Genomic DNA, 144,179 nt, shown 5'->3' with positions numbered 1-144,179 from the left:
AGAAGTGGTTTTGAATTTTTGGGGTTGTGTTCTCCTTAGGAATTTTGAGGACCTTATGTTTAATTTTGTCAAGGGTTTTCAAGTCATAGCCCCGTTGTACAAATTTGTTTAACACGATGTCTAGTTGTTGTAGACAATCCTCCTCATTACTGCATATTCTGCATATTCTCAAAAATAGAGAATATGGGAGACCACTAGTGGTAGACGCAGGGTGAAAGCTGTTATTGACCAGCAGGGTGTTACAATCTGTTTGCTTAACAAAGAAGGAAGTATTAAGTTGATTTGGATCTTAATGTCTAAAAAATCAATGGATTCCCTGTCCATTTTAAAGGTAAATGTTACCGGGCTATCTCCTGCATTGTGTATATCCAAAATGGATTTAAGATGGTCTTTTTCATCTGTCCACATTGATAGGATGTCATCAATGCAGCGGGCATAATATAATAGATGTTGTGAAATAGTAGGTACTGAAAAGAATAGGTAGTACTCCACTTGAAACATAAAGGAATTGGCATACAATGGGGCCACATTGGACCCCATTGCACAGCCTGATGTTTGAAAGAAGAAGCGACCATCGTAGAAAAAATAATTTTGAGTTAACACCAACTCCAGTAACTCGCAAAAGAACTTCACATCAGGTCCCTTATATAAAGGTAATCTCTTAATAAGGATAAAAATGTAGTTATAAAGCCTGCAGACAAGGGCGGAAGGGGGTTGCTTTTGAATCTAAAAGATTATGAAGCAGAAATATACAAATAATTAGGTGATAAAGACACTTACCGTAAGATGAGAGGGGATCCGACAAAAAAGTTTGCATTACAACTCAAAAACTTGATTGATAAGTATAATAATAAAGGTATCCTCAGTGACAAAGAGTGCAAATTTTTGTTCAACAAAATTCAAGCAATAACCACTATATACATTTTACATAAAGTACATAAGGACCCCCTCCACCCTCCAGGAAGACCTATCATCTCAGGAGTGGACTCTCTCACAGCACCACTCTCGGAGATGATAGATTCATACCTGCAGCCATTGGTTCTAAGTAATTCTTCACATTTAAAGATACTAGAGATGTACTTAAAATTTTGGAGACTATAATGTGGGACAGTGATCATTTTTTAATAACAGCAGATGTCACTGCACTGTATACTATAATTGATCACAAACAAGGGATGGAATCAATTCAAAGGGCTTTATTAGGCTCTTCCCTTCAACAGGATTTACAAGAATTCTTATTGGAGAGGATAGATTTTATACTTTTTAATAATTATTTTATCCAGAAAAGAGGGACTGCTATGGACACTAGGTTCACCCCTAGCTACGATAATATTTTTATGGGCCAATTGGAAAATGAATATATTTGGAAGAACAACACATTTGGGGCGAACCTCATGTCCTGGCATAGGTATATTGATGACATTTTATTCATTTGGAAAGGAGATCATGAACTTTTAAATCAATTTTGTACTTTTCTTAATGGAAATTATAAAAATATAACATTGACTTTTAATATTAGTGAGTGTAGTGTTGATTTTTTAGACCTCACTATTTATATTGAAAACAATCAAATAAAGACAAAAATTTTTATCAAACCCACAGACTCACAAGCATATATAAATTATAGTAGTTGCCACCATGTTAATTGGTTAAATACTATTCCTATGGGACAATTTAAACATCTCAAAAGGAATTGTTCAAATCAAGAAGTTTTTGTGTCCCAAGCAAAAGATATGAGCAGAAGATTTTTTAATTGTGGGTACGATAAAGAAAAAGTCGAATCATCATTAGATCAATTCATAAATATAGATAGGGATGTCTTGGTGAATGGTACTGAGATGACTAATAAGAAGGATTCTAATATTGGGAAATGGGCTTTTATAACTGATTACACAGCCCAACACCAACAAGTTAGAAAAATATTGAAACACCATTGGCATCTCCTGAAAAAAGACCCTATAATAGGGGATGAGATACCTCAAAATCCTGTTTGCATTTTTAGAAAAGCCTCAAATTTGAAATCCAAGTTAGTAAAAAGCTTGTGTCCATCAACTCCGAAAAAGAATATTGAAATTTCAGAAGGTTTCTTCAGATGTGGGATGTGTGTAGGATGTAGGAATATACCTAACAATTTTGGTAATAAAAAAATTGTGGAGATTAATCAAAAGGTTCACTATATTAAAGATTTCATCACTTGCCACTCTCAGGATGTGATTTATGGTATCGAATGCTCATGTAATAAATTTTATATTGGTAGAACAAGCAGAGCTTTGAAAATTAGAATTAGTGAGCATTTGCGAAATATTAAAAAAGGATTGGATACACATGCACTTTCAGCTCACTTCAAAGAAGTACTCCAATGTAACACTAGGTACATAAGAAATTTTTATGGATTAAAAAAGATCATCCCCTGGGCTAGAATTAAGGATATAACACATAAATTGGCAATGGAAGAGATGCAATTTATTTATGAGTACAAAACTCTGATTCCAATGGGTCTTAACAAAGACTTTGAAGTTGGTTTTTATAATGTTTATATAAGTTCTTAACTGTATGATTTTAATATGTCTCACAATTTTTTCCTTTTACATGTATTTATTAGGAGAAACCCAGAGATACCTACAGTAAAATGGCCGCCATAAGAAAAACTGATATGTCTACAGGTTTAACGCTCCCCGGAAGTCGGAGGAAGGGTTATGTGCTTGCCATTTTAAGGGAAGCTGTCATCGCTGAATGCCGCCTGTGATACATCCAGTTTCGCCAGATATACGTCATTGCTGGGGGACGCGCCGGGCGATGACGAGGATAAACAGCATCATGTGGTAAAGTGGGAAATCGGGACAATAGGAAATCCCATTCAGACCTAGAATGGACTGGAAGCCTTTTAGGATTTATGTTCATTATGTAGTTGTTAGTAGATCTATGTCTGGTATTAGGAATTTTATGCAGATTAATAGGTGGGGTATTTAAACCCATCATGAACAGTCTCACAATATGCCTTGATAAAGATACACATCACAAGTATCGAAACACATTGGTTGGGAGAGACTGACCTGAAGAGTATTGTGGCACCTCACCTGGAGTTGAAAGTTCACCTGGGACGCCTGATGGACTTTTCTAACTTGCTTTTTCTGTCTACTTTCACTTTGGTAGACATGGAAATTTAGTGAGAGGCCATTTTTTACTCCTTTTTATGTACTTTTATTCATTGTATTATTTGTAAATAAATGCAGAATTTCTCTTTTTATTTATACCCTCAACACATGGAATTGATGCACAGAGGTGTTAAAGAGGATAATATACCCATACAGAAAAAGTGTTTACACATATGCCTGTTTGTCTGCTTTTATAGTAGACCACCGCATCTGGTAGGGTAGCCATTCACATAATATAGCATTGTCATATTTTATGAAAACTGTATTACACTATGGAGGATATTTTCTCTCTTGTTTTTGAGTGCCATTTGTGATTAGATATCCCAGTTTAGGACATTCAGGAGAGAAGCATTCACTAGAGCGCCCAACGGATCAATTTTTGGTGATATTTGTTTTATTGTTATTTCTTGGTGGGCTGGAGGTGATACCGCTACACCAAAATGAACTAAGCGGCAGCTTTTTGTCCAGCGCACTTATCCTTTTCACATTTTCTATAATATTCTTATATAAAGGGTTACCCGTGATGAGTTTCCTAGTTGCCTGTATTCCCATAGAATGTAAAATACAGGTATACAGGGAGCTGACGTCAATACTACACAAAATGCAATTATCAGGTATGTGTTTCCAATTTTTTAGAGCATTTAGTAATGTTGTGGCATCTTTAAAAAATTACTTCTCCTCCTGGATGCAAGGTTGAAGGTACGTATCCAAATAGATGGAAATAGCGCTGAAGGAGAGATGCCCGGGCAGAGTTGATTGGTCTGCCTGGGGGACTCTCCAAGCTCTTATGCACCTTAGGCACAGTATAAAGTAGTGTTTTTTGTGGAACTCCACCCTTAGGGCATTCATAATCTGTTTAGACATAATGGAATTATCTGCAGCCCTCTGAAGGGTGACATCAATTTCTTGCTTGAAACACAGTTGGATCCTGAGACAGGAGTTTATAGGTTTTATAGTCAATCAAATGTCGCTCAATTTCGCATTTATAGTCCGCGAGGTCCTGGATAACTACTGAACCTCCCCTCAGAGCCGCCAATCAGATTGCTTCAGTGCAATCAGTGCGGCCCAGGCAGCGCTGCCGCTGAGCTCTTCTGGGAAGCTCAGGCGCGCCTGGGCCCTAACCTCTGTAGGCACGGCAGCGTGACATCACAGGTCATGCCTGCCCGCTCAGACAGCCAGTCATCCCGCCCACTCCGCCTCCAGCCTGCCCGCTCATCCAGCCAGTCATTTTGCCCGCCGGCCTGTTCGCTCAACCGGCCAGTCATCTGCCTGCCAGCCTGCCCGCTCAGCCAGCCAGTCATCCTGCCCGCTCCACCCGCCAGCCCGCAGTCTGCTGTACTGACAGCTCTGCACTGTCAGCTGATGAGGCACAAGTAGGTGCCAAAAAAATGATATTTATTCTTGTGTGAGCCAATGTGACTTGCTGTTTTTTTTTTTTGGTGGGGGGACAATGTGGGAGCAATGTGTTTTTTTTCTGTAGGGGTCAGCCAGTGTTTTATTCCTGTGGAGGCCAATGTATGTGTGTTTTATTTCTCTGGGGCCAATGTATGTGTGTTTTATTCCTGCGGAGGCCAATGTATGTGTGTTTAATTTCTCAGGGGCCAATGTATGTGTTTTATTTCTCTGGGGCCAATGTATGTGTGTTTTATTTCTCTGGGGCCAATGTATGTATGTTTTATTTCTCTGGGGCCAATGTATGTGTGTTTTATTTCTCTGGGGCCAATGTATGTGTTTTATTCCTGTGGAGGCCAATGTATGTGGGTTTTATTTCTCTGGGGCCAATGTATATGTGTTTTATTCCTGCGGAGGACAATGTATGTGGGTTTTATTCCTGCGGAGGACAATGTATGTGTGTTTTATTTCTCTGAGGCCAATGTATGTGGGTTTTATTCCTACAGAGGACAATGTGGTGTATGTTTTATTTCTCTGAGGCCAATGTACTGTATGTGGATTTTATTCCTGCGGAGGACAATGTATGTGTGTTTTATTTCTCTGGGCCCAATGTATGTGTGTTTTATTTCTCTGGGGCCAATGTATGTGGGTTTTATTCCTGTGGAGGCCAATGTATGTGTGTTTTATTTCTCTGAAGCCAATGTATGTGGGTTTTTTTCCTGTGGAGGACAATGTGGTGTGTTTTCTTCCTACGGAGGCCAATGTATGTGTGTTTTATTTCTCTGGGGCCAATGTATGTCTGTTTTATTTCCCTGAGGCCAATGTATGTGGGTTTTATTTCTCTGGGGCCAATGTATGTGTGCTTTATTTCTCTGGGGCCAATGTATGTTTGTTTTATTCCTGCAGAGGTCAATGTGTGTTTTATTTCTCTGGTGCCAATGTATGTGGGTTTTATTCCTGCGAAGGCCAATGTGTGTTTTATTACTGCAGAGGCCAATGTATGTGTGTTTCATTTCTCTGAGGCCAATGTATGTGGGTTTTATTCCTGCAGAGGACAATGTGTGTTTTATTTCTCTGGAACCAATGTATGTGTGTTTTATTTCTCTGGGGCCAATGTATGTGTGTTTTATTCCTGCAGAGGCCAATGTGTGTTTTATTTCTCTGGTGCCAGTGTATGTAGGTTTCATTCCTGCAGAGGCCAATGTATGTGTGTTTCATTTCTCTGAGGCCAATGTATGTGGGTTTTATTCCTATGGAGGCCAATGTATGTTTGTTTTATTCCTACGGAGCCCAAAGTATGTGGGTTTTATTTCTCTGGGGCCAATGTATGTGTGTTTTATTTCTCTGGGGCCAATGTATGAGTGTTTTATATCTCTGGGGCCAATGTATGTGTGTTTTATTCCTGTGGAGGCCAATGTATGTGTGTTTTATTTCTCTGGGGCCTATGTATGTGTGTTTTATTTCTCTGGGGCCAATGTATGTGTTTTATTCCTGTGAAGGCCAATATAGTGTGTTTTTTTATGTGTTAGCCGATGTGTGTTTTATTCCTGCAGAGGCCAATGTATGTGTGTTTTATTTCTCTGAGGCCAATATATGTGGGTTTTATTCCTGCAGAGGACAATGTGGTGTGTTTTATTCCTACGGAGGCCAATGTATGTGTGTTTTATTTCTCTGGGGCCAATGTATGTGGGTTTTATTTCTCTAGGGCCAATGTATGTGGGTTTTATTTCTCTGGGGCCAATGCATGTGTGTTTTATTTATCTGGGGCCAATGTATGTTTTCATGAACGAAGAAGAAAAAAGAATAGAGTACTATTATATGGTGCACTCTTTATCACCCAACTACTCCACACTTAATTCTGATAATTCAATAGGTATTTAAAATATTAAATCTTTATTGGTATAATATTAAAAACTAATATACAAGGGACACCAATACGGCGAAATATAAAAACAATAGCATTATTCCTGAATAGGAATAAAGATAGTATAGTGAATGATATCAATGAATAAGGTGAATTAAAAAAATATTTCCAATTGCCACTGTAACATGTTATCCATATTATATACAATGAAATAAATCTCTTCTCTGGGTATAATATATCTCTATTCCTCAGTGTGTAGTATCAATAGCTGTCTGAGCACCATGTATATTAAATCAGAAACACTATAGGTCTGTGTTTCCCTGTTTGCTTCAATCCACAATGTTGTAACCACTAGTGCTATTAAACAGACTCTATCCAACTGTGTCTTAAATTGGTTACAATTGTAGCTGGGAAAATTAACAGATAAATGTTATAATGATATTGCAACAATTGTTGCCTATATCCAAATTCTCCTACTCAGAGGGAACTTATGAATATTATCTGCAAATTGTAGATATATTAAATACAATAGCACATTATATTCTCCATTTAAATACTACTAGGAGAAAAAGGAACTGGACAAAAAGCAATCCTGTTTTATGAAGTATATACTGTGAATAACAGATCTATTTTTATATATATTCAGGTCTTTAGATTCACAGTCTCTATAGGATGCAATTGTCCACATATATGTAGAGTATAATCAAGAAAAGTTCAAGAGATATACTCATAATGGTCCTTAAATTATAAGTCTGACTGTAATACATCAATCAATATTTGTATATTATGTGCCTCTCTTCATCCACATATTCATTGCGGATAAGCCTATTCAGTGTATCCTGATATGGCACAATTGTCAATATTACAGTTCAGTATATTATAAATGGTCCATCAATTTTATCATTATATCTCATACATATGTAACTCCACCTGTATGTTTATTGTGGATAAATAACTATAGCCAGGTTTTTAAATATCAATGTGTTTCAAGTCATAACATATGATAATGATGCGGTCAATCAGTCACATCTATATCATTATATATCACATGGACATATCTCCGTCAGTATATTTATTACAGAGAAGATATACAATATATCCGGAGTGAAACTGTAGCTGGCTTTTAAATTTCAGTATGCCACGAGTAGTCACTCCATTGTGACTATATTATCCCATCTCGTGCATGTATATCTCCGCCTACGTGCTTATAACGGTGGAGGTGCAAATGTCCCCAGAGTAAAGCTTTGGTCAGCTTTTGAGAGCTCAATATTTTATAGATCACACGTTAATTCATAACATTTTCAAACAGTGGCATAATTGGAAACGCCGACATGCGTTTCGCCTACGGGCTGCTTTATCAAGGCAGATCAAGCAGAGCGCCCATTACCGTCTTCATTTATCCCCTTAGTCTGGCTCCTATTGGTCATTTCAAAAATTCATTAACCTTTCTATTGCCTGTGTGTCTCCGTATTCATTCCTATTCTGAAGGCTCATTACCGTCAATAGGTTCCATGTTAGAGCCGTTGGCTTCCCAATCTATTTTAATTAACCCTAGGTATACTGTAGTTCTTTAGTTAAGATATTGATAGTTTATAATAAATCGTCATATAATAGATCTTATTATCACCTAGTAAATATAATATAATAAATAGATATAAAAATAAGCATTTAACACATTTTGATGTCAATATGATATATTCATATCAATATGATATATTCATAAATGATTCCTAATACACACTTTCATTAACAGAAGATGAAACCTAAATATGTAATTAATTCACATCAATTACAAATAATATATAATCCAATGATTATAATGAAATAAAACCATCTACATTGTATAGAAATTAGTGAAAAAATAGTGACTTTTAGTGAAAATATTTATTAGTTGTGTATTGTGATAATAATCCTATTATTTTATCCAAAGTGTGTTGTTAAATTAACTAACATTAAATAGAATTAAATTAATTAAATATTTAATAAAAAGTGTATGATAAGTGATAAAATCAAATCTGTGAAATGTGATAGTGTGTAAACATATTATCTAAGTCCAATAATATTAATTAATCTAAATTTATAATTATTATTATAAAAAACAATTATGTGCTCCCCTGATACTAATTGTGCTATATTCAATCTATACATATTTGCATAATCCATCAAATTATGTTAATGAAGTCCCATCATATCTAGATATAATGTAATAGCTCATTATTATATCGCACTAAACCTAAACCAATTATACACTTCATACATATAAATTAACAAAAAAACAAATATAAACTACAAATGTAAGTATGTCTGGTTCATTCAATATCTCTCAATAGTATGTATATTTAAGAACATATTACAATGTTTAATAAAAATAGATTCATCATAAACCACAATTCAAAACCTTACTATAGTACTTTATGTGTGTGTAAGATTTATCTATCACAAAAATTGGATGAATTGGCTGTTCATTTGATACCCATAATAGGCTGTTCATTCATTCCCTATAATCCCATATTCGATTCCCTATAATCCCATATTAAATAAATAAAAAAGGGGCATAATTTGATATTTGCATTAATAATGGGTATAAATAATTCATTAATACTCCCTCATAATATCTTTATTGTATTGAAAGACAGTGATTCAGTGACTGGCAAAATCAGCTTATCACCAGATCAGGATCCTTTTTCTCCTAGTAGTATTTAAATGGAGAATATAATGTGCTAATGTATTTAATATATCTACAATTTGCAGATAATATTCATAAGTTCCCTCTGAGTAGGAGAATTTGGATATAGGCAACAATTGTTGCAATATCATTATAACATTTATCTGTTAATTTTCCCAGCTACAATAGTAACCAATTTAAGACACAGTTGGATAGAGTCTGTTTAATAGCACTAGTGGTTACAACATTGTGGATTGAAGCAAACAGGGAAACACAGACCTATAGTGTTTCTGATTTAATATACATGGCGCTCAGACAGCTATTGATACTACACACTGAGGAATAGAGATATATTATACCCAGAGAAGAGATTTATTTCATTGTATATAATATGGATAACATGTTACAGTGGCAATTGGATATATTTTTTTAATTCACCTTATTCATTGATATCATTCACTATACTATCTTTATTCCTGTTCAGGAATAATACTGTTGTTTTTATATTTCGCCGTATTGGTGTCCCTTGTATATTAGTTTTTAATATTATACCAATAAAGACTTAATATTTTAAATACCTATTGAATTATAAGAATTAAGTGTGGAGTAGTTGGGCGATAAAGAGTGCACCATATAATAGTACTCTATTCTTTTTTCTTCTTCGTTCATGAATACTTGTTATAAGTAGAGGGATTGGTGGCACCACCTTATTTACAAATGTTGTGTGAATTTCAACAGCAACTTTTTCTACAGTAATACATTCCTGTAAGTAGGATGACCAGAACATAAATAATATCTATTATAATATATGGTAATAGAGCCCTCAAAAAATATTCCCACGCTCTCTGGTGCAGGATCGAATTTTGTTTTCATTTTTCAAGATTTTTAGATAACTGACTCTATGTTAAGTTTTTCTGTTAGACCCTAGCACAGAGATATTCATTGTACTTCATAATTGTACAATAAGGGTACCACAATTCTAGTAAAAAGATTAATCAGAACGCATTATAATTATGTCCTCATTCAGTCTGAGCCAAGATTTATTACAAAGACAGGATAAATGGAGGTCGGAAGCAAACTCTGTATTTGGAAGTATATTTAATAAAGGTGATGGTACAAAAAGTAATAATTGGTCTACTGAACTCACTGAATTAAAGTACCTTCTCCAAAAACAAAGTAAAGTATTTTGGAATAAGACCATGTTCTATAATTATCAAGAAAATTACATGACCACAAGAGGGCTTAAACCCAGAATATTCCCAACCTTTGAACTTGATGATACTTTGAAGAATGAATGGGAAAAAGTATTATTAAAATGTTCCAGGGATTTAATAGATATTCTAATAAAACACGATGAACAAATGCTGGAGGAATACAACAAGGAAATTATTGCAATTGGAGATAAATTAAAAACTTATGAAAATCTGGAAGAATTTCAGAAAACATATGAAAAATATAAAAATGAGATAGAACAATTTGAAAAAAATATTATTGAAAAAAAACAACAAAAATTTATTCGTGATAAAAATGATTATATTAATGGAACAGTTTTCAGATGGAATAAAAATAAGGGAAAGCGCCTAGGAAAACATGTGAGACAATCAGCCTCTAAGACATCAGAGGGGGAGACATCAGATAGCTCATTTAATAGCACTTCATATATGAGGAAACAACAAAATTTTTTAGGACTAGGTCCAAGAACCCCTTTAGAAAACCCCAGACCTTCAGAAAGATCAGAAGAGGGAGAGGGATTAAAAAAATCAGAGGAAAAGAGAGAGAGGGGAATGGGGGAAAAATCCCCAGAGGAGGAACAGAACATTCAGACGATGAAGCAGGAGGATGCCCTACAAATTATAAATTTAACAAAGAGAGATCTTAATAAGTTTCATTGTAAAGTCCTCTCCAAAGGACTATCTTTTTCACCTACAAAGAGAATGGATCGTTTTGCTCTGGTGAAGGACCTAAATCTTTTCATCAGAAAAATACTGTTGAAAAAATTCTTTAAAAATAAAGATAAAACAACTTATACAGATATGGATATAAAGAACGATCAACTACAGTTTGATGAGAGTGACACAAACACACTAGAAACTCTAGAGGAATTGTTGAGAGTAGGGGAAGATATATAACATGGAGTTGCTAGAGATACCTCTTTAAAGAAGCAATCTACCTTTTGCCCAAGTTTTAATATATGTCCACAAGCAAAAATATATCTGGAACTGGTCTCCAGAGAATTGGATAAAATCCATAATGAATATCCCTGCAATAAATATAATCTAACCAAAGAAGAATATCAAGCCCTTAAGGAGATAGAGAGTTGGGAGGATATAGAGATTAAACCCTCAGACAAAGGGGGCAACATCGTCCTTTGGAATAAAGAAGAGTACATACAAGAGATATTGGGACAACTCCAGAATACAGATTGCTACAAGAGACTAATATTCAATCCCACTGCAAATTTAAAAAGATGATCGAATATCATTTTATGAATGGAATTATCACCAAAAGAGAAAAGGAATACCTGTGGGTTAATCATCCAAAAATACCTACCTTCTATGCCCTACCAAAAGTGCACAAAGATATTAAAAAACCACCAGGCAGACCAATTGTGTCAGGTATAGGGGGACTTACGGAGAAGGCCAGCACATTTATAGATAAGAACTTACGTGAATTTGTGCAGGAATTACCCTCATATACCAGAGACACTCTAGACATCCTTGGGAAACTACAGGATTTGACTATGACATCTAATACATGGCTTTGTACATGTGATGTTGAGTCATTGTACACAAGTATAAATCTTGAAAAAGGGATAGAGGCAGTGGAATTCTTCCTGAATATGGGGGAAAAGAATGAATTTAACAACTTCATTATTAAACTCTTGAGGTTTATATTGATGAGAAATTACTTCACCTTTAATGAAAGATTCTACCTGCAGACCTGGGGTACAGCTATGGGAACAACTTGTGCCCCGACATATGCAAATTTGTACCTCGGGTGGTGGGAGAAGTTTGTTTTCTGTTCGGAGTTGGATCTATATACTGAACATGTAACAGCTTGGTTCAGGTATATAGACAATATCCTTATAATATGGGAAGGAGAAAAGGATATGCTATTAGAATTCATTAAGATACTCAATAAAAATACCCTAAATCTCAAGTTAACCATGGAACTAAGTCAGAAATCGGTCACCTTTTTGGACCTTAAGATTGAAGTTACTGGAGAAGGGACGATTACAACGGATATTTTCCATAAATCCACTGCAACAAATAGTATCCTTCATGCTGATAGCTCACACTTCCCAGCAACTATCAAGGGAATACCAAAAGGAGAATTTTTGAGAACAAGAAGAAATTGCTCTGAAAAAGACACTTTTGAAAAGCGAGCAGAAGAATTGACAAATAGGTTGAAAAAGAGAGGATACAGTGGTAGGACTATCAAAAAGGGATACAATATGGCGAAGAACAAGGGTAGAGAATCTCTTATTATGGTTAATAACATGAAAGATACAAAAGAAGATAAAGAAGATAAAGTGAGATTTATTGGATCATTTTGTAACGAATGGAAAGAGATACAGAAATCCCTACAAAAGCATTGGCATGTACTTACCTTGGACCCAGAGTTGGCAGAGATTTTGGGGAAGAGAGTGAACATCAGTTGGCGTAAATCTCGCAGCCTAAGAGACCGATTAGTCCACAGTCATTTTAGAAGAACTGGTAAACAAAGAGACAAAGTAAAGGGATGTTATACATGCACCAAATGCAAAGCATGTAAATTATATAGAACATAAAAAAGAGATCAAAGACAGATATGGAAATACTGTTACAATAAAAGACTATATAAACTGTAATACGACCGGAGTCATTTATTGTTTGAACTGTACATGTAATTTAAAATACATAGGAATGACAAGCCGGCAATTAAAAAAAAGAATTTTAGAGCATGTTGGAAATGTCAAAAATTCCAATAATGATCAGTCTAAATTCAAACCTTTGACAAGTGTGGCAAGGCACTTCTTGAGGATGCATAATGGTGATCCTAGTCAATTGAGAGCTTTTGGCCTGGAAAAAGTTAAAATGGGAATAAGAGGAGGGGATATGACTGGTGAATTATTGCGAAGAGAAGCGAGAATGATATTCTTGATGAACAGCGTAGAACCTTATGGACTGAATGAGATCAATCAATTCACTGCGTTCCTATAACATTATATATCATAATAGATATTATCTCCTTCTATTTCCCCCCCCCCCCCTTCTCCTTTTTTTCGATCCTGATCTGGTGATAAGTTGATTTTGCCAGTCACTGAATCACTGTCTTTCAATACAATAAAGATATTATGAGGGAGTATTAATGAATTATTTATACCCATTATTAATGCAAATATCAAATTATGCCCCTTTTTTATTTATTTAATATGGGATTATAGGGATCGAATATGGGATTATAGGGAATGAATGAACAGCCTATTATGGGTATCGAATGAACAGCCAATTCATCCAATTTTTGTGATAGATAAATCTTACACACACATAAAGTACTATAGTAAGGTTTTGAATTGTGGTTTATGATGAATCTATTTTTCTTAAACATTGTAATATGTTCTTAAATATACATACTATTGAGAGATATTGAATGAACCAGACATACTTACACTTGTAGTTTATATTTGTTTTTTTGTTAATTTATATGTATGAAGTATATAATTGGTTTAAGTTTAGTGCGATATAATAATGAGCTATTACATTAAATCTAGATATGATGGGACTTCATTAACATAATTTGATGGATTATGCAAATATGTATAGATTGAATATAGCACAATTAGTATCAGGGGAGCACATAATTGTTTTTTATAATAATAATTATAAATTTAGATTGATTAATATTATTGGACTTAGATAATATGTTTACACACTATCACGTTTCACAGATTTGATTTTATCACTTATCATACACTTTTTATTAAATATTTAATTAATTTAATTCTATTTAATGTTAGTTAATTTAACAACACACTTTGGATAAAATAATAGGATTATTATCATGATACACAACTAATAAATATTTTCACTAAAAGTCACTATTTTTTCACTAATTTTATACAATGTAGATGGTTTTATTTCATTATAATCATTGGATTATATATTATTTGTAATTGATGTGAATTAATTACATATTTAGGTTTCATCTTCTGTTAATGAAAGTGTGTATTAGGAATTATTTATGAATATATCATATTGATATAAATATATCATATTGACATCAAAATGTGTTAAATGCTTATTTTTATATCTATTATATTATATTTACTAGGTGATAATAAGATCTATTATATGACGATTTATTATAAACTATCAATATCTTGACTAAAGAACTACAGTATACCTAGGGTTAATTAAAATAGATTAGGAAGCCAACGGCTCTAACATGGAACCTATTGACGGTGATGAGCCTTCAGAATAGGAATGAATACGGAGACACATAGGCAATAGAAAGGTTAATTAATTTATGAAATGACCAATAGGAGCCAGACTAAGGGGATAAATGAAGACGGTAATGGGCGCTCTGCTTGATCTGCCTTGATAAAGCAGCCCGTAGGCGAAACGCATGTCGGCGTTTCCAATTATGCCACTGTTTGAAAATGTTATGAATTAACGTGTGATCTATAAAATATTGAGCTCTCAAAAGCTGACCAAAGCTTTACTCTGGGGATGTTTGCACCTCCACCGTTATAAGCACGTAGGCGGAGATATACATGCACGAGATGGGATAATATAGTCACAATGGAGTGACTACTCGTGGCATACTGAAATTTAAAAGCCAGCTACAGTTTCACTCCGGATATATTGTATATCTTCTCTGTAATAAATATACTGACGGAGATATGTCCATGTGATATATAATGATATAGATGTGACTGATTGACCGCATCATTATCATATGTTATGACTTGAAACACATTGATATTTAAAAATCTGGCTATAGTTATTTATCCACAATAAACATACAGGTGGAGTTACATATGTATGAGATATAATGATAAAATTGATGGACCATTTATAATATACTGAACTGTAATATTGACAATTGTGCCATATCAGGATACACTGAATACCTTATCCGCAATGAATATGTGGATGAAGAGAGGCACATAATATACAAATATTGATTGATGTATTACAGTCAGACTTATAATTTAAGGACCATTATGAGTATATCTCTTGAACTTTTCTTGATTATACTCTACATATATGTGGACAATTGCATCCTATAGAGACTGTGAATCTAAAGACCTGAATATATATAAAAATAGATCTGTTATTCACAGTATATACTTCATAAAACAAGATTGCTTTTTGTCCAGCTCCTTTTTCTCCTAGTAGTATTTAAATGGAGAATATAATGTGCTAATGTATTTAATATATCTACAATTTGCAAATAATATTCATAAGTTCCCTCTGAGTAGGAGAATTTGGATATAGGCAACAATTGTTGCAATATCATAATAACATTTATCTGTTAATTTTCCCAGCTACAATAGTAACCAATTTAAGACACAGTTGGATAGAGTCTGTTTAATAGCACTAGTGGTTACAACATTGTGGATTGAAGCAAACAGGGAAACACAGACCTATAGTGTTTCTGATTTAATATACATGGTGCTCAGACAGCTATTGATACTACACACTGAGGAATAGAGATATATTATACCCAGAGAAGAGATTTATTTCATTGTATATAATATGGATAACATGTTACAGTGGCAATTGGATATATTTTTTTTAATTCACCTTATTCATTGATATCATTCACTATACTATCTTTATTCCTGTTCAGGAATAATACTATTGTTTTTATATTTCGCCGTATTGGTGTCCCTTGTATATTAGTTTTTAATATTATACCAATAAAGATTTAATATTTTAAATACCTATTGAATTATAAGAATTAAGTGTGGAGTAGTTGGGCGATAAAGAGTGCACCATATAATAGTACTCTATTCTTTTTTCTTCTTCGTTCATGAATACTTGTTATAAGTAGAGGGATTGGTGGCACCGCCTTATTACAGGATTATATTTACAAATGTTGTGTGAATTTCAACAGCAACTTTTTCTAAATTAATACATTCCTGTAAGTAGGATGACCAGAACATAAATAATATCTATTATAATATATGGTAATAGAGCCCTCAAAAAATATTCCACACTCTCTGGTGCAGGATCGAATTTTGTTTTCATTTGCCAATGTATGTTTGTTTAATTTCCTGCGGAGGCCAAAGTATGTGTGTTTTATTTCTCTGAGGCCAATGTAAGTGTGTTTTATTTCTCTGGGGCCAATGTATGTGTGTTTTATTTCTCTGGGGCCAATGTATGTGCGTTTTATTCCTGCGGAGGCCAATGTGTGTTTTATTTCTCTGGGGCCAATGTATGTGTGTTTTATTTCTCTGGGGCCAATGTATGTGTTTTATTTCTCTGGGGCCAACGTATGTGTGTTTTATTTCTCTGGGGCTAATGTATTTGTGTTTTATTTCTCTGAGGCCAATGTGTGTGTGTTTTATTTCTCTGAGGCCAATGTATGTGTGTTTTATTTCTCTGAGGCCAATGTGTGTGTGTTTTATTTCTCTGAGGCCAATGTATGTGTGTTTTATTCCTACAGAGGCCAATGTATGTGTGTTTTATTTCTCTGGGGCCAATGTATGTGTTTTATTCCTGTGGAGGCCAATGTAGTGTGTTTTTTTATGTGGGAGCCAATGTGTGTTTTATTCCTGTGGAGGCCAACGTATGTGTGTTTTATTCCTGTGGAGGCCAATGTATTTGTGTTTTATTTCCCTGGGACCAATGTATGTGTGTTTTATTCCTGTGGAGGCCAACGTATGTGTGTTTTATTCCTGTGGAGGCCAATGTAGTGTGTTTTTTTATGTGGGAACCAATGTGTGTTTTATTCCTGTGGAGGCCAACGTATGTGTGTTTTGTTCCTGCGGAGGCCAATGTGTGTTTTATTCCTGCAGAAGCCAATGTATATGTGTTTTATTTCTCTGAGGCCAATGTATGTGGGTTTTATTTCTCTGAGGCCAATGTATGTGGGTTTTATTTCTCGGGGGCCAATGTGTGTGTTTCATTCCTGTGGAGGCCAATGTAGTGTGTTTTGTTATGTGCGAGTCAATGTGTATGTTTTTTCATCGATCGCGAATGCCGCATCGCCAATGGTGTGCCTTGGCAATTTTAAAATTTTGCGCTGTGTGCCTCAAGTTGAAAAAGGTTGAAAATCACTGCACTAGTCTGACAAAGGTTTTTATAGATGCATTGTTCGATTGTGAGTTGAAATTAGTATTACAGAAATGTTTATCCTTCGTAGCATCCCAAGATGCTGGGAGATGTAGTACTCCCAGTGCCCATTATGGGGGGCATACTTACACTTGGGAGAAAGGCACCAAGGGTCACATACACACAGTCACACACTCACTCATACACACTCATACACAGTTACAGACATTGCTATAGACTCTATAATTGGATCATAATTACAGACACTGCTATGGACTCTATAAAAAGATTATAGTTGCAGACACTGCTATATACTCTATAAACAGATTATAATTACAGACATTGCTATAGACTCTATAAATGGATTATAAATACAGACACTGCTATAGACTCTATAAAAAGATTATAGTTGCAGACACTGCTATATACTCTATAAACAGATTATAATTACAGACATTGCTATAGACTCTATGAATGGATTATAAATACAGAGACTACTATAGACTCTATAAAAAGATTATAGTTGCAGACACTGCTATATACTCTATAAACGGATTATAATTACAGACATTGCTATAGACTCTATAAATGGATTATAAATACAGACACTGCTATAGACTCTATAAAAAGATTATAGTTGCAGACACTGCTATATACTCTATAAACTGTTTATAATTACAGACATTGCTATAGACTCTATAAATGGATTATAAATACAGACATTGCTATAGACTCTATAAATGGATTATAAATACAGACATTGCTATAGACTCTATAATTGGATTATAATTACAGGAATCGGTATGAAATACCGCCGGCAGCGCCTGGCCGACAAAAGCAGAGTTCCCGGCAGCGGAAGCCCGACAGCGCTGGAAATCCTGATCGTCGCTAAGGTAAGTATAAACTAACCTAACCCCCTAACCCTCCTTAGGGGTGCCTATCCCTAACCTCCCCCCCAAGTACCTAACCCTAATCCCCCCTCTAAGTGCCTAACCCTAACCCCCCCTTCCCCGCTGCCTAAACCTAAATCCCCCGGGGGGGTGCCTAACCCTAAGTCCCCCCCAGGGTGCCCTAAACCTAACCCTCCCCCCCGCAGCTGTCCGCTCGCAGCGCCAGGCATCCCTTCAATCGGGATGCCGGGCGCCTGTCTCCTGGCGTTGGGGAAATGACAGGTGTCTAGATATAGACGCCCGGCATTTCACCCTCGCCGGGATATGACAGTCGGGAAGCCGACTGTCGGTATTAAGGCAGCCGGTTTCCTGATTGTATACCTAATTACAGACACTGCTATAGACTCTATAAATGGATTATAATTACAGACATTGCTATAGACTCTATAATCAGATTATAATTACTAGGGATGAGCGGGTTCGGATTTCTGAAATCCGAATCCCCACGAGCTCCCCGATCCAAGGCCGATCCGAGTAAGGCTCAACTTTTCCCGCCTGACTCAGATCTGAAATCGAGGCAAAACGTCATCATCACGCCTTCCGGGTCTCGCGGGTTTTGGATCCTATATAAGGTACCTGCGTCGGCGCCATTTTCTCACTCGGCTGTGGACAGTGAAGAGGGAGGGTGGGAGTTAGGGCTGGCTGGGCTGTGTAGTGTAGTGTAGTGCAGTGTAGTGTTGTGCTGTGCTGTGCTGCGCTGTGCTGCTGTTGTCCATAGGGGCTGTGTCCACTCCTTCAAAGTCCATAGGGGCTGGCTGGACTGTGTTGTGCAGTCAATGTGTCCACTCCAAAGTCCTGTGCAGTGTCCCAGTCCTAAAGGCGTGCTGTAGTGTTGTCCAGGGAGAGCCCTGTCCATCAGGGGTGTTCCCCCAAAGTGCAAAAAAATATATATTTTTTCTGTGTTTGTGAATTGTGTGCACTGTGGCTGCACGTGCATCAACAAAGGAGCAGCGCCAAGCGTGCGCCTGTGTCCCATTAGTAAAGGGCCAGCTGGCTTGTCCATTAAAGGGTGCTGTAACCCCCAAAGTACACTCCAAACCAAAAAAAAATATTTTCTGTGTTTGTGAATTGTGTGCACTGTGGCTGCACGTGCATCAACAAAGGAGCAGCGCCAAGCCTGCGCCTGTGTCCCATAAGTAAAGGGCCAGCTGGCTTGTCCATTAAAGGCTGCTGTAACCCCCAAAGTACACTCCAAACAAAATAAAATAATATTTTCTGTGTTTGTGAATTGTGTGCACTATGGCTGCACGTACATCAACAAAGGAGCAGCGCCAAGCATGCGCCTGTGTCCCATAAGTAAAGGGCTAGCTGGCTTGTCCGTTAAAGGGTGCTGTAACCCCCAAAGTACACTCCAAACAAAATAAAAAAATATTTTCTGTGTTTGTGAATTGTGTGCGCAGTAGCCGCATGTGCATCAACAAAGTAGTGCCAAGCGTGCGCCTGTGTCCCATAAATAAAGGGCCAGCTGGCTTGTCCGTTAAAGGGTGCTGTAACCCCCAAAGGGCACTCCAAACAAAATTTTAAAAAAAATTCTGTGTTTGTGAATTGTGTGCACTGTGGCTGCACATGCATCAACACAGGAGCAGCGCCAAGCGTGCGCCTGTGTCCCATAAGTAAAGGGCCGGCTGCCTTGTCTGTTAAAGGGTGCTGTAACCCCCAAAGTACACTCCAAACAAAAAATATATATATTTTCTGTGTTTGTGAATTGTGTGCACTGTGGCTGCACGTGCATCAACAAAGGAGCAGCGCCAAGCATGCGCCTGTGTCCCATAAGTAAAGGGCCAGCTGGCTTGTCCGTTAAAGGGTGCTGTAACCCCCAAAGGGCACTCCAAACAAAATAAAAAAATATTTTCTGTGTTTGTGAATTGTGTGCTCTGTAGCCGTACGTGCATCAACAAAGTAGTGCCAAGCGTGCCTCTGTGTCATAGGTAAAAGGCCGGCTGGCTTGACCGTTAAAGGGTGCTGTAACCCCCAAAGTACACTCCAAACAAAATAAAAAAATATTTTCTGTGTTTGTGAATTGTGTGTACTGTGGCTGCACGTGCATCAACAAAGGAGCAGCGCCAAGCGTGCGCCTGTGTCCCATAAATAAAGGGCTGGCTGGCTTGTCCGTTAAAGGGTGCTGTAACCCCCAAAGGGTACTCCAAACAAAATAAAAAAATATTTTCTGTGTTTGTGAATTGTGTACACTGTGTCTGCACATGCATCAACAAAGGAGCAGCGCCAAGCGTGCGCCTGTGTCCCATAAGTAAAGGGCCGGCTGGCTCATTTCTTAAAGGGTGGTGTAACCCACAAAGTGCACTAGTCTCCAACAAAATTAAAAAATAATTTTCTGTGTTTGTGTGCACCTTAGCCGCACGTATATATCAAAATAACATAAATGGAGTACCAAACTTTCTCCGATAAAAATAAAATAGGGAAAGATCAAGAACCACTTCCTCCTAGTGCTGTTGCTGCTGCTGGGAGTCATTCATCATCCCAGAGAGGAAGTAGGAACACCACTACTAAACAATTGACCCTCCAACAGTCCTTAGCGAGGAGGATGAAGTACGACAGCAGTCATCCTGAAGCAAAACGTATAACTGAGGCCTTGACTGCTATGTTGGTGTTAGACGTGCATCCGGTATCCACCATTAGTGTAGTGGGATTTAGACAATTGATGGAGGTAGTGTGTCCCCGGTTCCAAATCCCATCTAGATTCCACTTCACTAGGCAGGCGATACCGAGACTGTACAGAAACGTCAGAAAAAGTGTCCTCAGTGTCCTGAAAAATGCGGTTGTACCCAATGTCCACTTAACCACGGACATGTGGACAAGTGGAACAGGGCAGACTAAGGACTATATGACTGTGACAGCCCACTGGGTAAATGTATCACCTTACGCAGCAACAACAGCAGCGTCACCAGTAGCAGCATCTCAGAAACGCCAGCTTGTTCCAATGCAGGCTACGCTGTGTATCACTGGTTTCAGTAAGAGGCACACCGCCGACAACCTCTTAGAGAAACTGAGGGAAATCATCACCCAGTGGCTTACCCCACTTAGACTCTCCTGGGGATTTGTGATATCTGACAACGCCACCAATATTGTGCGGGCATTACATCTGGGCAAATTCCAGCACATCCCATGTTTTGCTCACACAATAAACTTGGTGGTCCAGAATTTTCTGTAAAGCGACAGGGGTGTGCAGGAGACACTTTGGGTGGCCCGAAAAATTTCTGGCCACTTTTGCCATTCAGCGACTGCGTGCGCCTGTGTCATAAGTAAAGGGCTGGCTGGCTGGCTTGTTCATTAAAGGGTGCTGTAACCCCCAAAGTGCACTCCAAACAAAATAAAAAATTCTTTTTTTTCTGTCTTTGTGAAATGTATGCGCAGTAGCCGCACCTGCATCCTCAAAGCAGCAGCGACAAGCGTGCTTCTGTCTGTTAAAGGGTGGTGTAACCCTCAAAGTGCGCTCCACAAACAATAAAAAAATTCATCTTTTTTTTCTGTCTTTGTGAATTGTGTGGGCTTTAGCCGCACCTGCATCCTCAAAGCAGCAGCGACAAGCGTGCGTCTGTCTGTTAAAGAGTGGTGTAACCCTCAAAGTGCGCTCCACAAATAATAAAAAAATTCTTTTTTTTCTGTCTTTGTGACTTGTGTGCGATGTAGCCGCACGTGCATCAACACAGTAGCAGGGCCAAGCGTGCACCTGTGTCATAAGTCAAGGGCCGGTTTGGACATCTGGTCCGGACTGAATTGTGCCAACAATTTCTGACAAGTCTACTGTCACTGCATATGATACTGTCCTCAAAGCAGCAGTGACAAGCGTGCGTCTGTCTGTTAAAGGGTGGTGTTACCCCCAAAGTGCGCTCCAATAAAATAATCTTTTTTTCTGTGTTTGTGTGTGAAATGTATGCGCAGTAGCCGCATCTGCATCCTCAAAGCAGCAGCGCCAAGCGTGCGTCTGTCTGTTAAAGGGTGGTGAACCCCCAAAGTGCGCTCCAACCAAAATAAAATAATCTTCTTCTTTTCTGTTTGTGTGAAATGTATGCGCAGTAGCCGCACCTGCATCCTCAAAGCAGCAGCAACAAGCATGCGTCTGTCTGTTAAAGGGTGGTGTAACCCTCAAAGTGCGCTCCACAAACAATAAAAAAATTCTTCTTTTTTTAAAGTCTTTGTGAATTGTATGGGCTGTAGCCACACCTGCATCCTCAAAGCAGCAGCGACAAGCATGCGTCTGTCTGTTAAAGGATTACATCGGTGACAGCATCCAAGTAGGCATGTCAGGCAGTCCGTACCTGTACTGGCAGGAAAAAGAGGCAATTTGGAGGCCCCTGTACAAACTGGCTCTATTTTACCTGAGTTGCCCCCCTCCAGTGTGTACTCCGAAAGAATGTTTAGTGCAGCCGGGAACCTTGTCAGCGAAAGGTGTAGGAGGTTGCTTCCACAAAATGTGGAGAAGATGATGTTCATAAAAATGAATTATCAACTCTTCCAGGGAGACCAGCCTCCAGAACGTACAGAGGGACCTGTGGTGGTGGATTCCAGCGCGGACGAATTAATACTCTGTGAGGATGAGGATGTACACAACACTGAAGAGGGTGAGGAATCGGTGGATGAGGAGGATGAGGACGACATCTTGCCTCCGTAGAGCCAGTTTGTGCAGGGACAAATTAATTGCCAGCTTGTTTTGTGGGGGCCCAAACGAACCAATCATTTCAGCCACAGTCGTGTGGCAGACCCTGGCGCTGAAATGATTGGTTTGTTAAAGTGTGCATGTCCTGTTTATACAACATAAGGGTGGGTGGGAGGGCCCAAGGACAATTCCATTCTTGCACCTCTTTTTTTTTTTTGCATTATGTACTGTTTGGGGCCTAATTTTTCAAACTGCCATCCTGTCTGCCACTGCATTGTCACTCCTAGATGGGCCATGTGTTTGTGCCGGCCACTCGTGTCGCTTAGCATAGTCATCCAGCTACCTCGGTGCAACCTTTTGGACATAAAAACACTATTGTGAGGCGTGAGGTGTTCAGAATAGACTGGAAATGAGTGAAAATTAAGGTTATTGAGGTTAATAATAGCATAGGAGCAGAAAAACCCACAAATTCTGTGATTTTAGCTGTTTTTATGCTTTTTTTTAAAAAAAATACAGATCCAAAACACAAAACCCAGAACCCAAAACACCGAAGGGTGGTTTTGGGAAAACCAATCCAGATCCAAAACATGAAGAAAGATCCAGCTCCAAAACCAAAACACAAAACACGAAAAGTGGCCGGTGCACACCGCTAATAATTACAGACACTGCTATAGACTCTATAAAAAGATTATAGTTACAGACATTGCTATATGCTCTGTAAGTGGATTATAATTACAGACACTGCTATATACTCTGTAAACAGATTATTACAGACATTGCTATAGACTCTATAACTGGATTATAATTACAGACACTGCTATAGACGTTATAAACAAATTATAATTACACGGCTATAGACTGTATAAACGGATTATAATTACAGATACATTTATATACTATGTAAACGGATTATAATTACAGACATTGCTATAGACTCTATAATCAGATTATAATTACATATACTGCTATATACTATGTAAGATGATTATAATTACAGACATTGCTATAGACTCTATAATCGGATTATAATTACAGACACCGCTATATACTATGTAAGATTATTATAATTACAGACATTGCTATAGACTCTATAATCGGATTATAATTACAGACACCGCTATATACTATGTAAGATTATTATAATTACAGACATTGCTATAGACTCTTACCCACCTTCTTTTAGAATGTACTAATTTCACACTTCTTGTGGGTGGGGACTATGGCTTTCATTCAGAGGCGGCCGTACGGTCTACGACCGCACGGCCGCCTCGATGTTAGGCCAGTGCGCATGCGCACGAGGGAGCCGGCTCCCTCGTGCGCATGCATGAGACCCGCTACGACCGACAGCGCCGGTCGTAGCGGGTCTCTTTCCAAAGGGGGCGAGCTGTCGATGTTGACAGCTTGCCCCGTTAGGAAGGCGGGCTGGGGGGGTGGCAGGCCAAACAGAGGCGTTCCCATAGTAACGCCTACCATTTGGGGGAGGCCCCACTGACATCACTAGTGATGTTAGTGGAGAGCTTCCGGCTCTGACAGAGCCAGAAGCTCTCCGGGGCTTACGACAAGTGAGACCCTACCCTAGGGTCTCGTCGTAAGCCCCGATGGTCGCGATGGTCTCTGACCATCGTGACCATCACCGGAGCGGTCGTTAGAGCTGTGGGTGTTAACCCACAGCCTAACGACCGAAACAGAGGCGGGCGGTCAGGATGCAAGCGGCCGCCCAGTTTCTGAGCGACCGCTTGCATCCTCCGACCGCCTCTGAATGAGGCCCTATATCTCTCTAGACCACAGGTTCTCAAACTCGGTCCTCAGGACCCCAAACAGTGCATGTTTTGCAGGTCTCCTCACATAATTACTAGTGAAATAGTTAGCTGCACCTGTGGATCTTTTAAAATGGGTCAGTGAGTAATGATTACACCTCTGCACCTACTGGGTGACCTGCAAAAAGTGACCTGTGTGGGGTCCTGAGGACCGAGTTTGAGAACCACTGCTCTAGACAACCCCTACTTCACAAACAACCCCATCTGTGACAGGGTGCCTTCCCTTCATCTGAAACATATTCAGTTTTTTAAATCCATTCTCCAGATAACAGGTGTTTGGCGCCTCCAGAATCCGACAGACAATACCTTTACTTACTTTTCATGGGTGCATCACTCTTGGTCATGGATAGATGACATTATAGTAAGTGAAACCTTGGTTATGCAGATCAAACACCCTGACATTCACAACATACAGATGTGTCCAGGGGCTGGCTGGCAATTTTTAGCCTGGGGGGCAAATGCAATTAAGTGGCCCCAGGTTTTCTACCTGCCACCCCTGATTGCCCCCTCCATAGCTGTCTTTCACTGCCAGGTTCTTACATATAACACTGATCCACTTGCAGCATACACTGACCTCACAGCAGTCACTGACCCATCTCACTATGGCCTCTCTCGGCTCTCCCCTACCACAATGTGTCTCTTCATGGCCTCCCTCAGCTCCCCACACTTCCCTGTCTTGCTTTATGTCCTCCTTGACCTCCTACCCTGTCTCTCTCCATGGCCTCCTTAAGCTCCCCCCTCCTCCTGTGTATCTCAATGGCCTCAGCTCTCCCCACTCCCAGTGTCTCTCTATGGCCTCAGCTCTTCCCACTACCAGTGTCTCTCAATGACCTCAGCACCCCCCACCCATGTTTGTATTGCTATGACCCTCATCTCCCACCGTGTATCTCTACCATGGCTTCCCTCAGCTCCCTTTCCTGCCCGTGTCTCTCAACAGCCACACATTCCTCTCCTAACCTGGTAAATGCTGGGCTGCTGGCTCTGCTGAGCACCTCATTGCAACGGCGGTGGCTCCTCCTGTATCCTTCTGTGCTGCGTTATATGTCCCAGCGACCCGGGCTGACATCACATGGAGGCGCGAGCGCCGAGACACTGTGGCACAGTGAAGGCTAGTGAAGCCCTCCACTCCACTGTCTCATGTGTTTGAACTGCGGTTGGATGGGAGAGGGACATCGCTGCGCAGGAGTTTCAGTGGGCGGTGCCTTAGACGGCTGGCGGCCAAGTATGTCACTGATTACTCCAGTAGAGGAGGAGTGGCCGTGGAGCATTTATACCTCAGCCTCCCGCAGCTGTTTCATGTACACGCAGAGTACAGCTGCGGGCGGCCCTGAAACATCAAAATTGTACCGGCACGGGGGGCAGATGGCACCCTGCCCCCCGGCCCAGCCTGCCCCTGGATGTGTCCTTGCTCATCTAGCCTCCATATGCCATGCAGTGCGATATCCCTGGCATTAGTAAGCCATCAGGTCCCACCCAGCTCTGCTAGTATCAGGCATATTTTTGTGCTTCTTTAGCTGGGCATCCACTATACAATTATCTGTCAGATATCTGTCCAATCTGGCTGGTTGGAATGAAAACCTGGTAATGTATGGGAGCAAATGCCAGTCGATCATATGGTTTTAAACATGAAAAAAGGACAAAAAAAATTGTTCAAATTGGTCAAATTTGTGTGTTTTAACCAATTTGTCAGAACAACCATTTTTGTCTGTTTTCCAGTGTTTGTGAGCAAATGGCCGATTGTCATTTGCTTCCATACATTACCAGGTTTTCATTCCAACCAGCCAGATTGGACAGATATCTGACAGAAAATTGTATAGTGGATGCCCAGCTTAAGTCTCAATGTGATGCGACTAGGAAACACCGGGAGACTGTGCTGATTAGTTTGACTTTGATATGTGACACTTGTATATCTGTGTGCAAATGAGAATGTAAATGGCACTGGTAAATGACTGAACTTCCTGGAAGACAATCTTGATTACTGGGACAGGCCTACTTTATTTTGGGGTGTGTCCAAAACAGTCTTAGAGGCCCCAAAATTGATAATGTCTCCAGGCAAAAGAAAAAATTGCCTGCACAGTATCAAACTTACACAACTCACTGTCCTATGCTCTGCAGGATCACACGACTTCCCCATCTGCGGCAGAGCCGTAACTAGACTTTTTGGTGCCCTGGACCAGAAAAAGCATTCGCGTCCCTCCCCTGTTTTTGAAATAGAGACATAAGATGTGCACCCAATAAGGGGTGTGGCCTCATGGACTACCATCAGAAATTTTCGGCAGATTCTGGAGCTCCATATGTAAGGTGTCTGACTGTCATGTGAGAGGTGATTGATTTTAGTCCCAGGTATGACAGTATTTTGAAATGTAAATAAAGGAGAATGTGACTGAAGGTACTTGAGCAGGTGGCCAGAAGGAGGGGGGTCAGCCAGGGAGGATATAGGGGCCGCCAGGAGATGCCTGAGATGAAAAAAAAAAAGAGGTAGCTTATAAATAGAAAATTGACAGGTCCAAATGGTGCCCCCTGCCCTGCAGTACCCTGTGCCATGGCACATGTCGCACCACCATAGTTACGGCCCTGCTCTGCGGAATTCTTCCAACCATAATTCCCCATACCATTAAGGTGCCTACACACATAGCGATGTGCTCACGATCCGACCTGAGGCACGATTTCCCCTGAACTCTCCCCAGGCAGCTCCCCAGCTGGTCACGGTTTGGAGTAAAAAATGTCCAATCTGACTTAAGATCAATTGTGCATCCAGTGCATCATGTCCCAGATTGGCAAATCTGCCCTACAGCACGGCAGATCTGAAGATGCGATGTACGACGAGCGGGGACGCACATCGGCATCGTGATCATGAGTAGAAACTCACGATTTGGGCATATTTTACACGATTTGTCGTCACGATTCATCGAAATAGGGTAAATCGTGTAAAAAATCCCCATGTGTGTACGCACCTCTACTAGTCATCAATTCAGTTTTATTTCACAATAAACATTCCATAAAAGTGATGAGAATGGCAGAGGCTGTGGTCATTGTGTCATCTCAGGTGCTATGCACACATAACATAATGTTGAGTTAAGACACAACAAAAGCATTCGATACTGTGGTCAGGCTGCAATTGTTCTCAGGGTTGTCTTAACAGCAGTGTGGGCCCTGGGCAAATCAATGCACTGGGGCTTCTACCCACCCATTCATGGGAAAAAAATGTAAATGGTCAATAAAATGTACCCCCCTGTTGGCCCATCAGACCTCCCACACATGCAGAGAGACTCTGTCTGACTGGTCTGAAGCCAGCGGATGAAGTGAAACTGGGACTGAGGTGAGTACTCACGGCTGTAGGGGGGGAAGGTCGGTGGGCCCCTAGAAGTTTCTGGCCCTTGGGCAACTGCCCAACAAGCCCAATGGAAGAGATGGCCCTGATTGTTCTCTGTTTTATCATACAGAAAATTCATCACCATTTACATAAATCTTAATCATTACCTGTACCCTTTCCTTCAACCTGTATTTTACTAAATGGTCACTGTGGGGAGCTTCTGACTATGTCTTATGGCACACATCAAGGTTGTAGTATTTACCTACTTCTTATTAATTTGGCTATTGATCCAGTTCTATGCTTACTGCAGAACTTTGCACACTTTCAGGGCATAAAGATAAGCTCCAAAGACATAACATTGACAGCATTTGTGAATGACAATCCCCACTGAGTCACTAACTCCCATTTTTCACACTTTAAAGTTGTTCGGGGAAGTTTATGGATTTACTGTTAACCTGACCAAGTCTGTTGCATTTTGTCTAAACTCTTGGGGATTCTATAGCAGTGTAGTGAGTGTTCAATGACATAGATATAATGGGTGCCATTTTCCCTGTGATTTGTACATGCACAGTAAAGATGTCCCCGGGAATAAGGAGTGGGAACCATTTTTCCAGAGACCTGCACATGCACAATAGAGTTTATTGCGCTGCCAGAGATGGAATCTGCACTCGGGCCCTCTCATCTCTTAAACCGCCCCTTGATAACCTGTCAGAATGCTTTAATGGTTAAAATACCAAGAAATCCAATCATTCTTGGTCACTCATCAATGAAATAGATATTTCAAAGCTGGTGAACTCCTTTGAAAGGACTTCTTTCCATTCCTAAACTGACAGTATACTTCAACCAGGAGATCTTTTAACACCATAGCTTTCAAGAAGAAATTGTTTCAGATCATTAGGAGTTATCGAGGTGATCAGACAATAATAATGATTGACTCGAACACATTTTATTTTTCACTGTTCATGTATGTTTAGGTAAATATTTCGTAACATTTTTTATGTAAAGTGTGGTACATAATTTTGCCTGTTAATAAACTTATCTTTATCTTAGACCATAAATGACTGTTTAGTAAATGAACTCCAAAGAAGCAGACCTCTAATAATATCTTATCTTCCCTTCACACTCCAATAGTTTGTCCCTCACTTCTTCCAGGTGCTCACATCCTACTGTTACATGGCTGGGCTACAATTAAATTATTCTTACACACGACCTGACAGAAAACATATTGTATATTTGTTCAATTATCACAATACTTACCACTGACCAAGCCTAGGTACTGTACAAAAATACAATTAATATCTATTAACCCCTTTCACTGTTGCTTTTTTTTCTGCAAACCAGACTGGTGAAGTCCGCCTCTGGCCTTGGTAGACAATGTACTACTTTTCCGGGCCCCCTTTCAGTCATGGAAGTTTCATTGAGTACAACTTAAAAGTTAGGGGACAAGTTACAGTCTCAGATGTATAAAAATGAAAAATGTATTATTTAGTCCTTTTAATCTTGAGAACATAAACGAGGTAAAAGGCAAATTTCATAGTTGGGAGGGATATGGGCAAGCCCCACTCCCACTGGTGCAACTGAGATCTCTTCAGGGGGAACCGGTGACTTGATGGTAAAGTTTTGCAGCAATGTGGTGGTGTACAAGAACATTTCCATAACTGCCAGACTCATTCCAGGACAAATTCTCTTGCCTGAAAAAAAATATGAGAACCAGGAGACAAAAGATGATACACCCAGACCTACCAGTAACACACGGGTGTTACCTATTGCAGATGCTAAGCATTAAATTATCAAATCATTCAGATTTTTTTTTTATATTTGCAGGTTTCAAAATTTTCTAGAAGACCTCTTAGTCAAAGAACAAATTAGAAAACTAAGGGCCTGATTCAGACCCGGACGCTAAGTTGCGATCGCTCACTCTGAGCGATGGTCGTCCATCTGCGCATGCGTATAAGTCGCAGTGCACATGCAAAAACTAGTACTAGCGATCGGATTTTGCTCGCTCGCCCTGAAAAGTCTGCCCAGTGGAATGAGTGACAGATAGCGCCGTTTGAGGGTGGTGACAGTGGAAGGTGCTTGTGAACGGGGGAGTGGATGTGCGACGCAGGCGTGTCTGACCATCAGAACGGAGTTTAATGGGTGTGCATAATTAGCAAAGTAGCGTCATTGACCACGTCACTTGGTTGTCTTTCACCCTGAACTGCTCGCAGTGCTTGCAGGAGGGTAAGGCTACCTCAAGCGCTGCGAGCAGCTCCGATGGCTCTCGTTGTTACCGATTAATCCTTCAAATACTGGAGATGACGTGTGTTGAGAGTGGCAAGGGGGCATCTTTAAACACTTGCGAGCGCAATATGCCGTCGCTCGTTTAGACATAGAGGCGTCCTTACACCGCAAAGAGCGAGCACATGATTTGCATAGACGGCCCCTTTTTGACAGCGAGCGGCCGTAAATAGCGACCGGCTCTGAATCAGGCCCTGAGCCCCATATCTAAGGTGTGTTGGTAATTAAGGATGAGTACGGGATGTCGGCGCTCTGGATCCCGGAGGTCAGAATCCAGACGCCCTCATGCATGTATAGTAGGCTGTTAAAAGTTTCAAATGGTTGATTTTTATAACTTTTAAAAATGAAGCAAATATGATAGCCAGCAAGTGGGTGTGCAGTCAGAATGTCGACATACAGAATGCCGACATTTACCATGTCAACACCAGAATGTCGACAATGTCTGAATGTCAACATTCAGAATGAGAACATGTACAGAATGTCGACACACAACATGTCATTGTCAACATTCACAACGCTGACACTGACAGAATGTCAAAATTGGCAAAATGTTGACATGGTGAACATCCACAGACAGAATGTTGACACCCAATGTTAGGGTTAGAACATAGGTTCTCATACTCGGCCCTCGGTACCCCAAACAGTCTATGTTTTCCAGGACTTCTCACAGGAAAACACGTGGAATAATTAGCTTAACCTTTTAAAATGTGTTAATGAGTAATGAATACACCTGTGCACCGTGTACTGTTTGGGGTCCTGAGGACCAAGTTTGAGACCCAGTGGGTTAGATTAAGGTTAAGGTTAAGATGCAATTAGGGTTAGGGTTATGCCAATGTTAGGGTTCGGGTTAGATTTAGTGTTAGTGTTAAATGAAAATGAAATGAAAAATCACATTGTCAGGATGCCGACTGTCAACATTCATTGGGCAAAATTTACTAAGCGGCGGGTTCTAAACCCCGGTGGTTTGGTGACGGTTTGACGGCAGGTTCTAAACCCCGGTGGTTTGGCGGCGGTTTTGCAGCGGTTTCTAAATGACAGTCCTGTTCTATTCTATTCTAAAATGTGTTTTGATGGCGGTTTTGCAGAGGTTTTGGCCTTAGTAAATTTGCGGATAACAAAACTGCTGCCAAACTGCTACCAAGCCGCCGGGGTTTAGAACGCGCCGCTTAGTAAATTTTATCCATTATGTCATCATTCTGGTGTCAACACTCTGAATGTCGACATTCTGAACATCAACTTTTTATATCACACTCAGCAAGTGTATTTCATGAAATAATAATGTTTTGAGTATGTTTGGGAACATTTAAAAATTTCTCCACTGTGTTTTTACAGATTACATACAAATTAGTAAAGTATTAGGAAATACGCTTGTAACTCCCATCTGCAAGTTCAAAAAACACCGTTCTCATCAATACAACACTTCAACATGTCCTACATTATAAAACCATTATTCTGCTTTCTAGAAAGAATTCCATGAAGTGAATTGTCTTTATTGGCCATATTTTCCTATTTATACACCTCTCAATGGGTCTGATTCAGGTTGGATCGCAAGGCTGCGGGCGCACACAACTGGTCGATGTTTGCGTTCTGCGCATGCATATGCATCAGAGTGCGCATGCACAAGCCGGCCCCTGCAATCGGGAATTCCAACGCGGCAGACACGCAGCAACGCAAAGAAATGATTGATGGGAAGTGTCGTTTGGGAGTGGAGAGGGGGGGGTCAAAGGAACGCAGGCACGTTTGTGCATTTAAAGACTGTTACAGGGGTGTGCATAATTAAGCCCCAGCGACGGTGTACGCAGCCAGAACTCTGCATGGCAACAGGAAGCTTCGCAGGTTGTGCCTCATGTCAAGCCCAACCACAACTATGCGTATGGGTCCGATGCTACTTGATGCTACCAATGTTTTTGCTGACTTGCGGATGTATATAATGGGAAGTGGGCGGCTTTATAAGCTGGGGGGCATCTTGATATAGTGCTGCGATCGTGGCTGCGTGCGATTGCAGACTTGTGATCCGTACTGTATCAGGCCCTATATACAATATCATACATTAGGAGGGGTATTGTCCGCCAGAGGCACTGAACCATGTTCTACAATGGTTACATTAAAGTAAGGACTTTTTCTTAGTTTTCACCTACAATGAAGATGCAAAGTAAAGCCGTGATACAGTATCTCCCATTGAAACTCAACACTGAATATCATACACTGTAGTCACCTATACTGTATCTAGTTTGCGTCTAATTGGATTTGGCTCATAGGGTTTAATAACTATTTCTCAGCTACTAGAACACAGCTTCAGAAGCAGTCTGGGGATCTAGCTTGAAGGGGATAAATAGAGCTGCACCACTCTGCTGGAGGGTCGTCATCAGGTACCGGTAGTCAAGTAAAAGATGGAGCCTATGCGCTCACTCTGAATCAGGGCAGCATTTTTTTTTATGAGAGCCGGACTCCTGGCCGCTCGCTAAGCTCTGGGTGACCACCCACAGCTTTTGCGAGCGGCCAGGTGATGGTCACGATGGTCGCGACCATTGGGCTTGTGACGAGACCCTTGTGGTAGGGTCTCGTCCATCTCGTAATAGAGCCGGAAGCTCACTACTGAGGCCGCCCCCAAACGGCAGGTGTTCCTTCGGGGGCGGTACACCTGTCAAACCATAACATAGGTGTCCTAAGGCGAGCTCAGGGAGGACAGAAACCTCCCGTGGAGCAGAAGGGCCAGCCACCCCCCTGCCTGCCTCCAAAACTGGATGAGCTGTCCATCAAAATCAACAGCCGCCCCCTTTTGGTGCGAGACCCGTAGCGATGGAGCGCCCGTCACTAGCCGGGTCTCGCGCATGCGCACACCGGAGCCGGCTCCGGCATGTGCATGCGCAGTGAGGGACCATTGACCTGCTTGCGAGCGCTATACGTTCGAGAGCGGGTCTGAATCAGGTCCACAGAGAGTGAGGGAAGGAGAAGTATCGGACAGCCGGGAGCCAAGTCTTGAAAGTAGACTGGCCTGAAGGAAAAACTCTCTGCAAAAAGCAGTCATGAAGGAAGCAGGGGCAGTCAATTGGGGGAGCGGAACAGAGTTCTGCCCCCTTTGAAATGGTAATGGGGTTGTGAGGAGACTGTCCAAGAGAGAGATCCCGGTGGCCAAGGCGTGTTAGGGTAAAGTGTGAGGCATCCCCAGCAGCAGCGAAAGTGACCAGTGCAGACTTCCTGGAGCTGGGGAGGAGAGCAGCGGCATCATCATCCAGAGAGTGGCGGAGATTGCAGCCGCCCCCTATCAATCATAAATTCGGACTGCAGTGCATTATACTGTACTAAAAAGAGACAGGACTGTAATAAAATGTAACTGTCCATGGTCCTGAACTGACAAATCACCTAGAGGAGGTGAGTGAGCATACCTATACATCTCAAAGCACACTGACTATGGTATTTTGTACATTGAACTGTGGTCCTGATTCAGACTCGCAAGCGGGTCGATGGTCGGCCATTGCGCACACGCGGCGTGCGCAAGCCCCGGAACAAGTGAGAAAATAATCACTACAAGATGGGGCAGCTGTCGATGTTGATCGACAGCTCGCCCCATTTTGTAGGTGAGTCGGGAGGGTGGCTGCACAAACGGAGGCGTTCCCGAAGGAACACCTGCCGTTTGTGGGCGGTCCTACTGACATCACACGTTATGTCAGTAGTGAACGGGGCAGCTGTCTATGTTGATCGACAGCTCGCCCCATTTTGTAGGCGAGTCGGGGGGGTGGCTGCACAAACGGAGGCATTCCCGAAGGAACGCCTGCCGTTTGTGGGCGGCCCTACTGACATCACATGTTATGTCAGTAGTGAACTTCCTGCTCTATTAGAGCAGGAAGTTCACTGGGGCTTGTGGTGGATGAGACTCTACTACAAGGGTCTCGTCACAAGCCAAATGTTCGTGATAATCGCGACCATCGCCAGGCCGCCCACTAAAGCTGTGGGTGGTCACCCACAGCTTAGCGAGCGGCCTGGAGGCCAGGGTAAAAAAAAAACGGCCCGCCCTGATTCAGAGCGAGCGCTCGCATATAGCGAGTGCCTCTGAATCAGGGCCGGTGTCTTTTCAGGAAGTAAAATAACTTAACAGTGCATTTCCCTGAAATAAAATAACTGATAATATATTGGAGCAGCAGCACCTACTTGTTAAGCCGGGATTGGTATGATCTTGCCCGGCGGTCGAAATCCCAACTACTGTCCTCCAGTGTTAGACTGACCCGAATAATTGGCATATTATTTGCTCACTTAACTCCATCAGTTATTGTAGATTATGTACTTGTAGACTAGTACTGAAATGTTAGTACTACTAATGGGGGCATACTACTGGGGGCACTACTAATGGGGACATACTACTTTTATCCTTCAGCATTACATCATGAGGATCCAGTATATTAATCTACTTGATAAAACAACTAATTTACTGACTGAAAGTGTGTGAATGCAAATAGTGGCTGATTGTTAATAGTAGACAAACTTTTTAGGGAATAGCTATTTGTATACTTCTTGGCATTACTTATCTAACTACCAAGGGAATACCCCCAAGCAGAGCCTGGTTTAGACCTCATGGGGCGCCAGGCAAGATACCACTTTTGGGCAATCCCTCCCTCAAACAATCTATAGCACTATATTTGAATTTATGATTCATGCCCCTGTAAAGCACCCTGAAGAAAAGGTCCATGCGGCCTTGAACCGTCGGCTATGTATGTATGGGTTGGGTACAGGATGCCGGCACTTAGAATCCCGATGCCGGTGTCCAGACAAGGTTAGGATACCAATACCTGGCAATAAGTATCCTAACCATACCCTTAAACCTAACCCTCCCTCTCTTTCCTCACATCACTGACCCCTCTCAGCACAGACCCCCCTCCCCTCACAGCACAATCCCCCTCTTTCCTCACATCACTGACACCCTCTCAGCACAGTCCCCCTTCACAGCACAAAACCCGTCTTTCCTGACATCACTGACCTATTTCCCCTCTCAGCACAGAGCCCCATCCCCTCACAGCACAGACCCTCCCTTCTCTCACATCACTGACCACTCTCAGCACAGACCCCCTCCCCTCACAGCACAGACCCTCCCTTCTCTCACATCACTGCCCACTCTCAGCACAGACCCCCTCCCCTTCCAGCACAGAGCCGCTCTTTCCTCACATCATTGACCCGTCTTTCCTCACATCACTGACCCCTCTGCCCTCTCAGCACAGACCCCCCTCCCCTACCACCACAAACCCCCCTCTTATCACATGACTGACCCCTCTCCCCTTTCTGCACAGATCTCCCTCCTCTCACAGCACAGACCCCCTCTTCCTCACATCACTGTCCCCTCTCCCACTTCTCAGCACAGCCTCCATACAGCACAGACTACTCTATAGAGGACAGTATTTTTACCACAAAGGTTTACCATTTGTGGTAATAATACTGTCCTCTATAGATGAGTTATTGAGAGTATACAAACACATGGTAGAACGCACCACTTCCGACCAGGAGGAATGGAGGACTTCCAATCCGGATCCACCAGGCAGAAATTATTTCCCGTGATCATAGTGGTGGATACAGAAATACCTTTGGATTCTCCGTCTAATGGCTAGACCACCTGACCCGCTGGATGGCCGTCCGGAGAATCTTAGGTATTAAATTTCTATCTAAAAACATCTTATCTTTGAGTTATTTGTTATTGTGTGAATTACTAGACGCACGTCACTTCCGGTGATATATGATTGGTACCGGGTGGTAGAAATGTTTAACCTATTCAATTCTCCATGATACCTTAAAAAAGATCACTAAAGATTGAAACGTGGTAGTGGACAATGAGAATCGCTGAGCGGACCTATTGAGCCTACTGCATTTGATTGAAGGTATGGTTAACATCATGCTGAGGTGAAGGTCCGGACTATATTTTTTTTAGAGATGAGCGGTTCGGATTCTGCGGAATCTGAACCGCTCCGAACATCGGGGATACAAATCCACCCGAATGCTGTTCGGGTGTTCCCCGCCTGACTTGGATCCCACTTCGAGGCTGAACAGCAGCCTCCTAACATCAGATCCTCGTGAGAGAATCCGGCATCAGGGCCCACCCACCACAGAAACAAACACACAGCTGCCAGCATGGGGGCATACTACTAGGGGAACAACTACTTGGGCCACAACTACTGGGGGCACTTTTAATGGGGGCATATTACTAGGGGCACTACTAATGGGGGCACAACTACTAGGGGCACTTCTAATGGGGGCATACTATTGGGGGAACTACTAATGGGGACATACTACTGGGGGCACTACTAATGGGGACATTCTACTGGGGGCATACTACTTGGGACACTACTACTAGGGGCATACTAATGGGGGCATACTACTGGGGACACTTCTGATGGGGGCATACTACTGGGGGCATACTACTAGGGGTACTATTAATGGGGGCACAACTACTAGGGGCACTTCTAATGGGGGCATACTACTAGGTGCACTATTAATGGGGGCACAACTACTAGGGCACTTCTAATGGGGGCATACTACTGGGGGCACTACTAATGAGGACATACTACTGGGGGCACTACTAATGGGTGCATACTGCTGGGGGCATACTACTAGGGACACTACTTCTGGGGTCATACTACTGGGGGCACTACTAATGGGGGCATACTAATGGGGACACTTCTAATGGGGCATACTACTGGCGGCATACTACTAGGGGCACTACTACTGGGGGCATATGACTAGGGGCACTATTAATGGGGGCACAACTACTAGGGGCACTTCTAATGGGGGAATACTACTGGGGCCACTACTAAAGGGGGCACAACTACTAGGGGCACTTCTAATGGGGGCATGCTACTAGGGACTCTACTACTGGGGGCATACTACTGTGGGCATACTACTAGGGACACTACTAATAGGGGCATGCTACTGGGGGCACTACTACTGAGAGCACTGCATAGGGGGCACTACTACTGAGGGCATTGTGTAAGGGACACCACTGCTGGGGGCATTGTGTAAGGGATACTATTGCTGTGGGCATTGTATAAGGGGCACTACTACTGTGGGCATTGTATAATGGGCATTACTACTGTGGGCTTTGTGTATAAGGATCACTAATGTGGACATTGTGTAAAAGGGGTACTACTGTGGGCATTGTGTAAAAGGGGCACTACTGTGTGTTGTAACATAAATAAGAGACACTACTTTATGGTGTAATGTGAATCAGGGGCACTATGGCCCTCTTTCAGAGCCGTACGCTCTGAGCAGAGCGCACGCTCTGAATGAGGGCCGGCCTCCATGAAAATGGAGCGTCCTCCTGGACGCTCGTATAGCTGTGGGTCACCACCCACAGTCTATACGAGCGTGCAGTTTGATGGCCGCGATGGTCTTGACCATCGCGACCATCGAAACTGCGAGCCGGAGCCTGCGGTTGAGGTTTTCAACTGCAAGCTCCGGAGTGATTTTGGCTCTATCAGAGCCAAAATCACTCCCACTGACATCACTAGTGATGTCAGTGGGCCGGCTTCTGACGGGAGGCGCTCCCGTGGGAACGCCCCCGTCAGGGAGGCACGCCCCAGCACACCTACCAAAGGGGGCGTGCTGTCAATCAACATCGACAGCACGCCCCCTTTGATCAGACACAACGAGCGAAGGACTTTCCTTCGCTCGTCGTGTCTGGCGCATGCGCACGACGGAGCTCCCTCCGTCGTGCGCATGCTCAGTGCACACCATCGATCCACTTGCGAGCGGACAGCCGCTTGCGAGTGGGTCTGAATCAGGCCCTATGTGCGGTGTAATGTGAATAAGATTATGCACTGTGACTTCTTGGGCCGTAGCCCACTGTGTAAACAAGTACTGTGACTCTGCTGGCCATACCGCACTGGGTGGGTGGGAGGGCCCAAAGACGATTCCTTTCATTTCTGCCACTGCTGTGTGGCAATGTTTCCTACAGTAGATGTGCTTTAAACTGTGGTGTCTGTGCCGCTGCGCCGCTGCTCTGTCGCTTAGCAACCAGTCAGCTCACTGCAACCTTTGGCCAATAATGGTGAAAACAATACTATAAGCTGTGAGGTGGTCTAAATTGACTGTAAATGACTGTAAATTAATGTTATTGAGGTTAATAACACTCTAGGAAGAAAAAAAGCCCAATTTATGTGATTTTAGGTTTTTTTTTGTCAATTTTTGCAAAAAATCCAAATCCAAAGCCAGACGATGAATTAGAACCAAATCCAAATCTGGCGAAAATGGTCCGGCGCACATCTCTAATTTTTTTACCAATGAATAGGACTGCTGTGTAGTTCTATATATCTGTACCTGCTTTCAAAGGACTGGGACTCTGAGTTCATTCCTCTGTTTGGATTTTTTACATATACTTTTGGGAACGATTGTGTTTTTTATTGTTCGGAATTGAAATAAATTATTCAGATAAATCCTGAGTTCTCATAGATCGATTACTACTTTATAATGGAGGACACACGTGTTTAAAGGGGACACCAAAAGAAGCCTTGATGTGAGAACCAGAACTCCTGAATACTGTGAGTTGGGTGTGTATATCTGTTTTCATATATCCAAATATACCTTTACATTTATGGTTATCTATCTATTCTGTGTAAGTAAGGTATGCACATCTGCCGTTTATAAACTCCTGCATACAAAACAGAGGGTGTCAACATAAAGAAACCTTTATGGGTGGAGCTCATTTCAGAAAGAAGTGAGTAGGGTACGCACCCTCCTAAATAATATACTTATTGTTGGAACCTGGCTAATCACATCCTTAGACTTCCTATCATCCTTCGGTGCATTAAATATTGCTATAAAACAATACTACACATATTGTGTATTTTTTCCCTTTTTATGTATACATACTGAATGGGATGAAGTCATGGGGAGAAGAGAACGCAACACATACTGTACATCGATTGGATCCCTAACTACAGGCGTTTTCATCATAAGAGCGTTATTCTCTATATAGCGCCTTTGATCAGATATCTATATTTTGTTATTTGGTAATCTTCTTTTCCTGTGTGGGCAGGTTTAGATACCTTGGTTGGGTGGCTATTGTTTGCACCACAGAATCTTTGCCTATATTTTATTTATCTGATTTCACTCACATTAATACAAAGGCACAAATAAACACTATAATATCATTACTGCACATTGGGTAAAATCTTTTTTACCTTCTGATCAAATGGTCTATTGGCCTCAAAATTAGGATTTATATATCCCTGATTATCTCCACTTCTTACTTTTATTCACTTCTGCAAATCTTTTATTATCTGAATTCTGTTTCCAACCATTCCCCACAACACACAGTAATCAGACCATGCAAATGAGGGATGTCTCTCTATTCAGTAACAATCATACCATCCATCCTCACAGTACAGCACGAGATCTGCATAGACAAGATGACCCTCACCTGCTGAGAATGTCACTAGAGCGTTGTTCTTCTTAAAATTTCCATTTTCATCCAGAAAATTGTTTGGGTTGAAATCCTCTGGGTTGTTGAACTGGGTCTTGTCACAGTGTGCACTTGCTAGTAGTGAGAGGAAGACTGTTCCCTGGTGATGTTGAAAAAATAAGGATAAGACACTTGTGAACATTTTTATTGTTTCATTTTCTTTGTACTTTGTCCAAACCAATTTTTACCTTACGGAATGTATAATTGCGAATCTGGGTGTCCATTGTCAGCTCATGAGGAAGACTCAGTGGAGTTACATCAGCATATCTCTGAACCTCATGTATAAAAGCTTCAGTATAAGGCATCTTATGTCTGTCCTCATAATTTGGAGGGCGATGACCAAGGACATTTTCTATCTCTTGGTAGACCTTCTCTGTGGAGACAGAATATATCACTCATTCTTGTATGAAACATCTATCTGGTATCATGATGATAATTTAATTACTTGTCCTGGACAAGGCACATACCTGCTACATTGGGATGTTTCATAAGAAGTAACAACATGTAACATAATGTATTGCTCACTGATTCGGTTCCGCCGAAGATCAAAATCATAACGCTCATCAACAAGCTATTGTGATTATAGTAGGTAGCTTTGTTTTTCTGTTCCTGAGGAATGACAAGTACTGTAATGAGGATTTGGTGAAAATGGGTGAGTATAGAGCCATATATTCATTTCTCATTCTGTAGAGGGTTATGGGTTAACACCTAGTATTACACTGTGAAGCTTGAAAAAACAGTGTTGAGCACTTAGGGCCTGATTCAGACTTGGGAATAGAGAGAGATGTCTCTCTCAACTGATCATCTTGGTGAAACCATGCTGCACTGCAGAGGGGCAGATTTAAAATGTGCAGAGAGATTTAGATTTGGGAGGAGTGTTTCCAAACTGACATCTAAATTGTAGAGTAATAATAAAGCTGTGCAGTATTTGTGGGCTACATGCAAAAGCAGCCAGTATTTACCACACATGTAAAAAAAATGTATGTATTTACACCCCTTCCATTGCAATATGGTTTGTGCAGGTTCACAGTTGAGAGAGATATTTGTCTCTATTCCCAACTCTGAATCAGGCCCTTAGTTTAAAATAAAAAGATATATTGAGTGTATATTTTTGGACTCAAATAGTGTACACTATATTTGTTTTCCTCTTTTTTAAATAAAATAACCCGCACACACGCTTGCACTTCCCCCGGTACCTGGCACAGTATTATTTATCCAGGGGCGTATTTATAATGGGTGCAGGGTGTGTTTTGCACACAGGCCCCTGGGTCCAGGAGGAGCCCGCACCGCACACCCTGCACCCATATTATACTTACCTCTCTGGAGTCCCATGTCTGTAAAAACGGCTGGAAAATGGCCGCCGCACCCATTTTCTCATTGTTTTGCACATGCGCAGTACAGGGAAGATGGCTGCCATGGCCATTTTCTCGGAATTGTGTGCTAAGCTTGGGTACATGCACAGTGTGACATTACAAAATATATCTGTAAAAGGGACTTGCGTGCAACTCTGAAACAGACACTTTGGGCTTTATTTAGAATGCAGCGTTTTTTGTAAGCCGCTGCTTCCCAGCAGGGTTCCAGCTAAACATTTAAGGGCATTTTCAGCATTCAGCAATCACATGTAGAAGACTGCAGCTGCAACAACAGTATAAATTGGCATATGACCAACTGACTCAAAATGTACAGTGGTAACCAGATGGAATTCTAAAACTAACTATCCAACTGACACAGATCTTAATAGATGCAAAAAGCTCCTGATGACCAAGTTGTCAGCTCAAGTGGCACAATTGACAAGATAATGTCTCCTGCTTTAGTTTGTCCTGCAAATGCTGCTGCCAGGAAAAAACTGATCTTTTCCAAGAGATCCACTGGTGATGATGATGAGTCAACTCAGGGCACCAGAGTGAAACATTATGACATATGCTGAAGCTTAAAAAAGTTGCACACAATTTTTGAAACCTCTACTGAGACTTAGGGCCATATTCAATTTGAGGTGAAAAGTCAGAGGACGAACTTTTCGCCATCATCGCAGATTTTGACAGGGATAAAGTATCGGCCACGTGCCTGCATATCCCTGTATTTAATTAGGAATCGGCAAAAACGGGACCCGGCAGAAAGGAAAGTATCGAAAAGTCATGTAGTTTTTTTGTGAAATCAGCCTGTAACCCCCCAAAAGATGGTCTGATATGAGGGAACCCTATGGGTACCCCCGAATTGGCCAGCTAAAGATAATTGGGTTTTTTAAACAGCTGCGGCAGGTGCATTAATGCATCTTACAAGAAGTGATGAAGAATAGAATTTAGCTTTATTTTTTTGGAAAAAATAATTAGTCCCATCAAATTTGGGATACATGAACATGGATGCAAGCCTATTTTTAAGTCCCTAAAGTGATTTTTAAAAATTCTACAAAAATCCACCTGCCGCAACCACCCGCATTCTAAAAAACACCTGCCGCATAATTGGCGACCCCCCCTGAGTCAATTTTGCTAGTTTTTAAGTTTGTCCCCCAACCATTTTTTTTGCCCCCACCACTTTTTTAGGGGTGTCCTATATTAATTTTTTTTAAATGTTTGACACAGATTACTTTAAGGGGACATTCCAAAGGCTGAAGGCTATTTTTTTTTTAATTCTGCACCCTAAAACCCCAGTTTTCACCTATTCAGTGATGAAAACTTATCCCTGTTTTTTACAAAGACTTTTCGCACCTGCAGAAAGTCTTTGAAATTGAATATGGGGATAAGTGACAATGGCGAATATGACGTAATCGGCAATAAATTATCGCCGATAATGGACTTTTCCCTCCAATTGAATATGGCACATAATCTGATACAGTAAATGTAGAAAATCTTCTGCGCACTGTGGGCCTGATTCAGACCCACTTGCAAGCGCAATGCGCTCACAAGCGGGTCGATGGTGGCCCAGTGCGCACGCCCGGCGTGCGCACTGCGCGTGCGAGAGACCCGGAGCGAGCGCAAAAAGCACTCGCTCCGGCACTTGCATCCAAAAGGGGCAGCTGTCGATGTTGATTGACAGCTGCCCCATTTGGAAGGCGGGGCGTGGGGGTGGCTGAGCAAACGGAGGCGTTCCTGCAGGAATGCCTCCGTTTGTGGGCGGCCCTACTGACATCACTAGTGATGTCAGTAGGTGGACTTCCTGCTCTAATAGTGCAGGAAGTCCACTGGGGCTTGCGGCAACGAGACCCTACCGCAAGGGTCTCGTCGCAAGCACGATGTTCGCGATGGTCTTGACCATCTCGACCATCATCATGGCCGCTCGCATAAGCTGTGGGTGGTAATCCACAGCTAAGCGAGCGGCCAAAAGGCCGCAACCAAAAAATAAAAAAAAACCACACGCCCTGATTCAGAGTGAGCGCTGGCTTTTTGCGAGCGGCTCTGAATCAGGCCCTGAGCTCGTAGTTTAACGGCCAGCTGCTAGCAAACCTTAAGGTTTCCCCAGAACCTCAGAATAGCATATAGTAGATTTGAAAATCAAACCAGTCAAAAACTAAAATTCTTGAGATCTGACAATGGTGGAGAATATTTAAACTGGTCCTGGACTGTAGATAGAAAGTAATTAGGTAGACAATGTCTAGATAGACACCAGATGTTAGACAGTCAATAGGTCGACAGGGACAAAGGTCGACAGGGACATAATGTCGACACACTAAAGGTCCACATGTAAGAAGGTTGACAGGTATAAATGGTCAACAGGGTCAAAAGGTCAACACAAAATGGTTGACATAAAAATGCTCGACACATGATTTTTATTTTTTGTTAGGGTTAGGCACTTACGGAGGGTTAGGGTTAGGCACTAGAATGGTCGGTTAGGGTCAGGCACCTACCCCGAAGGTTAGGGTTAGGTACCAGGAGGGAGGGTTAGGGTTAGGCACCAAGGGGAGGGTTAGGCACTAGAAGGGACAGTGAGGGTCAGGCACCCACCCCCATGGTTAGGGTTAGGCACCTACCCCGATGGTCAGGGTTAGGCACCAGGATGGAGTATTAGGGTTAGGCACCAAGGGGAGGGTTAGGGTTATGGCTAGAAAACAAAAGAAATCATGTGTCGACCATTTTGTGTCAACCATTTTTGTATCAACATTTTGTCCCTTTCGATCATTTGTACCTGTTAATGCGACTAGCATTAAAAGGTGCAAGTTATACAGAAGCTATCACAGATCAGTTAGACCCGTGAAGGCTTCTGTCTGTGTGTTAAAAAAAAAAAGACGTGCACCCCCTCCCCATAAGCATAACCAGCACTGGGGTATATAAGGCCTGTCCTGGTTCTAAAAATACAGGGGCCAAAATGCGTAGGTGACCAGGGCTTTTCTGAGCCGGTCCTGGTTGTGGAAAAACACGACCAAGGCCAGCTCAGAAAAGCATGCACATATCCATGGCCGAAACATTCACATGGATATGTGCATGTTTCTGTGTTACTCTGACCTGCTCAGGATAAACTCGCCTATCTGAACCTGGTCTAAAGTCCTGGTGAATTTTAGCCAAGTTTGGCTTGTGAATTTGCAAATTGCAACCTACTACATTTGGAGAGTTGTGAGTTTAGAATAGGAAAACATTTGGATGGGAGATGTTTTTTGCGAGTTATAGTAAAACCCGAAAAATGTGAGTTTTACTATACACGCATCCTATTACATGTGCAAGTGAGTAAAAAATGCGAGTTTAAGGCAAAACTCGCATTTTTAACCAATTCGCAACCTATTACATTTGGCCCCTGGTGTCTACCTAGACATTGTCTATCTAATTACTATCTATCTCTTAAACCACACCCATTTAAACAATGATATGGAATTCTTCCTAAAGAAGTATGGAATTGAGCATCAATTAACCGTTGCCGACACGCCAGAGCAAAATGGTATAACTGAGTATGCGAACCACATATTAGTGGAGGAGGCCAGATGCATGCTGAAGGATGCAGCCTTAAAACTAATTGGTTTAATTTAATTGAGTAACTTTAATTTTAACCACAAATACAAATGGCTTAGTGAAATCCGTACCTAAAATATAACTCCCCTAGTATTAGAAGAATGGTACCTTCTCCATTTTGATCAGGAAACAGTCTATAAAATCCCTGGGGTTATTCCTGTCCAAATCCTTGATATTGAGATCCACTCTTTTCTTGATACAGTCAATAATTCCTGTATAATTCTTCATCAACTGCTTATGAGGTCCTGGTATGTATTTCATGAATTCTGGGTAAATGTTGTACAACTGAGAGAACAACAGAGAAACTTATACATTTTAGATAAACTAAGTCCTATAATACATGAATGTAGTACATACATGTGAACATCATCACCCACCCTCAGTGCTACCACCATTAACGTGTCCTACCAAAGACATTGTCGACACTACTCTATTAACACCACTGCCAACATCTTACTACACCACTACCAATATCTTCCCTCACCACCACCAACATCTTCCCCCACCAACATCTTCCTACACCGCCACCAACATCTTACTACACCATCACCAACATCTTCCTACACCACCACCAACATCTTACTACACCACCATTATCTTCTCACACCACCACCAACATCTTCCTACACCACCACCACAAAGTTGTTACCATGTAGTGTAATCCACTATGCTAAGATTGTACAGCAGTTAAAATTTTGGGTATTAAATCTGACACTTTTTTGTCATTTTAAGTATTTAATATTTCCTTTTTGGCATTTGAATACATACCAGCCCCCAAGGATTACTCATAATTCTGAAGCTGTCCACGACACAATGCATAAGATTTTTAAATTCTTTATCTTGATAGTCAAACCGTTTCCCAAACATGACAGAGCAAATGACGTTAGACACAGAACTGTGTATATGATACTTCGGATCTATCGAAGAACCTAAGTGGAAGGGGAAAAAGCAAAAGAAGTTAGGAGGAAGAAGACATAGAAATTCAAGGACAGATGTTTTATGTATACTGTATTAGTTTGAAAGATGGAATATCTGTATTGTTATTTAAAATGGTAAGTAATAATGTACATAATAAATGCACTTTATTTTTGTTATAATTTTAGATATTTAGTGCAAAATACCAACACACTGATCCACTTTAACTGAAATTTGTTTGTAGTCACAAATACCAGTCGGAAGCATACTGTAAATTTTATGATACCTGATGAAATCCTACACTGTCAAAACCTAAACAAAGTGCCCTTCACCAATAACAACCCCCTTTCCCGGAACACACCCTTGTTCTTTGGTACTCGGCTGCCACCTGGATTTCACACTTAAAGTAATACCAGTGCATGAAGCACAGGCATCAAAATATAAACATAGGAATGTAACACTCTAAGAAGCAGGGCCGGATTAAGGTCTGTGGGGGCCCCTGGGCAACAAACTTGTGGGGGCCCCTATCAATAACATTATTAAAGTGATATATTGGCAATGTTATAAAAGAGTTATGTGCCAGGTACACACTAAGCGATTAATTGTCTGATCAGGCGTATCGGAGCAACATATCAGGCACATCGGCCAGTGTGTACCCGCCAATGATGCGCGCTCCAATGCATGCATGTCCAATGGGTGACATTGTTAGCGAAGGGTCATGCTGCAGAATGCAGCATAGCCCCTGCCGTCGCTGGCGGCATCCGCAAGTGTGTATGTCCCGTCGTTTACAAGGTGTGTATATGTATATATATCTATATCTCAATGCTTAAGAGGCGGCACTCAAACGACTTCATAAAGAATCCACACGGAGCCTGTATTGTATCAACGTTTCAGAACTTGTATTTATGTTCTTTCGTCAGGATCCAGACGAAAGATACAAGATACAATACAGGCTCCGTGTGGATTCTTTATGAAGTCGTCTGAGTGCCGCCTCTTAAGCATTGAGATTGATGTTGGTACCTATTTGGGTAAACGTCGAGGAGGGCACCGGATGCGGTTGTTGTTTGGACACAGACACATATGTATATCAGACATGGGCGGCAAGAAATTAACTACTCAGCACATGCTGACTGTACCAATGTTTATATATATATATATTATACACACAGTATATGAATAAATATCTCTCTCTTTATATATATATATATATATATATAGAGAGAGAGAGAGAGAGAGAGAGAGAGAGAGAGAGAGAGAGAGAGAGAGATTTGAACTTGAAATTCCAGATTATTACATTTTAATCCAATTGTTGTGACAAACTGGAATTTAAAGTTCAAATATATCTATCTACACATATATATAATTATATGTACAAATAGCCTGATGACAGTATCGGTGGGGTACTGAAACATTGCTATGAATGTGTGATCTGTTGGAATAAAGTTTCTTTATCAAGTGCCACATCAGTTTGGTGAAGTGTGTATATATATATATATTTATATATATATATATATATATATATATATATATATATACACATACACATACTGTACATACATATATACACACATACTGTACATACATAGATATATACACACATACTGTACATATATATATATACACATTCTGTACATACATATATATATATATATATATACATTAGGGGTGAGCGGGTTCGGATTTCTGAAATCCGAACCCCCCCGAGCCCCCCCGATCCGAGTCCGATCCGAATCAGGCTCGACTTTTCCCGCCTGACTCGGATCTGAAATCGAGGCAAAACGTCATCATCCCGCCTTCCGAGTCTCGCGGGTTTTGGATCCTATATAAGGTACCCGCGTCGGCGCCATTTTCTCACTCGGCTGTGGACAGTGAAGAGGGAGGGTGGGAGTTAGGGCTGTGTAGTGTAGTGTAGTGTAGTGCTGCTGTTGTCCACTACTTCAAAGTCCATAGGGGCTGGCTGTGTTGTGCTGTGCTGCTGTTGTTAATAGGGGCTGTGTCCACTACTTCAAAGTCCATAGGGGCTGGCTGGACTGTGTTGTGCAGTCAGTTCTCCATAGGGGCTGTGTCCACTCCAAAGTCCTGTGCAGTGTCCCAGTCCTAAAGGGGTGCTGTAGTGTTGTCCAGGGGGTGCTCTGTCCATCAGGGGTGCTCCCCCCAAGTGCTAAAAAAATAATATATTTTCTGTGTTTGTGAATTGTGTGCGCAGTAGCCGCACGTGCATCAACAAAGTAGTGCCAAGCGTGCGCCTGTGTCATAAGTAAAGGGCCGGCTGGCTTGACTGTTAAGGGTGCTATAACCCCCGAAAGTACACTCCAGTCCAAACCCAAAAAAAAATTATTTTCTGTGTTTGTGAATTGTGTGCGCAGTAGCCGCACGTGCATCAACAAAGTAGTGCCAAGCGTGCGCCTGTGTCATAAGTAAAGGGCCGGCTGGCTTGACCGTTAAGGGTGCTGTAACCCCCGAAAGTACACTCCAGTCCAAACCAAAAAAAATATTATTTTCTGTGTTTGTGAATTGTGTGCGCAGTAGCCGCACGTGCATCAACAAAGTAGTGCCAAGCGTGCGCCTGTGTCATAAGTAAAGGGCCGGCTGGCTTGACCGTTAAGGGTGCTGTAACCCCCGAAAGTACACTCCAGTCCAAACCAAAAAAATATATATTTTCTGTGTTTGTGAATTGTGTGCGCAGTAGCCGCATGTGCATCAACAAAGTAGTGCCAAGCGTGCGCCTGTGTCATAAGTAAAGGGCCGGCTGGCTTGACCGTTAAAGGGTGCTGTAACCCCCAAAGTACACTCCAGTCCAAACCAAAAAAAAATTATTTTCTGTGTTTGTGAATTGTGTGCGCAGTAGCCGCACGTGCATCAACAAAGTAGTGCCAAGCGTGCGCCTGTGTTATAAGTAAAGGGCCGGCTGGCTTGACTGTTAAGGGTGCTGTAACCCCCGAAAGTACACTCCAGTCCAAACCAAAAAAAAAAATATTTTCTGTGTTTGTGAATTGTGTGCGCAGTAGCCGCATGTGCATCAACAAAGTAGTGCCAAGCGTGCGCCTGTGTCATAAGTAAAGGGCCGGCTGGCTTGACCGTTAAGGGTGCTGTAACCCCCGAAAGTACACTCCAGTCCAAACCAAAAAAAAAATTATTTTCTGTGTTTGTGAATTGTGTGCGCAGTAGCCGCACGTGCATCAACAAAGTAGTGCCAAGCGTGCGCCTCTGTCATAAGTAAAGGGCCGGCTGGCTTGACCGTTAAAGGGTGCTGTAACCCCCAAAGTACACTCCAGTCCAAACCAAAAAAAAAATTATTTTCTATGTTTGTGAATTGTGTGCGCAGTAGCCGCATGTGCATCAACAAAGTAGTGCCAAGCGTACGCCTGTGTCATAAGTAAAGGGCCGGATGGCTTGACCGTTAAAGGGTGCTGTAACCCCCAAAGTACACTCCAGTCCAAACCAAAAAAAAAATATTTTCTGTGTTTGTGAATTGTGTGCGCAGTAGCCGCACGTGCATCAACAAAGTAGTGCCAAGCGTGCGCCTGTATCATAAGTAAAGGGCCGGCTGGCTTGACCGTTAAGGGTGCTGTAACCCCCGAAAGTACACTCCAGTCCAAACCAAAAAAAAAATTATTTTCTGTGTTTGTGAATTGTGTGCGCAGTAGCCGCACGTGCATCAACAAAGTAGTGCCAAGCGTGCGCCTGTGTCATAAGTAAAGGGCCGGCTGGCTTGACCATCAAAGGGTGCTGTAACCCCCAAAGTACACTCCAGTCCAAACCAAAAAAAAAATTATTTTCTGTGTTTGTGAATTGTGTGCGCAGTAGCCGCACGTGCATCAACAAAGTAGTGCCAAGTGTGCGCCTGTGTCATAAGTAAAGGGCCGGCTGGCTTGACCGTTAAAGGGTGCTGTAACCCCCGAAAGTACAGTCCAGTCCAAACCAAAAAAAAAATTATTTTCTGTGTTTGTGAATTGTGTGCGCAGTAGCCGCACGTGCATCAACAAAGTAGTGCCAAGCGTGCGCCTGTGTCATAAGTAAAGGGCCGGCTGGCTTGACCGTTAAAGGGTGCTGTAACCCCCAAAGTACACTCCAGTCCAAACCAAAAAAAAAATTATTTTCTGTGTTTGTGAATTGTGTGCGCAGTAGCCGCACGTGCATCAGCAAAGTAGTGCCAAGCGTGCGCCTGTGTCATAAGTAAAGGGCCAGCTGGCTTGACCGTTAAAGGGTGCTGTAACCCCCAAAGTACACTCCAGTCCAAACCCAAAAAAAAATTATTTTCTGTTTGTGAATTGTGTGCGCAGTAGCCGCACGTGCATCAACAAAGTAGTGCCAAGCGTGCGCCTGTGTCATAAGTAAAGGGCCGGCTGGCTAGACCGTTAAAGGGTGCTGTAACCCCCGAAAGTACACTCCAGTCCAAACCAAAAAAAAAATTATTTTCTGTGTTTGTGAATTGTGTGCGCAGTAGCCGCACGTGCATCAACAAAGGAGCAGTGCCAAGCGTGCGCCTGTGTCCCATAAGTAAAGAGCCGGCTGGCTCATTTCTTAAAGGGTGGTGTAACCCACAAAGTGCACTACTCTCCAGCAAAAATAAAAAAATATTTTCTGTGTTTGTGTGCGCTTTAGCCGCACGTATATATATCAATATAACATAAATGGAGGACCAAACTTTCTCCGATAAAAATAAAATAGGGAAAGATCAAGAACCACTTAATCCTAGTGCTGTTGCTGCTGCTGGGAGTTGTTCATCATCCCAGAGAGGAAGTAGGAACATCACTACTTTTACTAAACAATTGACCCTCCAACAGTCCCTAGCGATGAGGATGAAGTACGACAGCAGTCATCCTGAAGCAAAACGTATAACTGAGGCCTTGACTGCTATGTTGGTGTTAGACGTGCGTCCGGTATCCGACATTAGTGCAGTGGGATTTAGACAATTGATGGAGGTAGTGTGTCCTCGGTTCCAAATCCCGTCTAGATTCCACCTGCATCCTCAAAGCAGCAGCGACAAGCGTGCGTCTGTCTGTTAAAGGGTGGTGACACCCTCAAAGTGTGCTACACAAACAATTAAAATATTGTTCTTTTTTTTTCTGTCTTTGTGAATTGTGTGGGCTGTAGCCGCACCTGCATCCTTAAAGCAGCAGCGACAAGCGTGCGTCTGTCTGTTAAAGGGTGGTGTAACTCTCAAAGTGCTCCAAAAAATAAAAAACTATTTTTTTAATGTTTTTGTGACTTGTGTGCGATGTAGCCGCACTTGCATCCTCAAAGCAGCAGCGACAAGCGTGCGTCTGTCTGTTAAAGGGTGGTGACACCCTCAAAGTGTGCTACACAAACAATAAAAATATTCTTCTTCTTTTTTCTGTCTTTGTGAATTGTGTGGGCTGTAGCCGCACCTGCATCCTTAAAGCAGCAGCGACAAGCGTGCGTCTGTCTGTTAAAGGGTGGTGACACCCTCAAAGTGTGCTACACAAACAATTAAAATATTGTTCTTTTTTCTGTCTTTGTGAATTGTGTGGGCTGTAGCCGCACCTGCATCCTTAAAGCAGCAGCGACAAGCGTGCGTCTGTCTGTTAAAGGGTGGTGACACCCTCAAAGTGTGCTACACAAACAATAAAAATATTCTTCTTCTTTTTTCTGTCTTTGTGAATTGTGTGGGCTGTAGCCGCACTTGCATCCTCAAAGCAGCAGCGACAAGCGTGCGTCTGTCTGTTAAAGGGTGGTGACACCCTCAAAGTGTTCTACACAAACAATTAAAATATTGTTCTTTTTTTTTCGGTCTTTGTGAAATGTGTGGGCTGTAGCCGCACCTGCATCCTTAAAGCAGCAGCGACAAGCGTGCGTCTGTCTGTTAAAGGGTGGTGTAACTCTCAAAGTGCTCCAAAAAATAAAAAACTATTTTTTTAATGTGTTTGTGACTTGTGTGCGATGTAGCCGCACTTGCATCCTCAAAGCAGCAGCGACAAGCGTGCGTCTGTCTGTTAAAGGGTGGTGACAGCCTCAAAGTGTGCTACACAAACAATAAAAATATTCTTCTTCTTTTTTCTGTCTTTGTGAATTGTGTGGGCTGTAGCCGCACCTGCATCATTAAAGCAGCAGCGACAAGCGTGCGTCTGTCTGTTAAAGGGTGGTGACACCCTCAAAGTGTGCTACACAAACAATTAAAATATTGTTCTTTATTTTTCGGTCTTTGTGAAATGTGTGGGCTGTAGCCGCACCTGCATCCTTAAAGCAGCAGCGACAAGCGTGCGTCTGTCTGTTAAAGGGTGGTGACACCCTCAAAGTGTGCTACACAAACAATTAAAATATTGTTCTTTTTTTTTTGGTCTTTGTGAAATGTGTGGGCTGTAGCCGCACCTGCATCCTTAAAGCAGCAGCGACAAGCGTGCGTCTGTCAGTTAAAGGGTGGTGACACCCTCAAAGTGTGCTACACAAACAATAAAAATATTCTTCTTCTTTTTTCTGTCTATGTGAATTGTGTGGGCTGTAGCCGCACCTGCATCCTTAAAGCAGCAGCGACAAGCGTGCGTCTGTCTGTTAAAGGGTGGTGACACCCTCAAAGTGTGCTACACAAACAATAAAAATATTCTTCTTCTTTTTTCTGTCTATGTGAATTGTGTGGGCTGTAGCCGCACCTGCATCCTTAAAGCAGCAGCGACAAGCGTGCGTCTGTCTGTTAAAGGGTGGTGACACCTCAAAGTGTTCTACACAAACAATTAAAATATTGTACTTTTTTTTTCGGTCTTTGTGAAATGTGTGGGCTGTAGCCGCACCTGCATCCTTAAAGCAGCAGCGACAAGCGTGCGTCTGTCTGTTAAAGGGTGGTGTAACTCTCAAAGTGCTCCAAAAAATAAAAAACTATTTTTTTAATGTGTTTGTGTCTTGTGTGCGATGTAGCCGCACTTGCATCCTCAAAGCAGCAGCGACAAGCGTGCGTCTGTCTGTTAAAGGGTGGTGACACCCTCAAAGTGTGCTACACAAACAATAAAAATATTCTTCTTTTTTCTGTCTTTGTGAATTGTGTGGGCTGTTGCCGCACCTGCATCCTTAAAGCAGCAGCGACAAGCGTGCGTCTGTCTGTTAAAGGGTGGTGACACCCTCAAAGTGTGCTACACAAACAATAAAAATATTCTTCTTCTTTTTTCTGTCTTTGTGAATTGTGTGGGCTGTAGCCGCACTTGCATCCTCAAAGCAGCAGCGACAAGCGTGCGTCTGTCTGTTAAAGGGTGGTGTAACCCTCAAAGTGTGCTCCACAAACAATAAAAATATTCTTTTTTTTTTTCTGTCTTTGTGAATTGTGTGGGCTGTAGCCGCACTTGAATCCTCAAAGCAGCAGCGACAAGCGTGCGTCTGTCTGTTAAAGGATTACATCGGTGACAGCATCCAAGTAGGCATGTCAGACAGTCCGTACCTGTACTGGCAGGAAAAAGAAGCAATTTGGAGGTCCCTGTACAAACTGGCTCTATTTTACCTGAGTTGCCCCCCCTCCAGTGTGTACTCCGAAAGAGTGTTTAGTGCAGCCGGGAACCTTGTCAGCGAAAGGCGTAGGAGGTTGCTTCCACAAAATGTGGAGAAGATGATGTTCATAAAATGAATTATCAACTCTTCCAGGGAGACCAGCCTCCAGAACGTACAGAGGGACCTGTGGTTCCAGCAGGGACGAATTAATACTCTGTGAGGATGAGGATGTACACACTGAAGAGGGTGAGGAATCGGTGGATGAGGAGGATGAGGATGACATCTTGCCTCCGTAGAGCCAGTTTGTGCAGGGACAGATAAATTGCCAGCTTGTTTTGTGGGGGCCCAAACGAACCAATCATTTCAGCCACAGTTGTGTGGCAGACCCTGGCGCTGAAATGATTGGTTTGTTAAAGTGTGCATGTCCTGTTTATACAACATAAGGGTGGGTGGGAGGGCCCAAGGACAATTCCATCTTGCACCTCTTTTTTTTCTTTGCATTATGTACAGTTTGGGGCCTAGTTTTTCAATGCCATCCTGTCTGCCACTGCAGTTTCACGCCTAGATGGGTCACGTGTTTGTGCCGCCCACTCGTGTCGCTTAGCATAGTCATCCAGCTACCTCGGTGCAACCTTTTGGACATAAAAACACTATTGTGAGGTGTGAGGTATTCAGAATAGACTGGAAATGAGTGGAAATTAAGGTTATTGAGGTTAATAATAGCATAGGAGCAGAAAAACCCACAAATTCTGTGATTTTAGCTGTTTTTATGCTTTTTTTCAAAAGAATACAGATCCAAAACACAAAACCCAGAACCCAAAACACGGAAGGGTGGTTTTGGCAAAACCAATCCAGATCCAAAACACGAAGAAAGATCCAGATCCAAAACCAAAACACAAAACACGAAAAGTGGCCGGTGCACACCCCTAATATACATACACACAGTATACACATACAGTGTATATATATATATATATATACACAGTATATATATATATATACACACATATATACACACACAAGCCTTCATTCAGAGGCGGCCGTACGGTCCACGACCGCACGGCCGCCTCGATGTTTGGCCAGTGCGCATGCGCATGAGGGAGCCGGCTCCTTCGTGCGCATGCGTGAGACCCGCTACAACCGACAGCGCCGGTCGTAGCGGGTCTCTTTCCAAAGGGGGCGAGCTGTCGATGTTGATTGACAGCTCGCCCCATTTGAAAGGCGTGCCGGGGGGGTGGCAGCCCAAACGGAGGCGTTCCCATGGGAACGCCTGCCGTTTGGGGGAGGCCCCACTGACATCACTAGTGATGTCAGTGGAGAGCTTCCAGCTCAGACAGAGGCAGAAGCTCTCCGGGGCTTACGACAAGTGAGACCCTACCCTAGCGGTCGTTAGAGCTGTGGGTGTAAACCCATAGCCTAACGACCGAAACAGAAGCGGGCGGTCAGGATGCAAGCGGCCGCCCAGTTTCTGAGCGACCGCTTGCATCCTCCGACCGCCTCTGAATGAGGCCCACAGTGTGTATATATATATATATATATCAGTATATACATGTGTGTGTGTGAATATATATATATATATAGAGAGAGAGAGCACAGAATCTGCGGCACTCAATCGGGTTTCACAACGATAATAACGATGAGACCATATTAATCTTTATTAATATTAAGATTAATATGGTCTCATCGTTATTATCGTTGTGAAACCCGATTGAGTGCCGCAGATTCTGTGCTCTACATACCTTTTCATTGCTGTGCACCACGGTATTTGCCTTTGATTAGGAGTGCCATTCTGTGGGACTATATATATATATATATATATATATATATATAGCAACAGAACCAAAAAGTTTACCCTTCAGGATAAACCAAGGAATCAGCACACCACCATGTATGTATCAAACAAGCATATTTAATAGAAAAAACTTGATAAAAAAGCCATCATCAAAAAATTTGTCATAAAGTACTCATCCATAACTGGAAGCTGCAGTTAGAGTATAAAGCGATGAGGATCATAAATAAATATTATGCATGCACACAACCAACAAACTTGACCTTGATTGAGGAGACAGCTCACAGCCACACCACGGGAGACCGCAGAGGAGCAGAGTAAACATGGTGCTTTTAGAGCTGAGTGAGACATCAGAGTGTGCTCACTCAGCCGACAGCCTCTCTCCTACAACCCGCGGCCACTGCTCTGGTCTCTGCAGTCAAAGTCTCGCGAGATGATGTGAAGTCTCGCGAGACTGTACAACACTGAAGCTCCTCGGCGGCTGCGAGGAGAAGGGGTACGGAGAGCGCAGACAGCTAAACCCTGTGCTCTGTTTTTTTTTTTTTGCTGGATGTGGAGGCCTTCTATGTGTGGGGGCCCCAGGACGACCGCCCCTGTCGCCCCTCCTATAATCCTGCCCTGCTAAGAATTCATTTAGGGATTCAAATAGCTAAGCCCATACTGCTTAGCTGTCATGACCAGGGTTTCTCGACACTTCCCGGCCGGCAGGTATTACCTGTAAGGACATTATGGTGAGGGGCGTCTGGTGGTGGCGCTGGTATCTGACGGGGTGCATTGGCTGCGCGTAGTCCTGTGCAGGCATACTGTCACTCTGGTCTGGTTAGGCCTGGTGGTGCTTCCGTTCCGCTCTGGCATGGGTGCCGCCATCTTGCCTCCGGTCATGTGACCTAGTCGTCCTATCCTGGTGTGTCACATGCTCTCTCTGGCCTGTCACAGTGCGGCACTGGGTATTTAAGGGAGTGCCGACCTTCCTCTCATTGCCAGTGCAACGTTTTTCTCAGCAACAGCTGAGAGAGAGTTCCTGTGCTCATTCACCTGTCTGTTGGGATCATTACCTAGCCTGCTTCACCCTGAGTACCTGTGTCAGCTGTTACTCTGCACCTTGCCTCCACTTGCATTTTCCCTGGACATTATTTCTCAGCCTGCAATTCACTTCAGCCTGCAATTCACTTCAGCCTGCTATTAATTTCAGCCTGCAATTAATTTCAGCCTGCAATTCTTTTCAGCCTCACAAACCCTGGAATACTGGACTACCTTCTGTAATCACTACCTGGACTTTTTTCCATTTCACTACAGTTTCCCAAGTGCACTTTAGTGCTATACCCGGACTTTTTGTTTTGCCACATTCATGTCTGTTAAGTCACTCATTGAAAACTCCACGTTTATTTTTAAATCTACTTCAGTGTCTGCTCCTTTTAACACCCCGGGCCCACAACAAAACCAGAACATCACATTAGCTTTCCAAACTAGACAGAAGTCTGTCTAAATTGATGTAGTAATACAAATAACACTCCTAATAAGTGATTACCAGAATACGCTCCTGCAGTTAACATCACTGCATGCTAGTAACAAACAAGGTTTCAATTTAGCTGCTTAAAATTAAGTAGCTAGCAAAATGGTATGCAGCTATATTTTTACTACATTAGTAATATATACAATATTAAGCAATAGTAACAATTCCAGAATGCTAATTCAATAAACATGAGAGAAATTGCAATTTTCAGTAATTTCTTAAGATATACAGCAAAATGCAGGATAAGAAATTTCAGAACATATGGACTATCCAGAGTAGTATAGAAGATAGGTGTACATTTGCTAGCAATAATATGTAATAGAATGTATCCAGGATGCTCAGCAGATGAAGAAACCAGCCCTCTTTCGTAGGCAGCTTGCAAACAGTTAGAACCAAGGACCAGGCAAGAAATGGAATCCTGTGGGAGATTCAACCAGAACAGAACAAGCCACACAGGCCCAAAAGCCAGCACCTGATTAAAACTGCTAGCAAACCAATCACAATCGACCAGGCCAATCCCCAGGCTGACATCATCACAACAGGTGAACAAGTCAGCAACCATTAAAATGATTCAGTCTAGACTCGACCAGTCAAGTACAGATATAACAATAACAGACCAAAGGCTCACAGGTTGCAGTTGTATCATTCTACTGACAGTGTAAAACTGAATCTCTCAAGGACACATTGCACCGCGGTTTGGCTGCACACTCTACACAGAGCCAGTCCACCAGAATTTTTTGGTTTTGAAAAGGGTCGGGATGTACATGGAACAAGGAGGAAGTGATCTCTTTATTTTGTAAGTAATAAATTGGTGAAAGAGGGATGTGTGGGGGAGTGTTATCTTAATGAATGGATGCAATACTTGGTGGTTTTGTTTATTTTATTATTTTTTTTACAGGCGGACTACAAGCCCTGAATGTCTAGGCATGCTAGTGTTTGTTGTTCCACAATTCCAACATGCCATGGCAGGCTTATTGGGCCTTGTAGGCAGCCTGCAAAGAACAACAACTTTTTTATTATCATTAACCCCTGCACCCACCACCACCAGAGGTGCAATGATTAACCTTGGACTTTCATTCTAAGGCTGGTTGTTACTCCCCCATTTTTGGTGGGATCCTGACTTTCCAAGGAATTCCAGCCCTGGGCTGACCAGTATGAGGCTGGTTATCATTATGGCAGGGGGACCCCACGGTCTGCGTCTCTCTGCTAAAGCATTATCCCTCCACTTGGTTCAGCTCAGTGCTGGTTAATGGGAAATAGGGGCAATCCCACTCCATGTTTTCTCCTGGTTTTCCAATACCAGACCAAGCTGAGAGATCCAGGGCTGGTTATGGATTTGGAAAGGGACCCCATATATTTATTTTTTAATATGTAACTATTCGCTGCTACTATCGGCATCTAAACTAACAGCTTTGGAGTCGTGTGTTGGTAATAATTACATGTGCACTGACCCCTGTGTTTTGGTTCTGGATTCATCTTCACGTTTTGGTTTTGCAAAACCACACTCAAGTGTTTTGGTTTTGGATCTGGGGTTTTTCTTTTGTTTTTTTTAATTGATAAAAAGACTTTTTAAAAAACATTTAAAATCAAATCATGTAATTCTTGCAATTCAAAATTCGGATTTAAAATACAAATTCTGAATCATGGGTAGATCAGAACCGCGACTGTCAGCATACACAATTCGGGTGGATTCGGATTTCTAGAAAAACCAAACCGCACATCTCTAGTAATAAATTAATAATATAAATATTTTCTACTAGACTTTTACTTTTAAGCTAGTAGTTCTTTATTAATGAAAACATCCTATAGGGTTGTATAGTTTATTAAACTGCCACCTTGTCTACCACTGCTGTGCCACTATGTTTCATAGATGTGCTATATTCTTTTAAACTGCCATATGTTTGTGTTTTTGATCTGTCACTTAGTTTATCCAGCCAGCTAGTTGCTGCAGCCTTTGGCCATTATTGGTGAAAACAATATTCTGAGCTGTGAGGTGGTCAAAATTTACTGGAAATTACTGAAAATTAATGTTATTGACGTTAATAATACTGTAGGAGCAAAAACAAGTCCAAATTACATGATTTTATCAATTGTTAAAGAAATGCCTTTTTGGCATTGATAGACATTTTTGTATTTGAATTGAGTAAACAAAGATGATGAATCAGGATGAATCAGTGATGGGAGGTAGATTCAATTAACTGGACAAATTCCAGTTGGGAAAACATTTATTATCGGCATTAGAAAATGGATATTTAGCCAATTTGGGAATAATAACAATATTATCAAAAGTTGTGGCAGGTCAAAGGAAGCCACCCTTAAATTTGATTGAAAGAAAATACAAATTGAGACCAATATACTGAACATTATTAATAATACGTATTTAGACCTTTTAACAGTGAAGTTAAGATACTGTAGTTGCAATGTATTTTTGAGAAGCAGAGTGCATTGTCTATGCTGGTCAAGAAGTATTGATACCTTGCCCTCCAAGGCTTCTATCTTGAAAAGCTTGAGTTTTCTAAATGTGAAGCTATGCTTATAAGTATTCCCTTAATAGTAGTTTTATGCACTTTCCAGATAATACATTATGCAACATCATCAGTAAAGTTGTTCTCAAAAGAAGTCTGCATATGGTCATAGATAGAGATGTGCACCGACCCCCGTGTTTTGGCTTTGGATCTGGATCTCCCCTGGTTTTGGATCTGAATCTGGTGTTGGATTTTTTGGTTTTAGATCTGTATTTTTTGCAAAACATGATATAAACTGCTAAAAACCACATAATTTGGGCGTATTTTTGTTTCTACAGTATTATTAACCTTAATAACAATAATTTTCAGGCCTTTCTAGGCATCTTTAACCACCTCACAGCCCACAATATTGATTTAATTATTTTTCACCAATATAGGCCAAAGGCTACAGCGAGCTGGCTGGCTAAAGTAAGCAACAGAGCAGTGGCACAAACGCACGGCAGTTTAAAAAAATATAGGACATGCATGAAACATTGCCACACAGCAGTGGCAGACAGGGTGGCAGTTTAATAAACTATAAAAATGGCAGTCGGCAATACCCCAAATTGTGCCAAATGTAAAGAAAACCCCACTCTTATGTGGGATATTAAAAAGGACATGCACAGTTTAACAAACCAAACACTTTAGCCACAAGGACTGACACTTTCGTGGCTGAACTCCTTGGTTTGTTTGGGAACCACAAAACATTTTTGGAAGGACTATCTTCAATTATTAAGGAGGAGGTTGATGATGAGGGTGTTGGTGGTGGAGATTGCATGTACTGGTCCAAACTGCTGGTTAGCTGATACTGGACTGCTTGTTATTAATTTAAAAATTATAATTTTGTTAAAACAAATTGCATGGACTTGCTGCAAATGACTTAACAGGGAGGAGGTGCCTAGATGGTTAACATCCCTTCCTCTGCTAACTTTGGCTTTACAAATGGAACAGATGTCTTCACAACTGTTGTCAGAATTTAGATTAAAATAATTCCACACCCAAGATGTGGCTTTTCTGGCTTTCTTTCTATCATGAGCAAGAACTGCTGCCACTGGTGGCTGATTTACGCAAACAACATCCTCATCATCAACATCCTCATTACCATCAGATAGGACACAAATTTCCCCCTCATCCTCATTTTGCACTTCCTCCACACTATCATCCTCATTTTTTTATTATTTCACCATCTAATACTAGCACAGCCATCATGGCGTCAGTGATCCACTGTGAAACTGAGTGACAGCTGTTATACTTACTTCCTCTATCAAATGACTGTTTAATAGTCACATTTTTTTTAAATTACTACTAGTAGTAGTCTTCTTGGTCCCTTTCTGGTATGAAGATCCACTCCCAGCAGCAGCAACAGCGTAGCACTCAAGGATCCTTCTGAGGAACAATGGATAGGAGAGGAGTCAGTCCTTATGATATTGGATGCAGGACTACTTCTGATCACGAATGAGGTTGTTAATGATGATGCAGGTGTTGGTGGTGGATATTTCAGGCGCTTGGATCCAGATAGAAGGGAGCAGCTTGGTGACACTGGACTGATTGTTGTTTGGTTTTTTTTGTCCCCAAAGTTTCAATACCCTTTCCGATTTGATGCATGCACTGCAAATGACGTAACAGGTAGATGGTTCCAAGATGGTTAAGGTCCTTACCTCTACTCACTGTTACTTGGCAATGGTCACAAATGGCTTGACAAAGGTTGTCCGGATTTGGGTGGCAATGACTCCACACATGAGAAGTGGATTTTTTGGTCCTTTGCCCAGGCATGGCAACAATGGGATTTTTCCCACCATGGGCAACAACTGTTGCCTGATTTACAGTTTTTACACAAACAACATCCGCCATCAACATCCTCATCATCCTTGTTTTTATCGCCAACTAGACGTGCAATTCCACAGAAGCATCCTTGATTTCTACGTCAGAAGGCACTCAAATGGTGGAAGGAGGAACCTCTTCAAGTACAGTATTAGAAAGGTCAGGCTCACACATGGAAACCGTGGACACACTTGGACTCCCCTCGGGTATTTGTGATTTTTCCGAGCACACAGTTGGTACCGGTATCTTCCTCGTCTTAACAATATTTATTTTTTTGTACCTCTCCTACAAGCAGAGGGGCTTAAATTATCATTAGAAGCATCAGTCATAAATACAGGCCAATGCCTTATACTTTCCTTGCCACTTTGTGTAGTGAATGGCATATTGACAATTTTTTGTTTCTCTAAAGCTAACTTAGCTTTAGCTTTTTTTTTCTTTTGGATCTTTATCAGGGTAAAAGTTGATTTTTTTACATGGCCTGACTTAAGCCCTGGTGCATCGGCCTTCATAGATGATGTTGACGGCCTTGCATCGTCATCATGACTGCTGCCGGCAGCTATAAGACTGGTATTTGGATCCTGCTCTCCTGTCATGTGACTGTCCTCCATACTCACTGTGGTCTTACAGCAATCTCACCAAGCAATTATAGTGCAGCTCAGTTGTGGCTAATGCACACAACCAAAATATTGTTTTTATTTTTTCACTGGTAGTGTGGCAGGCTAACACGCACACACCAAAAAATTGTTTTTATTTTCACACTGGTGGTGTACACACAAAAAATTGTTTTTATTTTTTCACTGGTGGTGTGGCTAACATGCACACAAAAAATTGTTGTTGTTTTTTCACTAGTGGTGTGGCTAACATGCACACAAAAAAATGTTTTTATTTTTTCACGGGTGGTGTGGCAAGCTAACACGCACACACCAAAAAATTGTTTGTTTGTTACACACTGGGGGTGAACCCCTGAAAGAGGCAGCAGCCCCTTGACAGACAGCAGCACAGCACCCCTGTGCACCTATGCTGATGACAAGTGTGGCTAACATTCAAACAGAAAAAAAAATTTTGTTTTTTTCACACTGGGGGTTAAGAGCACACCTTATGGACTGAAGATCCATCCCTAATGGACTACAGCCAGCCAGTCCCTATGGACAGGACAACAGCCAGCCCCTATATATGGACAACAGCCAACCCCTATATAATGGACAACAGACAGAGAGCTCCTATGGATGGACAGGACAACAGCCAGCCCCTATATATGGACAACAGCCAGCCCCTATATAATGGACAACAGCCAGCCCCTATATAATGGACAACAGATAGCAAGCCCCTATAGATGGACAGGACAACCTTAGTGACTCACAACAGCCAGCCAACCCCTATATGGACAACAGCCAGCCCCTATATGGACAACAGCCAGCCCCTATGGATGGACAGGACAACAGTTAGCCAGCCCCTAAATCTGCACAACAGCAAGCCAGCCCCTATATAATGGACAATAGCCAGCCCCTTTATAATGGACAACAGACAGCTAGTCCCTATGGATGGACAGGACAACCTCAGTGACTCACAACAGCCAGCCAGCCCCTATATGGACAACAGCCAGCCCCTATGGACATTAAACAAAGCAACAACTGTAGCATGCACAGTTGATGACGTTTTCCTTCTTTTTCAGATCCGAGTCAGGCGGGAAAATCCGAGCCAACTCGGATCCCCTAAGTTCAGATGGGTTCAGATCTCTGAGATCCGAACCCGCACATCTCTAGTCATATACTGATTTAATATTAAAGAATAGTCCAGACAATATCTGCAGCACCTATGAGATATTTTATAAGAAATAGACCCCTGCATGATCAGTTTAGGAGAAAGGGTAGATACTGTATCAGCACCTGATGCCGCATACGGTAGGTAATAAAGTTTGCTACAAAAAAAGTAATGAGTGCAGTCTCAGGTCATAACATTCTCCAGGTGTCACATATAGCCTGTTTTTGGAGAAGATCAGAGGAGCGTCAGAGCATTCAAAAATGAGTTCAGATCCGATCTTGAGGTTGTGGAGGCAGATTAATCCAAAATTGGGAATAAGATACCATTAGAGTCACCACCAAGTACTACTTGCCCCTTGTAGTCCCCTCAATAAATCTAAATAATTTAATGAACAAGGGACCTTGCTTTTGATTGGAAGCATAAACAGAGATGAGTGTGATGGTTTCAGACTTCGGAGTGCCATGAGCAAACCCGACCAAACAATAGACTTGACTGTAGCAGGTGAGTTTAAATGAAGTACAGTACAGGTTATTATGATCTATGCAGGCTTTGATATGTTTAAAAATATAAAAATAGTTCATTAAAAAAAATGCATGAGGTCCCCACAAATAAATAACAAGCCAGGACCTTTGGCTAAAGGCTGGTATTGGAAATTTGGGTGAAAAAATGGTCTTAAGTTCCCCCTATTTTCCAGTAACCAGCACCAGGCTGTACCAGCTGGGAGGATAATGGGAAACACACAGCATTGGGTTTCCATGCCAATATGTTAACCAGCCCCAAACTGGTCCGCCCAGGGTTGAAATCTCTCGGAAAAGTCTGGACCTGACACACTATCCCTCTGAAGGGCCATGCCATGGAGTGACAGGTCACTCCCGCCATTCTCTATTGAAATGAGTGGGGATGCGCTGATTGGCTAAGACTATGTCGTGCCATACCTCCGGTATCTCAGTATTTTTACTGAATTTTACTTTTTTTCGCACTGCTAATGTGATAAAAGCACAAAATATGTATACCCTGTAAACCACTAGTGGATTTGTATGATATAGCATTGGGACAAGAACATTAGTCTGAGAAAAAGGCAAAAGACCGGGGGTCGACATGACTTAGCCATGCCATGCATCCCCCCCACAACATTGTGCAAATTTACACTGCAACACTTGTGAGAGTTCTGAGACCCCAGTACACTGCAATCTTGTTTGGATGCGGTGTGGTGCAAAAAGATGCTAAAGTGTGAAAGTCCGAAACTAGCTATCAGTAGCGTTGCGTCACAGTCGTGCTATGCTATGTGATGTTAACTTGATATCCTCAGTCTTCTAAATTACAACTCCTAATTCTCTGAAGTTCTTCATTCAGTTTTGCATCATTAAAACAAACTTGTACTTTACATCACAGTCTCCGCTGAAACTTGCCAGCTAGCTGCAGATTGGAAAAATGCAACCCTCCTCCCTACAATCTGTCATCAACAGTAGTTGGTATGTCCATCGTACATGACTGATATAAATAAAAATGTGTCCAAATCATTTAACAACGTCTGGTCCAATGGACGTCCTTTCATAACTCCCATTTACAGTGTATGTAACCCTAGAGCTCTCTCTTAGGTTTGTTCCTCTAGTATTCCTCCACGTTTCTCCCTCCCACCTCCCACAAGGTTTGCCACGTCATTCCCCATCACCTACTCTAACCCCCCACCAATAATTTAAAACTGGACAATTCAATAAGATGCTGTCTCTGAATCAGGTCCTCTGTTCTGTTCTCTTCGTATTGGTAAAACCATGTTATGATATTGAATTTGCCTTAGTCATGCAGTAAAGTCTGACTGTACTTTCACTTACATTCAATAAACAGTTGTTTAAAGATAAAACTCCCTCTCTTTCTAACATTAATTATATTCGGTGGAAGGAAAAAGGATTTTCATCAATAGCCAAAGTGTTTGATCCAGGGGGTAGGGGTTAAAGTGGGCAGGAACAGGGTGGAACATAGTTCCGTCACCTCTAATGGTAGGTGGAACTCGTTCCACCTCCACCAAGTTCCTGAACTGTAGTCCCACAGACAGAGAGCCACTCACTGTCTGCCAAGGGAGGCTTAATTTCATCAGAGAAACCAGCCATTCACTTTACCGTTTCCTATACACAACAGTGTGTGTGTGTGTGCGTGCGCATGTGTGTGTAAAGAACAGTTTTCAGACATGTTTTGGCCTGTCAGACTAGCGTGGCGGGAGGGTGGGGAGTAGGCGGCAGAAGAGATGAGTGCCACCACCTCTCCAGGACTACTTTAAGCCCTGCAGGGGGGGCATATTTTATCTTTCACATACCTACAACAGAAGTTTCATTTACAGTACCAAGACAACATTTCTATATGTACCTGCAATCCAGATATTACATTTCTTCTCTCTTCCTTTTATCGAACAAAGCCGCAGAACTCAATCCCCATTACTCACTCTTGAAAATAATGAATACAATTCCATATAAAGTTAACATGCTGTACTCTCATTTAACTGATCATCTCTCTACACCTCAATGGTCCTCCCCTATTCAATTCTTGGCAGTTAGATAGACAGTACCTTCTTTGGCTTCTTTGTCAGAATTAATTCTTCATTATGATTCTACTATCAGATATTTACAGTCAGCATATCTGCAAGAAGTCCACGTGTGACCAATTCACAGAGCTTACATCTCTCCAGCTCAATGTAAATACATGGTTTCTTCTGAAACAGGTGAATGGCCTAACTGTCATGTCACTAATGCAACATTTTTACACTGCATGTGGGACTGTGGCAAAATTAGGAAATTCTGGCACAATGTAATACATTTTATTAATGTCATTTTCTCTCTCCACTTACGACCTAACATACTCGCCGGTATTTGTGTTAAGTTTAAATCTTGGGATCTGGGACCAGATAAAAGTGCTAAACTCCCTCCCCTCACCACACTAGTAACCGTGACAAAGAAAATCATCCTTGTTCACTGTACCACAAAATCCTCTCCTTCTCTCAATGAGGTCAAACAAAGAATGTTACAATTACTGTACTTTGATAGACATTCAACCAAACCTGTCCTAGACAAGGGAGTAGAAAGATTCTATAAACAATATGAACTTGATATCAATATTCTTGAGGAATCATCTCAGTCTCATAATATAAAACTATTTGAGAATACTGAATGGCATTTACTGAGATGTATTGCCTCATCCTAGTGAGTTAGGTCCTAGCTCTATGTATAGACTAAAAGCAGGGCTGGATTAACGGGGGGGCGACAGGGGCGGTCGTCCCTGGGCTCCCACACGTAAAGGTCCCCCACACCCATCGGAGTTAAAGTGGGCCGGAGGAGATGGAACCAGTTCCGCCTCCTCCGGCCCACCTCAACCCGCCGCCGCAAGGAGGCTCTATTTGCCAGGCGCCCGCTAAGATTTTGTAACTAGTGGGCGCCAGGCTCCCTCTCCGCAGCGGCAGTCAGAGTCGGAGGCTGAAGCTCACTCCCACAGTGCACTATGGGAGAGACATCATAACTGGGGACATTACTCAGGGGACATTACTACATTATTGGGGTTTTACTACTTGGACACTACTGTAGGGAGCATCACTATTGGGGGCACTAGGGGCATTACTACTAGGGACATTTATACAGGGGGAATTACTACTGGGGACATGACTACAGTGGCCATGACTACTGGGGGCACTACTAATGGGGGTATTGCATAGGGGGCACTGCATAAGGGGAACCACTCCTGGGGGCACTGCATAAAGTGCACCACTACTGTGGGCTCTGCATGAGGTTCCCATTGCACATACCCCCAGTTCGTCCACATTTAATAGGGGCCCCCACATGTTTGTTGCCCAGGGGTCCCCACAGACCTTAATCCAGTCCTAACTAAAAGGATTTCTTACATTAGCTATGCTAGGCTCTATACGTGCCTACATTCATTACATGTCATTTTTTGTCTAAATGTAAAAATCTACTTCAGAGTATATATATGGTTCAAGTCGACTCTCGTGTTATAAAGTGTTACTCACGCTTCCCCTCACCTTCCTCTATGTGTTTTCCCTTGTATCACTTTATATTATATCACACATGTTAGCCTTTTAATGCGATTATTTCGCAGATCATTGTACTAAATCTATTCGATCTAAGGCTTTATAGCATTTATTTCAAACTCTCTATATTTGACCCAATATTATTCTTCTAAAACATCTGTGTGTAATGTGTTTGTGATGTATTTTCTGTAATATCTTATGAAAAATCAATAAAAATTTGTTTAAAAAAAGAAATCACAATAATCAATCATCTTTTAGGGGTCTATTTACTAAGCAGTGTTAGGAGACAGAGTGAAAAGTGATAAGGTGCCAGCCAATCAGCTCCCAACTGTCATTTTTCAAACACAGCCTGTGAGATGGCAGTTAGGAGCTGATTGGCTGGTACCTTATCACTTCTCACTCTGTCTCCTAACACTGCTTAGTAAATAGACCTCTAATTCTTTATAGAGTTTTGTGTCCATGTACATTACCATTTATTTTCCTGAGCAAATCAATGAGATACCCAGCCTCCTCCTTTATCGTCTCCTCAATGCTACGTTTCCCCATACCAAAATTACTCAGCGTTACCAGGGTAAAACTCCTCAGCTCCTTCCACTTCTCACCATTACTGAATACCATCTCTGCAGGATAGAAAAAAGAGTGCATTATCTATTTGGTAATATACATACTAATTAAAATTATAGGGCTATTAAACAACACAAGACTTTGTTTTAAAAAATATAGGACATCCAGAAAACATTGCCATACAGCAGTGGCAGACAGGATGGCAGTTTAGTCAACTATAAAAAGTTTGTCATCTACGCACAAAGACAGTAGGTGCACGTTGGAATCGTCCTTGGATCCTCCCACCCACCCTTATATTGTATATTAAACAGGACATGCAAAGTTTAACTAACCAATAACTTCAGCAACAGGGACTGCCACTTGTGTCTGAAGTGATTGTTTTGTTTGGGTCCCCACAAAACAAGCTACCAGTGGGCAGCTGACATTGCTGGCAATGATCTCTACCTGCAGAATGACTCTAAAGAGGAAAGATTTTGTCTCCATTATCCTCCTAACCCTCATCAGTGTGTACTTCATCTTCACACAATATTAATTTGTTCCTTCTGGAATCCACCATTACAGGTGCCTCTGGACTTTGAAATAATTTTTCATGGAATTTGTAGTTCAGTTTGATGTACATCATCTTTTCCACATTTTTTTCCACAGACTGGATGATGGGTAGCTTAAGTAAAGCAAAGGTAGTTTGTGCAAGGGCCTCCAAATTGTCTTTTTTTCCTGCCAGTAGTCAAAGGGACTGTCTGACCTGTCTATTGACGCTGTCATTAAAATAATCCTCCACCATTCTTTGAATGGTGACCGTATCCACGAAAGAGATGTCCTTAATTTTACACAATTCTTTTAGACCCGATCAGATGTCAAAATATTGTGTTGACTCAGCTGTATGGGAGCCACTGTTGCCGTAGAAAATGAAGGAGGAGACGTCGCCATGTCACTGACAACTGACAGTGACACTGAGCTGAGAACTTGGTCGCCAAGAGATTTTTGTATCTCTTAAGGTCCGTGTCCATTGGAAAGAAAGACACGATGTTTTACTTATACCTTGCATCAAGCACGGTCGCCTAAATGTAGTTATCCAATTTTAACATGCTAACAACCCTTGCAAAGTAAATAAAGGACTTTATCTACAAGTCTGACATACTTAAGGTGCATACACATGGTCAGATCTGTCAGATGAACGATGAACGATTGAACGATTGAATGATTTGAATGATTTTACCAACGATTTGAATGATTTGAATGATTTCAGACAGTATTAATATGAATGGAATCGTTCGAATCTGACTGCAAACACATCAGATGTCAGATATCGTTATCTGACATGCGGGACCGCGCATCGTTCATCATTGCTGGCTCACATGTCAGATTTTCTTTCAGATATGAACGATTGAATGCATTTTTAAATTGTTATCGTCCAGATCTGACAGAAAATCTGACCGTGTGTATGCACCTTTAGTGGAATCGCTGTCATCTCCGCCTTTGATTTCTCAAGCTTCTTTTCCAAAAGTCTAATTAGGGCAGTCACCTGACTCAAGCTGGTATTGTCTGAACTCACTTCACAGGTGAGTACTTTGAAGGGTTTACACCTTCGGCTAATCAAAGGACGTTCCAGTCACTGAGTACCAGAGTGTGGCGGGCAAGGAGCTGTCACTGGAGGAATGCAGAGAGGTTGCTGCGTTACATCACACGGGGCTGACACTGGCATTTACTCACCCAGCATTCTTCAGGTGACCTGTTATCCTCTTGTCAAACGAGGGTTCTACATCATAACGAAGCTGCCTCCAGCAGCGTTAAACAGAGTTTCCTGCTGCATGCCTAATTAATTTTATTATAACAATTTAAGAACTTCTCTATCAGACTAAAGAAAGACATAGGGTCTCATTCAGACCCGGTCACAAGCGCTGAGCGCTCGCAACCAGGTCGATGTTAAGGCCCTGCGCACGCACAGCGCCTGCACTGCGCCTGTGCAAGCCCCGGAGCGAGTGAGAAATTCTCTCGCTCCGGAGCTCACTACAAAAGGGACGGCTGTCGATGGTGATCGACAGCTCGCCTCGTTTTGTAGGCAGGGCGGGGGGGTGGCCACACGAACGGAGGAGTTCCTGACGGCCGCCCTCATTCAGAGAGAGTGATCTATTCTTGCGACCACCTCTGAATGAGGGCCATAGTCCGTTGCCGACGCTGCACGGTTTTACCTGGTATCCATTTACTGCATACTCTCCTTATATGTGGATTTTAACAGGGATTTTAACGGGGATTGAGATTTCTGGACCAAATTAAAAATCAATTGTTTAAAGATTTCCCCTATCAGGCTTATAAAGGGTGAGATATAAATGTATGTTGCAACATTGTATCCTATTAGCAACTAAGCAACTTTTGTTGGTTTGCTTTGCAACTTCTCTTATAAATTAATGAATTGTGTTTACTCGCAAGTACATAACTATAAAACATTTTTTATGCATATAAATAACACGTGACCCTTTTTTCACTTTATATTGGTATACCAATAATATTATTTTAGATTGCAGCAATTGTATATTTATTTTTAAATTCTTTTTGATTCGTTTTTGTATTTATTTATGTTGAAGTATGTCATATAATTCTTTGATGTAAAGATTAAATGTGATTTATTATTTTACATGGGCATTTCTTTAGGTTATTATTATTTTTTATCCAATCAGCGCTGTTCATTGTTTTAGTTCATTTGTTTTCATCCCCTTGCACAACACAGAGTTTATTCTCCACTATGCTGTAGTAAGGCACATTGGACCTGATTCAGAGCCGCTCGCAAAAAGCGAGCACTCGCTCTGAATCAGGGTGGTCGCTCTTTTTTATTGACCCAGCCTCCTGGCCGCTCGCTAAGCTGTGGGTGACCACCCACAGCTTTAGCGAGCGGCCTTGCGATGGTCGGGTCTCGTCTGCCGTAAGCCCCAATGAGCTTCCGGCTCTAATAGAGCCAGAAGCTCACTACCGACATCACTCGTGATGTCAGTAGGACCGCCCCCAAATGGCAGGCATTCCTTTGGGAACGCCTCCATTTGGTCAGCCACCCCCCTCCCCACCTACAAAATGGAGCGAGCTGTCGATCAACATCGACAGCCGCCCCATTTGTAGCGAACCCCGGACGAGAGAATTTCTCTCTCGCTCCGGGGCTTGCGCATGCGCAGTGTGCACGTGGCGTGTGCGCACTGCCTGTCCATCGACCCACTTGCGAGCGCATAGCGCTTGCGAGCGGTCTGAATCAGGCCCATTGTCCCTATGTCACGGCTCATTGTGTAGCTTTGTATGGCTTTTTGCTTTTCCTCCATGTGCTGAAGCGTATAAATGGTGGAATTCCACTTTGTTACTACCACATTGCTTCAGCTGATGGCAGGGCAAATTTAACTGTTCTTGCAGGTGCTGCACTCTTCTACATGCAGCTACTAAATGCCGAAAATGTCCCAAAATATTTCGTCCCACAGACAGCATCTCCTGCACGGCCCTGTCATTTTTCCAAAAATTCAGCACCACCAAACTGATTGTGTGAGCAAAACATGGACGAGTTCGAAAATCACCGATGTCAGAAATCACAAATCCAGAGGAGAGTCCAATTGGGGTAAGCCATTTTGCAATGAAATCCCTGAGTTTTTCTAAGAGGTTGACACCAGTATGTCTCTTAGTGAAGCACAGAGAGTAACCTGCCACTGAATGAGCTGCCATTTATTAGATGCTGTTGCTGTTCGTGCTGCTGATGGCAATACACTCACTCAGTGGGCTATCACAGTCATGTAAATTTTGGTTTGCCCAGTTCCGCTTGTCTACATATCAGTGGTTAGGTGGACAGTGGGTACAATGGCATTTTGAAGGCCACTAATTAAGTTTTTTTAACATCCATGTATAGGCATTGAACTGCTTTTCTAGGGAATTGGAAAACAGGACTCAGCCATATCAAATTGGATGCACTACTAAGTTCCTATCAATATTGAGGATATTGATGATCACGGCTGGCTCCAGGGTGAGCTGCGTCCTGTGCAGAATGGTAATTCATTGCCCTTTACCCACGCGCAATAGAAAATGGGGGAGTGGTCTAATTACCATAGGACATGCCCCCTAAATGACATTATTTGGGGGCGTGTCTGTTTGGCACGCCTCCCACTAACGTCAGGCTGGAAGCGAGCCCAGCACTACGTCAGTAGCTGGGCTGCCCCCAGCCCTCTTCCTGCACTGAATAGATGCCACATGCATGTACGTGGCATCCATTCCTCTTCTTCAGGGCTGGCACTGCTGCATTGCTGCGGTGGTGGAGGGGCCCAACCTCTTGATGGCCTGCGGCAGGGGAGACAATGGAGGCATCTGCCGCCGGGCTCCAGCTCTGAAGGGGCACCTCCTCCATTGTCCACAACATATTCACCCCACTTAGGGCTGTAACTATGTACCCAGAGTATACCATCACGGCCGCCCAATACATGGCACCCCTTCCCGGCACCTTAGAAGCCACCATACCCTAGTGGAGAGCTCCATGTCAGACCATCAGCTGCTCCCTTCATCTATCTATAGCTTGTCTGCATGCGAATTGCTAAATTACAGTGTCAGCGGCTGTGACGGAGGGAGGGGCACTAAATTATAACTTGCCTCCAGGCGTCTGGGATGAACTTACGCCACTGGCCTGCGGGATACTTCGAAGAGTCAGGTTTCTCCCCCACACTGCGTACTCCTGCCACTGAGCTTCATTCCATCACTCAGTCAGCTCTGCTTTCAGTTTGTGGTCAGCACTGCAGGGCCGACTTCTGGCAGATGGGACAGTACAAATGGAGATGGGAGCATCTAGTAGTACCTGGCAGCAGCTCTCTCTTCAGCACCTGGCCAGCTCATAAGAACCATCCTCTGGTCACAGATGTAGATAGAGTGTCTGCTCAGGGGGGTTTTCCAGGTACTCAACCCCTCCCCCACATACACTATTGTAGAGCATATTCTAAGGTCAATATCAAGTACTTCCACCCATTGGCTTATGATTCTATCACTAAAATAACCTTATTTTAATAACACACTCTTAAAAAACTCTATTGATTTTGTTAAAAGAATTCACTCATTAAAAGAAAAATTTGCTTCAGGGCCCCTCCAGGCTTAGGGGCCCTTAGTTTCACAGTAGATCCGCCTCTGGATCTGAATACATTGAAAGACACAGGGATATGACTGATGAGAACTCTAGATTCCCTCCATGCACTGCTGGGTCACATACTTACCATCTCCCTTGGTAAAGTCATAGAACGGAGCATAATAACCCCGACCACTGAATTCTTCTGCCTTGTCAATCAAAGTCTCCTTTATAGCTTTGTATCCGCACAGCACAACACAAGGACGGTTCCCTTCATACACAGTGAATATGTCTCCATAGGTTTTATGTAGCTACAGTAGAAATACAAGACAATATGTTAAGTACAATGCTACATGATTATTTTGAGTGCTTTTGTAAAATGGCATTTATTTCCTAAAGTATTTAAATGTTATGGTTGTTGTTTATATTTAGCATGATGAGATTCGTTTTATAGCAAGGAATGTGTACGTATACTTTATTATATGATTCTTGGTCCCCCACCAGTATCGATATGTGTTAATTATCAACTATTTCACATAGAAATAAATTTTTCTTCAACCCATACTCTAATATTATAATGTCTGATAAACATAATTGTTCAGATATAATTGTATATTATTGTTAGAGGTGCTACCGTGCCTTGATAAAGCAGCCCACTGGCGAAACTTATTGAGATTTTCTGATTAGCCGCTGGTCAAAGTAAGATTGAAATGTTACAGATGTGATTATAATACACGTATCGATCTCACTTAAGAGAACTAGAAAGTGTGTGAAGGGCACATATGAATAGATACCTCCGAGTCATATGAAGGCTTGAACTGTAACTATATTAGGGGATCAAACCAAATAGATACATAAAAGAATACAGTTACCTAATGTATGAGAGGAAACAGAAAAAGAAGCATGTCGGTGTACAACTGAATACATAATGTTGCAGGAGTTTGACCCAAATCTGCAGCATGGCATACTTTAATTGAAACATTGATATTAAACACTATGGGCCAAATGTAATAGGGTGTCTGTTTTGGTAAATTGCGAGTTTGGTGCTAAACTCGCAATTTTTCACAACTCTCCAATGTAATAGGGTGTCTGTTCACTAAAACTCGCATTTTTCAGAGTTACTAAAACTCCCCATTCTCAAACTCGCATCCAGATGTTTTCACATTGAAAACAATCAACTCGCCCAATGTAATAGAGTGTCTGTTTCAGACTCGCAAAAAAAAGATTACCAAAAGTTCCCAAATAATAGACCTGCTGGCTAGCGAGTACATCCTGAGCAGGTCAGATTAACACAGAAACATGCACATATTCATGAGATATGTACATGTTTCTGTGTGTACTTATGTAAAATGTTTTTAAATAAAAAAAAATAACGTGCACCCCCTCCCCAAAAGCATAACCAGCCCCGGGCGTTATAAAGCCTGTTCTGGTTGTAAAAATACAGGGGCCAAAATGCATAGGGGCCCCCTGTATATTAAGAACCAGCACAGGGCTTTGTTGAGCAGGTCCTGGTTCTAGAAAATCAGGGGACAAAACGTGTAGGGGTCCCCTGAAAATTCCAGAACCAGCACCGAACTCTTTCTAGTGGGGGGATAATGCCACAGCCAGGGAAAACCTTTCACCAGTTTCCCCGGCCAAAGCATTATCCCTGACCGCTAGTCAGTCCAGGCCGGGGATCCCTGGGGAGTTGGGTACCCCCCCAATAAAGGGGGGTACCCCAATAAAGGGGGGGTGCCTCTCCAGGGTACCCCAGGCCTAGACTGATAGCCCGTCTCTATCCCCGGCACCCTATGGCCGTGGGTGCCGGGTTGATAGTGTTAGTGTAAAGTGTAAAAATTAAGTTTCCATATTGTCTTTAGTTGTAGAACCACAAGTACCAGCAAGCCTCCCCTGCATGCTGGTATTTGGAGAACCACAAATACCAGCATGAGGGCATTACGGACCCGCTGGCACTTGTAGTTCCACAACTAAAGAAATACGTAAATAACCAAACATACACAGTGAAAGTAAAATTTTAATTAAACATACATGTACACTCACACTCACACTCACACATACTCACCTAGTATCTGTAGTAATCCATAGGGGTACCTTAAAAAAAAATCCATACTCACCTCTCCTATGCGTCGACCACGTCCACTTGTCCAAGTAGGCAATCCAGGGGTTAACATAAAAAAACGCAAAAAAAACAATCCATGCGGACTGAGCAAAGGTATGTGTGTACACATATCTTTGCTCCGCGTAAATGACTGGGGCACATGTGTGCCCCGTCATTGAAGAGGCCGCCAGCCAATCAGGGAGCATCTCCGTCGGAGCAGCTCCCTGATTAGCTGAATGCGGCCAGCCTGTGTCTCCCATAGACTTCTATGGTGTGAAATCCCCATAGAAGTCTATGGTGGGAACCACTACATCGTAGCCTCAAGATTAATAGAGGTTAATCTTGTGGTTACATCAATGATACAATGTTCTTAATATACAGGGGCCCCCTACGCATTTTGGCCCCTGTATTTTTACAACCAGAACAGCCTTTATAAAGCCCGGGGCTGGTTATGCTTTTGGGGAGGGGGTGCACGTTTTTTTTTTTTAAAACACACACAGAAGCCATCACGGATGTCACTGATCTGTGATGGCTTCTCTAAAACTCGCACCTTTTAATGCTACTTGCATTAAAAGGTGTCAGTTTACATAGTCCTAAACTCGCCTAAACTCGCAAATGCAGTAGCCTCGAGCTGAAAAGTTCACAGGCTATTGAATTTGCGAGTTTCAGTACAAACTCGCACTTTTTAAAAGTGCGAGAAAGTGCGAGTTTGTACTAAAACTGACACCCTATTACATTAGGCCCTATATATTCCCATTAGATTAACAATTGATTTACAATGATATCATTGTTCACATACTATTCTATTAGCTGTATAAATATAAGATATAATAACACTACAGAACACAGAATTCTGTTGAATATATTAAAATATACAGTATTAAAATACATAGCCACCTAATCCTATAATAGGGATCAAAGGAGCTCATTCAGACCCGCTCGCTAGTTGCGTTCTTTCGCACCCAGCGTATGCAAATTTGACTAAGCGACGGCAAGGCAGTCGATCGCACGGCAAGATATAAGCACGCCCACTATGTCTTGGCATGCGATCACTCTGTGTATGCAGATGCCCACCAGCCTGTTTTAAGACCCCCACTAATGCACATCATCTCCAGGAAGTGTATGCAAGCACAAGACCAAGACCGCGCACTCAGGGCGGAAGTGATGTCGGGAGCCTCGGATGTGGGTCAAATGTAAGGATAAATGGATTTACAATATAAATAATAACTCCTGGATATGGTGGTTCATTATATATATATATATATATATATATATACATACATATATATGATCTATCAATATGTTGCCTCTAGTAAGTTATTGGTCCATTTTCTAAGGAGGAAGGAGTCTAAGAAGGCAGGAACTGGAAGTAAGGCCCAATTAATCCTAATGAGACCCTATCAAAGGGGTATAAATAGAGAGATATCCCAATGGAGCAGCATCCCCTTAATGAAGTCCCTGCCGGATGAAACGCGTTGGGTACTCCAGTACTTGCCACATGAACTATTGATTTCTTTCTTGAACTCCAATAAGCTATACCTATTTTAAACTTATTTATTTATTTATAAAAATATTTTTTTTCTCCTTTTTTTTGTTTGTAATATATCTACTTTGTTCTTTTAAATACAATTACGAAACGGGGTTTATATGATTTCCTTTGGAAGGGACACATATTTTGTGCCTGATTCAGCAAGGATCTCAGTAGCAAAAATGCTCGCAATTGGTTGATTAATTTGCATTCCGCATGTGCAAACTAGCAATTTGTGATGGGAACTGCATTTACAGAGGGTATGCAGACTCCGAGCACAGTGATTGACAGGAAGTGCCGTTTGTGGGTGGTGACAGGGGGGGTCGTCGGGCAAATGCAGGCATGCCAGTGGGATGTGATATTGCATTAGTGCACTTTATATGCACAAACGTATATAATAATTGAAAATTGCTAATTCACTAGTCCAAAGGTGAAGGTTCTTTTAGAACTGTGCAGTAAAAGCTTTCTGTTTATTAATGCACTTTATTTGTTGTTTTTAATTTTTTTGGATTGACACATAAAAACATCTCTTCTAGGAGTCCTTTGGTGGAAAAGAATGAAATTTATGTTCGAGTCACAGTATTGACGTGATTTGGAAATCGGCCACTAGATGGCGATGCTGTCTCACATTCATTGAGCCATTTTATTGTGGTCTTATTGAGCAACGGTCCTTTCCCTGGAGACACTGGAAGCTGCCACTCATAAATGAGAAGTGTACTTTCTTTTGTTATGTTGGACATTTAGAAAGATTTTATTGAAACAGGACATTATTTATTCTAGCACTGTTCACCACCTTTTATTTTATATATATATATATATATATATATATTTATTTATTTATTTATATTAGGGATTTCTGAAATCCGAACCCCCCCCAATCTGAGTCATATCCGAGTCAGGCTCGACTTTTCCCGCCTGACTCGGATCTGAAATCGAGGCAAAACGTCATCATCCCGCCTTCTGGATCTCGCGGGTTTTGGATTCTATTTCTCACTCCGGCTGTGGACAGTGAAGAGGGAGGGTGGAAGCTAGGGCTGGCTGGGCTGTGTTGTGCTGCTGTTGTCCATAGGGGCTGTGACCACTCTGTCCATAGGGGCTGACTGGGCTGTGTTGTGCTGCTGTTGTCCATAGGGGCTGGCTGGGCTGTGTTGTGCTGCTGTCATAGGGGCTGGGTGGGCTGTGTTGTGCAGTCAATTGCAGTCATAGGGGCTGTGTCCACTCCAAAGTCTATAGGGGCTGGCTGGACTGTGTTGTGCAGTGTCCCATAAAGGTTGTAGTCCTAGAGGGGTGCTGTAGTGTTGTCCAGGTGGTGATCTGTGCATTAGGAGTGCTCCCCCAAAGTGTACTCAAAAAAAAAATATTTTTTTTTTCTGTGTATGTGAATTGTGTGCGCAGTAGCCGCATGTGCATTAACAAAGTAACGCCAACCGTGCGCCTGTGTCATAAGTAAAGAGCCGGTTGGTTTGACCGTTAAAGGGTGCTGTAACCCCCAAAGTGCACTCCAAAAAAAAAATATATATATATTTTTTGTGTTTTTGAATTGTGTGCACAGTAGCCGCACGTGCATCAACAAAGTAGCACCAAGCGTGCGCCTGTGTCATAAGTAAACGGCCGGCTGGCTCGCCTGTTAAAGGGTGCTGTAACACCCAAAGTGCACTCCAAAAAAAATAAAAAAATATATTTTTTTGTGTTTGTGAATTGTGTGCACAGTAGCCGCACATGCATCAACAAAGTAGCGTCAAGCGTGCGCCTGTGTCATAAGTAAAGGGCCGGCTGCCTTGACCGTTAAAGGGTGCTGTAACCCCCAAAGTTCACTCCAAACAAAGTAAAAAATAATTTTCTGTGTTTGTGAATAGTGTGCACTGTGGCTGCACGTGCATCAACAAAGGAGCAGCGCCAAGCGTGCACCTGTGTCCCATAAGTCTCTTAAAGGATGGTGTAACCCCCAAAGTGCACTCCACAAAAAATAAACAATTCTTTTTTTTCTGTGTTTGTGTGTGAAATGTATGCGCAGTAGCCGCACGTGCATCAACACAGCAGCAGTGCCAAACGTGCGCCTGTGTCATAAGTCAAGGGCCGGTTTGGACATCTGGTCCGGACTGAAGGACGTGCCAACAATGTCAATTTCTGACATGTCTACTGTCACTGCATATGATACTGTCACCACTGACAGAATGGTGGAGGAATTATTTTCTGTGTTAGTGAATTGTGTGCACTGTGGCTGCACGTGCATCAACAAAGGAGCAGCGCCAAGCGTGCACCTGTGTCATAAGTAAAGGGCCAGATGGCTTGTCCGTTAAAGGGTGCTGTAACCCCCAAAGTGCGCTCCACAAAAAATAAAACATTCTTCTTTTTTTTCTGTCTTTGTGAATTGTGTGGGCTATAGCCGCACCTGCATCCTCAAAGCAGCAGCGACAAGCGCACGTCTGTCTGTTAAAGGGTGGTGTAACCCTCAAAGTGCGCTCCACAAAAAATACAAAATTATTTTTTTTCTGTCTTTGTGAATTGTGTGATTGTAGCCGGACCTGCATCCTCAAAGCAGCAGCGACAAGCGTGCATCTGTCTGTTAAAGGATTACATCGGTGGTAGCATCCAAGTAGGCATGTCAGACAGTCTGTACCTGTACTGGCAGGAAAAAGAGGGAATTTGGAGGCCCCTGTACAAACTGGCTCTATTTTACCTGAGTTGCCCCCACTCCAGTGTGTACTCCAAAGAGTGTTTAGTGCAGCCGGGAACCTTGTTAGCGAAAGGTGTAGGAGGTTGCTTCCACAAAATGTGGAGAAAATGATGTTCATAAAAGTGAATTATCAACTCTTCCAGGGAGACCAGCCTCCAGAATGTACAGAGGGACCTGTGGTGGTGGATTCCAGCGGGGACGAATTAATACTCTGTGAGGATGAGGATGTACACAACACTGAAGAGGGTGAGGAATCGGTGGATGAGGAGGATGAGGACGACATCTTGCCTCTGTAGAGCCAGTTTGTGCAGGGACAGATTAATTGCCAGCTTGTTTTGTGGGGGCCCAAACAAACCAATCATTTCAGCCACAGTCGTGTGGCAGACCGTGGCGCTGAAATGATTGGTTTGCTAAAGTGTGCATGTCCTGTTTATACAACATAAGGGTGGGTGGGAGGGCCCAAGCACAATTCCATCTTGCACCTCTTTTTTTTCTTTGCATTATGTACTGTTTGGGGCCTAGTTTTTCAAACTGCCATCCTGTCTGCCACTGCAGTGTCACTCCTAGATGGGCCACGTGTTTGTGCTGCCCACTCGTGTCGCTTAGCATAGTCATCCAGCTACCTCGGTGCAACCTTTTGGACATAAAAACACTATTGTGAGGTGTGAGGTGTACAGAATAGACTGGAAATGAGTGGAAATTAAGGTTATTGAGGTTAATAATAGCATAGGAGCAGAAAAACCCACAAATTCTGTGATTTTAGCTGTTTTTATGCTTTTTTAAAAAAAAAAATACAGATCCAAAATACAAAACCCAGAACCCAAAACACGGAAGGGTGGTTTTGGCAAAACCAATCCAGATGCAAAAACCAAAACACAAAACACGAAAAGTGGCCGGTGCACACCCCTAATATATATATGTATATATATATGTATATATATATAGAATCTATATCACAAATATACTGATTTTTGGAAGCCTCCAAGAACAGGGATTGGGATACCAATCCCCTTATAACGCATTAATACACTTCACTTAAGAGCACCTTGTCATTCTGTTACATTATCCTTTTTTTTTTGTATCACACATTTCTCAGCAGTCATACCTGTGACTCGAAACCCAGCTATTTGCTCCTTCATAGGAAGCTTGCTAATTCTAGCTATATGAAGCTAGGTGTGATTGTCAGTTTAAAGCCACTGCAACTGGGCAGATCTATGTAAGTTGCAAACACACATTAAATACTCTGCAGCCACACACTACATAGATCTCCTGAGCTGCAATGGTTTATTCCGATAACTGCAAGTAGCTTCATATTGTTAGAATATTCAGGTTTCCAATGCAGGAGCAAATATCTCCATGCAGGGGCGTAAACAATACAGGAGACAATGGAAGGTGCCGCCTCAGGAAGTCAGCCCTGAAGGGGGCACACTGACCCCCTTTCTCCTTTATGTGCCCCAGAGCAGAAATAATCAGGGAGCCCAGGGGGCAAGTGCCCTGGTCATCCCTATCATAGGGCCCCCACACTGGAGTTTGATCTCTAGGGACAGATCTCCAGCAAGGAAAACAAACCTGACTCAGAGTTGTGCCCTATTGCCCTATTAGAGCAGCTGTTGTGAGATTGTGTCTGGGTGCTGCTGTAGTGTTGTTAGTGAATGCAGGGGGGGGAGAGTGTGTGTCTTGGTGCTGCTAAGGTGTTAGTAGTGAATGCAGGGGGACAGAAAGTTTGTCTTGGTGCTGCTAAGGTGTTAGTAGTGATTGCAGGGGGACAGAAAGTTTGTCTTGGTGCTGCTAAGGTGTTAGTAATGATTGCAGGGGGACAAAAAGTTTGTCTTGGTGCTGCTAAGGTGTTAGTAGTGATTGCAGGGGGACAGAAAGTTTGTCTTGGTGCTGCTAAGGTGTTAGTAGTGATTGCAGGGGGACAGAAAGTTTGTCTTGGTGCTGCTAAGGTGTTAGTAGTGATTGCAGGGGGACAGAAAGTTTGTCTTGGTGCTGCTAAGGTGTTAGTAGTGATTGCAGGGGGACAGAAAGTTTGTCTTGGTGCTGCTAAGGTGTTAGTAGTGATTGCAGGGGGACAGAAAGTTTGTCTTGGTGCTGCTAAGGTGTTAGTAGTGATTGCAGGGGGACAGAAAGTTTGTCTTGGTGCTGCTAAGGTGTTAGTAGTGATTGCAGGGGGACAGAAAGTTTGTCTTGGTGCTGCTAAGGTGTTAGTAGTGATTGCAGGGGGACAGAAAGTTTGTCTTGGTGCTGCTAAGGTGTTAGTAGTGATTGCAGGAGGGGAAGATTGTGAATTACAGCACTTCAAATACCTCATAGGAGAAATTTACTAATCTGCATTAAACTCACCAGATTTATTTAAGAAAAAATGCTTTGCAACCATTAGATACCATCACTATTTTTTACATGGTAAGAATACAAAGCATTACATTTATCAATCAGACACATGCCCACAGCATGAAATAATAAGTATTGCCTTCATCATCATGAATACATTTTCTTTGCTCCCATTAATGTGTTTTTCCCATGAAATAATTATAAAATAAAATGCACCGCTTGATATAATGTGAAAATAATGTTGCCCTCTATATAAATTCACACAGGTGGACTCATAATATATCCATAAAATATTTTTTCAATTATTTATGCAATTAATATTATTTCCTTAATCAATTACTAAAGATGAGCAGGTCCGGTTCTCAGAGATCCGAACCCGCCCAAACATCAGGGATCCGAGTCAGATCCGAGTCGGCTTGGAATTTCCCGCCTGGCTCGGATCTGAAAACGAGGCAAAACGTCACCATCCCGCTGTTGGATTCTCACGGGTTTTGGATTCTATAAAAGATCCCTCGATCGCCGCCATTTTTCATTCCGGCTGTGGAGCGTGCACAGGAAGGGAGCTGGGAACTTGCTGGCTACTGTTGTCTATATAGGGGCTGGCTGGCTACTGTTGTCCATATAGGGGCTGGCTGGCTACTGTTGTCCATATAGGGGCTGGCTGGCTACTGTTGTCCATATAGGGACTGGCTGTTGTGCTGTGTTGCCCAGGGGGTGCTCTGTCCTTCAGGGGTGCTCGTCTTCACCCACCCCCAGTGCGAAAAAAATAAAATAAATTGTGTGTGCGTGTTAGCCACACCTGTCACTGTCACCGGCGTAGCTGCGCAGGGGTGCTGTGCTGCTGTCTGTCAAGGGGCTGCTGTCCAAAAAATAAAAGTAAAACTAACAAATTTTTTTGTCTGCCTGTGTTAGCCACACCTGGCTGTCACTATCATCGGCGTAGTTGCGCAGGAGTGTTGTGCTGCTGTCTGTCAAGGGCTGCTGCCCAAAACAATATATCTATTTTTTTTTGGTGTGGTTGTGTCCGTAGTGAGTATGGAGGTGGAGGACATGACCGGAGAGCAAAATCCACATACCAGTCTTATAGCTGCTGGCAGCAGTCATGATGATGATGCAAGGCAATCAACATCAGCTATGAAGGCCGATGCACCAGGCCTTAAGTCAAACCAAAAAGTAATGCTAAAAAAAAATGTAAAGCTAAGTCAGCTTTAGAGAAACAAAAAATTGGCAATATGCCATTCACTACACAAAGTGGCAAGGAAAGGATAAGGCATTGGCATGTATTTATGATGACTGATGGTTCTAATGACAATTTAAGCCCCTCTGCTTGTAGGAGAGGTAGAAAAAAAATGTAAATTATTAAGACGAGTAATACACTGGAACCAACTGTGTGCTCTGAAAAATCACAAATCCCTGAGGAGAGACCAAGTGTGTCCACTGTTGCCATGTGTGAGCCTGACCTTCCTAGTAATATTGTTGAGGATCCTCCTTTCACCATTTGTGTGCCTTCTGATGTAGAAATCGAGGATGCTTCTGTGGAATTGCACGAGGAGGATGATGATGATATTTATCTAGTTGGCGATAACAACAAGGATGATGAGGATGTTGATGCCGAGGATGGTTGTGTAAAAACTGTAAAACAGGCAACAGTTGTTGCCCATGCTGGGGAAAATTCCATTGTTGACTTGCCTGGGCAAAGGACCAAAAAATCCACTTCTCATGTGTGGAATTATTTCCACACAAATCCGGACAACCTTTGCCAAGCCATTTGTAACCATTGTCAAGTAATAGTGAGTTACAATGAGAACCTCCTCCTTGTTACGTCACTTGCAGCACATTCATCTAATTGGAAAGGGTATTTCAAATTCTAAAACTTTTGGGACAAAAAACACCAAACAACAATCAGTCCAGTGTCAACTAGCTGCTCCCTTCTATCTGGATCCAAGTGCATGCAATCTCCACCACCAACACCTGCATCATCATCAACATCCTCATTCATGATTGGAAGTAGTCCTGCATCCAATTTCATAAGCATGACTGACTCCTCTCCTATCCATGCTTCCTCAGAAGGATCCTTGAGTGCTATGCCTGTTGCTGCTGCTGGGGGTGGATCTTCATCCCAGAATGAGACCAAGAAGACTACTACTAGTAGTAATTTAAAAAAAAATTCACTATTAAACAGTCCTTTGATAGAGGGAGTAAGTATAACAGCTGTCATCCAGTTTCACAGCAACCTACTGACGCCATGACGGCTGTGCTAGTATTAGATGGTGAAATAATAAAAAATGAGGATGAGTTCTTGCTCACGATAAAAAGAAAGCCAGAAAAGCCACATCTTGGGTGTGGAATTATTTTAATCTAAATTCTGATAACAGTTGTGAAGGCATCTGTTCCATTTGTAAAGCCAAAGTTAGCAGAGGAAGGGATGTTAACCATCTAGGCACCTCCTCCCTGTTACGTCATTTGCAGCGGGTTCATGCAATTTGTTTAACAAAATTGTAATTTGTAATTTAATAACAAGCAGTCCAGTATCAGCTAGCTCATTTTGGATCAGCACATGCAATCTCCACCACCAACACCCTCATCATCAATCTCCTCCTTAATAATTGAAGGTAGTCCTTCCAAAATATGTTTTGTGGGGGTCCAAACAAACCAAAGAGTTCAGCCATGAAAGTGAACAAAAACAGGCCTAAATTATCTGGTTTTAGCTGTTTATATAATTTTTGGGAAAATACAGATCCAAAACCAAAACAAAAATAAAAAAACACCAAGGAAAAAAATCCAAAACCAGATTCAGATCCAAAACCAGGGAAAATCCAGATCCAAAACCAAAACACGGGGGTCGGCACACATCTCTATCAATAACTAATGATTGTCCCCATAATGTATAATTGATTTGTGCCTATTCTTGATGCACTGAATCACCAAATACTGTAGCTCAAATAGCATGCAGTGTAAGCTATCTTTTATTGAAAATGCATTGTTCCTCCTACCCAGTGGTGTAACTAAGGGGGGTCGAGCAGGGCATTTGCCCTGGGCGCAATTGGACCGGTGGCGCAGGGGGGCGGCTGTGTGTTTGTTTTTAATTAGCAGCAGGACCAGTGCTAGGCTTCCATGTGCCCAGCACCATACTGTGCTGCATGACCATGCCCCTTCCCTCCCCCTTAGTGCTTACCCAATAGCGCTAGTGGGAGGGTAGAGGGTGGACTCAGACAGGGAGCAGGGCTGCGCTCCGGGCGACGGTCCTCCTAGTCCATGCTTAGAGCCGGTGCCTGCCACTGATTAACAGTCAATGAGAGTCAGACAAACTGTCATTGACTGCTACACCCACTGGTGGAGCCGGGCTCAGGATGACAAAGGAGCTGATGGCTGCGGTTTGAGCAGAAGGGATTCAGGTAAGTGGTTTTTTTTTTCTTTTTTTAATGTGTTTGTCTGCTAGGGGGGAGGCACCACTACTGCCTACTGGGGGCACTGCATCGGGGGGACCACTACTGGAGACTACTACTGGGAGGGGACTACTACTGGGGGCATTGCTTTCGGGGGGGACTACTACTGGGGGCACTGCATTGGGGGGGACCAGTACTGGAGACCAGTGGGGTAACTAGGGCAGGGCGGGCGGGGTTCGTGCCCTGGGCGCCGTGGGACCGGTGGCGCGGGGGGGGCGCCGCCGGCCACGGTACCGGCCCGCCCACCCTAGTTAGCCAGTGTAGCGCCGATCGCAATGAGTGCGGTCAGCGCTACACATTTACACAGGACCGGCGCTAGGCTTCCAGCGCCGATCCTGTGCTGCACGCCTGAGCCCGTTCCCTCCCCCTGAGCGCTTGCCCAATAGCGCCAGGAGGCGGGCTTAGGCTGTGCATAACACACGCATCGCCGCCAGCGCTGGCCGCGATGCGTGTGTTAAACAGCAGCCAATGAGAGTCAGATAAACTCTCATTGACTGCTGCAGCACCCACTGCAAGAGCCGGACTTCCGTCCGGCTCCTGCAGTGGGTAATGGGACTGACGTCATGACGTCATGACGTCTGTCCCATAATGCTGAGCGCGCCCGCCCGGGGCGGGAGCGGCGTCGCGACCAGGACCAGGAGCAGAGATTCAGGTAAGTATATTTTTATAGATATATATATATTTTTTTTTTAACCTATCTGCACAACGGGGGAGGGGGGTGGCTACGACTGGGGGGACCTCTACTGGGGGAGGGCTGGCTACTACTGGGGGACCTCTACTGGGGGAGGGGTGGCTACTACTGGGGGCACCATTGGGAGGACCTACTCTAGTGGGGACTACTACTTGGGGGGAACTACCACTGGGGGCATTATAAAAGGGGCCTACTAGAGGCACTGCACTCGGGGGACCACTACTGGGGGCAATAATAGGAAGGGCCACTACAGGGGGCACTGGATAGGGGGGATCACTACAGGATGCCTGCATAAGGGGACCACTACTGGGAAAACTGCATGGGGGGGACTACTGCTGGGGGCCCTATATAAAGGGCACTGCATAGGGGGGGACTACTACTGGGGGCACCATATAGAGGGCACTGCATAAGGGGATACTGCTACTGGGCACACTGCATTGTGGGGACTGCTACTGGGGGCACTGCATAAGGGGGAACACTACATGGGGCACTGCATTTGGGGGGCCACTACTGGGGGTACTGAGTAAGGGGAACTAATTGGGGGCTGTATAAGGGGGACCACTACTGGGGATACTGTATAAGGGGCACTACTATGGGCCTGCATAAGAGGGACCACAACTGCATACTGGGGGTACTGTATAAGGGGTACTACTGGGGTTAAGGTGCATATGGATAGGAATGTTCAGCGTGAAAATAAAGGGGTGTGTCATGTTGACACGTCCCATTTTTAAGTGACCACGCCCATTTTTTTCCGCGCGTGCCTTTGGTGCGCGCACATATCGGTATGTTAAGGGGGGGGCTCCGTTTTCAAATTTGCCCTGGGCTCCAAATACCCTTGTTACGCCATTGCTGGAGACTACTACTGGGGGCACTGCATCGGGGGGGGACTACTAGGGGCACTGCATCGAGGGGGACTACTACTGGAGGCACTATATAAAGGGCAATGTATAGGGGGGACTACTACTGAGGGCACTATATAAAGGGCTTACTGCTGGGGGCACTGCACAGGAGGGACCACTACAGGGGGCATTAAAAATGGAGAACCACTACAGGGGGCACTGCATATGGGGGATCACTACTGGGGGCCTTCATATGGGGGACCGTTACTGGGGGTACTGTATAAGGGGCACTACTGGGGACCTGCATAAGAGGGACCATTACTGGGGGTACTGTATAAGGGGCACTACTGGGGGCCTGCATAAGAGGGACCACTACTAGGGACACTGCATGGGGGACTGTATAAGGGGCACTACTGGGGGCCTGCATAAGAGGGATCACTACTAGGGGCACTGCATAGGGGGGACTGTATAAGGGGCACTACTGGAGCCTGCATAAGAGGTACCACTACTGGGGGCATTGCATACAGGGGGTACTGTTTAAGGGGCACTGCTGGGGGCCTGCATAAGAGAGACCACTACTAGGGGCACTGCATAGGGGGGACTGTATAAGGGGCACTGCATTAATGTGCATATGGAAAGAAATGTTCCCAGTGACAAGAAAGGGGTGTGTGTCATGTTGATATGCCCCATTTTTCAGTGGCCATGCCCCTTGTGACCATACCCATTTTTTGCTGCATGTGCCTACAGCGCATGCACATAGAGGGGGAGGCTCAATTTTTCAATTTGCCCTGGGCTCCAAATACCCTAGTTACACCACTGCTCCTACCACAGGGAATATCACTGTCTCACCTTCAGTAGTGACTGTACAATGTTGCTGAAGTTCATCTTGTATAGAGTTCCAATGATGGGAAGAGGAGTTGGCCCAGGGGGGAGTTTGGCTTTTTCCAACATCATCCTACTGAATTTAGTCAAGAAGCAGGTGATGAGAAGCACCAGGAGTACTGTACATAGTGAATAGAAGTCCATCCTGCCAAGAGAGATCAGACGGTCATTTCCACTGGGAAAGTCAGCATGCTGAGGATGAACATATATTAATCCTCGGCTCAGGTGGATGAGCCCCTCTAACGAAACAAACTTTGGCCCTCATTCAGACCCAGACGCAAGTGGCCGTTCGTACGTTAGGCGAACGTAAAGAAATATTTAAATTCAGGCACACGCTCGTATTTTCGTTCACATCAAAACATCCTCCCCAAACTCAGGCGAACCCTCCTCTAACTAACGAGCGTGCCAAATAGCGAGCGTACATCCCCAAAGTGGTTTGAAGGGAATGCACGCACTAGTACTACCCGGAAGTTGGCCTGAGACATTTCGATTAACTGCTCGTTTATTCTGCCTACCTCCCTCAATCGTAACATGCCAATCAATATATCAATTAGCTTAATTGGTTTTTTTTTTTTTTTTACACAATGCAATAAACTTTATTTATGTCCGTGTTTGTGTTTACCCGCAGAATACGTACGGCTTAAACATTCGCTTTTATTTGTCAAAATACATGTTAACCCCTATAAACTAATTGGTATATTTGTTTTTAGCCCCGCATATTTCATGGAGTTCATTTTTTAATGTAAATTTGCTCTCCTCAGATTTCTGGCCCTGTCGAACACATGACTCATACACTAACCAATAGAATTGCTCCTGTTAATATCCTAAATACATTAGCCAATCAGAAAATTTTTGAGCACTTTAAAAAAAACTCCATTGCCATCATGAGAGCCTCCGCATTCACCAGGCGCGAGCTGCTGGTGCTTACGGAGGTGATGGATCGGCGGATAACCAGCCAGCCTCCACCCATCACCAACCGGGAGAAGCGATCCGCATATGCGGAGGTTCGGGCAGCTGGAGCGCAGGTGGTCGGACCTGCAACGGCGGACGCCCCGCTTGCTGGCATGCTTTCGCATGCAGATCGCTGCGAGTAAGTTTAATGGATTGTGGTTTTCATGTTTGTCTTTGTGGCCCTAACTGCATGGCCATGTTTTCCGTGTCTTTCATCTTTATTCATTCCCCTCATATCTGCATGGCCATGTTTTCCGTGTCTTTCATCTTTATTTATTCTCCTCATATCTGCATGGCCATGTTTTCCCTGTCTTTCATCTAGGGGTGTGCACCGGCCACTTTTCGTGTTTTGTGTTTTGGTTTTGGATCTGGATCTTTCTTCGTGTTTTGGATCTGGATTGGTTTTGCCAAAACCACCCTTCCGTGTTTTGGGTTCTGGGTTTTGTGTTTTGGATCTGTATTTTTTTTTAAAAAAGCATAAAAACAGCTAAAATCACAGAATTTGTAGGTTTTTCTGCTCCTATGCTATTATTAACCTCAATAACCTTAATTTCCACTCATTTCCAGTCTATTCTGAACACCTCACACCTCACAATAGTGTTTTTATGTCCAAAACGTTGCACCGAGGTAGCTGGATGACTATGCTAAGCGACACGAGTGGGCGGCACAAACACGTGACCCATCTAGGCGTGAAACTGCAGTGGCAGACAGGATGGCAGTTTGAAAAACTAGGCCCCAAACTGTACATAATGCAAAGAAAAAAAAGAGGTGCAAGATGGAATTGTCCTTGGGCCCTCCCACCCACCCTTATGTTGTATAAACAGGACATGCACACTTTAACAAACCAATCATTTCAGCGCCAGGGTCTGCCACACAACTGTGGCTGAAATGATTGGTTCGTTTGGGCCCCCACAAAACAAGCTGGCAATTAATGTGTCCCTGCACAAACTGGCTCTATGGAGGCAAGATGTCATCCTCATCCTCCTCATCCACCGATTCCTCACCCTCTTCAGTGTGTACATCCTCATCCTCACAAAGTATTAACTCGTCCCCACTTGAATCCACCACCACAGGTCCCTCTGTACCTTCTGGAGGCTGGTCTCCCTGGAAGAGCTGATAATTCATTTTGATGAACATCATCTTCTCCACATTCTGTGGAAGCAACCTCCTACGCCTTTCGCTGACAAGGTTCCCGGCTGCACTAAACACTCTTTCGGAGTACACACTGGAGGGGGGGCAACTCAGGTAAAATAGAGCCAGTTTGTACAGGGGCCTCCAAATTGCCTCTTTTTCCTGCCAGTACAGGTATGGACTGTCTGCCATGCCTACTTGGATGCTGTCACCGATGTAATCCTCCACCATTCTGTCAATGGTGACAGTATCATATGCAGTGACAGTAGACATGTCAGAAATTGTTGCCAGGTCCTTCAGTCCGGACCAGATGTCCAAACTTGGTCCTGCCTGCCCTGCATCACCGCCAGCGGGTTGCTTAGGATACCTAAGTTTTTTCCTGGCAGCCCCAGTTGCAGGAGAAAATGAAGAAGGAGCCGTTGACGTGTCACGTTCCGCTTCAGCTGACAGTGTGTTCACCAGCAGGTCTTTGCACCTCTGCAGGCTTGTGTCGGCCGGAAAGAGAGACACCACATAGGCTTTAAACCTAGGATCGAGCACGGTGGCCAAAACGTAGTGGTCTGATTTCAACAGATTGACCACCCTGGAATCCTGGCAAAGCGAATGAAGGGCTTCATCCACAAGTCCCACATGCCGAGCGGAATCGCTCCGTCTTAGCTCCTCCTTCACTTTCTCCAGCTGCTTCTGCAAAAGCCTGATGAGGGGAATGACCTGACTCAAGCTGGCAGTGTCTGAACTGACTTCACGTGTGGCAAGTTCGAAGGGCTGGAGAACCTTGCACAACACGGAAATCATTCTCCACTGCGCTTGAGTCAGGTGCATACCCCCTCCTTTGCCTATGTCATAGGTGGATGTATAGGCTTGTATGGCCTTTTGCTGCTCCTCCATCCTCTGAAGCATATAGAGGGTTGAGTTCCACCGCGTCACAACCTCTTGCTTCAGGTGATGGCGGGGCAGGTTCAAGAGTGTTTGCTGGCGCTCCAGTCTTCAGCACGCAGTCGCTGAATGGCGAAAGTGGCCAGAAATTTTTCGGGCCACCCAAAGCGTCTCCTGCACGCCCCTGTCGCTTTTCAGAAAATTCTGCACCACCAAGTTTATTGTGTGAGCAAAACATGGGACGTGCTGGAATTTGCCCAGATGTAATGCCCGCACAATATTGGTGGCGTTGTCAGATATCACAAATCCCCAGGAGAGTCTAAGTGGGGTAAGCCACTGGGCGATGATTTCCCTCAGTTTCTCTAAGAGGTTGTCGGCGGTGTGCCTCTTACTGAAACCGGTGATACACAGCGTAGCCTGCCTTGTAACGAGCTGGCATTTCTGAGATGCTGCTACTGGTGACGCTGCTGCTGTTGCTGCGTAAGGTGATACATCTACCCAGTGGGCTGTCACAGTCATATAGTCCTTAGTCTGCCCTGTTCCACTTGTCCACATGTCCGTGGTTAAGTGGACATTGTGTACAACGGCATTTTTCAGGACACTGAGGACACTTTTTCTGACGTTTCTGTACAGTCTCGGTATCGCCTGCCTAGTGAAGTGGAATCTAGACGGGATTTGGAACCGGGGACACACTACCTCCATCAATTGTCTAAATCCCACTGCACTAATGGCGGATACCGGACGCACGTCTAACACCAACATAGCAGTCAAGGCCTCAGTTATACGTTTTGCTTCAGGATGACTGCTGTCGTACTTCATCCTCCTCGCTAAGGACTGTTGGAGGGTCAATTGTTTAGTAAAAGTAGTGGTGTTCCTACTTCCTCTCTGGGATGATGAACGACTCCCAGCAGCAGCAACAGCAGCAGCGGCAGCAGTAGGCGTAGCAATGCAGGATCCTCCGGAGGAATCCCGGATAGGAGAGTCAGTCATGCCAGTGACATGGCCTGCAGGACTACTTCCGATCCTAACTAAGGAGGAAATTGACGAGGAGGGAGTTGACGGTGTGGTTTGCAGGCGCTTGGATACAACAGGACAACGGGATTTAGGTGTCCCTGGACTGCTTACGGTCTTAGCCAAAGTTTCTGAACTTGACAGTAACTTTTTATGAACGCGCTGCAGGTGCCGTATAAGGGAGGATGTTCCTAGGTGGTTGACGTCCCTACCCCTACTTATTTCACCTTTACATATGGTACATATGGCAAGACAGTTGTTGTCCGGATTTGGATAGAAATATTGCCAGACCAAAGAGGTGGAATGTTTGGTCTTCTGCCCAGGCATGACCATGATGGGCTTTTTCATTCCACGGACAACAACTGTCTCCCCCGGAGCCTGATTTAAACAAACCACATCTCCATCAGAATCCTCCTCGCCAACTTCCTCCTCAGCGCCAGCTACACCAGTATCCTCATCCTGTTGTACTTCAACAGTGACATCTTCAATTTGCATATCAGCAAGTGGACTGTGGGTGCTCCTTTCAGCACTTGCAGGGGGCGTGCAAATGGTGGAAAGAGCCACCTCTTCCCGTCCAGTGCTGGGAAGGTCAGGCATCGCAACCACCACCACACTTGGACTCTCCTTGGGGATTTGTGATATCTTCTTAGAAAGCACAGTTCTTCGCTGTGCTTTTGCCAGCTTAACTCTTTTGATTTTTTTAGTGGGAGGAGGGCTTCCATCGTCATGTGAAGCTGAACCACTAGTCATGAACATACTAGGGATCGACCTTAGCCGTTCCTTGCCACTCCGTGTCGTAAATGGCATATTGGCAAGTTTACGTTTCTCTTCAGCTGATTTAAATGTCTTTTTCAAGGTCATTTTCCTGAACTTTGCCATTTGGGATTGTATGTGCCCTCTACTATGACATTGGGCATCGGCCTTGGCAGACGACGTTGATGGCATGTTATCGTCTATGTCATGACTAGTGGCAGCAGCTTCAGCACTAGGAGGAAGTGGTTCTTGATCTTTCTCTATTTTATTTTTATCGGAGAAAGTTTGGTCCTCCATTTATGTTATATCGATTTGATATATACGTGCGGCTACACACAGAAAATAATTTTTTTTTGGGTTTGGACTAGAGTGTACTTTGTGGGTTACAGCACCCTTTAACGGTCAAGCCAGCCGGCCCTTTACTTATGACACAGGCGCACGCTTGGCACTACTTTGTTGATGCACGTGCGGCTACTGCGCACACAATTCACAAACACAGAAAATAATTTTTTTTTGGTTTGGACTGGAGTGTACTTTCGGGGGTTACAGCACCCTTTAACGGTCAAGCCAGCCGGCCCTTTACTTATGACACAGGCGCACGCTTGGCACTACTTTGTTGATGCACGTGCGGCTACTGCGCACACAATTCACAAACACAGAAAATAATTTTTTTTTTGGTTTGGACTGGAGTGTACTTTCGGGGGTTACAGCACCCTTAACGGTCAAGCCAGCCAGCCCTTTACTTATGACACAGGCGCACGCTTGGCACTACTTTGTTGATGCACGTGCGGCTACTGCGCACACAATTCACAAACACAGAAAATATTTTTTTTTTGGTTTGGACTGGAGTGTACTTTCGGGGGTTACAGCACCCTTAACGGTCAAGCCAGCCGGCCCTTTACTTATGACACAGGCGCACGCTTGGCACTACTTTGTTGATGCACGTGCGGCTACTGCGCACACAATTCACAAACACAGAAAATAATTTTTTTTTGGTTTGGACTGGAGTGTACTTTCGGGGGTTACAGCACCCTTTAACGGTCAAGCCAGCCGGCCCTTTACTTATGACACAGGCGCACGCTTGGCACTACTTTGTTGATGCACGTGCGGCTACTGCGCACACAATTCACAAACACAGAAAATAATTTTTTTTTTGGTTTGGACTGGAGTGTACTTTCGGGGGTTACAGCACCCTTAACGGTCAAGCCAGCCGGCCCTTTACTTATGACACAGGCGCACGCTTGGCACTACTTTGTTGATGCACGTGCGGCTACTGCGCACACAATTCACAAACACAGAAAATAATTTTTTTTTGGTTTGGACTGGAGTGTACTTTCGGGGGTTACAGCACCCTTTAACGGTCAAGCCAGCCGGCCCTTTACTTATGACACAGGCGCACGCTTGGCACTACTTTGTTGATGCACGTGCGGCTACTGCGCACACAATTCACAAACACAGAAAATAATTTTTTTTTAGGTTTGGACTGGAGTGTACTTTGGGGGTTACAGCACCCTTTAACGGTCAAGCCTGCCGGCCCTTTACTTATGACACAGGCGCACGCTTGGCACTACTTTGTTGATGCACGTGCGGCTACTGCGCACACAATTCACAAACACAGAAAATAATTTTTTTTTTGGTTTGGACTGGAGTGTACTTTCGGGGGTTACAGCACCCTTAACGGTCAAGCCAGCCGGCCCTTTACTTATGACACAGGCGCACGCTTGGCACTACTTTGTTGATGCACGTGCGGCTACTGCGCACACAATTCACAAACACAGAAAATAATTTTTTTTTTGGTTTGGACTGGAGTGTACTTTTGGGGGTTACAGCACCCTTAACGGTCAAGCCAGCCGGCCCTTTACTTATGACACAGGCGCACGCTTGGCACTACTTTGTTGATGCACGTGCGGCTACTGCGCACACAATTCACAAACACAGAAAATAATTTTTTTTTGGTTTGGACTGGAGTGTACTTTCGGGGGTTACAGCACCCTTAACGGTCAAGCCAGCCGGCCCTTTACTTATGACACAGGCGCACGCTTGGCACTACTTTGTTGATGCACGTGCGGCTACTGCGCACACAATTCACAAACACAGAAAATAATTTTTTTTTTGGTTTGGACTGGAGTGTACTTTCGGGGGTTACAGCACCCTTAACGGTCAAGCCAGCCGGCCCTTTACTTATGACACAGGCGCACGCTTGGCACTACTTTGTTGATGCACGTGCGGCTACTGCGCACACAATTCACAAACACAGAAAATAATTTTTTTTTGGTTTGGACTGGAGTGTACTTTCGGGGGTTACAGCACCCTTAACGGTCAAGCCAGCCGGCCCTTTACTTATGACACAGGCGCACGCTTGGCACTACTTTGTTGATGCACGTGCGGCTACTGCGCACACAATTCACAAACACAGAAAATAATTTTTTTTTGGTTTGGACTGGAGTGTACTTTCGGGGGTTACAGCACCCTTAACGGTCAAGCCAGCCGGCCCTTTACTTATGACACAGGCGCACGCTTGGCACTACTTTGTTGATGCACGTGCGGCTACTGCGCACACAATTCACAAACACAGAAAATAATTTTTTTTTTGGTTTGGACTGGAGTGTACTTTCGGGGGTTACAGCACCCTTAACGGTCAAGCCAGCCGGCCCTTTACTTATGACACAGGTGCACGCTTGGCACTACTTTGTTGATGCACGTGCGGCTACTGCGCACACAATTCACAAACACAGAAAATATTTTTTTTTTTGGTTTGGACTGGAGTGTACTTTCGGGGGTTACAGCACCCTTAACGGTCAAGCCAGTCGGCCCTTTACTTATGACACAGGCGCACGCTTGGCACTACTTTGTTGATGCACGTGCGGCTACTGCGCACACAATTCACAAACACAGAAAATAATTTTTTTTTTGGTTTGGACTGGAGTGTACTTTCGGGGGTTACAGCACCCTTAACGGTCAAGCCAGCCGGCCCTTTACTTATGACACAGGCGCACGCTTGGCACTACTTTGTTGATGCACGTGCGGCTACTGCGCACACAATTCACAAACACAGAAAATAATTTTTTTTTGGTTTGGACTGGAGTGTACTTTCGGGGGTTACAGCACCCTTTAACGGTCAAGCCAGCCGGCCCTTTACTTATGACACAGGCGCACGCTTGGCACTACTTTGTTGATGCACGTGCGGCTACTGCGCACACAATTCACAAACACAGAAAATATATTATTTTTTTAGCACTTGGGGGGAGCACCCCTGATGGACAGAGCACCCCCTGGACAACACTACAGCACTCCTTTAGGACTGGGACACTGCACAGGACTTTGGAGTGGACACAGCCCCTATGGAGAACTGACTGCACAACACAGTCCAGCCAGCCCCTATGGACTTTGAAGTAGTGGACACAGCCCCTATTAACAACAGCAGCACAGCACAACACAGCCAGCCCCTATGGACTTTGAAGTAGTGGACAACAGCAGCACTACACTACACTACACTACACTACACTACACAGCCCTAACTCCCACCCTCCCTCTTCACTGTCCACAGCCGAGTGAGAAAATGGCGCCGACGCGGGTACCTTATATAGGATCCAAAACCCGCGAGACTCGGAAGGCGGGATGATGACGTTTTGCCTCGATTTCAGATCCGAGTCAGGCGGGAAAAGTCGAGCCTGACTCGGATCGGACTCGGATCGGGGGGGCTCGGGGGGGTTCGGATTTCAGAAATCCGAACCCGCTCACCCCTACTTTCATCTTTATTCATTCTCCTCATATCTGCATGGCCATGTTTTCCCTGTCTTTCATCTTTATTCATTCTCCTCATATCTGCATGGCCATGTTTTCCCTGTCTTTCATCTTTATTCATTCTCCTCATATCTGCATGGCCATGTTTTCCCTGTCTTTCATCTTTATTCATTCTCCTCATATCTGCATGGCCATGTTTTCCCTGTCTTTCATCTTTATTCATTCTCCTCATATCTGCATGGCCATGTTTTCCCTGTCTTTCATCTTTATTCATTCTCCTCATATCTGCATGGCCATGTTTTCCCTGTCTTTCATCTTTATTCATTCTATTTTTTTTTTTTGGGGGGGGGGGGTTTGGGGGTGCATTTGAAATTGATTTTGTTTGCGGATTTGTGTTGGATCTAACCACAATTTGTTTACCATCTTTTAGGGGCCCAGCGAAGACTACGCCATCAGCGTCCCGCCAGACGGCGAGCACGGCCACTCTCCCCCACCCCCAGCCAACACTCCAACTCCACTCCTTCCCCTATTCCCCCCTCCTCCCCAGCCTTCCTACACCCTCAGCCAGATTTTTCTGGACTCCTTCCCCTCCGTCCCAATTCCCCCTCTCCTCCAACCACCCCTCTTCGAATGACCCCCTCCCCGGAGTCGGTCATTACACCGCCCCGATCTTTGGGGAATGGACCCACCTCCGAAGAGGATGATGGAGGGCCTTCTGTAGCTGGCGTTGGGTCTTCCGGTATGTTTTTTTTTGCTGGTTTTTTTCGACACAAACTGTTTTGTTTTGTTTTTTTTTTATATGTTTTTTGTTTGTTTTACACAAAAATAAGTGGTTTTGGTCATTTGCCGTAACCTGTTACTGCTGTTTTCAACATACACATAGCACACCTGTCTGAATTTGGACATAGGCCTTGTATTTTTGCCCTACACCATTTTAGTGTGATGAATTTTAATGCTTTTTTTTTTGTTTTTTAAATTGTTTTTTTATGTGGTTTCACTATTGTTGTATTAATCCCCAATTTTTTCTCACCCACAGAGGAACAGAGGCTTCGGGCAAATTTAACAGGATGTGTGGCCCAGATGCACAGCCAAATCATCGGGGTGCTGGTGGTCCTTGACCGTATGTCGGTCCTCCTTAGAGAGTAGTTTTTTTTTTGTTCAACATTCTGTAAATAAATTGTTTTGTTTGAAGTTACGTTCTGGCTCATTCATTTTGTACCAACCACATATTGTTTACCCTGACATAAGTATAGTGTTCCTGCAAGGATTTCACATTTGGGCCAATAAGATTGTGTGTTGTACTTTTGGGTCAAACAGCCACAAGAAACACCTAACAGTACAAATCTGATTTCCCTTTTTTGGTGTAGTCACAATTAGATCTTTCAACATTTTCCAGGTTCCTAGTTGGTGTGCATGCAGCTTAGGGCAATATTACGAAGCAAAAGGATTGTCCAGGCTTCCTTTTGGTGTTGGTTTGGACCCAGAATAAAGGAATCATTTTTGCACAAATGGCATCAGTACTGGATTACCCCTTAGTCAAATGTTACATGTGTGAACCTGGTTACACTTGGTGGTAACGTTATAAAAAAGGGACAACATTTCGCTCTAAAAAAATTTAATACCAACATAACAGAAATTGCAAAGTGGTCACTCACAAACAAAACACACAGTGATAATCTCAAATACAACACATACCAAAAAACAAACACCCAAAAAAAACAATCAAGAACTGGTTGACGAAGGACCATGCCAACATGATTCCACATATATGGCGTGGCAAGAAGTGTTCCCGAATATAGCCACAAAATATCCACATACAGGTTTTGTAAGGGTAGCAGGAAGTAGTCATCATTGGAGTGCCAAAGATTATGTCAAAAAACAGAAGAGGGAGAAACAAATTAGCAAAAAATTAGATGCTCTCAAACAAACCCAACCACATTAGGTATCAACACTGGTTTTTTGCAAATAATTACCTAAAATATCTGGCCACCACATCATCGCGTATGGCCCCCCCACATACTGACCTCCGACCAACCTCGGGGGGGCCATCCTCAGGTAAGGCATCCTCTGGCTGCATTGGGACACCACTCCTTATGGCGATGTTGTGAAATATCCCACACAGGACCACAATTTTCGAAACCATGTCCGGCAAATACATGAGTTCGCCACCAGAGCGGTGGAGGCATCTGAATCGGCCTTTTAAAAGGCCGATACAGCGCTCCACCACTTGCCTGGTGGCAGTAAGTGCGGAATTATACTCACTTTGTGGCCCTGGTGTGGGAGCCAAATAAGGAGTGAGCAGCCAGGACGTGCAAGGGTAGCCACTGTCTCCTGTGAAAACGAAAAGACAACATCAGGCTCACTCTGTATGAAGCTTAACATTGTTATGTACTAAAGGTCTCCACTTACCCAGAAGCCATGCATCGCCAGCTTGTAGGTTGGTTAATTTGTGCCATATCCCTGATTGCCGGATGACGAAGGAGTCATGTGCACTTCCTGGTAATTTTGCATTCAGGGACAGGATCTGGAGGGAGGCATCACATACCACCATTACATTGAGGGAGTGATAGTGTTTACGGTTTCTAAATATTGCCTCCAGCCGTGCTGGAGGCTGAAGTGGTATGTGAGTACCATCCACAACCCCTATGATGTGTGGGAAGCCAGCTATTTGGTAAAAATTGGCCTTGGCCACACTAAGGGCACCCATATCCAAAGGCATTTGAATAAAATGATGGAGGTGCTTGAAAAGTGCCTCCATCACTGCCCTCAGGATCCGGGAAAAGGAGGATTGTGAGATGCCCGCCACTATTCCCACCGTTGTTTGGAACGATCCTGAGGCACAGAAATGTAACACCGCCATTAATTGCGTAAGTGGTGGAATTGCTGTAGGACTGTCAATTTGCCGCTCAAGATCACTCTCTATTAATGAGAGAGTGTCTATGATGATTTTTGACTGAAGACGGTATCATCTTAAAACCTCATCATCTGGCATTCCAAAAAGGGTGACACGTGTTCGAAATATCTGGGGCCTTGCACGCCTACGATGCCTACGCCTGGGACGAGATTGAGGTTGGTCGGCTTCCGGGAGCAGGGCCAGAACAATCCGACCCAAATCAACCTGAAATGACAACATTGGAAGGTCAGCCTTTTTACAACAGCCAATAAAAATACATGTAACTTTGCTTTCAAATACCATCCAGTGATGCTTACATGCCGGGGTATTGTCATGATATGTTGTAACTGCAAATAATAACATCAAAAATATACATCATTTTATGCTGGCCATGTCATTATCACAAATTTAAGCAACACAAAACATAAAAGGGAACACACACACATTTGGCCCAAGAGCAAAATGACGTTACACACACTACGCCAAATAGAGGCCAAATGTAATCAACCAATGCTCCAGGCGACAAAAAACATTATTAAGGGATGAATACACATTTCACAATGCGCTAATTAGTTCGCAAATACAGGGCACAATAGCAAGTAGTAAAAATGCGCTAATTAGTTCGCAAATACAGGGCACAATAGCAAGTAGTAAAAATGCGCTAATTAGTTCGCAAATACAGGGCACAATAGCAAGTAGTAAAAATGCGCTAATTAGTTTGCAAATACAGGGCACAATAGCAAGTAGTAAAAATGCGCTAATTAGATCGCAAATACAGGGCACAATAACGGCAGCCAAAAATATTAACAAAAAACACAGAGTTCGATTTGCCAAAAAACAACGTCACATGTGGAAGGCCAACCAAAGTTGCGTACAGACAAACAAGAACATTCCCTAAACAATTTAACACATGAACTTACCAAGAGCTAATATCTAAGAAACCGGACCAAAATGTCTTTGGGGCAGAGCCAAAAAAAAACCTAAAAGAGATGAAATGACGGAAAAAAAATATTAGAAAAATCAACACCACAATGAGAGACAAATTGCCCCGAAGTTATACTTCCCCAAACTTACCAAAACTGGAAACGATCCAAAAAACAAAAAGTGAAAAAAAAGGAACTGAAAACCAAGAAAAACCGCTAACACCAAAAAAAAAAACAATAAACGCAATCTCCAAAACCAGCCAACAATCAACTCCAACCAACGTAACCTCCAACATTCAATAAACGCCACCTCGAGTCGAAACGCCACAACCCATAAATAGTGTTTAGTTTCCCGCCCAAATTAAGGAAGGATCAGAGGAACGCACAATCAATGATGCGGCCGCAAAATAAGGACGCATGTATAAATACGTCACAAGACAAAAACACAATTCTGGTGTATTTCTAGTTGGAACAACACACATGGATACAGACCAGGAAAACAATGGACAACCGTCCCGCGGTAAGTATTTCATGCATTTTGACTCAATGATTAATTCTAAACATATTATTGTGCAAGTTGGGAATTTGAGATTTCATCAAATTACCCCAAATAGGTGAGGAGGATGACATGGAAGAGGCTGCTGGGCCCAGTAATCCGGGCAAAGCTGCCAAAAAGAAAAGGCAGCCACAATTCACAAGAAAGGAGATGGAGGTTTTGATTCAGAAGTGTGTGGACATCCTGCCACAGGCAGACAGGAATATGAGTGCAAGCCAGAAGTGGAGAATGTGGGAAGAGGTAGCCGTGGAGGTCAATAGGGTGGGGGATTATGTCCGTCTAGCCCGGGATGTCAAACGGCGGTAAGTAAACACTTGACCACCCTAAAACCAACAACCCAATCAAATAAAAAGTAATGCTTCCAATTTAACCCACAGATGGCAAGACTTCAAATATCGTCTGAAACAAAGAATGGCACACAGGGCTAGGCATGCAAGGGGGACAGGTGGAGGTCCCACCCCTGTGTCATTGGAGTTTACAGATTTAGAAGAGCTGGCACAGGGGTGTGTGCAGCCTGTGGAGGTGTTTGGCGTGTCCAACATGGATACGGACATGCCAGACTTTGCGGCTCCTCATGTTGTCCCAGGTAAATCTTGTGATGTCACCAACTCTGAAATGTTATTGTGCCAATATGTAGATTCTAATGTGAGTCTTTTCTCATTTTTCCAACAGAGACACAGGCGGATGAGTCTGCTCCAGAGGGGAGCCTTGGCCGCAGAATTTCTGCTGGCTCTGCAGGGGAGGAACCAGTACATCCGGCTGAGGACCCTGCAGAAGCCATTCCAGGGCAATCCCCCTCGCAGGCAGTGTCCCTCCTCACAGAACTCAATTTAAAATCGGATTTCCATACAGAGATTCTGCAGAGGATGGACGCCAGTCTGGTACGGGTGGCTGAGGCCCTGGAGCAAAATGCTGCGGCCAACGTGACCATTGGTCAGGCCCTGGCGGAAAATACCAGGGTCAACATCCGCATCGCCACTGCCCTGGAGCAGCTCGTTCGCCACCACATGGTGGAGCCGACCTCCCTTCCTGCCGGAACATCAGGATCCTCCACCTCTGGCACAACATCAGCCAATCCTCCAAATGTGCCTAGCCCTGTGCCTAGTCCAGAGGCCACAACATCTGCCTCTGGACAGGCCAGCCCGATGACATCCCGGACCCGGTCTGGTGCCCTCCCTCCCCCAGCCAAACGGGCGAAAAAACGGTGACACCATTGGCTACTTTTCCCACACTCCTTCTGTGCTTGCCTCATATTCCTTTCTGGTCAAAACTTCCCTCTCCTTTCTTGTGAATTGTTTTTAATTTTTACATTTACGTTTATTCAAAAATTATTGTTTGCACAATTAATAAATATTGTGGAACACTGCCCAAAATGTTGTAGTTCAATATGTTTTTTTTTTATGGGTGGATACAAATAAATTTTGCAGAAATGTACAACTTTGTATTCTGACATTCTTTACAAAATGGATTACTTTTAATCCGGGCCCACAAGCCAACAACGTTCAAAAACACAAATTACACATTGTAAAAAAAGTGCTCGTTAAGGAACGTTTTAAACATTACCTAAGGAGTAAAAAATACCTTGCAAACACAAAATGAGGGACCAAACCTAAACATGATGACATTATTGTTACAATAGTCCAAAAACGAACACATTGCGGCCAAAATACACCCCCACAAATGTACGCTAATTGATTGTGTAATCCTGACATTAGCAGCTATGATTTCCACCTGCGTTCGGTTTTGTGCTATCCAAAAAAACTGCTTTCCAAACACATACCAAGCCGGTTTTCAATCCAACACTAATTGAGTTTCTGACAAGTCGTGATTAATCGATGCAACATCGTGGAGTGCCGGGACGGAGGAGAAGGCCATCGCCACTGTGGTCGAGTTATCCAGCCCCTAAGCTGTGCGAGCATTTTGAAGGGAAAGAGGATCATCCAGTGACGTATGAGTTTGTACGAACACATTTGACATTCGCATTTGTTAATGTATGTACGCCCCAAAAACGCCTCGCCACGCCTGCGTTTTTCCATCTCCACCCCCGTCAACGCCCAAAAACGGCCTGTTCTGTCAATCACATTTGACATGTCACTTCCTGTACGCTATTTGACGAACGAGACAAAAAAAACTCGCAATCAGCCGTACGCACATGCGCAGTGTAACACCGGCGCATGCGCGGTTAGTCAACATCGGAACGCAACGAGCGTACTGCCTCTAACGAACGGCTCTGAATCAGGGCCTTTATCCATTGTTATGGTGATGTTTGCCCTTTTAAATTTGATGGGGGCAATCTGAGCCCAAGGCTACGTCCTAATAATAATATACCCCTAGATACTCTATTCATAAGGATTCATTGTTGAAAATTCATGAAAAGTACCATTAGTCTGCATTCCTAGCACGAAGTTGACAATACTAATAAAAATTATTAATGAAAAGCATAATGTATCAACCAAAATAGGCGGATTAAGACCCCCATGGAGCCCTAGGTATTATTCTGATTCGAGGTCCTTCTCCCTTCTCCTCCGTCCCTTCATGGATACCTTTTCTAGACAAACTGGCATATATATATATATATATATATATTTATATATGTTATAGATATACCTCTCTTTGGTGTGCGGTCGCGCTCTGATATACGCATGCCTTGGTGTGCATTGTGAGGCAGGGGGCAGAGGGCCTGATTCAGAGCCGCTCGCTCTGACAGAGTGCTCGCTCTGAATCAGGTACTGGCAATTTTTTTTTTGGCTGCTCGCTTAGCTGTGGGTGACCAAGACCATCGCGACCATTGGGCTTGCGATGAGACCCTTGTGGTAGGGTCTCTTGGCCGCAAGCCCCAGAGCGATTTCGGCTCGTGTTGTCAGTGGGGCCGCCCCCAAATGGCAGGCGTTCTCATGGGAACGCCTCCGTTTGGGCAGCCACCCCCCCAGGCCCGCCCACCAAAGGGGGCAAGCAGTCACTCAACATCGACAGTTCACCCCCTTTGTTGCGAGACCGGGAGCGACGGATTGCCCGTCGCTAGCCGGGTCTTGCGCATGTGCATGACGGAGCCGGCTCCGTCGTGCGCATGCGCTGTGGGCCACCATCGACCCGGTTGCGAGCGCTCAGTGCTTGCGACTGGGTCTGAATCAGGCCCAGAGTTCGTTTAATCACCTGAACAATTCATATATAAGAGCATGTCCGCACACTCAAGAGAGGTACATCTATCTTATAAAATGACCTCTGTTGTGACAAAAATAGTTCTAGGGCTGGCCGGACCGTGGCCAGTGGCGCCCCCACGTCGCCGGTCCAACGGCGCCCAGGGCACACACCCTGCCCGACCCCCCCTAGTTACGCCACTGCCAACGGGAGCTCCATCCCGAACCTCAGCACCATAGTATGTCTTCTGGAATCCAATGTTACCACTCTGTGAAGTTTTGGTCTAAATCCATCCAGTGGAAGGCTCAGAATTAGGCTAATCGGGTCAAAGTTCTGCCCAGCATAAACCAACAGGAGGTCAGACCGGGACCCTAACTGCCTTAAAACCTGTCCAGGATCCTACTGGACCACCTCACATTGGTTTCATCCCAATTAGTGCATGGGTGTCCGAATGCATAACAGGACAGACATACAAATAAACAGACCAATTCATTTTATATGTAAGATGTATGGACAGTGAGCCTGATTCAGAGCCACTCGCAAAAAGCGAGCGCTCGCTCTGAATCAGGGCGGCTGCTTTTTTTTTTAAAACCGGCCTCCTGGCCACTCGCATAGCTGTGGGTGACCACCCACAGCTTTTACGAGCGGCCAGGTTATGGTTGCGATGGTCGCGACCATCGGGCTTGCGATGAGACCCTTGTGGTAGGGTCTCGTTCCCGCAAACGCCCCAGTGAGCTTCTGGCTCTAATAGAGCCGGAATCTCACCACTGACATCACTCGTGATGTCAGTGGGGCTGCCCCCAAACGGCAGGCGTTCCTTCGGGAATGCCTCCGTTTGGCCAGCCACCCCTCCCCCCCCCCGACCCGCCTACCAAATGGGGCGAGCTGTCGATCAACATTGATAGCTGCCCCTTTTGGATGCGAGCATCGGAGCAAGTGATTTCTTGCTCGCTCCGGGGCTTGCGCACACCGCTCGTGCGCACTGCCCAGCCATCGACCCGCTTGCGAGCGGGTCTGATTCAGGCCCAGTATGCATGAGTATTATTATTATTATAATTTGATTGAATTATAAAGTACATTAAAAATGAAGGCTAAGTTATAGAGTATCCAAGTAACCCTCATGAAATTAAAACAAGAAAAAAAGAAAATAGAACATCAAAATAATGGCTACTTCGATAAGCGTGATCTAAAGGTAAGTATATTTGAAGTAGCTGCTTAATATAGCGATTTGTGGTAAAGCAGCCTGTTTAAATACACTGAGGATCCCAAACACAATTCCTCTGAGTAGCTCATTCCTTGTAGTAAGTGGTGTTTGATTAGAGTATCTGGTGTCTGTACTCTACCACAAGTGGTGAAGAATTGCATTTAGCAATTTTTGTAGGGGAAAATAAATACTCCTGTCAATTTGGGGTACTTGAAAATGGGTGCAAGCATAGTTAAAAGTCGCTAAATTGATGTTTTTAGAAATGTAAAAAATGCACCTTCAGCAAGCACCTGCAATCAAAAAAACACCTCCTTCATACTTGCAGACCCACAAAAAGTCTATTTCGCTACTTTTTCTGTTTGAACCCCAACTTTTAACTTTTTTGCTCCCATTTTGAAAGTATATTTTTGGGGTGTTCCTCTATTTTTTAGGGTTTTTTTATGCAGTTATCCTTTGAGGGACTGTCCAAAGGGTGCAGAGTGGTTTCCCCACCTTTGCACCCCAAAATAGCGATTCTGCACTTTTTCTCGCCACCTATTTAGAGGCAAATCTTTTTTGCCTATTACATTGCATTGACTTCCCGCCTACGAGAAAAGTGTTTGCAATTGAATACGGCAAAAAGTTTCCGTCTGGCGAAATTATGTCATCGGTGATACTTGGGGGATTACGACTTTTCGCCGCTAATTGAATACGGCCTTTAGTATCAATACTTGCAAAATTTCCCAATATATATTGTTACTAATGTTATATAGAAATATTAACAACATTTAAGCATATATACGCCCATAGGTGGAGCTAGACATGCCCATTGCAGGCCAGTATGGATTATAGTATATGTATAGTGCATATGCAGCAGGCTTCCCCTAATGATGGAAAGTTTATACAAATGGCTAGATACATTGGCACAGTGTCAGCCTTCAGTGGGTGCAATAGAAGATTGGGCCACATATGTAGAATAAAAGTGCAACTTTATAGTGATGCAACTGAAGATAGTGACGAAAAGAAAGTGTTCCTACTGTGGAGTAAAATGGAGGAAAATATATGTTTAGTTGTAGAGAGAGGAAAAAAGTATTCACATATAATAGCAAGAGTGATACTGATGATGATAATGTATTTATAGTGAAAAAAATGTGTTCAAAGAACATAGGAACAGAGTTGAAATGAAAACATGTATTTATAACAACTGCACATGTGCAAAATAAAAAGATAAAATTCAATGATTCATATGCACTTATAAGTATTTCTGTCCAACATAAAGGAAATGCTGTCAATTAATACAGTGCTAGCACAAACATGGGGTACCTGTGAGCCTCCAGGCCTATTCTAGGTGTACTCCCTGCTGTGTAGTTCACTGTAATTCATGTAGAAAGGCCAATGGCCAGATCAGCCGGTCTGGCCATGTGAATGCATTGGCCGAGCAGATCCACTTCCTGACGCTCTGCTCGGCGGGCATGCTTAGATGGGGGCTTGTCACAAGGCCATGCCCCTGTGGCTAGCAGCACGCCCTGTGAGACATGACCATGCCCCAGTGAAGTGTGCCCCCCATGAGGCATGACCACACCCCATGAGACATGGCCATGCCCCCTTTCATGTACATGCGTGCAACAAAGATAATGGGGCTGAAGTTTAGCCCCAGTCTATCTCTGCATCTGCCCCCAAATCAGTTCTTAAATGATGCACTACCCATGTTTAAAAAAGGGATAATAGCAGTCAAAGGCCTGATAGTCAGGAATCTTCTAAATGAAAAAGCTACTCTAAAATTGCCCTTTGCCTACCTCCCTCCCCCGTGACATCACAAGATTATGCCAAGGGGGGCAGGGCCACCAGCACATGAAGAAGACCAGTGTCTGGACACCCTAAGCTCCCAGCGGCTCTACAAGCTGCAGGCTGTGTGTCTGGAGCATCCGTTGGACATCCTGCAAACCAAATGCAGGTGCTGGGCAGCCCCAGAGTCCTGCACCCTGGGTGGCGGCACTGGTCGCACACCCCTAGTTACACCCCTGTGCTATTAGACATATGACTGAGGTAGAGAAGGAATTTTGTTACATGTAGAATGGAGTGAATAGGCCATGGTTATTGTTTCAGTATTGAAGAAAGTGTTTTCGCTCATCTTTGCCGCCGCTGCGACTTGCCGTGGCATGGATGCCGCAAGTCGCGCACCCGCGAACGCATGTGTATTTTTGGCTCCCACGATCCATAGGATTGCATGGTGCGAATGCTGCCATGGACTGGTGTACTGTGGCGTATGCGTGTGCGGCAAATCGCATGCTGTGATGCATAGGCACGTTTGCGACATTGAGATGAGCGAGAACACACCGGTAAAAGGGAAACATATGCATATATAAAGACCTTAAAACAATGATTAATCCATTGCTCCATCTGATACCATATCCGCTACAAAAGGTTAAAGGCAACATTTAGGGCTCTCGGTAGGAGACCACTTTACACAAACAGATATAGCACAAGCATATTTACCAATATGACAAAGGGCTCTTGTATTACTGAAACAATTTGGGAAAAGCCATGGAGCAAGTATTATAGGAAATACCTGATGATAGATATTACATCACTGATATTATATATTACTGTAATACATGATAAAATAATAAAGTGCATTTAAACAATCTTAAAAATGTTCTCATGATTCTATAAAGGAGAATACCCCATGTTAGTCCATACTACACGTCACTCTCCCACTCCGTCTGTTTGCTCTGTTTTTCTCCCTCATTTAACAATAATAATCTATGTTACTGTCCCTGTCACCCCTGTCACCTTATCGGCACACTAACTATCACACATCTACCCCACACACTCCTGCACCACTTCACACACTCTCCATAATAGAGCAATTGATAGTATTTTTAGGTGCACCCCATAGCAGCCAGCCCCATATATCTCCACAAACCTGCTCGTCCTTCACCAGCCACCCGAGGACTGAGCCACAACACCTCAGCCCTCCATGTGCATGATATCCAGATAATATACACAGAGCTCCATGGCTATGAACAGTTAAGAATTATTACAAAATAAGGTATTTTAGTATTGACTTTCTAATGTTACCTAACGTGATAGTGGAACAGGACAAGCTTGGGGAACAGATCAGGTCACTTACCTTAAAACGCTGATACTGATGCAAACAGGTTACAATTCTCTCGGAGCGGTTTATATAGTTATCGCTTGGACTCATGTTATTGTGCAGGTGCCAGACAAATATTGCAAGAGCTGCAAACTCATTGGCTCATCATGGTTGTAACATCAAAGTATCGTTTCTTGACCCTTTATACCGCTCAGAGACCAAGGCTACCACATGCAAACGTCCTTACTATAATCATCAACAACTGGTCACTTTAATCATAAAGTATTTCTTACTAAAAAATAATTTCTTTAAAATATAGTTGGCATAAGTTAATAGCCACAAAGTTAACAACACTATTATTTTAGAATTCCAAAAGAGTGAATTAAATATTATGAGCAATAATGTGAATAATAAAAGTATACCAAAAATACTGTGCTATGCGTGACATATAAATCACCAGTATACAACAATAAGCAAAATATCATCAGAAATGTTTCATGCTTAAGGGGGGAGATGCATCAAACCTTGGAGAGAGATAAAGTACCAACCAATCAGCTCCTAACTGCCATTTTATAGACTCTAGGGTCTATTTACTAAGCCTTAGGTGGAGATAAAGTGAACGGAGATAAAGTACCAGACAATCAGCTCCTAACTGCCATGTCACAGGTTTTGTTTGAAAAATGACCGTTAGGAGCTGTTTGGCTGGTACTTTATCTCCTTTCACTTTATCTCCATCCAAGGCTTAGTAAATAGACCTCTATGTTTGAAAAATTACAGTTAGAAGCTGATTGGTATATGTCTCCCCAATATCTCTCTCCAAGGTTTGATACATCTCCCCCTAAATGTTTAAACAATTATCCCCAGCAACACCCAGTTACTAGACCCGCCAAGAAAATATACACAGCATTCACCCCACAGGTACTATAGATGTACAGTATCAACAATATGCAGATTGGAGGCTGCTTGGTGAGACATATGGAAGCTCCAATACATCAAGCAGTTTTTAAAATAAGGCTTTGCAGTACACAGTTAAGATTAAACAGTCACATATTGTACATTATAGTATATTAGCGTATATTGTTATTCCCTCAGTGCTTGAAGTGTGCCGATATACAATGGTATGTTCTACTGGCACTTCAAGCACTGAGCTGCCAGGCCATCACCTGATTACATCTGGTGCACCGGCAGACATCCATGGATGGAGAGACAGCAGCACCACACCACCATCATTTGAATCTGGCGCTGTCTGTGAGCCAACTGGAGTTCGCAGACTGGCAGCCAATTAGGAGTCTCAGCGGTGGCGGCTCCTGATTGGCTCTCAGACAGCACCAGATTTTAAGTGATGGCAGCACATGCATGGCACCAAATCCACACGGAGATGAGACTGAGGCTGCTGGAGGAACACAAGGGGGGTAAGAGACTGCAGAGGTAGGGCTTTACTGTAGGGCATAATGTTATAAGAAGCATTACTATGAGGCACAATGTGTAAGGGGCATTAATACTGGGTGGCATAATTTGTACTACAAATTTTTTAAGGGCATTATTGTGTGGCAGCATTTGTAAAGAGCATTACTGTGTGGCATAATGTGTAAGGGGCACTACTACTGCCTGGCATAATGTGTTATAAGGCTCATTATTATTGTATGGAATAATGTGTAAAAGAGGTACTACTATTGTATGGCATAATGTGTATGAGGGGCCTTACTGTGTGGCATTATGTGTTATAAGGGGCACTACTACTGCATGGCATAATGTGTTATAAGGGGCATTATTATTGTATGGAATAATGTGTATAAGGGGCATTACTGTGTGACATTATGTGTTATAAGGGGCACTACTACTGCGTGGCATAATGTGTTATAAGGAGCATTACTATTGTATGGCATAATGTGTATAAGGGGTACTACAGTGTGGTACACTACACTGATAAAAAGGGGGCATGTTTTAAGGGCACTCCCCCTTTTTCAGCGCTCGCACCTCCTGTACGTGCAAAAGTACAACCTTAGATTTTGCATACCCCCACTTCAAAATTCCAACTTCAACCACTGCTCTCACTACAAGGACCAAACCTGATTGATCAGGAGGCAGCCAATGTGTTCTGTATGCTACAGGCTGTGGTAGAAAGGAATCGGTATGAAATCGGTTTGATTCCCGGCAGCGCCTGGCCGACAACAGCAGAGTTCCCGGCAGCGGAAGCCCGACAGCGCTGGAAATCCCGATCGTGGATAGGTAAATACTAACTAACCTAATCTAACCCCCTAACCCTCCTTAGGGGTGCCTAACCCTAACCTCTCCCCCAACTGCCTAACCCTAATCCCCCCCCTAAGTGCCTAATCCTAACCCCACTGGGGTTGCCTAACCCTAACCCTCTAACCCTCCCTCCCTCTAGCCTAACCCTAACCCTCCCGGGGGGTGCCTAACCCTAAGTCCCCCCCGGATTCCCTAAACCTAACCCTCCCCCCCTGACGCTGTCCGCTCGCGGCGCCTGGCATCCCTTCGATCAGGATGCCTGGGCGCCGGTCTCCCGGCGTCGGGTAAATGTCAGGCATCTACATCTAGATGCCCGGCATTTCATCCCCGGGATATGACAGGCGGGAAGCAGTGGCAGAGGCAGTGTAGAGGAGCAGCTTTCCATTCAGCACTGAATTCTGGTGATCCCTAACCTGATGGTGGAATAGTACAAGCTTAAGGAACACATCAGCTCACTTACCTTAAAATACAGAGTCTGAAACTACAGAACATCAGTCTATAGAACTCTGAGTGTTTATATAGTCACCAGGGCTCAGAGTCATATGAATGTGCTGGGTGCCAAGAGAATATTATATAACCTGCAAATGTATTTTCTTGTCATGACTCCAAATTCAATGTATTGCTTTTTTTAAAGTTTGAATAAGATTTATCATTAATCTGTACCCCAGGCTAACACATGAAAATATCCCTAATACCATCATTAACTGGTTACTTTAATAATTTATGGTAAACAGTTCATGTAAAGCCCTGTTAGCACAAATTCCTAGCAGAAAGCTATGAACTAAATATAATGCAAAGTACTTAAAAATAAATGATTGGCTTACATAGGCTCCAACGTCAATATTTTGATTAATTTATGGACAATTTGTGTGAGTGTTATTATAATTCGAGTGAATTATTAAAGTAGATAGATTAAAAACTGTGGCTAAATGATAGAGTATCCATAGAAGCCTTAGGAAATTAAATTGTCCTCTTGGAATATTATTTATGTCTCTCAAAAGTGTTAAATTATACTGTACTCCATCACTAGCATGCTTGCCTTGTGCATTACAATAACACCATTGATAATACTGGGTATAAAGGTAGAAACTATTGATACCTACTAGTCGCTATTTAGCGCTGCAAGTCGCTAAAGTGAAATAATTGCTTTCCAATCCAATTGTGGTTCCAAAGCACAAAAAGTTATTTATGTAAACAGGGAAAGCTTTAACAATTAGAATAAAAAGCAATGAAAATAGTACGGCTGATACATACGCTTTGCACTACCGGTCCCAGTATGCAGTATTTCAATCCTGAACCCTGCGGTCACCATCACCCAAAGAAATGGAGAAATGACTGCCTACTGCACCCAGCTCACAAGCCTATATTCGGTACAAATTACAGAGACAACAAAGGCACGTAATAACAGATTCTCATGGGTTCTTGTTTCAGGTCACTCTGGTCATTGGTTAGTTCATATGGTGTCATTAGGGGTATGTCTCAATTCTCCAACAGCTTCTTTGTGTAGTTTTCCCGCTGAAGAGCTAGTTAAACTGGCTACAGACACTTCATACAAAATGGTAACATGCTAACCAATAACTCCCTATGATCCAAAACTAGCGGATGCATGATGCGATCTCCTTGCCGATAGAACCAGAGATCTGCGAATAAAGAGGGATTTAGTATGATACCAAACATGACCTGTCCACTGTATTCCGAACCTTAGATGTCATTTAAGTACATAATACATCTTAATCATTATCTCACAATTCCTTAAATAACTCTGATTATTAACCGTAGTGAATGGGAACCATTCTATACATATGCATTCGCATATGTGCGTCCATGTAATGTTCGTATGGATGTGAGTATGCATGTGAGTGTCTATGTGTATGTATATTTGTTTATGTGTGTGTGTTATGTGCATCAGTGTATGTGTAATGGATTAATATATAAATCCCTAACTTTATCCATTTCTGGCATATTTAACTTTAAGCTTGACTGAACCAAATTCCAAGGTGTTATAAACAAAAAGGTGATTCTGCTCAGAGGAGACTAGCAGATGTTTGTTGGAGTCATGAAGTCTGATAGCTCATCAAAGGCTTTCCTCTGCTTATTTGGAGTGTAAATGTCAGTTCCTCTGAACTACAGCAGCATCGAACAAAGGGTATACAATTGCTAAAGATATGCAGGTTTCTGACAATGGTCTTCCTGTATCTATGTGCCTTTTAACATACACACACAGACAAGGATCTGGTTTCCCACACACTGACTAAACCTGCATTAATATATATACATATACGCATTTGTGCGCATCTGATTGTGCCGACACAGAGTAGCGTTCATCAGACTATAGATGACCAAATCATCAGATAATAATTGTACATCAATCATACTCAATTATTATTATTGACTTCGACAAAACGGATCTGTAATATCCTGCAAATTTACATGTAAAAGAAGAATTTGTCACAGTTATCTGGAGCTATACGATGAATTGGGTGGTTGTATCTACCCATCGGGTGTGCTGCACATCAGATGAGATGATGCCACAGACGAAGCGATATACAGTCAGGTGCGTAAATATTGGGACATTGACAGAATTTTCATATTTTGACCTCTATTCACCACCACAATGGTTTTGAAATGAAACAAACAAGATGTGCTTTAACTGCAGACTTTCAGATTTAATTTGAGGGTAATTACATCCAAATCAGGTGAACGGTGTAGGAATTACAACGGTTTCTATATGTGCCTCCCACTTTTTAAGGGGCAATAAGTAATGGGACTATCAACTCAAAAGCTATTTCATGGACAGGTGTGGGCTATTCCCTCATTATTTCATTATCAATTAAGCAGGTAAAAGGTCTGGAGTTGGTTCTAGGTGTGACATTTGCATTTGGAATCAGTTGCTGTCGACTCTCAATATGAGATCCAAAGAGCTGTCACTATCAGTGAAACAAGCCATCATTAGGCTGAAAAATCAAAACAAACCCATCAGAGAGATAGCAAAAACATTAGGTGTGGCCAAATCAACTGTTTGGAACATTCTTAAAAAGGAGAGCTCAACAACACCAAAAGACCCAGAAGACCACGGGAAATAACTGTGGTGGATGACAGAAGAATTATTTCCCTGGTGAAGAAAAACCCCTTCACAACAGTTGGCCAAATCAAGAACACTCTCCAGGAGGTCAGTGTATATGTGTTAAAGTCAACAATCAAGAGAAGACTTCACAAGAGTGAATATAGAGGGTTCACCACAAGATGTAAACCATTGGTGAGCCACAAAAACAGGAAGACCACATTAGAGTTTGCCAAACAACATCTAAAAAAGCCATTACAGTTCTGGAACAACATCATATGGACAGATGAGACAAAGATCAACTTGTACCAGAGTGATGGGAAGAGAAGAGTATGGAGAAGGAAAGGAACTGCTCATGATCCAAAACATACCACCTCATCAGTGAAGCATGGTGGTGGTAGTGTCATGGCATGGGCATGTATGGCTGCCAATGAAACTGTTTCCCTTGTATTTATTGATGATGTGACTGCTGACAAAAGCAGCAGAATGAATTCTGAAGTGTTTCGGGCAATATTATATGCTCATATTCAGTCAAATGCTTCAGAACTCATTGGATGGCGCTTCACAGTGCAGATGGACAATGACCCGAAGCATACTGCAAAAGCAACCAAACAGTTTTTTAAGGCTAAAAAGTGGAATGTTATGCAATGGCCAAGTCAATCCCATGACCTGAATCCAATTGAGCATGCATTTCACTTGATGAAGACAAAACTGAAGGGAAAATGCCCCAAGAATAAGCAGGAACTGAAGACATTTTCAGTAGAGGCCTGGCAGAGCATCACCAGGGATGAATCCCAGCGTCTGGTGATGTCTATGCGTTCCAGACTTCAGGCTGCAATTGCCTGCAAAGGATTTGCAACAAAGAATTAAAAAGTGAAAGTTAGATTTAGGATTGTTTAGTTTGTCCCATTACTTTTGGACCCTTAAAAAGTGGGAGGCACATATAGAAACCATTGTAATTCATACACTGTTCACCTGATTTGGATGTAATTACCCTCAAATTAAATCTGAAAGTCTGCAGTTAAAGCACATCTTGTTTGTTTCATTTCGAAGCCATTGTGGTGATGAATAGAGGCCAGAATATGAAAATTCTGTCAATGTCCCAATATTTATGCACCTGACTTAGTAGTTACATGCAACTGTATTTCTCACCATCGTTCAGTGGATAGTGCAGTGTTTATGGCAATGCGATATATCGTTACAATGCATTGCTGGGTCGCCTGATCGTCTAGGTGTGTACCCAGCTTAAGGCTTAACTATGACTTTGGTAACTAGAGACATTTATTCTGTGCGTATGGTACTATTTATATTTATGTGTGAGATGTTTCACCTGACTTAGAGTCTGGGCAACATTGTAATTATACTTCCCTTTGTGTTGACGATGAGCGCATCATTAATAATGTCCTCTTAAGTGTGCTGACATTTGCTTTCAATATTACTGTGTTTCCTCTCTCTATCTTCTATCTCTGTACTACTTTGTCTGACTGCCAGTTCTCCTGAAACTCCCATTGTCAGTGTTCTGTCACTTCTCCTTTTCCTCTTCCAATCTCTTTCTAACTTTTATTATTATGAAATCAAAGAAACAAGTGGAACTGCGCTAATATAAAATGTAAGTATAATGATAAGGCAGAAAGTATAATATAAATTAAGACATGTTTGTTATTTCAAAAATAAATACATTATTCAATATAGTAAAAATTATTAATATATATCAGTGTAGTAGTATAACTCACAAAAATATGTATAATTATCCTATACCACAAATTGTACAAAACATATACAAAAAAAACTACATGTGACACATTAATAACATAAATGAGCTACAAATGAGCTAAATAAATAAGCTACAGATGTGTCCACAAACATCTTACTTTCTTGCACGTTAAACAGCCCTTCTAGTCGCGCCATGCCATGGCGAGACTCGATAACCTCCCACCTCCCAAATAATAAAAAGATCATCAATACAATGACCATAGACTTGAAGTTAACATAATCTATTCACTTACATCCTAAAATCCACATGGTACACGATAACTATATAACATAAACTATAATGAATAACATATCTTATGCCGGGCATACACGGCCAGATAAAATGTCTTGTCAGACCGACAGACATTTTATCTGGCAGCCTGCCAGCTGCAGATGTCTCCGGCATACACTGAGATTTCTCTCACAGTGTATCAGCCCGATATCTGCGCTCCGCCCCTGGGGGAGGAGACATTTCCCTGTTCCTTCCATAGGAAGGAACACAGGAAATGTCTGTCTGTCGGCCGCGAATGGGCATAGACTGCCCGATGCGGCCGACAGTTTACCAGTAAATATCGCATCTGACGGGCATGCTGGACAGTCCGGCATACCCGACCGAGCAATATTTAACCCTCGGTCGCCCCCCCACACGCTACAATTATCGGGGCGATCCGCCTGATATCGGCGGATCGCCCCGATAATTGTAGCGTGTATGGCTAGCTTAAGTACACCTAAAATGCTACTCCAGGATTTACAGGTACAAACTTATACAAAAAGAAAGTAGATGAAAGCAGAGAACCACTACTTATATTTAAGGAGTAAAAAAGACCATAGAAACACAAGAAGATGTCCTGTTCAATCCTGTACAATCAACAAGCCAATAAAATACACCAATTTATCAAGCAGTGGCTGATCCTGCTTGAGGGCGAAACTTTGAATGATATACTACCACCAAACCTAAATATTTTCTACTAAATAGCACCATCACCTTAAACCAGGCCAGTGTCACCAAAGACAAGCAACATAAAGGTTTCTTCCACTGCAGCATATGGTCAGTAACAGCACTAAACCCACTACATTATTCAAATCTGCAAACACTGGCAGATATAAATTCACAGATCAACTATCATGCAACAGCAAAGGAGTTATTCATCTGATGGAATGCTCATGCCCAATGCAGTATGTTGGGAGAATCATAAGACCACTAATACAGGGTGAGTCTCCCATATCCAAAATGCTTGGGACCAGGGGTATTTTGGATATCGGAATATTCCGTATTTTGGAATAATTGCATGCCATATTGAAATGTCTTAGGAAAAGGGCCCAAATCTAAACACAGAATACATTTATGATTTATATACACCTTATACACACATCCTGCAGGTAATTTTATGCAATATTTTGGCTCAAACAAAGTTTGTGTACATATATGAAATTCATGTATGTGTCATATACACCTTATACACACAGCCTATAGGTCATTTTACACTTTATTTTTAATAATTTTGTGCCTTAAACAAAGTTTGTGTACATTAAAACATCAAAAATCAAAGTTTTCACTATCTCAGTCATGCCAAAAATATTCCGTATTTCGGAATATTTGGATATGGGAGACTCAACCTGTAATACACATACTGTATGTGAACATCAAAGAAACATCCGAAAAGGGAAGGAAGATAACAGCCTCTCCGCACAATTAAAAGAACACAAACATTGTAATCCAAAGGAATTCAAATTTTAAGCCGTCAAGATGGCACGATAAAACTGCAGAGATGGAATTTATATAAAACAGATCAATAGAGAAGAATTCAAATGGATATGTTTTACTAAAGACACTTACACCCAAAGGCTTCAATGTGGATAATTAAATCACATCTATCATCTGAAAAATATTCCCTAGTTCACATCAAACATCTAAATTTATTGCAGTATTTCAACACCTTATAATTCTACAAATGAAAACTATAAAGTTAAAAACTATACAGCCTTCTCTACCTACAACACCTCTCTGAAATAAGATCTGCTAACACCAACATAAAGCAGCAACATCTCATACTTGCTATGACCGGTGGGGAGAATCATCATACAGTACCATCCAGATGCTGTGTTTCATCTCTGAAAGGCATATAAGGGATCAGAAACTGGCAGGGAGTGCTGGTCCTTGTTGTGCCACAATGGAGGCTCTTAAGGTACCCCCTGGTAAATTAGCTCTCAATGTAAAAAGACATGAATGTATTATCCAATATAGGGACTCTCACTGTTTAGCGATAAAATCACTCCTAGCAGAAGTACCCTGAAGTGGAGCGTACAGTAGCCTATCATGTGCCAATCTGTGTAACTAAGGCAACTGCATTTTATTTACATGTAGAATGCTACTTTTTCTTACAGGTTCATGGCATTTCTTGTGGTTTTTCTGTCTAGATAACCCCACACTTTCAAGCACGTTGGTGACCTTACTTCGTCAGACAGTCAAGATTAGCGTAAAAGGTTAATCCTCCTTGAGCAAACTAAGTGTTCTTTCTTTGCTACTCCTAGGAGTAGATTTACTAAAGCTCCTAAAACGGACAAATAAAGGTGTTTCCCATCATTTTCTAGAATGCAATAGAGAAATGATAGAGAGAATTTGATTGGTTGCTATAGACTTGTCAGGTTGCGGCCTAGGATCGGCCGTTACTCACCCCAGCGCCGGCTTCCCCATGACCTCTCGAGCAGTCAGATGTCAGGTGCGGTAGCAAGTGATGTGCTGAGGATTATGCCTAGGGACCACATAGACATCCATGCGCGGCTCCGTGTCTTGGTTGCTGCTGTTGCCGTCATGGACACAGCCATGACAGTTTTCATCACTTGATTACCCTTTACGCAATGGTAGCGTGGTGGTTGTCAGCTGACAATATCCTCCAATGAACTGTTACCTTAGGGTATATAACTAGGCTCCGGACAGCAGGAAGTTGCCTGTACAACGTTGTTACTATAAGTGTTTGATTGCCGTCACTTAATTCCAGGTTCCCTTGCTGTTTACTCTCGAGTTATCTCTAGTTACTCTCCTGTGCCAGCGGTGTGACTGGATACCTTGCCCGCTTTCTCTGTACATCCTCCGAGTACAACCACAATGTCACTCTCCTGTGCCAGCGATGTGACTGATACCTTGCCCGTATACTCAATACAATATCCAAATACAAAATCCTTACTAGTGTTATCTGCTTGCTGGGTGCAGCTTAAACCCATACCCCGCTTGGAGGGGTCACTGGTGAACACCTCCCAGCAGGTTAGACTCCGCGCCTTTGGTCAGGTCTCGCCAACATCAGATACTTGTGGATGAGGAGGACATACATCCAGGCCACTCGCCTGCAATTCCTTCCACAACCTGGGACCTCAGCTTTCAGCTCTTCAGTAGGAGATTCCCCTGAACCAGCTGTGACAAGATTGCACCACTACTTTTCATTTTTAGAAGCTTTAGTAAATCTACCCCCCAAATGGATTCCTTCTCACTGTCAGTAATTGCCTGTTACTAACTCCTTACACTGCATCATGGCCGGATAACCTGCTGTTACCACTATGTACCTGCTCCAGCACCACTTTTCCCAGTTTCCTACCACTAGACCTGCAACCACTTCTACATATGTGTGTAGTCATGCTGCTGCAACACCTCCTGGTTGGTGTTGGCTAATTTCCCACTGGCCACTTACTATGGACCAGTACTGTGCTTGGTAATGGGCAGAAGGCTTGTGCTTAGAGACACTGGACTCAATCTCAGGACAGCCTGAAACAGTTAATCATTTTGATGCTTAGCTGTTAATCACAGGATACTAGCAGAAGTTCTTGAAGTAAGATAATGTTTACTAATGACTTCCCCCTACTGAAGGTTTTTATTAACAGCATTCAGATGTTACAGCTCTCTCAAGATGGTGAAAGGAACCCCACATTTAGCTTTTCTAGTGTTCAGGATGGTATATAGCTATTACAGAGCTACATCAGCCCTTTTTATCCAGTAAAAGCACATAATGGGGTCCAGCTTCAAGCCAAACCAGTCTAAATTAATTCACAAATCCAACAGGCTGATTTGTACAGATATTCACATTTAAATTTAAGAAACAATGTTTACCAAAAGTGGAATCACACTTAATTGATAGTAATCTGTCAAATCCATTTGTCCATTGATATATTTACCACTTATCACATATATCACAATATTCAGTATCAGAATGGTAACTAAATTATTTTAACACAATATTATTGTGTTATGTCTCTATCCAAGAACGCGCCCCCTGGCTTCAGCACATCCATAAAAAGTCCTGCCCCCGTTTCTTGGGACACTCTATGTTGCCGCCTTATTGCTGCGGCATCTGGGGCACTGTGAGTGACATCGCAGACCCAGATCTACACATGCGCAGATCTAAAAACATTGGAGATGTAAACACATTGGAGATGTAAGTAAACATTGGAGATGTAAAAACATTGGAGATGTAAGTAAACATTGGAGATGTAAAAATATTGGAGATTTATAAACATTGGAGATCTAAAAACATTGGAGATGTAAGTAAGCATACTTTGCTCAGCATTGGCTATATCTATTCATTCCATATTACTGTAGGTGGCTAGCACTGATATTTCCACATGATAGTCCTGCGGCATGACAGTTTATCTAGTGGTGGCCATCTTAGCTGTGTGGTTAGGTTCCCAGTCACATACCTGTTCATGGCCATAACTACCATAGGTGCAGAGGGGTGCAGCTGTTATGGGGACCAGAGCTGATGGGGACTACCTTCCCTGTCAAAGTCAAATGTGTGATACACATTTTTCATCATTGGGTGGTACACAGGGGTACTTACAAGCTTTTGCTGTGGGGCCTACAAATATCTATGTATTCCTCTGTACCTGTTTTAGCCTATAACTGATTTCAGTAACATCCATTTTGTGTATCAAGATCACAGTTACACCATCAACTTCTGTATTTAATATTTTCCATCCTCCATTTGTCCCAAGTCAAGCCTGCAATGTCATCGTCACAACATACATACTCCCATCCAAACACCTATCAAAATTTAGGGTCATGAGGGATTCCATTTGGAGAAGTTAGCCTTATTCTCGAGTTCAGTATGGGATGCTGGAAATGTGTGTACAACTTGATGTTCTAGCAGTGTTGTGTACACACCAGCGGATATATAAAGAATTCAGGTAACTAGTCCAGTGGAATTGAACCAGGATTTGTGGTTTATTGTGTACAGCTGTATTCAATGTTACAGTGGATTTTTACAAGACATGAAGTGGAGCTTGTAGCGGAGCGTGGTTAGGCAGCTCACCAGCTGGTGATGGTCTCATGTACTGCGGCAACTGTGCAGATGCAGGAACAACTGGTCTCATGAGCTAAGAGGAGGACATCCATCCTCTACTGTCTCGCTCATACACAGTGACACAAGATGGCGCTGCTCATGGCCAGCAAGGGTATCGTGACCATCTTGGTAATGGAGCAGAAATGTCCCTTGAGGAACCATGTTGTTGGAGACAAAGCAGTAGTGCAATCCACTTCTAACAAAGGTAACTATAGTATTTTATGAAATGGAATGGGTGTACATTAGATGGGCATTCCTGGGAACCAGTAGAGAAAATCCAAGCTCCTAAATGAATCTGCGCCTTCCATAATAAACCTACAGCACCTGGAAATCAATTATTAAAGAGAGGGGTACTGTCACCAGCTCTGGAATTATTGTCACTAACTGGTGTAAGACAGGATAAAACGGCCTATGCTGCCAAGTCATATCATTCTAGAGACCAGGGTTGGACTGGCCCACAGGGGTATAGGGGAAATCCCCGGTGGGCCCCACTGCCTGTGGGCCCATCCCCTCCTCTAGGTGTCAGGTTTCAGACCCCAAATTATAAATTGTTACACTATTAGACAGTCAGTTACCTGGTGGAGCAGGTCCACTGATTAACAAGGGGGCTTGGTTCACTTCTATAGAATCTACACCATGATTTGCCTAATGGTTAGCCAACCGTCTGTTGTGGCAGGCCACACCCCCTCTGGTGGATGACCACTCCCCTTAAGCAAGGGCCCTTACCACTGATTATCCTGGGGGGCCCCTTATGCTCCAGTCTGACACTGCTAGAGACTGTTGTCAATCTCCTACATTTGCAGCACTGGTATCCAGAATAAAGCACTGAAGAAACATTGGATAGGTTCTAGTGACCAGCGGTGATTTACATTGCTGAGCTTCAGTTAGAGGATATTTATCATTGAATGGTGACATCACTAGAAGTGTCTGGCATGCCCTTGTGGCTATAAGTCCAGTAGAAACCCAATTTTTTTTTTTTTTGCTCTCCTTGATCAGTGTCTCCCACCTGTAATTATTCTGCCTGTCTGCTTCCTTTGCTCTCTGTATGCTGCACCTGGCTTGCTTCCTGAACTCCATTTTGCCTGATTACAGTGTACCAAGCTTTGCTTATCTCCTGACCTCTGCTCTGACTGATAATTGTGTAAGAACCTTGGTTAGTCTGCTGACCTCCGCTCTACCTGATTACTCTGTACTGTCCCTTTTTGTTTTCTTTCTGGATCATTATGCGCCTCTGTCTGCTGAAACATTGTGCACCTAACTTAGTTCAGTTTCTGATCTGAATCCTCAGTGCTACAGTCTGATCAGCATAATCTTCACACAACTTATTATTATTAGGGACAAACAAAGGAGTTCTAGAGGGGGTGTTTTCAATGTCTTATTTTATAGTGGGTGTTTCCAGCCCATGAAGAGGGCATAATTAGCAATTAAGCTATAGTCTGCTTCATACAAAGTGCAATGTAGGGCCAGCCAGTCTATGGGGCGTATATTTTTCTCCTGATATGGGTACCATGCCAGAATTCAAATCCCCTGCTCTGCGGTGCAATTCTGAATCAAACGTATTTATCTAATATAAATAAAACAAGTGGTCAGGGAAATAATAAATATACTTACATATATAATACAACCAGTAGGAGGCAGAACTGAGCTTTCTAAGGACTTTTTCTTTTACCTCATGCCTGTCTCTTATTGTGGCCAGCTTCTCTCTGGTCTGGTGCTTTGTGGTGTTTGAACACTGAGATCCACACACACAGCAGACTTATACCCCTTTTCCATCGCTGCAAAAAACCCAGGTTATTGTCATGTCAGCCCGGGTTGTGGCTTAGTGCAAAAGGCTGTGCGCCTCTCGGGACAATTGGTGTCCAGTGTTAAGCATATTAAATAATACTCATATCAATGACACAGGTGGAAGGAAGACTCAGAAGCAGAGAGAGACCACCAGACTGCGGGACCGGCAAACTCGTAGTATCTCCCCTGCAACATTACAAGGATCATCATCTACACAATGCAAGGACTAGAACGCTCATATGTCATTTGCTGCTTTTTATTGTCCCAATACATCTTCACCTTGTTGACTTTAATTTCCTTTTGCATTACAAAATGAAAACAATACATTTGAATTAATGCCTTAAAAGAACACCTGTCTCGTTGATTTTGCAATGAAAGCATAGAGAAGTGTTGCAGTTACATCTATATTCCAGCTACATAGAAGGGGACCTTCTTTCTGCTTACATTCACTGGCATAACTGCCACATTTTGTGCTGACCACCCTTAAGCTGGCCACACACTAGACCAACTTACATCCAACCAGCCAACTAGTTGATTGGTTGGAATGAAAATCTGGTAACGTATGGAAGTAACTGATGATCAGCAATTTGCTCCTAAATGCCAGAAAACAGATGAAAATGGTCGTCGGACAAGTTTGTTAGATGTTTAATCTAAACTATTTGTTTAAACAACAGTTTTGGTCCATTTTCCGGCGTTTGGAAGCAAATTGCTGATTGTCATTTGCTTTCATACCTTACCAGATTTTCATTCCAACCAATCAACTAGTTGGCTGGTTGGATGTAAGTTGGTCTAGTGTGTGGCCAGCTTTACATGCTCACATGTCTGTTGCTCATGCCCTTGTGGGTCTTGTTGTGACACATGCAGGAGATTATTGTGACACAGAAATCTGTCCCAAGGCCAAACACATGGTTTTCACACACACACTTACCTTCTAGCAGCTGTGAATCGTAGATGGGGACCAGGCACTATGTCATTACTCATTAGGTCCCTCCCCCGAGCTGCAAAATGCAATGATAAGTGGGTCAATCAGGAGGGGGCAGGGCCAAAATGATGCAATTCTAACAGAATAACGTCATATTGGCTCCTCCTCCTCCCTATTGACCCGCGAATCATGCCATTTTGACATTTGTGAGCGAGGCTTAGTAACATGGTGCCCACTCTTGTGTCGGTCAGGGGGGGTTCTGGGTACTCAGAACCCCTCCCTGCATGCACTACTGTATCCTGACACACTAGATGTCACTTTGGTGTAACCACATCTGATCTGGCTGGGCTGGGTAGAGTCTCAGGCCCTCATTCAGAGGTGGTCAGAGGATGCAAGCGGTCGCTCAGAAACTGGGCGGCCACTTGCATCCTGACCGGCCGCCTCTGTTGTGGTCATTAGGCTGTGGGTGAACACCCACAGCTCTAACGACCGCTCGGGTGATGGTCACGATGGTCAGAGACCATCGCAACCATCGGTGCTTACGACGAGACCCTAGGGTAGGGTCTCACTTGTTGTTAGCCCCGGAGAGCTTCTGACTCTGTTAGAGCCGGAAGCTCTCCACTGACATCACAAGTGATGTCAGTGGGGCCTCCCCCAAACAGCAGGCGTTCCCATGGGAACGCCTCCATTTGGGCTGCCACCCCCCCGGCCCGCCTTCCAAACGGGGCGCGCTGTCAATCAACATCGACAGCTCGCCCCCTTTGGAAAGAGACCGGCTACGACCGGCGCTGTCGGTCGTAGCGGGTCTCACGCATGCGCACGAGGGAGCCGGCTCCCTCGTGTGCATGCGCACTGGCAAAACATCGAGGCGGCCGTACGGTCTACGCCTCTGAATAAGGTCCTCAGTGCTTTCCAGGCTCCCCAGCTCTGGGTCTGGTTGAGGATTTCTGAAGGTACGGTCCGTATTTTAATTTTACACTGTGCACGGGGACTGTGTTTTGTCTTGTTGGTAATGAGCACGCACAGAAAGAAAACATTTCTGTAAACGCATAACAACAAAAATGCATCAATTCACGAGTCTGTATTTGGAGTTGCACAAGTCTTTAGATGCCCACCCTTCATTGTAGTTTATGGATACATCTGGCAAAGATACACACCTCCTAAATGGCATTTCTTAAAAGTATGCATGTAAATCTGTCATACCTGGAACTCTAACCCACCGCTGATATTTGCTGCATATACACTACAAGCAACACTCTTTCTACCTTCAGCCGGTGATTTACGCTGCTGGCTCCAGGCTTGTGCACGGCTGTTCTGATGGACAAATCCTGCTGAAGGAGCAACTTCACCAGCGCTCTCCTACATCTATAGCTGGTGAGTTATGCTGCACAATTATTGTGTATCATCACTGCAGCCATTGGATTCACACTGGATTTGGCACTGACACCTGGATAACAGTGATAAAAAGGGATTGGTACCCCTTCATTATTGTACAGGACATCAGACTAGTCATGCCCCTTCCCCATGAGGCCAATTCCCTTTTTTTCTACGCACACCTTATGTCCCTATTTGAAAAATGTGTATGTGGGGGGGGGTTGCCAATGTACTTTCTGCCCCAGTGTACCAAAAAGCCTAGTTACGGCTCTGGCTGGAGTAACTCTCCACACCACCACTCACCTGATTTGGTGATTTGGCTCTGTGGGCCTGATTCAGCAAGGATCGCAAGTGCAATTACGCACGCAGACAGCTGATTGTTGCTTTCTGCGCAAGCGCGAAGATTCAACTGCAATCGGGACTGCGATTGCAGTGACTATGTAGACCCATTGCAGAGTGATTGACAGGAAGTACCGCTTGGTGGTGGCGATAGGGGGTGGTCGGCAAAACGCAGGCATGCCAGTGCAAAAAGCCGTTACTGGGGCGTGCATAAATTATGAAACACAAATAATATCCTGCACAGGACAAAAATGTAATTCAATGTATAGACCAGCAATTTAGTTCATTCTAATAGTCAGTTACCAAATTTTGTATATAGCTGGAGGTGCTCCCTGGAAACGAATTTCAAGTACTCAGAAGAAAACCCTCCATTGGCCTCGGCCAATGTGCAGCAAGTGATTCCTTTGTGGGGCACTCTTTTATAATAAATTAATTGATATAATTGATATCAGAAAATATACATAATTACAGTATAATTTTTAATCGGTTCCCTCTTTAAAGAGATTGGGGATTATTTTGACTCTGAGTGTGAAAATATGTCACCCATCAATAAACACCCATAAATACCATATAATTGATATCAGAAAATGAACATAATTAAAACATAACATTTAATCGGATCCTTCTTTAAAGGACATTGCGAATTATTATGACTCTGAATAGGAAAATAGGATAGAGTCACCCATCAATAAACACACAAATATAATATCCATCAATAAGCACACACAAATATATTAGATATTCTTTAATTGTATTTAATCAATATATCCCTTAATGGGTAAATTAGGCAGGTTTAGCAGTTAGTACATTCACTCCCTTTCTTCATTAATTCATTTATGTAGTAGTACTATATGCAACCAACATACACATAAATTAGAATTTAAACACTATAATGCTTCTAAAAATGTTTTTGATAAATGTTGCAGATATAGTATATACATACAAGACAGATATATTTGTCAATATACTTTTGTTATATGAGAGATAGTTTGTTTTATCTCTGTTTTTCTCTCAACCATAAATGCCAGCAATTCTGTATCATATGTTAGAAACAAATAATAGACAATAAATAATAAATAAATGACACATCTAGCCATGTATACAATGTTGCAGCCCCTGTCTCCTGTGATTATTATTTATACTTCATGGAAAAACATTTGGGGAAAATACATGAACACTGCTATTCATAAATGAGCTGGCAGCAAGAACCAAAGAGGTTCAAAAAGGTCAGATAAATGGTTAGGTATGGTGTGAGGGTCCGGTTCCTGCTGCTTTCCCAGGTCTTCAAATTGAGCGGACCTGGGATGAGAGAGGAACACATGGCAGCGGGGAAGTGTCAGAGAGACAGTACGCACATTTCACCACAGTTGGGCTTGTTCACCTGTCAGCCTCACAAGCTGTGGTGAAATGTGCGTACTGTTTCCCGGGTCTCGAGCAGGGTTTTCCGTGTGTAAAACCTGGGTCAGGCTCAGGGTAAACAGGTAACCTGTGTCATTCAACCCGGGATCTGTTTACAGCATGGTGATTGGGTAAAATTGGAAGGTATCTGTGACAGCTGTCACCGGGGAGGGAGAAATTACAGCCTGTTCTAGTTTTTACCCTATACCCGCTTCATACAAGGAGGCTGTAATCTCTCCCTGCCCATCTCCCCAGTGACAGCTGTGACATCAGACAGCATCCCAAAAGCAGGGCCATTTCTAGGGGCGGGCGACCTGTGCAATTGCACAGGATGCGCCGCATCCAACCCTTGCTGTAAAAACAGCATGAGAAGTTCCGGGCGCCCACTGAGATTCAGTCACCAGCGGGCACCCTTCGCCCGACCCCATTTCCGCAGAGCAGCCGGAGACGGAGGCTGGAGCTCACGCAGTGTGCACTATGGGAGAGACATCATGACGTCTTTCCCATAGTGCAGAGGAGCAGCCGAGCGGACCAGACGGCAGTGGACGCCGGAGCGGGGCTTAAGATAAGTATTAGTGTATTTTTTTGTGCAGGTGGCTCTTAGTAGGGACAATACTTGGGGGCACCCGGGCACTACTACTGGGGACATTACAAGGGGGGCACTTCTACTGGGGGAGACACTACTACTGGGGGCACCCTGGCATTATTACTGGGGACATTACTCAGGGGGCACTTCTACTGGGGGCATTGCTTAGGAGGCACCACTACGGGGGCATTACTCAGGGCCCAGGGGCACTACTACTGGGGGCATTACTCAGGGCCCAGGGGCACTACTACTGGGGGTATTACTCTGGGGGCACTACTACTTGGGGCTTTACTACTTGGGGCACTACTAAAGAGGGAGCATTACTATTAGGGGTACTAATACATGGGCATTAATTCTGGGGAAATTATACAGTCAACACTACTACAGGGGGCATTACTATTGGGGGAAATGCAACTGGGGACACTACTACTGGGGCACTACTACAGGGACCATTACTATTTGTGGCATTACTACAGGGGCATTACTGATGGTAGCACTACCACAGGGGGCATGACTACAGTGGGCATGACAACAGGGGGCACCACTCCTGGGGGCACTACTACTGGTTGCACTGCATAAAGGACACCACTACTGTGGGCTCTACATAAATTGCACTACCACTGTGGGCACTGCATAAGGGGCATAAATACAGGGGACACTGGATAAGGGGCACAAATACAGGAGACACTGCATATGGGGACAACTACAGGGGGCACTGCATAATGGGCACTTTTGCCTGAGAGCCAGAGGGGGGGGAGCCTAAAGGGGGGCATCCACTACACGATTTTAGCAGGCGATTGAACGATAACAACATCATTATCGTTCAATCATTTAAAAATCGTTTATAAATCATGCGGTGTTTGGTCATTAACGATCAACGATGCGCGCTCCCGCTGGTCGTTTGATCGTATCGTCAGTCGACTGAACATGCAGGTCAATTTCACTTGATCTATTAAAGATCATTTGCAAATCGTTTGCAAATTGTTTGTAAATCGTTTGCAAATCGTTCAGACTGAAAGATAAAATTTCAAGGGAAAAAAACAAGGGAAAATCATTTAGAGATTGGACAGGTAGTAGATCGTCTAGTGGATGTGCCTCTTAAGACCTGTCGGGCTGGAATGGCAAGGGAGAGGGCTGGAATGAAATGTGTATTATGTGAATCTTGATTTTTCTGACTGCTTCCCAATCGCATGGATTAGTGAAGCGTACAAATCATGTTTCATTCTGTAAATTGTTAAAAAAGGGTTATTTTTTTTTTTTTAATGACGTAGGGTTCCCCCCATCCCTAAAGCTTAACCAGCCCCGGACTTGTCAGCCAGTCCTAGTTCTTAAAATTACATGGAACAAAATGTGTAGGGTTCCACAGTCATTTAAGAACCAGCACCAGGCAGCAGGGCCAGACCTGGTTTTAAATATATGGTGAAAAAAATTTGCGTGAGGTTCCCCCTATATTTAAAACCAGCTCCGGACCCTTTCTAGTGGGGGACTGATGCCACAGCCAGGGGTGCCCTTTCACCGGGGCCCCCAGCCACAGCATCAGCCCTAACCACTAGTCAGGTCAGGCCAGGGATCCCTGAGGAGTTGGAGAACCCCCCAATAAAGGGGTCCCCCTCTCCAGGGCACCCCTATACTAGGATGATAGCCCGGGGTTATCCCCACCACCCCTGGGCAGTGGGTGGCGGGTTGATAGTGTAGGTGTAGTGTATTAATAAAGAAGTTTTCACATTGTCTTTGCAGTAGAACGGCAGGTCCCACACACCGTGAAAATAAAGTTTTATTACATACATACTGTATATACACACTCACACATACTTACCTGCTGCCATATGTTCACGTCCCCTTGTCACCGTAAAATATCCTATGGAAGTACCTGAAAAAAAATCCAATACTCAGCTTTTGTCCCACGATGTTCTCTGCAGAAATCCAATAAGGCCCACGGACACACTGTAACAACATGCTTTAGTATGTTGTTACAGTACGAGAATAACACCTCATGGTAATGAGCGGCTCCTCCATTGAAATGATGGGAACCGCAAAGTAAACTTTAGTTACAATGCGGCTCTCCATTGACTTCAATGGAGGAGCCGCTCATTGGCTGGGACCCACGTGGGTCCTAGCCAATGAGCGCCCACTAATGTGAAGCTGCCACTGATTGGCTCAGGGTCCAGTACTAATGACAGCTCCCTGTAATTTTAAGAACCAGGACTGGCTGCCAAGTCCAGGGCTGGTTATGCTTTAGTGGGGAACCCCACGTCATTTTTTTTTCAATAACATTAACACGTTTTTTACAGGTCTTAACACACAAGCAGCCAGCACACATCTCACTGATATGTGCAGGCTGCTAGCTCAGGAGAGATTTGCAGAGAGAAAACACTGCAATCTCGGGTGAGTGATCTCATCTTCACTTGCAACTCGGGGGAGATATCTCGATCTGCTTCACCATCAGTCAACTCACTTTCAGCTAACCTCACTTCTTAGTAAATTTGCGAGATGAAAAACGGAAAAATCACCCGAGATTGAGCAATGCAAATTAAAAATAAAAAAGAATCGACCATTCTCGATTCTTAGTATATTTACCCCTAGTAATCATTATAATAATTACGTTTTTGTTCTGCATCAAATACTAGTCCTTATACGATCTACTATCACCATTAATGGACTTAATGGGGTATAGATGCTTTGATATGGATACCACTATTTGCAGTAAATCAGATTCTGATATGATAATTCAGAATGAGATGCTATATAGACCTGATCTCATGAAAGTGGTTTTTCTCCTCTCTCACAGAGTGTCTTCTCTAAAACAAGCTGCTTACAGAATAGAGATGTGCACAGACCCCCTGGTTTTGGTTTTGCAAAACTACCCTCAAGTGTTTTGGTTTTGGACCTCTGTAAAATTGATAAAAGATCCATATTGGGATGCACCATGGTTTAACCGCATTTCTCATATGCACCAAGTCCCAGAATGCATTTCACTTCGGGGCTTGGTTGCGGTTGGCAGGGCTGCCATCAGTGGGGACTGCCAGGACTGGAGTCCTGGGCCCGAACACTCGGGAGGCCCGCCCGCTCCTACCCACTTGCCACCGCACTCAGGGCCGACATCAGAAGGGGAACTGCCAGGACTGCCATCACTGGGGACTGCTGCTCGCCACCCGTTCGCCTGCTACTACCCGCTGTGTTTCCCAGCCTGCAAGATTCGGACGATGACCCAGCAGCCGGCGTGCATGACATCATTACATTGCGCTGTGCCGCTGATAAAGAAAGTGGAGTGGACAGAGGAACAGCGGCTTCTCATGAGGACTGAGGAGCAACAAGAAATAAAAGGTAAGAGTGGGGCTGGGCTGGGACTGGCTGCCTGGGACTGGCTGCCTGGGGCTGGGGCTGACTGCTGGGGCTGGACTGGAGACAAGTGTTGGACAGCAGGGCTAGGCTGGGGAGACAGAAGGGGACCCAAAATATAAAAGTAAGCCAATTATTGACCCAATTATTAGGGCATATATAGTATAAATATGAATTGACCCCATTTAAAATACTAATACCACATATAATTATTTCTGTTTTAATAGGGGGGGTGGGGGGCCCTGCCTATTTTGTCAGTCCCGGGCCCCACCATTTCTGATGGCAGCCCTGGTGGTGGGTAACACCATCTTCCTGATGGCGGTACCCATAGAAGCCCATGGGCGTCTTTCCACAGAGTGCTTTAAGAGCGATCTCCTGGCATGTGCTTCAGCTGCTGGAGGGGATGCTGAATGCTGGAGGACCGTTGCAGTGATCATCATGCATACCTACATTGCCAATGCCAGCATGCATGCGAAATCCTGAGCGCAATTCATCATGCATCCCGGTGCCAGTTTTAGAATTGAGTTCTGAACTTATGGGAAGACCCGACTCGGTTCTACTCAGAACCACAAAAGTGATCATAACCAGGACTTGGTACAACTCAGAAAAATCAAAGTTCTGGTGTGTTTTGTCTTCAACAAAATAGAATGGCTCATCTCTACTACAGAATTAGTAGAGATGTCAGGTTAAAAAAGAGGTAGATTAAATGCTTACCCTACGGGCAATTGTCCCACCCAAAAGCCCTTGAGCAGCAAGGGCCATACTAGTCCTCTAGAAGGACTATAGAATATTTATTAATATATCAATAACTGATGACTCCCCATGTCATGAATAAATGAGTTGCTGCCCACTTTAGGTGGGGACCATTATGTATCCACTTTGAATATACAAGTAATAAGAGATATTAGAATGCAGCTTTGGTTTGTTTGAGTCTACAACTATACTATTTGGGTTGAGCAATGCCCCAGCCACCATCCAATGGATGTGGATACCTATTGGAAGAGTGTCAAAAATTCAACCAAGCCTACCTGTATAATATTGTCATCTTTTTGAAGAATGGAAGAGCATTTAGCCCATTTTCTACAATATTAAAATACATCCTACTGGTAAGATTAAACTTGACAAATGCCAGATGGGCATGGCTAAGTGCTATATGTATTGTGGGAAAGGCAAAATTTACCTAAATGGCAAAATTTATTAAGCGGCGGTTTGACTGCGGTTTCTATTCTATTCTAAACCCCAGCAGTTTGGTGGCAGTTCCTATTCTATTCTAAACCCCGGGGGTTTGGTGGTGGTTTTGCAGCGGTTTCTAAACGACGGCCCTGTTCTATTCTATTCTAAAATGTGTTTTGACTGTGGTTTGGCGGCGGTTTTGCTTTCTGCAGATTTACTAAGGCCAAAACCGCTGCAAAACTGCAATCAAAACACATTTTAGAATAGAATAGAGCAGGGTTGTCATTTAGAAACCACTGCAAAATCGGCAGCAAACCCTCGGGGTTTAGAATAGAATAGAAACCGCCACCAAACCGCCGGGGTTTAGAATAGAATAGAAACCGCCGTCAAACTGCTGCTTAGTAAATTTTGCCCAAAGTCTAAAAAGATAGAAGCCACCGTACAGTGGCACAGGACCTCCAACAAGAGGAAATACAGGATTTCCTGCAGATAGTCAGATATTTCAGAAAGTTTCTTCCCTGGTGCAGCAGTTTAGAAAAGCCTCTGATTGATTAAACCCATAAGAACCAAACAGAAACTATGGTCTGATGTAGACAGCAAGTAGACCTTCTGTCAGTTAAAAAAGTGGTCATGTCCCAAGCCCTAGTAGTAGCTGCCCATGAATTTAGGAGATGGTTTCTTTTCCAAACTGATGCTTCTGAATGTAGGTTTAGGGCAATTCTTAGCCAAGTAGGGTAAGATTCACGAGAACACTCAGTGGCCTATCTCTTTTGGAAACTGGAATACTGGGTGATGGTATATGCCATCACAGAGAAAGAGTACCTTGCTACTATGTTGGCATTTAAGAAACCCCAAACATGATATTTCCTCTGTGGGGAGAAATGTTATTTCCTCTGTGGGGACCAAAGTTATCTCCTCTATGGGGAGCAATGTGCCTTTTTTTCTGTGGGGTGCAAAGTTATTTCCTCTAAGGGGAGCAAAGTTATTTCTTCTGTGGGGAGCAATGTTATTTATTCTATGGGGAGCAATGTGTTTTCTTTCCTGTGGGGGGGTGACTGATGGTGCACCTTGGAAATATTAACAGGTAAACAGCAGTTGGTTTTGCTGTCCCTCATCTTATGGTTATTTTCATGTCATTAATTCATAAGGTAGTCTTTTATTGTGAGACCAAACCTCTTACTGTGAGATCATGTCCCCTTTACATTACTATCTAATGTTTGTTTGAGGGGGAGGGCACATGTTGACTGTTCGCACTAGGAGCCCCCGCCCCTAGAAACGGCACTTGTTGTAACTGACCACAGCCCTCTAGGTTAGCTTCAGGAGCCGTCAGAGGAAAATGGGAAGCTATTAAGTTAGAGTCTGTATTTGCACTGCAAAGTTTGCAGAGATTTAGCTTTTCTATCTCTCACAAAAAAAGAGAAGAGACCATGGAAATGCAGATGAACTCTATCAATAAGAGGAACCAGATCTTGCACCAGAATACAGTACTTCTGCCCATATTTAAGAAAGGGTGAGGAACGTGTTAAAAAGTGAGATACTTAGCAGCATCTTCTTCACAGCCCTGACACGATCCAGGTGAGTTATGGTCATGACACGGTTGAGAGAACTTCAGCACCTTGACCCCCCTTTCCATCAGCAGGAAGTCTCAATCAGCTGGGCTCATGCAGGGCCAGATTAACAATGGGGCGGATGGAGCTCCAGCTCCAGGACTCCACATAAAAGTAGGCCCATCAACATGACAGCTTGATTACCAGCTGCCTAACTGGCCATATATTTTAAGTATTTAAGTATTTAAATAGGTTTTCTAATTTTCCCCCTAAAAAAAATTATGCAAGATTTCTATTTCTCTGTAGTTATGGAGACATTGTGTCTCAATAGAGGAGGGGGGTGTACACACCAAGGTGACTTTGACCACACCCACACAGCTCCGATCACAGCTCTTCCCCTTCTCAGTTTAGGTCCTTGAACACTTCAGCTCCAGGCCCATGTGGGCACTTGATGAATGACATAATTTCCATATTCCCATACTATAATATGGGGACTGTGGAATTTATCGATGTAGAATTGTAACCAGTAATATGTCCTGCGTTATAAGAATGATGAATAACCCTAGCACTTAATTTCAACAAAAATATGGGAAAATCCTAATTTTCTCCTACTTTTGTAGAAATTAAGGGGCATATTCAATTAGGTGCGAAAAGTCCCGTAGTTTTCGCATGCCGGACTTTTCACCGCCAATGCTGGTTTTCCATGCAAAAAAGTATCGCACTCGTCCCCGCTTTTCCCCGTATTCAATTAGAAATCAGCAAAAACGAAACTCTACCAGGTGAAAAGTACTATCATATTTGGGGAAATCAACCTGACACCCCCCAAAAGATGAACTGACATTGGGGATCACTATAGATACCCCAGAATAGCCCTGCTGAAGATATTTGGGGTACTTAAATGATCTGCTAATTAGCATATTTGCATAATTGGTGAAGAATAGCATTTAGCAGTATTTTGGGATGAAAATAAGTAGTCCCAACAAATTTGGGGTACACGAAAATGGGTGCTAGCATATTTTAAAGTTGCTAATGTGAAGTTTTAAAAAAACATAAAAAATCCACCTGCCACAAGCACCTGCAAACTTAAAAACACCTGGGGCATATTTGGGGACCCCCCTGGAGTCTATTTCGCTAGTTTTTAAATTTGTCTCCCAAATTTGGACTTTTTCGCCCCCAAAATAAAAGTACTTTTTTGTGGTGATCTAAAGTATTTTTTAAACTGTTTTTGACGCAGTTTACCTTTAGGGGACTGTCCCAAGGGTGCAGGGGTGTTCCCACAACTTTGCACCCCAAAACCCCAATTCTGCACTTTTTTTCGTCACCTATTCATAGGCAAAACTTTTTCAGCGGTACCATTGCACTGAGTTTCCGCCACGGTGAAAAGTCTATGGAATTGAATACTCTTGATACTTTTTTGCGGATTCTGACTTTTCGCCGCTAATTGAATACGGCCCTAGGTGATGATGAATAGAGTCCTATGACACAGATGCTGAGTCAGCAGCGGAGAATAACAGGAGAATAGAGGACCTATTTCCTTTCCCTGTGTTTCTCTTCAATAGGCCAGCATACTATGTAAGTTACAGCAAGATGTGGCACATTTCACAAAGACGATCTGCCAGTGTGTACGGAGTGACAAATTAATTGGCCAATGTCCTCACAACAGAGGTATGAACAACCATCGTTTGCAGATATATCTTTCAGGTGTGTACCCAGCTTAACTGTGATTCAAAACACCTCAGGATGACCAGCAGCAAAGAGGGAATCATAGAACATTATAGCCCAGGTTCCCTGACAGCATCTTACCAATGCCTCCTTCCATGCAGAACTTTTCCATCTCTGTAGTCCTCAGGATCTCTGCCTTCTGGATCACTAGTTAGGTTCACAGGTTCATCAGAGACCTCCTCATCTTTGGCCAATACCCTTTCTCCACCTAAATCCGATTAGGACTAAGGTTCCAAGCCGGGTCAGACCTGGGATTTACCCCATTTCCACTGCGGCGCCGACCCTAGAGGAACTTCTAAAATCTGATATATGATTGAAGCATAAATTAGCCTGTACAGGCAGCAGATCAGCACAGAACTTTAACAAACTGCTTCACATGCCAGTTTGGCTTTATTTACTGTGTACAAGTACCAACCAGTTAAAGCTCCTGATCTGATTTGTTATTGACACAGCGAGGGTGAGTAGAGAGGTTCAGCATGGACACACATTGCCCCAGGGAAGTGAGAGACATGGAGGGAGACAGAGGAGTAACAAAAGAGGAAAATGATACAGAGGGCCATATTCATCATCAATATCTACAAAAGTAGGTGGAAATTAACATTTTTATCTACTTTTGTAGAAATTAAGTATTAGGGCCATTCATCATAAAGGTAATGCAGGAGCTATCACTGATATCTCCTGCTTACCTTTCACTCCCGATATGGCCCAGCGTCCCGTTCATCAGGCTCTGCAGGAACATTTGCCATCTTCAGGTGACATTTGCTCCCGCACCCTGACCTCTTTGCAACCCAGGACTCTCTCCCCTCCCCTAATATCCTCTCTCACTCCACTGTTTCCTGGTACTCTCTCCCCACTCTTGGTACCCTTTCCTTTTCAACTGTGTTCCTTGTTACTCTCTCCCCTCCCCTGACATCCTCTTCCATTCCACTCTCTTTCCTGATACTCTCTCCCCTCCCCTGCCATCCTCTTCCATTCCACTCTGTTTCCTGATACTCTCTCCCCTCCACAGGCACCCTCTCCCATTCTACTTTGTTCCCTGATACTCTCTACTCTCCCCTGACACCTTCTCCCATTCCACTCTTTTCCGTAATACTCTCTCCCATCCCCTGACATCTTCTCAAATTCAATCCTATCCCTTGACACTTTCTACCCTCCCCTGACAAACATTTCCCTGAAATGGTTTCCCATCTGGTAACACGCTGCCCTGGATCCAGAACCCTGTTCCGTGACACCCTCTCCTGACATTCTCCCCTGTGACCAACACTCTATCACCTCTATATATAGAGAGCTCATAGATTTTGTTACATGGCTTACCTATAATTTAATTATTTTACACATGACCTGACAGGCTTTGAATTCCATAAATAAAACATAGAATATGTATTTTGCAAACATTGACTTAGCATAATTCTTCCCTCTGGCCAAGACTAGGTGAGAACATTTATTATTATACAATTGGTTTCTCTGTTTTCATAATAAAATATAACTTTTATTAATTTTATTAATTAAAAGGATAGATCTAGGTCCAAAGAAAATGAAAAGGCGAAATATGTTAAAACAAGAGAAGATAGAATGTGTATTTTATATATATATACAGAGAGAGAGAGAGAGAGAGAGAGAGAGAGAGAGAGAGAGAGAGAGAGAGAGAGAGAGAGAAAGTGATTTAAAATATCACCTGTCTTCGGTCTATTACACATATAAGACTAGAATATCCGGGATTAATTAAATATATAATCAGTGTTTAAATCTCACACTGTATTTTGTTGGTACACTTATAATTAATTAGGGAATACATTCCCAGGTACTGTCAATATTAGTTCTGTATCTCCCAAGGTGAGATTGATTAATTACTATTCTTCTCTAGAAATGTCATCTCCACCATGTCCTGCAGTATTATCTTTGAATTCTCTACAGTTTCAACAATATGGTTGCAGTCACCCAATTCAGAGTGTCAGAATAATACAGTATGTATATATAGAGATATATCTTAACTCATAGTCTTATACTCTGCAAGAGTGATTTAATACTAATACCAGGAACTGTATATGTGCTGCACATGTATCTCCACCAAGTCCTGTAGTATTATCTTTAAATTATCAACAGTTTCAACAATATTATTGCAGTCACCCAATTCAGATACAAAATGTATCTATATAAAGATCTTTAACCCATGGTCTTATACTCTGCGAGAGTGATTTAATACTAGCAGTAGAAACTGTATCAATTCTATAGCAGCTGTGCTACACATGTATCTTTATTATGGATTAACTCATATATATTGTATCTATCTGTAGATTCCAGCTCCGTTCAAGAATTGCTGTAACTTTATTATTAGGTATAGTGATCCTCAAACTGCAGGATACTTTGGTGGATATATCAATAAATATGACTGCATATGTACGTTATGTTTATCCTCGTCTTGGCTCAGTAATAATCACCGCTCAGCATTGTTACATATGTAGCCACATAGACAGTGCTCATTAACCCGGTATCATATGCATGTACACATATTTATCATTGGCGTGTTTAGCATTCAATTGTGCTTTAGACCAGGCGGCAGCGTGGAGTGCCAACGCGCGTTTCGCCAGTAAAGCTTTATCAAAGCAGTGCAACCAGAATGTCCGTCGCATCCTGTTTTTATCCCATCTCCGAGTCTCTCATAGGTTAGTTTGAATTTTGCTTCTCCGTTCTCCTCTCTGATAGGGTTCCCTGTGGGCTCTATGGTAACGTTCTCAATCCATCGTGGCTATCAATCATTGGTATATTTTGTAATAAATGGATTTCACAGTTTATCAATGTTCTTAACTGCATAGATTATTCATGACATTGTATTTTTACTTATGTTATCGTTTATTGCTGCATGAATATCATCTGGTCAGGAAATAAAGATATATTTCACATCGTTCCCCGTCAATTATTCAATTATCTATTTTAACGGAGGCATTCTTAGTATCAAGTCAGATACTGTATGTCAAATACAGATCTTTCATGCTATCTGACAATGAAGCATTAATCGGAATTGATAATATGGTATATTTTCATCTTATGTGTAAATCATAAAAATGAATAATATATATCTTAAATCAGCTAAAATCCCTAATTGGTACCAATATATTAATATATTGGTATTCTTATCATTACAACAGTCTAAGTTAGCTAATATATAGTTATTATAAATAAACAAATACCACCTGTGCAATCTTATAACTTTCGGTTTAATGGTGCCTAAACATCCGGTATTATACGAATTTTAAAAGGATACCCTCCTTCATAAAATATGATTTATATTAATTATTATCATCATAATTAAAAAGTGCATAATCCCCATCGTAAAAATAATTATATCAATAATAATAATCCTAGTGACATTTTTGTATACAGTAATTTAATAATTCTAAGTGCATGATCCCATTCGTGGAAAAGACCTTAATATAAATAGAAAATAATAAACTTATAATAAAAAATGTGTTAAAAATAAATAATTAAATAAAAGTACTTTATTATTAAAATCCAGTGTAAAAATTATGTTTAATTTATTATAAAATGTGAGATGTGTAAAATTTCTTGCTAAGTTGATCAAATAAATCTATCATATTTTTACCCAGTGATTTCGGATGTGTATTGTATCAGTCAAATATAATGTAACTTATAACTTAATGTGTCTTTTTGAGAATCTATTATTTAAACGGTTATATTGTTACACTAGACAATATTTGAATTCCATAAATAAAACATAGGATATATATTTTGCAATCATTGGGCACGATTCAATTCAGCGCGATGTAAATAGCGCCGGGAGATAGCTCCCGGAGCTATTCAATTCATCGCGCTGTTAGGTCGGGGAAGGCTCGTTATCGCGCCTTAAACAGGGTGTTTAGGCACGATAACGGGCATTCCCCGACCTAACTTCCCGGCGTGAGGCTGTTTTCCCAGCGCTAAGAGCAGAAAACAGCCTCGCGCCGGGACTTTTGTCGGATTTCTTCTCTCATCCCTGGAGGTCACGCAGATCGAGCAATTTTTTTGCCATTGCGCAATTCGTATGCATCGCAGTGCATGTGCGCGAAGGCAGCTCTGTGATCGCAATGCACGAAGGCCAAGAAGACCCATCACAGAGTGATTGACAGGAAGTGAGCGTTTGGTGGTGTTGACGGGGGGTGGTCGGCAAATCCCAGGCGTGCCTGATCTTTTTGAACGCTGTGCATAAATTAGCCACTGCTATTGCATACGCAGCTCTACGTGTCAGAAGAGCACCCAAGGCTGTGGCAGGTCAGACCTGCCACAAGTGTAAGATGGCCGCCGATGTGCTTTGATGTTATTGATATTTACGCAGGTATGCGTTGTCGTGTGCAGGTAAAAAGGCAGCAGTGGGCGTCTTTATGCTCAGGTGATCTTGCTAACATCAGCATATTTTCACACCTGCGTTCCGTACAAAATTGCAGCTGCGATCGCATTGGCATCCATCTCTGAATCAGGCTCTGTGTCCCATAGTTGAAGTGTATTCATGATACAAACCCAGGAAGTAGATCGAGAGCAGATATATTTGGATTCAAGACCCCTCTTTAGAAAGGCTCCAGGAGTTTTGAGACGTTTAAGTAGTCGGATGTCTGACCAACCTGAATTCAGGGGAGGCTGTTCTAGTATGACTAGTGTCAAGTTCAACTTCAAGACCATGGTAACTTTTGCGGTTCTCCTATATATTTTAATACAGACAAGGGACGCACAAATACAATATATACTGACCTGATGCTGGGAGATCATGAGAGCTGATCTATAGAAGAGATACAGTACTTTATAGAGTAAAAATCATTATCTCCAAGGAATGGAGTGTCAGCTTTTGCATATCACCTATGTCAATTATTTTTTTGCAATTGTTTAGTATATTTTACTCTTAATTTGAAAAAAGTTCATGAACCAAAGTCTACTTTTAATATCCCATATCTTAGTTCCCATACCCCTTCAGGCATCCTTAGAGGCTTGCCTACACTGGCCTCGCACTATCTATTGTACTCTCCTCAGGACGGATTTCGTTCCCAACACTCCACAAAGGCTGCACTGACTAAGAAGGTCAATGATGTAACACCTGCTAAATCTGAAGGGCACTACTATACTCAGACACTGTGCTCACCACTCAATTCTCATACAAACACTACATTTTTAGGTCTTTAGAACACTGTCCTAATCCAGATTCTTATTGTAATCATTATCTCAGTTTCTGGATTCATTGTCTCTCTAATTCTGCCAACAGCCCTGTGCTCTTCTCTATCTATACCACTTATCTCGGAAAACTGATACAATCTTTTGGATTTCAATATTATCTCTATGTGGATGAGACCCAAATTTTTCTTTCATCTGTGAAACTCTCTCCATTTGTGTTGGTACATGTTACTGAATGTATTACTGCAATTTCATCTTGTATGTCCTATCACCAGCTCAAACTCAATTTTTCCATGTGAATTCTTTCCCATTAAAGCTACAGAAAATATTTAGTACGTGGCTCATATCTCAGACAAGACACAGCAAATCTTTGAATTCATGTGCTCATTATCTCCCACATATACAGTTAAGCTGGGTACACACTTTTTTTTTATCAATTTGCCTTTTTCCGACAGATCGGAATGACTAATCCTTCAAATCGTGCAGTGTGTACTCTTATGTCAGGCCGTGCACTTTCCCATGGGGCCGTCAGCATCATCGTCAGGTCGGTCCTACATGCAGCTCAGTCTGACGATGCAGTTGACAACCACATGGGATGTAGTCAGGAAGCCGACGGTCTAAATCCCGACTGCCGGCTTCCCGACTTTCTAATCCAGGCGTGGTACTAATGACAGGCGTCGAAATCCTGACACCTGTCATAAGACCTACGCCGGGATCCTTAAACATGGCGTAACGGTTGAAGGGTTAGCCCCCCCCCGAGAGACTTAGGGTTAGGCTGGGGGAAGGGGGGGTTAGGTATAGGCACCCCTAAGGGAGGGTTAGGGGGTAGAATAGGGTTAGTTAATACTTACATTTTGACGTTCGGGATCTTCAACCCTGCCTGGCTTCCGCCATCGGGACATGCGGCCGGCGGTAATACCTACTATATCCCCCGTGCAGAGGGATTAAGCAGGGGCTGACATATGTCGGGATGTCGGTTGGAAGGTCATCACTCGTATCACTAGACACGTCACTCGCATCGGTACACATGTCATTTAGTGTGTACCCAGCTTTAGAATTCCAATCTTACTGGTCTCCCTCAACCGGACCTACAATCTTCTTTGAATGCAGTGTTTCAACTAATCTACTGTATTTTTCAAAATATTCTTCTGCTGTTGCTCTGCTCCATCAGTCTCTACATTAGTTGCCCTTATATTACCATATACAAAACAGCAAAGGTTCCCAAACTCCACCATTACAGTCCACATTTTAAGGATATCCATGCTTGAGCACGGGTGACTTAATTAGTACTTCAGTCCATTTGATTCACCCATTTGGACTTAAGCATGGATATCCTTAAACATGGACTGTAATGGCGGAGTTTGGGGACCTCTGCAATACAGTATAACATACTTCTACTAAAGTAACACAAGAGGCTGCAAAACTGCACCAACATACTTCACTTAAAAACATATATTGTGAACTTGTAAACAGCCCTCTTAGCTCTCTGTCTTTATAATTTATTACTGTGTATTCTACCAATTGTAAAGCTCTGCCATGTACAGTATTCAGACACAATATAAATAATGTTAATAAATAATATAAATATTTACAGCAGGAGAAAAATAAAGGATTACACTTAATGGAGAGATGGTTTAGTGCCCATTATTTGGTGGCACAACTTGCTTCTCTCATAAAACAGCAGATTATTCATCTTGCAATGTGCATGGGCTCCCTATGGGACACCCAACATTTATAGAGCACTCACCCTGCCAAGATGATCTGCTGTCAGAGGGAATAGTTTACAAGGCACACCTGAGAACACTTTGGTTCTACGCTGTTGCCGAGTGCACATCAAGATGCTCATCGACTCTGTGCTCTTAGGATCCACTCCTGCAAATTAGAATTGCAACTAGGGGTAAATCTCTGGAGGAAAATGGTGCAAAAATATAGTGAGTCACTTCCAGAGATGTGCGAGTTCTGAATCACTTTGAGCCTGAGTTCAGAATCACTTTGGGGTTCTGAGTCGAACCGTGTCCCGTTACGGTTTTGCAGTCAGTTCGAAACTCGGGTTTTGGATTGCATGTAAAATGTCCAAATTACATGATTTTAGCAGTTTTTATGTTTTATTTTGTTTTTTAAATACAGATCCAAAACCAACACTTGGGGGTCAGCATACATGGCGCTCGCAAGCGGGTCTATGGTATCCGAATGTGCATGCGCATGACGGAGGGAGCTCCGTCCTGCGCATGCGCGAGACCCGGCGAGCGACTAGGAAGCCGTCGCTCAGGGTCTCTCACCAAAGGGGGCGTGCCTGTCGATGGTGAGTAATAGCACGCCCCCTTTGGTGGGCGTGCCGGGGGCGTGGCTGCCAGACGGAGGCGTTCCCATGGGAACGCCTACCGTCTGGGTCCGGCCCCACTGACATCAGTAGTGATGTCAGTGGGAGTGATTTTGGCTCTGATAGAGCCCAAATCACTCCAGGGCTTGCGGCAGCGAGACCCTACCGCAGGGTCTCGTCGCAAGCCCGATGGTTGCGATGGTCTTGACCATCGCGACTATCATCATGGACGCTCGCTATAGCTGTGGGTGGTAACCCACAGCTATGCGAGCGTCCAAGAGGCCGCTCCAAGTTGAGGTAGGAGGGCCCTGATTCAGAGCGAGCGCTCTGGTCAGAGCGTCCGGCTCTGAATCAGGCCCACAGCTCTTACTTTCTTGTGTTTATTATTTTGTATGTTCCTTGCTGACTACACAGTCCCCTCTGAGGCACTCAAGAGTGTACTGCTAGAATCTTTCTCTGTGGTAATATGTTGTCTTTCTTTCCCTCAAATGTATAATTTCTTTTACAGCAGGTTTGCCTTGTGTATTTACATATTGTGACACAGTCAGATTAGGAGGTCCCTCTCCAGGGTAGGGGACTCCTTCCTTACACACACACACAGCAGCAGGGAAGCAGCACACCAGTCTGGATGCGAGTACAAGCTGGTCGGCGCCAATCTTTATTGTGCAAAACAGAAACAACAAAAGAAACCATAAACATAAGTCCTAGCCCTGTCGGGGCACTAACTTCACAGGTGGTTCCCTCACTACCAGAACCTGGCAGGGCCTAATGCCCTCGCCAGCAACAAAAGCACAGCACAACACTCACGGTTAGGTTTCCAAGTGTCTCTGAGCAAACTCCCTGCCTGCTCTCCCAGGTGAGACAATCAGCCCTAAACAAACTAGGCTTATATTGGCCACTCTCAGGTGGAAAACTAACAATCCTGTTACCAGGCTGCGAGAACCAAAACCTGGAGTGGCCGTGGGTGGAGCCCTTCCTCTCCTCTCACTCACAACCCCCAGGTTCCAAACCGGCTTTTCAAAAAGCCGAAACTCAAGCCTGCTACACTGCAGACTTTCTCCTGGGGGTTTAAAACACAAAAGACAGGAATCTGGGACAAATGTACCAGCCACAGACCACTTTACCAGTGATCCTATCACATATCCCCCCCCTTTGTTTTGACCTGTGGGGCGGAACAACTGAAGCCCCCAAACAATGAACGCGTGACAACGCATCAGCATTGGCCAGCTGGCTTCCTGGCCTGTGTTCCACTGAAAATTTAAAAGTTTGTAACGCCAAGAACCATCTTGTAACTCTCGCATTACTGTCCTTATTTTCAGACATCCACTTCAGAGGGGCATGGTCAGTGATCAATTTGAACTTTCTTCCGACCAAGTAGTACCTGAGAGCCTCTAACGCCCACTTTATGGCCAACGCCTCCTTCTCCACTGTGGCATAGTTTCTCTCATGTACATTCAACTTTCTGCTAAGATAGAAAATAGGGTGTTCCTCACCCTCCTTGTTCTGGGACAGGACCGCTCCTATACCTACTTCTGATGCATCAGTTTGTACTATGAATTCCCTTTCAAAATTAGGAGTCATCAGGACTGGTTGGGAACACAACGCTACTTTCAACTCCTGAAAAGCTTTCTCTGCCTCAGGACTCCATTCTACCATGACTTTTTGTTTGCCTTTGGTCAGGTCAGTCAGTGGGACTGCCATGGTGGCAAAGTTGGGTATAAACCTCCTGTAGTACCCCGTAATTCCCAAGAAGGCTCTCACCTGCTTCTTCTGTAGGCTTTGGGAACTATTAGTTGTTCCACAACATCTTCCCCCTTCTTAGTCACCTGATATAACAAATCCTGACACATTGCTATGTGGGGATAGGACAAAGGACTATCAGGGTCTACGGGTTTACCATCAAATACTTTTACATTCTCCCTGGCTTTTACCAAAGTTGGGTCATTCAACTGCTCCACGGCAAAGACCTCTCTTCTGACCTCTAAATCAGGCAGACGATCACCTGGCCCAACAACACTTCCCACCTCAATGGGAGGCACATCAGTTGGCGGGCCACCGTCACGCTCCGCATTCTCTAGTTCGCCAATCATAGTAGAAAAAGGGAATAACTCTGACTCAGAAGAAACTCCCTCCTCCACTCCATTGACAACCTTCTCAAATGGATCGGGGTTGTTCACCTCTGGAACAAAACGGCTTTCCCACAACTTCCAGAAGTGAGCAAAGTCTCTCCCCAATATTGCATCATACACCAGACCATGGACCAAACCCACAGAAACTATAGCAGAGCCACATGGTGTCTCGATGTTCACCTCGGCCGTAACATAATATCGAGTATCCCCATGTATGCAGGTCACACCAACAGTTTTCCCTGTATGCCTCAAGGGGTTCACCAGCTCAGCTTTTATAAGTGTCACCAAGCTACCAGAGTCTAACAGTGCCTCTACTCGGTTGCCATCTACAGTGAGTACACACATGTGCTTATCAGTCTCAGCCTGCCGGTCAGCCGTACAGGCTATCTGTGCAAAGAAAGACCCCCTACGGTAGACATGAGCAGTATCACATTGCATAGGTTCAGTTGTAAGTGCACAATTAGCGGCAATATGGCCGAAGCCACCACATCGGAAACACTGAGTCATATTAATGTCTAGTCGTTTATGGGGCAAGACCCTTCCCGGCCTGGCAAGCCTGTCTCCAGGTTCTGCACCCTCAGTCTTAGGTACATTCCACCGCCCAGCACCCTTCTCCCCTGGAACAGTCTTACCAGTGTCTGTGGGAGTTCGCCGGTGCGCCATCGGGGCTCGGTGGGGCATACTCATCAGCTCCTCAGCCACCACGTACCTCTCCACCAGCTCGACCAACTGGTCCGCGGACTTAGGGTCTGCATGGCTCACCCACTTGCGCAGAGTCACGGGTAACGATCGCAGGTACCGGTCCATCACGACCCTTTCCACGATCTGTGGCCCCATCAGCGTCTCGGGCTGTAGCCATTTTGAGGACAGATGGACGAGGTCATGCATCTGTGAACGTGGAGGCTTGTCCATATGGAACTCCCAGCGGTGGACCCGTTGGGCACGAACAAAGGTGGTGACTCCCAAGCGAGTTAGGATCTCCTGTTTTAGTTTTTTATAGTCCTTGGCATCAGCCAGGCATAAGTCGAAATATGCTTTTTGTGGCTCCCCAGACAAAAAAGGTGCCACCAGACTTGCCCACTGCTCCTTGGGCCAACTCTCCCTTTCGGCCGTTCTTTCAAATGCGGTGAGATAGGCCTCCACATCATCGCCCGAAGTCATCTTTT

General features: G+C 43.3%; 1 protein-coding gene across 1 annotated transcript; it reads right to left on the bottom strand.

Annotated features, from left to right (window-relative positions):
* Positions 1–29,529: 29,529 nt before the first annotated feature.
* Positions 29,530–86,735, bottom strand: LOC148502817 (cytochrome P450 2F2-like). The gene is made up of 9 exons (XM_088449261.1): positions 86,547–86,735; positions 72,236–72,398; positions 66,926–67,075; positions 45,457–45,617; positions 44,797–44,973; positions 40,222–40,363; positions 39,943–40,127; positions 39,713–39,854; positions 29,530–29,726 (listed from the first exon to the last, which is right to left on the bottom strand). Exons 1-9 carry the CDS (start codon positions 86,721–86,723, stop codon positions 29,530–29,532), a joined length of 1,494 nt encoding a protein of 497 aa, XP_088305387.1. The 5' UTR covers positions 86,724–86,735.
* Positions 86,736–144,179: the final 57,444 nt, after the last annotated feature.

The sequence above is a fragment of the Taudactylus pleione genome, unplaced genomic scaffold, assembly GCF_031769625.1.
Source record: "Taudactylus pleione unplaced genomic scaffold, aTauple2 ptg000481l, whole genome shotgun sequence".
Lineage (NCBI taxonomy): Eukaryota > Metazoa > Chordata > Amphibia > Anura > Myobatrachidae > Taudactylus > Taudactylus pleione.
The sequence above is the reverse complement of the archived record's forward strand: the minus strand, read 5'-3'. Positions and strand labels throughout refer to the sequence as shown.

What these genes read in the sequence shown, in the direction of transcription:
- LOC148502817 (XM_088449261.1), bottom strand. Translation starts at nt 86,723, where the DNA reads ATGGACTTCTATTCACTATGTACAGTACTCCTGGTGCTTCTCATCACC. An exon ending in TGACTTTACCAAGGGAGATG is followed by an intron (nt 67,076 to 72,235) that starts GTAAGTATGTGA and finishes TCTATCCTGCAG; the next exon opens with AGATGGTATTCAGTAATGGT. An exon ending in GCAATTATACATTCCGTAAG is followed by an intron (nt 39,855 to 39,942) that starts GTAAAAATTGGT and finishes CAACATCACCAG; the next exon opens with GGAACAGTCTTCCTCTCACT.